This window comes from Schistocerca gregaria, chromosome 6 (genome assembly GCF_023897955.1).
Source record: "Schistocerca gregaria isolate iqSchGreg1 chromosome 6, iqSchGreg1.2, whole genome shotgun sequence".
In the NCBI taxonomy this organism is placed as follows: domain Eukaryota; kingdom Metazoa; phylum Arthropoda; class Insecta; order Orthoptera; family Acrididae; genus Schistocerca; species Schistocerca gregaria.
This window is the reverse complement of record NC_064925.1, coordinates 314,742,348-314,886,526: the sequence shown is the minus strand read 5'-3', so window position 1 is coordinate 314,886,526 and position 144,179 is coordinate 314,742,348.

Below are 144,179 nucleotides of genomic sequence, written 5' to 3'. Positions count from 1 at the left end.
GGACACGTTTTTGAAGCCTTTGTGTCTCGGCAACATTGCGCCAGACAGCAGTCATGTTTTCAAAAATTGGACGATTGAGCTTCATATAGAGTGCAACACCCTGCTGAAATAGAATTGCGGCCTGTGGATTCAGGAACGGATCTGGAACCCACAGAGTCCCTGCAACCACAAGGTAGAGGTCTCAATGTGCTGCTTCTGTGTTAGACGGCGATCGCTTGTAATGTTCAAGTGTGTCACTATACTCTATTAATTATGCATTGTCGTGTTGAAGTCAGATCTGGAAGCTGGAGAGATCTGCAGAGATTGAATAAGAACCCCTAACTGTTCTTTCCACCAACCTGTCGTCTTCTAAAGTTGTCCCTCCAGCGCAGAAGAGAGTTCGTCGATCGTGGGATGTTCTTCGGTGGAGGCTACTATGCTGTCATCTCGAAATTGAATCTGTGTTTGAACTTTTTTTGTGGGATACCACTTGCCCAGGCTAGTCACTGTATCTACAGAGAGCAAGATCAGTACTACTGACAATGATGGTTGGCGTGAGCTGTGCTCATCCCCGACTATGCGTTTTCGTGAACTTGGCAGTCTATCTGTGTTTGGTTTCCCACCCTTGTTGCTGTTACGCTGTAGTGCTTCTTCCATCTACTTGTGGTAGCAGCGATGTGTATCGATGTTTGCACCGTGTACCATCTTTGGCTTTGTGCATGTAGTTTCTGGCTAGGAGGTCTGCGGGCAGTCGGTCGGTTGCTGCGGACCAGAGAAGTTATCTCTGCGTGCTGCAGTCGGCTGGGCCTGCTGGCAGTCCCGGCGCAGTGTCGGAGCGTGTGTGGAGCTGTCCGATCGCTACGAGCTTCGTGGTCACCGACCCAGGACGTCAAAGATGAGCAGTGGTTTCAAGTACCCAAGCCGCGTCCATTCATGTTGTGTGGTTCGTTTCGGTGGTTCACTCTTTTGGAGGTTTTCCTGTGATCAACACCGAGTACTTGTATTGCTGAAATTTAGTGCCATGCGGTGGAATTAACTATACTGATTGACTACAATTCAAGTGCACCAGCGGAATTTTCTGCCTTGTGGCCGTTAGTGTTCCAGTTACCTGCCCTGGCCACTAACGTAATTTGAGGCAGTGTCCTTTCCTCACTTTTTGTCGCTGTTCAACTCGGTGTAAAGTTTTGACAGCTTAAAACGTGTTCATATATGATTGTGGATAATCACACATGTAACATTTTCTGTTTCAATTCTCATGTACCGACTGGTGGCAAGCAAGTCGTTTGTCGCTCGGTCTGTGGCTGTCCCTTGATTAGGTTCCAACAGATCAAGTGTGGTTGGGTTCACCACCTGTCTCATTTAAGTGAATGAGGGCAGTCTGACCCCCTGGAGGCTTCTGAGTGCTGTTGCCTTTACTGTCTTTCTCACCGGTGTTTGTCTGTTTATAATGTATCATAGCCAATGATTAAAAAATACTTGGTTTTACTGTGTTTTATGTAACTAAGTTTGAATTCTGGCAAGTGGATATTAGTTGAGAGGGTATTGCCGTTGTGTTGTCTTATCCTGCAGTCCATTTTCAGCTACTTAAACTTTAAGGCTTATGGTTATATTTTTTTAAAATTTTGGAAAATTAATTTTGGGCCTTCAGCTTTGGAACCTTATTCTTAAAATTAACTTTCAAGCTTAAACACTGTGGCCTATGATGAAGAGGGAAGAGTTATCAACGTGAGAAGAAAGGAAGTACACTGTTAGTGAATTCGCGTACCTCGTAGGCGTCAGCTACCTAGCAATGCAAGAAGTGCTACTGCCCCCTGCGGTTTCACTGTTTCCGATGAAACTTTTTGATATAAACAACGTTATACAATCCTTTGCTCTGTCCTGTCTTTGGAGTGGCCAACTCCACAGCACTAGGATGAGCCAGTCCTATACGGACTCTCATATATTTTAATTAGCACCATCCCATCAACTTGGTATGATATGTGTCTGGTTTGCTGACCATGTTCACTCTTACGTTTAACTGCCTTTTCCTTAATCCCCTTTAATGCCATGTCTCTTTTCTCTAGAGTAGATTATTCATCTCTTGGTGGGAAGCTAATTATTTGATCGATAATACTGGGCACCGGTTCCTCTGTCATCAATTCCTGTGGAGGTAGTTCTGTAGTCGATTGGTCTCTCAAACTCTTCCTCACTTTCTACCCACGTATAATATTTCTTAGCAAAGTAGATTTTAAATAATCTATTGAGTTCTCTCATAACTCTCTCACTCATGTTGGATTGATTATGGTACTTTGACATATAAATGGGTCTTATATCTACGTCATTCAAAATTCGCTTCCAATATACTTAGGTGAACTGCTTTCCGTTATTGTTAATGATTCTCTAGGGTTTCGTTACCTTGGTAACATAGTCATTCTTTATTTTGTCTGTTACTGATTTACCAGTGGCCTTTCTCAACAGATACAAATTCACATGTGTTAACAACATATCCAACACCATCACATTCCGTCTTATCTGTGGTCTTCTATAATAGAAGCGCTCAACAAGTATACCATAATGAAAACAGAATATACCACGCGGATTTTTCACTAAAGCCTGGAAACCCACACGCTTATAACTTTCCAACAAATCAATCCAGAAATGTCCCGCTTTCATCAAAATGTGCGTAACTGTAACAGCTTTAGTCACCACTCGTACTAAACGAGAGGAACTCAGTATTCCTTCATTTTACATATAATGTGCATAGTGTAATCTAACATGATGTTATACGTCCGATAGCTAGCGAGCGACTATCTCGATGCCTCCCCACTCTCTGCATATCTATGTTTCTGTGGGCAGGACCAGCTTAATCCTGATTGGCTGATCAGTCTGACTGACCAATCAGAATGATCCATCAAGATCATTCTCGCACTAACACTTGCCTAATCCACTTTTCAGAAAGTAATTTGTGTCATTCTGAAATGCAACTATTAATGTAATGTTTAATAAAAAGACCGAAAAGAAATTAATCTTCAAATTAATTTAGAAAACGATTACACTTCAAACTGATATTCTGGCTTCCTTCTTACAAAAGCATGTACACTTTGACATATGTCATCAGTATCGGTTACCACACAGCTTTCCCACAGTCCAATTTTGTAAGGTTTTACAGAAAATAATATAATATTTTACGTATATCTCGCATACATTCTCTCAGTCATTCCCATTTATACACACAACAAAATAATAAACGAATAATAATTTTGAATGGTTTTTGCTCTACGAAAGGCAGAGTAATTAAAGTTCTGCAAAGAAAAATTCAAATTATACTGTTTTTTATACATTGGGAACTCTGGATTATTTTAAATGAAAACAAAAGACAAGCTGTTATTGTTCCTAACTGAAGTTTGCAACCTAAGTGTCGTTTTTCTAATTTTTAGGGAATTTTATCAATCTCTGAAACTATAATAGACAAAATTTTTAAATTTTGTCAAGATCCTTTACTGAATAACAAAACATGGTGCACCAAGTTTGAAATCAATTGGATAATATTTACTATAGTTTATTTAGATTCGTAAGGGGTATGAATATACAGTACGTTCGTACTAGATGAAACGGTAGCCCGTTCTCACACTGGCTCTTACCGACAGCTGTGCTATGTGTCATCGCTAAGGCACAATTTTGCAGCCTCCGTTCAGCCACTGGCTCCACGTCTGCTTATCTTACTACAATAAATGTTATCCCATAGTAATTGGCTACGTTATAATACGATGCTGTTACATAATTCATCTTCGATGTTTTTAAACTCTTCCCCACACTCTTTAGCACACACTCTAGTGGCATTCGTTTTAGTTAAGCCCAGCAATGCCTGAAAATTGAGTGTCAAGTTTGCCAGGGTCTGTCTTGATGACTTCCGCTAAAATAACATGACCTAAAAATTTAATTTCACTTTTTCCGAATTCGGACTTGTCTAGGTTGGCACTAATATCATTCTTCTGAAATTGATCAAGAACTTGTATCAATATTTCATCAGGTGCCTCCCAACTTTTGGCAGTAATTATAATGTCATATACATAGACTGTGATTTTGTCTAGTGGCTGTTTTCCTAGCTCTTTGTAAAACATGCATATGAAGGCTAGTCTTGATATTTTCAGGTCAAATGGCAAGACTCTGTAATGATAACTTCTTCCTCGATATACAAACGCTGTGTGTTTTCTACATTCCTGAGCTAGAAGAGTTTGCCAGAAGCTGTTAGTGAAGTCTGTGCTTGCCAATAACGATGCCAGAAAACTTCTGCACCAATTCCTCCAACAGTTGAGGTCGATCCAGTTGTGATTTTATTATTTTGTTCAATGCCTGGGCTTCGAGAGTAGTTCCGAATGAGATATTATTCTTTGTTTCAAGACGAGAGGGCTACTATATTTACCTTGGGAGAACTTTATTACCTTACATTCAATTATCTTTTTAATTTCTTTGTCCACCACTTCCCTTTTTGCCAGTGGAATGGAAAACCTGGTTTCTTTGGAAACGCTCTTTTGTGCTGTAGTAATATGTGTTCTAACTCATAGGCTTGTTGCTCAGTTAAACCCTTAATGATTGCAATCTTTTCTCTGATCCTGATCTCGATGCTTACCTGCTCCCGTGAGTGTACTCTTGTAAAGAAATTGAGGGTTTCTCTCGGTTTAAGATCCCAACACACCTTTCCCCTGAGTATTCGTATTCATGCATTACTTTCATCACGCTGTGACCCCTGGTTCTCTATAAATTTTATTACATTTTTGTCCCTCTTTCATTTTAATTACACCTTCAGCAAAATCTAGCATGATACTATTAGGAATTAACCAGTCAGCTCCCAGAATCAAATTGACACATAGGCCAGTCACTATCATGGCACTGACTGTGAATGTCTTCTCCTGCAGTGTAAAATCCAATAAAATCTGCTTCTACGTATATAACTTTGCTTCGGGCCTCACAGTTAGTTACTACCGCTATTCCTCGTACAGATAACTCTGGTACTTGCTCGTTTTTCTTTATTCTCTCGTAAAAGCCAGTTGACGTTACACTAACTTCACTGCCTGAGTCCAGATTAGCAACTGTCTTAATGGTCTGAACTTCAATTTCTACAGCTGGTTGGTAAATTTCATATACTTGTGGCCAATCCACTTCCCTAAGTGCACATTTAATGTTGTCCCTCTCCTCATATCTCAAGAATCTCATTAGTGGTCTACTTATTTCGGCCCTTCACGATTGGACCATGTGCGAATCGCCTACACGTTTTCCGACTGCCCTTGATTTCTTTCCCTCTCTGGAGTACGATCTCTGCCTTGAAATTGATCATTATTACTATAATATTCCCTGCTACCATTGTAGATAGTCATATCCTCTCCTAAAACCTCTTCGACACCCACCTCTTCCCCTTCTAGATGGACTACGGTTATTGGGAGGTTTGTCTTCCTCCATTCTACCTTGCTCGTCATTATTGTTTGATGTGCTACTCCCTCACGCCACCTGGTTTTAATCCAGCGTTCCGGCACTTGCCTGTTGCCCGAAAGCGCGTCCAGCTGCTTTGATACGTACAGGAGGTTGTTAACCTCACTCTAGTTGACATGAATTAGTTTCTCCTGTACAGACACTGGAAACTTAAGAACTATTGTTTCTACGAAGTCAGATTCACGTAAAGGATCATTTAATTATGGTTCGTTTCCTAGTAGTATTGCAAGAACACCTTGTAACTATTGCAGCTACAGTTTTCAAAGCTTCTAGCTTCAAATATTCCTGTTTTTATACTGTTTTGTGTACTTGTGAACGAGTATTGGTTTACGAATGCTGTAATAAATTCTTGGTACGTTTTACATGTGATAGTGGCTCCTGTTCCCCATGATATTGCGTCCCCTTCAAAATGACTGGCTATGAATTTGATTTTCTACTGTTCTGTCATGTTCCCGGTATGATGGCCTCGAAATGACGGATCAAAGCAACGAGATGTATACTACCTTTGCTAGAAAAGTTATGAAGTTTATAAGCGTTGGAATTACTGACTAGGTCATTAGTATGAACGACATCCTTAAGTTTTTCCCGTTAAATCCACGTTTCTGTATTAACGTAACTTCCATATCATCTATATTTTTACTAACCTCACTTAGTTCAGGTGTGTTTTCTATCTTCTGTTGTATTTCTCTCAAACGACGATGAATTGTATTTGTATTACCTCTACAAAGAGATTCTATTAATGATATATTACGGATAAGGACTGCATTTTCGTCCTTTAAGTCTCTGACCTGTTTTTCCTTCCTAGGTATCTTTGCAAGATTTTTTTTGGTTTGCTCTGATCATTACTTAATTTAATGATTTCATCCCTAACTTACAATACAAAAGTAGTTTGAGCTTGCATGATATTATTTATTTTCACTACTTCATTATCAATCTTGCCATTAACTTCTTGCTTACTTATATGTGGTTTTGATCCCTTTCTTCACTCTCATGTTCAATTCTTTTCTCACAAGTACCTATTCCAGTTTCATGAGAATCAACCCTGGTCTCTAAATCTTTAAACTTACGTTTAATTTTTGCTATCTCCTCGTTTGCAGCTTCTATTTTATCAGCAAGTAATTTTTGCCCTTTCTTTCATTCATTTGAATCCTTTATTATTTCTTTTTGTCCAGATACTAACTCCATTAACCTTTCAACCACTAGGTTATAATTATCTTGTGTAGGCAACGTATCAGCTGATGCTGTTCCAAGGCTTAACCTTCTTCTTCTACTTGCTGATTTATTAGAAATGATGGTGTCAGAGTGTGACATCACCATTACCTTATTTAAATTATTATCAACACTCATGCCATCTCTATCAGAATCCTCTTCTCTAATTTCACTAATGCTATTATCGGAAATTGTGTTTTTTTGGAAAACTTAAGTTTGTACATAAAATGATTCTGGTAAATAGTTATCATCCATTTGATTTTGTACACTTTCCCCTTTACTTAAATTACTAATTTCATCTGGTATGCGCTGTAATTGGCTTGCATCTTCAATTTCATTACTCTGATGTTATACTGCCTCTCTACTTATTGTACCGCATTTCGCTTTCCCACGATATTTTGTTATTAAGGGAATTATTACGAAAGGGTTTAACAATATTCTTAAAAATTCCTATGGTTGTGAATACTAGCCTCCTCTCGATAGCTGTAACGTGATTATAGTACACGCTACCTTATTCTCCGACGTGATGCTGCTGCTCGCCGTATGGTCTTTGTCGCGTTGGGTGCCTTCGGCTGCCATAGTCGATCATAGACACCTATCGCTGCCGTTCGCAGTTTTCTGACGCTGGACTGCAGCTGCTGGAGGCGACAGGTGTTGCTTCAAAGTTTTCGCCTCGCCTGCTGCACGCTGCTGTGCTAACTGCTCCCTGAAGCGTTGATTCTCGTAACTGTGAAATAAAACGTAATCCGTTTGGACCACGCACACAGTTATAACTTTAAACTTCGATTTGCGTTTCACTTTTAACGAAGCGACGCGGATTAATTAGCGGCATTTATCAATTTTGTTGCCTAACAGTTCAAGGAAACTTACCAAAGTTCAAATACCATATAATACACAGTTCACACAGTGTCGCTTTTTATCTTTTTCAGTGTTCAGGGACTACTGATTCGGCCTATGATAATCATTATTGTCCACTTTTCTCACTATGATTTTCACATCTCACCCGGTTCACAGTTGTTGCTAGCGGATAGTAGTCGCTTCTTTAAATACACGTTCCCCACCAGGGATGCTATGTATAAATTATACGTCGTCGTGTCGGAAGTCCGATCTGGAAGCTGGAGAGGTCGGCAAAGATTGAATAAGGGTCCCTAACCTTTCTTTCCGCTAACCTATCACCTTCAAAAGTGGTGTTCCCAGCGCAGAAGACAGCTCGTCGGTCGTGGGATCTTCTTCGGCAGAGACTGCTATGCTTTCATCTCGAACGTGAACTGGTGTTTGTGTTTTTCTTTTCTTTTTTTTCTGGGATGCCAATTGCACAGGCTAGTCTCTGTATAAACAGAGGACAAGATCTGTAGTTCTGACAATGATGGCAGGCGACACCTCTCGTTAATGTATCCTGTCTGTTTATATTTTAAAATATAACTTTTTACACTGTCTTCTACAACACTCGACATAGTTTTCTTAATAGTACCTTAACTTTTCTTACAACTTCCGATATAGAGTACGACACGTCTGTCCGAAACAGAGATACACGTACGGGTCTGAAGAAGACCCGAAACAGAGTGACTAGAGTAGCCTAAGTACTTCGTCTCCCAGGCTCGCCAAAGCAACACGAAGAAGTCCGGAGCACACCGGCTGTAGTATCATTACTGTAATGTTTCTCAAAGCTTGTGAAATTTAATAAACAGAAACGGTAGAGTCGTAATATAACCATGAGAGATTGTCATACTGAAAACTGTTAAATCCAATGAACAGAATACAAATAATTAACAAGAGAAATTATGCGTTTGGGCGCCTAACACCCGAATATACAGACTAACCAGAAGCTAGTTCAATACAATATTAGGACTCTCCTACGGGAATGATACATACGGTACCACCTGCCGCTTGTACGTCAGTTCACTTTTGTACCATATGCTACATCACGTGTATCACGCTGCATTAAGGCGAGCTTCTCGCAAGATAAAATACTGGCACAGGTTTACGTGCAACCATATTGGTTTCTGTCTTTGCACTTTGAATTTCACATGGAGTTTGGTAGTCGGTGATCGCAGATCCTCGCTGGCTTGTTACAATCGCAGTTGAAGTTGAACGGTGCTCATACTGCGACTATAGCGTGCCTCACCGTTAACATACAGAACAAGCTGGACTCGGGCCGCCCTATGTGTGTGTGTGTACAATTTGTACAGCGACAGTCAGGGAGGAACCATGTGCATAGCTCACACGGATGCGTCGTTCTTAAGAGTCTCCTTCGTCCACATACCAAAAAAATGTTAGTAAACTGTTATTTCACAAGTAATCGCCGTAGCTGTTAGTACATTGACCACGTTACGAGACAAGACGGTCAGTGGCTTTATGGCTTCATGTGGCAAGGGGAGTCTGTGATCGAGAATCTGGTGCAAAAGCCCGTACCTCCAGACGGAGCGGAGTGCTCTTGACCCGTTTACGATTGCAGCACCAACGTACTTCCGGCGTTCTGTTTCATCCAGTGCATCATCCGCACGTCAGAGTAGCTGATACGTTATCGCTTAGTGACGCCTATAGGCAATTAGTTCACATGTAAGGAACTCTTATATCTCAGCTTTTTGTATAAGGTGACTCCTACCAGTAGACATAGGCTTTGAGTTGCTTGAATGCATTCTATTCTTCACAATCATTGCGTTGGCAATGGCATTCATCTTTTTCTAGTCCTAGGTTAAGTTAACGAGTTAAGTATTCTGTTGAAAATTGCCGCAATGAGGTCGATAGCAAGTCGGTCGAAAGTGAGCTCCGTCTGTAACACGTTCACTTGTGAAAGCTGAAAGATGTGCGCCTGTATCACACTCATTTCATAATTTATATCATTTTTTCTAAAATTCTGCGACAGTATTTTGTTGTAACAAAATCATATTGATGCATGAGGGGGCTGTGATCAAGGTATTTAGGTCCCTTAGCAACTAAATTCGGCAGTCCGTTTACACAGAAAACATTGGTGAGTGCTTTGAGTGCTTTGCAGAGGCTAGAGATCTCCCTTACTTTATTCTCCCAAGTAGCTGTTAAACCTCCAGGATTCCGCTTTTCACGTATTTTCGATGTCCCAAAGAGACCTCCTTGAACGAACTTTAGCGAATCGCAGGCCTTCGCTCCTCGTCTGTATCTTTTGCCAAGACCAAAAGCATCTCTAGCGGCTTTTCTGCCCGTCCTCATCGGCTAGCGGTGCGGGCGCCACCTTCCTGCAAGTTTCGACTGTGAGCAAGAGTCAGAGGTTCACATTGTGGCGGGGAGTCGTGGCGTCATGATACCATGTGTGTTCCTAGAGGACCAGGGACAAACTATTTGTTGATTCGCTTAAATTAGGGAACCATTAGACTGGAAACCATCAGTGCCTTCTTGTTCTTCTGTAAATTCCTTGCTTGTTTTCCTATTTACTGGGTGTGAAATTCACTTTGTTTTGAGCTCTTTTGACTTTGTGTATGTACGTTACGCGTCGTTCAGTTTTCACACACGTGGACCCACTGGATATGTAACGGCTTTCTGTCTTACTTTGAACAGTTTCCTTTCTAGTGATTGTCCCTCCTGGTCTTTAATTCGTGTGGAAAATGAATATTTCAGAGCGAGAATTTTTTCTGGAGATAGGATCTTGATGATTTGTGCGCGATCTTGAGTCCACGAGACAGCCTGGCTAGTTCGTTGTAACAGTGGAGTTCACTAATAAATATCTGTGGTCGCGATAGCAGCAATAGGTTTGCTTTTAAATAACCCTAGAACGGTATGAAGAATTTTTCTAAAGGTACATAAATATTCGTTCTTTTAACTGTCTTCTAGCGAGTTCTGCTATCGATGTAGTTTGCATGCTTATTATTCCCAGTTCTTTGAAATCACTATCGTAATTTTCTAGAACGAATTTGCATTGCTATGAAATACATTTAAGTAGATATGCTACCAGGCGAGGGAATGAAATCGTCTTAGAAAAGGTTTCTTATTTGACAACTGTGTTTATCAGGTTTTGCAATATACCTGTATGAGTGTCTTTTTGTGATTTCTGGTGTAATCCTTTATACACTCCTGGAAATTGAAATAAGAACACCGTGAATTCATTGTCCCAGGAAGGGGAAACTTTATTGACACATTCCTGGGGTCAGATACATCACATGATCACACTGACAGAACCACAGGCACATAGACACAGGCAACAGAGCATGCAATATGTCGGCACTAGTACAGTGTATATCCACCTATCGCAGCAATGCAGGCTGCTATTCTCCCATGGAGACGATCGTAGAGATGCTGGATGTAGTCCTGTGGAACGGCTTGCCATGCCATTTCCACCTGGTGCCTCAGTTGGACCAGCGTTCGTGCTGGACGTGCAGACCGCGTGAGACGACGCTTCATCCAGTCCCAAACATGCTCAATGGGGGACAGATCAGGAGATCTTGCTGGCCAGGGTAGTTGACTTACACCTTCTAGAGCACGTTGGGTGACACGGGATACATGCGGACGTGCATTGTCCTGTTGGAACAGCAAGTTCCCTTGCCGGTCTAGGAATGGTAGAACGATGGGTTCGATGACGGTTTGGATGTACCGTGCACTATTCAGTGTCCCCTCGACGATCACCAGAGGTGTACGGCCAGTGTAGGAGATCGCTCCCCACACCATGATGCCGGGTGTTGGCCCTGTGTGCCTCGGTCGTATGCAGTCCTGATTGTGGCGCTCACCTGCACGGCGCCAAACACGCATACGACCATCATTGGCACCAAGGCAGAAGCGACTCTCATCGCTGAAGACGACACGTCTCCATTCGTCCCTCCATTCAAGCCTGTCGCGACACCACTGGAGGCGGGCTGCACAATGTTGGGGCGTGAGCGGAAGACGGCCTAACGGTGTGCGGGACCGTAGCCCAGCTTCATGGAGACGGTTGCGAATGGTCCTCGCCGATACCCCAGGAGCAACAGTGTCCCTAATTTGCTAGGAAGTGGCGGTGCGGTCCCCTACGGCACTGCGTAGGATCCTACGGTCTTGGCGTGCATCCGTGCGTCGCTGCGGTCCGGTCCCAGGTCGACGGGCACGTGCACCTTCCGCCGACCACTGGCGACAACATCGATGTACTGTGGAGACCTCACGCCCCACGTGTTGAGCAATTCGGCGGTACGTCCACCCGGCCTCCCGCATGCCCACTATACGCCCTCGCTCAAAGTCCGCCAACTGCACATACGGTTCAGGTCCACGCTGTCGCGGCATGCTACCATTGTTAAAGACTGCGATGGAGCTCCGTATGCCACGGCAAACTGGCTGACACTGACGGCGGCGGTGCACAAATGCTGCGCAGCTAGCGCCATTCGACGGCCAACACCGTGGTTCCTGGTGTGTCCGCTGTGCCGTGCGTGTGATCATTGCTTGTACAGCCCTCTCGTAGTGTCCGGAGCAAGTATGGTGGGTCTGACACACCGGTGTCAATGTGTTCTTTTTTCCATTTCCAGGAGTGTATGTTTCAAAAGCATAACACGAGTGCTAGTTGCAAAATCTGTCTATTTTTCCTAATCTAAAGAAAGTCCCAATAGGATATGGCGAAAGAAACAGAGACATACAGATAGCGAGAGGGGTTTACGAGGGTATGATCAATTGCTTCCCTTGAAAATTTCCCTCCTCCTCGCCTTCTCTGTACTGTCACAGATGACATGTCACTGACCACGTTTGTACTAAGACTGCATGCAGTACACACCAGGTGTCTAGCTGCTTCCACCGCTCTGAGTGGAATGCATAAGTTCTGAATACTGTTCACCATCCAGCAGTTTTCTATAGTTGTGGCCCTCTGCGCAGAAAACAGCACGTAGCTCGTGAGTCTGTTATCTAGAGACTATAATAAACTGTTAAAGAGTAACTGGCGTAGTTTAAATAATTAAATTTTGAATTGGTATGTTTCCATGGTATGTCACTCATTTTTGGTTAGCAGAATACGAGAAACTGCACATCCGTCGTCCACTTTATACATTTCAACGTACCAAATTATTACTAGTTGTCATCTTACACTGTAAGCTTGGCTTACCGTGGAGTCAAGAGGAGAGTACATTTTGATTCTCAAGCTCGCACAGCTGACGCCAGCTACTGGGATTAGCGACCCGTTGTACTTGCTTAACGCTGCTTGCAGTACGTTACACATACTCTGTATTAATACAAACAAGTACTGTTAAATATTAAGCGATCTTTTTCATACTTTGTACACCAAATTTAATAGATAATACAATCATACTGCTAAAATTTCAAATAAAAAATCTCACTAATATTGGGGATAATTTTTTTAAATCTAAAACACGTCATTGCGCGACAATTGTAAAACCGAGTTAGGGAATGTAATGTATTCATCTACAGTATCAATTTAAACTACAACAAAGAGTATAGGTCCCTATAATGTAATTTTCTGGCATTTTCATTACTTCCAATTCTACTGGTTTCTGATGTAATTGAAAGTACTTTGGAAAATTATTATTTCATTGTATTTTGGTTGTGTGAATGTTTTTGGAGAGACTGAGAGAGTGAATCCCGCATGGCATGTTTCGTGCGAATTACGATACATTACAGCGAGAACTTCTGTACAAGAGGACTGCTGAATGACTAACTGTGTTAATTCGCAAAAGTCGTATATTAGTCACTGTTTAGAAAGTTTAAACTATTGGGTGCGATTAAATACCTTCTCGCTGCTTTTTGGTGTGGACTTGTTCCAAAGAGGGTAAGTAATATTGCATAACTAGGGTCGGGATATTAAATAAGGGCTTGATAGCCATTTTCTCGGTTTAAAGACAAGAAGCCACCTTACAGGAAATTTTAGAAATTTTTCAAACACAAGTCACGCAAGAATCCCGAATGTCCGATAGTTTAAATAAGTTTCAGATGCTGCTCATGGACTACAGTTATTTGGCCTTTGCGTGGTAGGTATTTCACTGACTTTTCGTTGCTTTTATGAGTTAAACCAGCATCTACCAGGGGCAGACAGCCTGAAGCCTATCCAGGTAGGTGGACAGATTCGTTGAAGGAAAGTGATAGAACAACCCGTCCTGCCCCAGCATCAGAGATAATTTCCATTCTTCACACTTTCATAGAAAGTAAAAGAATAAATGAAAAGCATCTCTTTGTAATTACTATCTAACTGTACTCAATTACACGTGAAAAAGAAACAGGTGACATATACTGTAGTATTTGTTTGGAACGCTGTTTTAGATTATTCCTCAAAGCAAACATCAGCCGATGACGATTTTTGCGCAGGTTCTCTGGCTCGTTACACAAGTGACATGTAGTATTCTGCCATTGACAGATAACGCCTTACATCCAATACAGTAACGCAAATTGAAGGTGGAGGTTTGAGAAAGGAAAGGGAAAGACCTAATGATATCAGCTGCATCGGGACGAGTGCTATCGTTAGCTCCTTCCCTTTCCTCTCGCTTCCTTCCTACTACAATTTATATAATAGACTCCTGTTCGGAAAAAGCAGAATGCCTTGAACGACTAGATGTAGTACATGTATATTAGCATGTTATGCAGAAGTGGTTAGCGTTTGAACCATTCCAGCCCGCGGGTTCAGGGTCAACATCGATATCGCGGTGCAACGTTACATACCGGTAAAATCTGCCTGGGGCTCTCGTTGTCACTACAAACCAAAGGTAATGTATCTTGTGGCTTGAGCAGACGTACAGGATGCCTCGCAGACGTATGCGCAAACCGTACCGTCAAGTCAGTGAAATTGAAAGAGGGCGCTTTTGTTGGTGTGAGAAAATTGATGCTCGTGTGGGACAGTGTTTCGGCAGTGCAACAGGTGTGCAAATGGTTCACGGAAGGCCGTAGAACACAACGCTATGGATTAGATTGTCGAAGACCCCCCCCTCTCCACCTAGAAGACTGACATATCATCGTAATGACATTGCAGGAAAGTTCTGCGTCCTCCTCTGCTCTGGCGTGTGGAAGAGTGTAACACTTAGCTCACTATCAGGGGTGGCAGACTGTGGCCGTTTCTTGTTGGATAGGTTACTTGCGCGTCGTACACTACTTTGACGAACGTGCAGAAACATGTTAGATGGCAATGTTGTATGGAGCGATGTCACTGGGGACAAGAATGGCATCAAATAGTGTCTTTAGCTTCTGTTTCTTTGAAAATTATGGGCGCAGCAGGGGGAGCGGCATTACAATGGTTGTATTCGCATAAGACGTGCAGCGCCAATTCAAGCCCTTATGGTGATGGGTGCTACTGGATACAACCACAGATGAGAGCGGGAGCGAGTCCAGGGCATTGTGAGCAGTGTGACTTTGACCTACATTAATATCTTGAGACTGGATCCATTCTCGTTCTGTACAACACCCCTGATGTCATTTTCCATCAAGGAAATGCACGAACACATGTTTCTTCACAAACATATGCTTCTTGGTTTTTCATGATTTCATCCTATTGCCCTGGCCCTCCAGATCATTAGACTTGTTGGGGATATGGGTGGAACAACGGGTGCGTGCAGTATTGTGACTGAATGCCAACCAACTCAGGTGAACTTTTAGAACCAGGTGAATATAGCATGAATGGGTATACAACACAACTTCATTCGCACATTATAGGAGTCGATGCCATCTTGCATGGAACAAGTTATCAGAAGCCATGGAGGACTGTGTGCATACTCGGCTACAGGACACGTGCTGAATGGAGGTGACTCAAATGCTAACGATTACTGTAGACATACTAATGTACATGTCCTATAAATTTGAACGTCCTGTCTCTAGTCATTCAAGGTGTTCTGTTTTTTTCTGAACATGAATGTATATATCACAGCTGCGTATTCCGCATTCGTACAGAACAGTAATGCGGACGGGGATGTCAAGTTTTATGCACATCGGCACTTACCTTGCGACATTATAATACTGAATCTTGTACCTGCTATAGCAAATGCCCGGACTACATCGGCACGCTGCCATCCATACACACACCTACACCTAGCGCCACCTACCCGCAGTTCCTGTCGATGTCCTCCATGTTTGCTAATGTCAGATTCCGGCTGAAGGTGGAACGAAATGTACATCTGCACTCAGGGTTGTGGATTTATTGCTCATCGAAGCGAACCGGTTATATGAATACGTCATGTATGTTCTTTCGGGTATTTTCGAAGCAGGAGATCCCGGATTCGAATGCCTATCCACCACACGTTTTCGCTCGTCACTGCTGGTTCCGTCTCGATGCACCTGGTATCATTAGTTCCTTTCCTTTCCTTTCTCCCCCTCCACCTTCAGTTACATGATTGGTGCATTCAACATCAGCTCTTGAAATACCAAAGTTACCAGATAACTAGACATGGATTTCCAAGGCTGTAGGTTGAACATGAGGAAATTTTCTTGTCAAACGAGAACCTTACTGTATTTTTCCTTAGATATTCAGGAGACATGGTGAATATGTGGGAAGCGAGAAACCTGCTCCTTCGCAGAGCACAAGGGAAGCTTAGTTAGTAAGATTAGTACTTGCGAGCCTGGAGAGATTATACCAGATGCACGAAAAGTACCTGCTGACAGTTCCCTGATGTCCCACCGCGAAGTACCTGGTGAGCCACCCCACACAGCACAACAGACTGTCAGCACGGCTGCAGCCAGAAACAAATTACCTGTCGTCATTTGTTTTACCAAGACTTTTTCACGTCGGACATCAGAGTTTAGAGTCGAACTGCTAATAAAGAATCTGTATTTCTCGAGTTTTTGAGAGTGATTGCAGAATAATGCTAATATCAGTGCTATCCTGGGATGAGGTTATAATGAGTCAGCCATGTGGCCCATGGCGAAAAATCGCCTTAATTACAGAGATTAAAGTTTTTTCGAAAAACTGCAGAATGGATTTTCAGGTGAATTTTTGAAAGTTGCAACGAGTTGTGTCGGATGATTGATATTTTTGTTCTCAATTTCACATACCTTAAATACAAAAATTATAATATTTCCATTGCTTGGTAGCCTCCTTGTCAGGGTAAACACTAGTACCGTACGTCCTTAATAACGATTTTTCGTGTGTAGGATGGACCAGAACACTGATAAACTTTTAGAGGTGGTAATATGGATAAAAAAAACAAAAAAACAAGTCTAGTAAGTGGGCCATATAGAGCATACCTCAAGAGCTATGAAACTTGTTCATCTTCGCTATTGCAGTGGGAAGAGGTAGAAGGGATTGTATTAAGATTTGTCAGAGCTTTCCAAGCGATTTATTGTTTTACAACTACAGTACCCTCATTCCTCTCGATCTCATCACTGGGTCCCCCAATGTTGAGGACACCACTTCGCTGTATTTGAAACGGCTTGGTGCGGAATGGCTGCCTCAGCTACGCATGCATGCACCACTGTGAGTCGACTTTGTACAGCAGAGGAGTGGCGGCGTCATCAGGACGGCAGCAGCTGACTCAGTGGTCTCTGACACTGCCGACTCGCCGCCGCTCGGTGGGAGCCGCCGGCGGCTAGCCGCGTGCTTCCCGTCGGAGTGGCTAAAATCGAGGCGACAACAAGCGCCTGTGAACCGGAGTCCGAATGTGGGACCCTCGCCTCGGGATGCCTCCGGCATCCGCATCAGCCTCAGAGTGTCAAACCAGCGACCTGCCTTGTACTGGAAAGCTGACGACCCATCTGCTGCTGTATGTAACTGGTCGTGTGACATGCCCCACTGTCCAGAAAAGCTAACACACTTCAATAAATCTCATTAGAAACCCGCTCCTATTTATGCACGGCTGTGCGCCTCTCTTTTTCCATACGTGCCGCTTTGCGTCATGTACTCATAACACACTAGATTGGCCAGTGGGCGTCTTCTGCCTGTGATTTGCGACATGCAAAACCGCTACGTATACTGTTTCAGCAATTTTACAGCCTGTGGGAAACGCCCCACTGTCCAGAAAAGCTGGCAGACTTCAATGAATCTAGTTACAAACCCACTCCTATTTATACACGGCTGTGCGCCTCTGTTTTGCCATATGCACCGCTTCGCGTCACGTACTCATAACACTCTAAATTGGCCAGTGGGCGTCTTCTGCCTGTGATTTGCGACATGCAAAACCGCTACGTATACTGTTTCAGCAATTTTACAGGCCTGTGGCTCCTATTCTACTTCACAACTGTTGGTATGCGTAACTCACTGCAATCCGGCCTTCGCCTGGCTATAACTTGTGCCCAGAATTTTGCCCAAAACTAACTTTCCTTATCCTAAACGATGGTGCTGCTACACTATTGTGAAACATAATTCTTTTTATGCGAAATAGCTAAGGCCCGTGTTTACAGGACTTTTCTTATGTTTTGGTCCTCATTGCCTCCTCCCAAAATATGGAAAATAACTTGCAGTATAAGTATAATACATGTAAAAGTGGTCATAGATCATAAGGTGCGCCTCTTAGAGCCGATGTTTACTATACACAATTTTGTGTTTTGGTCCATACTACTACTGCTTCTGAAACTTCGTCGGTGGAGTGGTGGATTATCCAGAATATTGTAGTCTCTGTCTTCCTCAACAGTTTCTACCCTCTGCAGCTGTCAGTAGTACCAAACAAGTAACTCCCTGCTATGTTAACTTACGTCCTGCCATTCTATCTTTTCTTGTTGGTGTTTTCCTCATATTCCTTTCCTTGTCGTGTGAGAGGAAAATATAATTTTTTGTCTTATCACTCCTTTGTTCATGAGACCCAGAAAATATTAGATACACGCTCCCAGGTAGATGCTATTTTCCTTGACTTCGGGGAGGCGTTCGATACAGTTCCGCACTGTCGCCTGATAAACAAAGTAAGAGCCTACGCAATATCAGACCAGCTGTGTGGCTGGATTGAAGAGTTTTTAGCAAACAGAACACAGCATGTTGTTATCAATGGAGAGGCGTCTACAGAAGTTAAAGTAACCTCTGGCGTACCACAGGGAAGTGTTATGGGACCACTGCTTTTCACAATATATATAAATGACCTAGTAGACAGTGTCGGAAGTTCCATGCGGCATTTCGCGTATGATGCTGTAGTATACAGAGAAGTTGCAGCATTAGAAAATTGTAGCGAAATGCAGAAAGATCTGCAGCGGATAGGCACTTGGTGCAGAGAGTGGCAACTGACCCTTAACATTGACAAATGTAATGTAATGCGAATACATAGAAAGAAGGATCCTTTATTGTATGATTATATGATAGCGGAACAAACACTGGTAGCAGTTACTTCTGTAAAATATCTGGGAGTATGCGTGCGGAACCATTTGAAGTGGAATGATCATATAAAATTAATTGTTGGTAAGGCGGGTACCAGGTTGAGATTCATTGGGAGAGTCCTTAGAAAACGTAGGCCATCAACAAAGGATGTGGCTTACGAAACACTTGTTCGACCTATACTTGAGTATTGCTCATCACTGTAGGATTCGTACCAGATCGGGTTGACGGAGGAGATAGAGAAGATCCAAAGAAGAGTGGCGCGTTTGGTCACAGGGTTATTTGGTAACCATGATAGCGTTACGGAGATGTTTAGCAAACTCAAGTGGCAGACTCTGCAAGAGAGGCGCTCTGCATCGCTGTGTAGCTTGCTCGCCAGGCTTCGAGAGGGTGCGTTTCTGGATGAGGTACCGAATACATTGCTTCCCCCTACTTATACCTCCCGAGGAGATCAAGGATGTAAAATTAGAGAGATTCGAGCGCGCACGGAAGCTTTCAGACAGTCGTTCTTCCCGCGAACCATACGCGACTGGAACAGTAAAGGGAGGTAATGACAGTGGCACGTAAAGTGTCCTCCGCCACACACCGTTGGGTGGCTTGCTGAGTGTGAATGTATATGTAGAATTCCCAACGTTCTTCGTTAGCACCACGTATCAAATGCCTCATTCTCTTTCTTTCGTTTCCCCAAGGCCCGTAATTCATTTCCAAGAAATTCTTAGGTCCAAATGTTCAAACTGAGAAATTTATTCCTCAAAGTGAGACCAATTTTCGTTACTTGTTGACTACTTTCTACCCGGCATGTCGTCTTCGCCTCTGCTAGTCTGCATTTTACGTCTTCCTTTCTTCGTCCTTGAGGTGCTACTTTTGTTTCCGAGGTACCAGAATTCTTACGCTTTATCTACTTCGTGGGGCCCAATTTTGATGTTATCACTAATCTCATTTGTGCGATTTCTAATTACTTTCATCTGCTTTAAGTTTACTCTCAGTCGATATTCTTAGCCCGGTAGACTGTTCATTCGATTCACTATTTCCTGCTATTCCTCCTGGTTTTCACTGAAAACAGCAATGATATCAGCCAATCTTGTCATTGACACTCTTTCAGCCCGCATTTTAGTCTCGCTGCTGCATCTCATTTTATTTCCGTTCTTGCTTCTTCGATGTATGGCATGAACTGAAGGCGGCAAAAACTGCATCCCTACAGCCACACGGCGGCAGTCAGGATCTATGGACGTTTGTACCACACAGGGAAATTATCGCTGAAGTTAAGTGCCACGCCGTCCGAACGCATATGAGGAACACACTTATTGGAGGGACTCTTTAGAAGGTATGGTACACTTAATGAACAGGACACTTACAATACCCTCCTTCGAATGGTAATGGCGTATTCTTCGTTAGACTGGGAAATTTAGCAAATCTGAGTGGCGGAAGAGGTAGAGAAAATTGATGCAAGAGATGGACACATCAAAACAAGTTTATTCCGTGAGTTGGTGTCACAAAATTTCTTAGTATACTCTAGTGGGGTTGCCTACAAGAAATTTGTTCTGCGCTTCTGAGAATCTTACTCTCAAAATTTCACGTGTCAAAGAAGACATAATGACCTGCAGTTTCTGTCACGCACAATGGGAAGATTGAGAAATTCGAACACGTGCCGAGCGAAGACAAGAATATTTGATATTGTGGAGGTTCTTAAAATGAAGGCAGAATTGTCAGTAACTGGGGTTTGTACACTACATAATCTCCAGCACCCACCAAACAGTGGCTTATAGAGGGCTCACATATATAAATACAGACTGAAACTTCATGGCGGATTAAAACTGTGCGCCGGGTTGAGACTCGAAGTGAGGATCTGAGCTACCCAAACAAGAGTAACGATCCGACCTCACAGCGATCGGACCTCATAGCTGTATATCCGCAGAATGAAATTTGCACTCTGCGCTGATGTGAAACATCCTAGCGGATTGAAAGTGTTTGCCGGACCGAGACCCGAAATCAGGACCCCAACTATTCAAACGAGCAGTCCTGAGAGCTGTACTTCCGCTAGTATCTTAACTTCTAAATTCTAATATGCACAAAAGTTCTTCTGCGAAACCTGCAGTTCTAGGAGAAGAAAATTATTTTGGAGACATGGCTTATCCAGAGGGATGATTTCTGAATGAAATTTTCACTCTACAGCGGAGTGGGCGCTGATTAGAAACTCGCTGTGTCATTAAAACTTACGACGCGTTAATATGCCAGGAAGTTTCATAGCACCGCACACCCTGCGACAGATTTCATCCTGGAAACGTCACCCAGGCTGTGGTTGTCAGTCTGTTTCGCTTCCATTGCTTGCAAATGTATATAGGGCGTTACTCAGTAAGAAGGAATCTTGTCGAATGAACTTTCCTCCTTTCTTTCAGGAATGGTAATGCAGCAAGTTTGGCAGGAGAACTTCTGCGAATTTTAGAATTTAGAAGTTGAGGTACCAGCGGAAGTACAGTTCTCACTATGGATCGTGACACTGGTTTAGATAGCGCAGGTCCTGAGTTCGAGTCTCCGTCCAGCACACAGTCTTAATCTGCCGGGATGTTTCACATCCGCGCAGAGTACAAATTTCATTCTGGATAAGTACAGAATATTGTCATCTGAGAAAAGAGTAATATTAACTCTATTATTCAAACTCTTTTTAAATTATAAGCATCAAACAAAATATTGGCCAACTTACGTCAGAACAAGAGGAATGTGTCAAAAGAACAATATACTGCCGACATCCTCTATTAACATCTGCAGATCTTTTGTTTCTGCCTGTTCTAGAAACATTTGATATCAGAACCGTTCTCACCACTTTCCAAGACTATTCTCATGATTATCGTCAGAAACGATTTGCGCAAAAGTAGTTATTCTCATCTTCTCTACAGTACAATTACCAGAATGGTCCTAATTACAATGTTCTAGGCATCAATGATTAAAATGAAAATTTCATTTTATGATAGTGGATTTTATATTCTCGCGTAAAAGTCATTTCACAAGATTCCTTCTCACTGTATAACGCTGCATTTTGTGGCCCTATATTCATTTACAAGCAATGGAAGCGAAACAGGCTGACATTTTGCTAACTCATTTACGCATAACAGAAATTTCGTTCATTGTTCCTGTCAGGATTCATACCTCTTGCAAACAAGTCTATTGAATAAGTGGTGGCGAATAATAACTGCTGCCTCCAATGGAACAATCATGTGAAAACTGCGTTATTTGTCAGGGAAGACAGCATTACCTGTCCGTGCTTGGTAGCGATGCTACATTCTTTATTTGTTCCCTCCATTGATTGATGGTGTGGTATGCTGGCAAAACGTTCTTTGTTTTACAGCAATCTACGCTCCTCACCCCTTACATAGCGCTCTTTCTCGGTACTCGTTAACATTCCAGCGAAGCAACTAATTATTGATTAACAAACCGTCAAAATGATAGATGGGTTAGGAATTCATTAAATAAAATGGTAAATGAATTTCTGTCAGTTATTTTCTGTTTTCGGATAAAATGCTAACAGACAGTTTCCATACACGTGACGTGTTATTACTGCTCAGTAAATAATATTTAAAGCACTTCAATTAATGTTAAAAATGATGTTGGGTGTAGTAGTAGTTCATGATATGTTATGGAATTGCTACACGGATTAGAATCCGCAGTGATTAGTGTGGACCCGAACCGTTCATAAACATTATAGACGTAACAGAATGCATTTCGTTGAGTATTTTAGGCCGAAAGACCTTTATGGTTTTCTGTAACAATGGGAATGCGTCAGAAACTGAAAACTGATTCGACTCATTTTTGGCACATCGCTTTTGTAGAACATAAAATGGAAAATTGAAAGATATTTTGGCTCGACAACTATCCGCTGTTCACGACGTGTAATTGTCTCAGAACAGGTAAGATCCATGGACAGTTGAAAATTAAGCGATCATCATATGTGAGGTCCACAAAGAATATTTTCCTAGAAGTCGAGGAAAAAAACTGTTAAGACTGCCGCTTATGTGTCCGTAATGTAAACGCTTTTCAGAGACAGCGCCGCTAATGTAGCGACCAAGGCATCCAGCTGGGGAAGAGAGAACTTGTTTGCAATTCTCAAATTCATTCTGCTGTTCTTTTTATTTGCACATATTTCCGTATTGAAACTGGTATGAATAGGGAGGTTAATAAGATAGTAATCAAATAAATCTCTTAGATCACTTCGATCCATAAAGAATTAAAATTTTAGGCCCTTGTGTATAAAATAGTTCCGAGTAGGACTGCTGCTAATTCCTTACGATGCTTGTCTACAGCGAGGCGCGGTAGAGAGTTTTACATACCGTCAATTACTTACAAATACCTAAAGTGTTGAAAAGTATCAGAGTCAAATTATTCTCGTAGTACATTCTGACATTCAGTTCCAGTGTTACAAATTCTTACTAAGACAACATAAGTAAACTACTTTGGGCACCCACTCACATTAATTGTTTCGCTTGTAATAAATGGATAGTATGATCTTTAGACGTATATCAGTTTATTCCCGTGGTAAAACTCTTGGAAATATTCTCCCCAACTCAAGTATTTAACCAATCGTAAAATTTCGATTCCAGCATTTTATGAGACTGCTTTAATGTCTTAAGCCAAAAGGCTCTAGTAATTGAAAATGACCAATTTTGGCGTAACTATTCTCTGTTTAATTATCTGGATCAATTGGCTAACTTGAGCGTGCTTAGTCATAAGTAAATGACAACTCGGGGACTGATATCTATTTTTTAGCTGATGGAAGTTTATTTTCATTCCTTTTAGATTTAAGTGCTTTACAAGACCTAACATCTATTGCGAACAAATGACTTCAGAAAACAAATAGGACTACACTACCGAAATAAAAAGGAAAACCGAAAGTAAATCCTAGGTGTCACTACCTTGTATCTCGACTTAAATTGCACATTTTCAAAATATAAGCCCCCTCAGGTGTTGGCCTCTCGCGTATCTTCTAGCAAATCCTAAACTTAATGTTACTCATCATTGTTGCTACGGAAATAACGGTAGCAGTTGGAATTCCCGTTTTGAAATGATTTAGCTAGGGCAATGTAGTCTCAATGATTACTTTACTAACAAAAATATGTTGTCTATAATAACTCACCCACGATCCGAGTATTCCCAGGATTGATTCCACGACCAAGACAAACTTCGAGAAAAATGATCGATAAGCAATTATTCAACATGCACAACAACATTACTACCACGTAGTACGACTCCACACTAAAAAAAGAAACATGGCTGACTCAGCTACCTACAGTGTGCCTCCATAAATCTCCCGTAGCCATACGCACCATCCAAATCCACTGACATATGCAGTAACAGGTATCATAGGCAACACAACATGGACAACTTCAGACAAAATTGCTGAAGTCCAAATTTTAGTTGCCGTAGTGCTACAACGGCTCTTGAATTCTACTATCAAATACTGTCACAGCGCACGTGCCACTCTTGACCAACATTTTACCAACTTAAAATCACTTAATCTTTTCTCAAACGTCAGCCAAAATACGTGGAGCCCCACTCTGACAAAATTCAGAAAATAATTACACCCATCATGCTACAACATGTAACTGCTCTCTTCAAAACTTGCATTTTAAACACAGTGCAGTCCAGTAACAGTACCTATACTCTTTGCATAAAATTGCGGAAAATTCCACACTGATGGAGTAATCGATGCAATTTACGCCACGATCACGACACTTGTAAACGTGTCGTGACTCACATGCAGTAACACATATATCGTCTTACCGATCAAAGCTCGCTATCTCCTCCTCATTACCGCCTAAAATCCCCTTCAGCGCCACAGTTGACCATTAGTTCAGAAAAATAGAGGGCACTACCAAAATTTCTTAACAGTTAAAATAAAGAATCTTCTGACCTTCGGTTGCTCTTCTAGCGGCCAGCTGGCTCAGGATGATCTCTGGCGTGCCCAAGGCCTGCTGTCGGCCAACGGTGTACAGATGATCGTTGGCGTCTCTGTATAAATACTTGCGTGGCCAAGCCCAGAACTTTAGTTATGAAGAAATGATGAATATTATAACCTTTTCTCTTGACTTACCTCACGCTGAGGCTACTATTGGAGTAGAATTAAAAGATGACACTAACAAGATGACACGAAAACTGGAAAAAGTAATTTTCATCGGTTACAAATTTTATTTAGATGTTGCGAAATTGCAGTTTGCTCCTGAAAACTCAATGGGAATTGCATAACCGCGGGGATGCAAAAATGATTCTAAGCTTACAATTCATGATCAACGTTCCAGGTAATGTTATCTTACACATTGAAATTAATTCATGAAAAAGATATATTTTTAACTGTAACCCAAGACCTGTTTCCACAAAATCTTCGCATGCAACTATGTAGTCGCATGAATATTACTTTCATTACATATTCTCGGAGCCTTGAGTATATTTGCTTCGAATGTTTATATGACGAACACCATCCACATAGTTATTCGAAGAAAACCGGAGACATGTAACATAGTTAGTGAAAGAGCCATTTTAAGGGCAGCAAGGATTAAAATTCCAACTCTTCAGTCATACAAGTCACTTGATAAATATCTTTGCCTAGCTTTTTATTGTCTTATTTCCACCAATTTCGATATGGAGAAAGTGAAAATAAGAATCGAATACACGCAGTTTGCTTCCCAGCCAGATGCCTTGTTTGCTACACCAGGGCCGTTTCCTTTGAACAGTGTTTCTCTTATTGATACGTAAGCGACAGTCCTAATAGCTTTACTCCTCGATTTCTAGGAAAATACGTGTTTTCGGCCTCCACTTATGATGATGAAACATGGTCAGTTTTCTTTTATCTATCGACACCTCATTCTGTGTCGATTATGCGTGGTCGATTATGGGGTGGTTTTCTCTTAAACAGGGGAAAGGGGGGTTGAGACGGTCCTTTAGAAAGAAAACGTTTCTTTTCTTATTGTACTAAGAATAAAGACTAACTCTGATGTGTGTGTGCACTACGTTTCTTTAATTAAGTGAACATAAATTTCTTTTGAGTCGACAGTGTAAAAAGCAGTGAAAGATACCAGCGATCTCTGTTTGAAATCCGAACTTCCCAGACGCTCACGGACAAGCGATACTCGTTTTCTAAAACAAGAAAATGTGACTCTAACTCTGTTGTTTTATGAGCTGTAGCGCACTGCCACCCGATCTTACTTCTTCTGCGCGGAAGAGTAGACCTCTCTGTGAGTGTCTGTCGTTTACATAGTTTTCCGCTCGCTTACACAAAACTTTTCTATGACTCATACTATGGTCGTCATTTAAAAAATAATTCCTTTCCATCGTATTTTGACTTGTATATGTATTTATTCTGTATTTTTCAGAATATTCCACGGCTAGAACGCCGAAGTCAGCTACGAATTGTAGGAAGGCGAAATGACCGAACACGTATTGTGTTCACTCATTAATTTGCCGTTGAGGAAAGTACAAAGCGGCCTCCAGATACATTACTAGTAATTTAATGTATCTTGCAATAATTTTTGGTGCAACCTATGCTAAGAATGATTCGGTCATTGACCGCCAATCAATTACGTTGTCGATTTTCAATGCTAGTCAGATACAGCACCCACTACTCCATTTTAAAATATGGTTGTGGAATAAAAGCAGTGATATTCACATTCAGCGTTCTATACTGAACATAAGTACTTGCTTTCGGAGGTACGAACTCCGTGCGATGGCAGAATCACTCACCACAATCAATTAAAGTGTTGTGCATCTTCATATTTTCGCAGCGCAAAGCTTGTTCCATAAAATTTGGGGCGTGCAGCCGCATAGATTTGACTTCTTCTCATAATATTTCGGCCGAATACCGTCCAGCCATCTTCAGAGCGAGCCGTGGTGACTTACGCACCAGCAGCTGCAGAATATATTGGGGCATCCAGGATTGCCCAGTCTGAAAAGTTAGTTCAGCCATGCGGCTACGCCTTCAATAATAAAACTTGACATTAAAACAATAATTTTTCGGTTGTCTTGTTTTTTTCTGCTTTCAAGTGGTTTAAAAAGACATTGGCTGGATGATAATAATATTTTTTTATTTTTCTTATATTTTTATGTTTTTTATTTTATTTTATTTTTTATTTTTATTTTTTTTCCCGTATGCTCACACATTCACACGATATATACATTATACACACTCATACATATTACAGTTAGCACATTCTCACACACATTCATTCACGTTTTTTTAATAAAATAAATAATAAATAAATAAATAGTACATTAAAATAAGATTCAAAATAAGATTTAAATTAAATTAAATTAAAATTATTAAAATTATATAAAAATGTATAGACAAGATGTGTAGTCTTGTTATTGGCATAGGTCATCAGGCCATGTGGTGGAGGCCAGGTAGTGCACCCTGTGTCCCAGTTCTCGTACAAGTTCGTTATCTGACAGTTGTGTGTTTTCGTAAAAGGTTTTGGCAGTGGTTCTGAATCGGTCCCTCAAATAGGATACCACTGCGAGTTGGTGAAGCTCGTTGGTTGGGAACCGGTATGGCAGGTGGAGTGCCCTTTTCAGAGCATGGTTCTGAATTCTTCGTAGCCGTTGTATGTTGGTTGGAGAAGCATTGCCCCACACAACAGCGGCGTATTCAAAGATTGGTCGCACCAATGTAAGGTACAATATCACCCCCAGTCTTGATGGTCGTGTTGACGATGGGTTTAATAGTAGGTAAAGCTGTACCATTCTTCTCGTGGCTTTCTCTCGAATATTTTCTATATGAGGTTGCCATGTCAATCGCCTATCAAGGGTCACACTTAAGTATTTTGCTGTTTTTGACCATTGGACTTGGGTGCGCCTTATCTCAATTGGCTGAATGTTAGGCGGGAGTGGTCTTCTATAAATAGCTATTGCCTGCGTCTTCGTAGCGTTGAAAAACAATCGCCATTTCGTCGCCCATTCACTCAGCTTATTACATGCTTGTTGCAGTCTTGCCTGGAGGTGTGCAGCATTCATACTTCGGGAGTAGATGGCTGTATCATCGGCATATAAAGATAGGTGTGTTCTGGCCGTCGGTGGTAGGTCGGAAGTATACAAGATGTATAACAGGGGTCCCAGTACACCGGCCTGAGGTACTCCTGCTTTGATGGGTCTGGTGGACGATGTACCATCTTGAGTGCGGACATGAAATGTCCGATTTTCAAGATAGCTCTCCAGGAGTGTTGCGTGTGACACGGGGACCCCAATATCTAGGTGTTTATACAGGAGTCCCTCGTCCCACACGCAATCAAAGGCACGAGATACATCCAGAAATACAGCCTCGAAGAATTCCTTCCTTTAATGGCACCGAATGCTTGCTCTACGAGTTGTTTTGTAACTTCTGGTGTAGAAATCGGTTTAATGTGGTCATCTTCGGCTCGCTGTGGGCTGCGTCCTCTGGGTCACTCATCGGCGTGAAGTTTTTGCGAATACATCTGCCAAAGCATTAGCTTTAGCATCTGGTTCGCTTATTGTATTGCTGCCCACGTGTAGTGGGGTAACTTCTGTTCGTTCCCTAGTAGAGACTTCGTCATCTTCCAGGCTGATTGGTCTTGTAGTTGTAGCAGTGCTACCTTATCTGCTCAGAATTGATTCTTATGCTTTTCTACTTCTGCCATTATTTATCGTTGCAGTCGATTTACTAGGCGCTTTGTGGCTGGATTGCGCATTGCCTGTCATTCTCTGAATGCTCGTTCTTTTTCCTGGTGGCTGCCAAGATAAGTGGAGGCAGTTGGTGAGTTTTTGGTCGAGTAGGCGGTCTCGGAGGCGTGGCTTCTGTTGCAGCGTCTAATGCTGTAGATGTTATGTATAATAGAGTGGCTTCTGCTGTCTCTGGGTCTGGTGCGTCCGGAAAGTCTCTTTGAAGCAGTTGGCGATATGTTTCCCAGCTGATTCCTCGAATATCAAGGTAGTGTCTTGGCGGCTATATCCAGAACGTCACTCTGGCCTCTGTTCGGAAAACAAGTGGGGTCGTATGGTCCCACAATGATGGCGTAATTTCCTTCTGCAACTCGAAGGAGACGGCGTCCACTGATGTTAGTGATGCGACTGTTCCAGTTGGTATTTTTGGAATTAAGGTCGCCAGCAAGAAAAAGATTTCCTTGTTGTGACAGTAACGCCTCAAAGTCTGCTTCTTCTAGATGGCCACGTGGGAGGGGAGGGGGCACACGTCGATTCTTCATCTTGAAGGAATTGACGGAACTCTACTACTTGCATGCGGCTACAGACACACAAGGCGCTAGAGAAGTCGATCGGCGGCAAAGAGATATGAAATGTGAATGGAATTAGATCCATGGCTGTGCAGTCGATCCACTGTGATATAGATGTATCACTGCGAGCTGCACCGTCGAGAAGTCTTCGTGATTTTATTACAGAAATTTGTCAAAGCTGAAACCGCTATCTCTATTAATTAAATTAGTCGCTAACCGTATTTTAATTGCTTCTTTTTCTACTGAGTCCCAGGAAGGTGAAGTCGAGGCTGAAATTTCGAAGTTATCGTACACCACAGAGTGCCCAGTGTCAACTAAGTGCTCTGCCACGGCAGATTTTTAGGTTTGTAAGAGCCGGGTGTACCTGCGGTACTCTGTGTATCTCTCCTGGATAGCATGTGTCGTCTGTCCGATGTATGAACGGTCGCACTCACATGGGATCTTATAAACCCCAGGCTTACAAAGCACAAATCGTCTTTAACGGAACTCAGGAGTGCTGCTGTCTTTGGTGGAGAGCGAAAAATTCCTTTCATTTTGTGTTGGTAATATGAAATCAATCAAACTGCAAAATTCTGATATGTAAGTCAGTTTCGATGTAGTGTCGTTTTCACAAGGATTCCTGTTTCGGCATCGTTTTTCTCACTGGAAAAACCTTCGATAAAGAGATTTCACCTTTGTTTGTACATGTTTTGACCTCGACATATTTTTTATTCAGTAAAGAATTTTATGAACAGACTGACGGTGTCGTCATGGGTAGTCACTCTTGGTGGCCAACCTTTCTATAGAGAACTTCGAGGAGAAATCTCTGGAATCTGCTAGCTTGAAGCCCACAGTGTTCTGGAGGTTTGTTGATGGCACGTTTGTAGTGTGGTCCCATGGTGAAGACAAAAGAATTTTTAAACCATCTGAATTTCATGGGCAGACAAATTCAGTTCACGATGGAAATCGAAAAAATGGGTGCCTTCCATGTTTGGATGTGTTGGTACGGCGCAAAGATGATGGCACTTTGGGACGTTCAGTATATCGAAAACCGGTCCATATGGATTTAATTTTAGGTGCAAGTAGCTGCTACCATACTTCGCAGACGATGAGTGTACTCAGATCCCTGGTACACATAGCATACGCCATTGCTGACGAGGGCAGTCTTGAGGACGAGCTTCTACACCTGAGAGGAGTTTTTGAAGCCAACGGGTACTCTCCGCTGCAGATACGTAAGGCACTACAAATGAAGCCAACAGTGGGTATAAGAAATGCAGAAGATGATACGGTAACTTTTAAATCCATGGCTTTTCTGGCGTTCGTGGGAAACCTATCATCAAAAATAGGACGGATCCTCAGCAACCATAAAGTGAAAGTGATTTTTCGCCGTCCACCAAAGACAGATGCACTCGGTTCCGTTAAAGATGATTTGGTGTTTCGTAAGCCTGGGGTTTACAATATTCCCTGTGAGTGTATCCATTCATACGTTAGACAGTCGACACGTCCAGTCCAGGAGATATGCACAAAAATAAATCTGCGGTGGCAGAGCACTGTATTGACACTGGGCACTCTGTGGTGTATGATAACGGCGAAAGTTTAGTATCGACTTCATCTTTCGACTACTCAGTAGCGAAAGAAGCAATTGAAATTCGGTTGATGACAAATTTAATTAGTAGAGATAGCGGCTTGAGCTTGAACAAATCTTGGAATACGGCAATTTCTGTAATAAAGTCACGAAGACGTCGCGACGGTGCAGCTCCCAGTGATACAACGATATCACCGTGTGGATCGACAGCACAGCCATAGATCTACTTCCATGCATATGTCATACCTCTTTGCCATTCTATAGCACCTTGTGTATCTGCGGCCGCATCGCAGTGGCCCGGGCGGCGGGTGTAAAAGGACAGAGAAGGGCTGGAGCGTCAGTCCCCTTGCTCACGCTGAGGATGGCTAGACGGTATTCGGCCGAAACTTTAGAAGAAGAAGTCGAATTAATGTGGCTGCACGCACGACGTTTTATGGAACAATGAAAGTGTTGTTCTCTCGCGGCGCTTGTTGTCAACATGTGTTATAAAGAGGTTGATTCTTCTAATGTTTAAAAACCTCCGAAGCGACGTAGATGACTCTGAGACAAGTAATTAAAACTAAGAGAGTTGGGATCCAAAATGTCTGGAAACGACCTAATATTGGATGACAAGTGTCTATCATGTGACGTCAGATGACGTACCACGCCGCACCCACATCGGTTTAGCCTCTTTGTCTGTCGCAGCTGATCCTCCCAACCCAAGTCATGTAAGTAGGTCTGTGTGGCTCTGAGCCCCCACGTGCGACATTAGCGTATGGGTCTCAGGATTCGAATCTGCATCTGGCAGGGAGTACTTTTTTCCTTACGTTAGAAAAGTATGTGTTTGCATTCAGGTAAGATTTCTTATTTTATGTGCTGGTCATGATGTCTCATTCTGTTTATTTTGAAGTACAGTATCGTATAACAAAAACCTACCATAATGCGCCAAAAGTAAATGAGCATAGACTTCCGAACTGCGTCATTACCTGTAAATGACTTACGTTTTCTTTACTGTCTGTAAATAAAAAACAGATGGGACAAAAGTAAAGATTTACAAATTAATAACAGCTTTATATTAGTTACAGCGAGGACAATAATTATTTGACATCTGCGTTTACAAGAGGTAACGTTTGCAAAAGGTGTTGGAAATTTGTACCATTTACTCGAATGCACGTATTGCATCGGTCAATCACTCCTTTACTCCCAAGGCCTACCGCTTCACATATGGTGACGTTTGTCATCTGCTAACGTCTCATGTTCAACATTTATCATCTATTTTGGGGGTATTCCCTGACATTTGCGTATTGGAATTGAAGCATATTATGTGATAACCTGTTACCTGGCATCCTAATAATTCGCTGGTGCCATTTAACTTGGTACCCGTGTACTTTAAATACATTTCCTCAAAACAATATGTATTTTAATATTTGTGTATCACTCTGTAATTCAGATTCAATTTAGGGAGTACAGGTCACATTTTTGTGCTGTTTGTTCTGGCCTCATCGTTTTATCGAAGATCTTTTCACTTACATAAAGAAGTACCGGTTTTTATGAGGGATTGTGAAATCTGATTTGTACTACTTATCTCTTTGGTTTTTAGTAGTTCCTTTTTAATGTTCCATTTAATTTATAAAAAATTATTCAGCACGACTGATTCTTATACTATTATTTTACTACTGATTAAAATTTTCACATTTGAAAGACCTTTCACAGATACAACCACGGCCTTTAATAGTGTTCCTGAAATTTGCACATCATTCTTTGTAAGAAACTTTGAAGTTTTTAGGCAGACGATTTAGAGACCTTCGTCTTTGGTCGGTACTGATTAATTATTTGCAAACAGAAATGTACTCAACGGTAAAAGCTGTTTTATGGCAGGTCGATTTGGTTTTTAGTTCCCAGAGCATTTAGTAAATGTACCCACTATGTTATAGTGCTAATAGACCATAGTGTTGTGTAATGTTTCATATGCTAAATGTCAGTTTTGGCCTTTATTCTAAATTTCTTGACTAATTATTGTAATATTTGATGTATTGCCGTGACTATTATTACAGTTCCATCACCTATCCGAATTCTAGTCTTGCAAATTTTTATTTCACGCTTCAAATAAGAGACTAAGTGATGAAATGATGGACGGTGAGTGACCGAATGCTAATCGCATTCTTTCGTTACTTTTTCAAATGAAACTAGTGTCCCTGAGATATTTCATACTGATAAGTCTCCAATATCTTACATGATACTTTTTGTAAAAGATGTAGTAAATTGATCAATCCCGCCTTCCGTCTAGCAAGCGTATAGACCGTTCGCTTTCTCAAAATAGCTCAAATGGCTCCAATCACAATGTGGTGTAACATCTGATGTCATCAGAGTAGACTTAGAACTACTTAAACCTAACTAACCTAAGGACATCGCACACATCCATACGCAAGGCAGATTCGAACCTGCGACCATAACAGCAGCGTGGTTCCGGACTGAAGCGCCTAGAACCGCCCGGCCACAACGGTCGGCGTTCGCTCTGTAGTCCGATATAAAAGCAGACGAAGAGGGAACCTTTGTGGTAGAAAGTATTAAATTGTTTTCTGTCTCTTTTTCGCTTAATTATAAGGTGTATTAAATTACATTTCTGTCCCCCATCTTCAAGGTTACCTTTAGTGCAAGTCAATCAACTATGATAGTTTTTGTAAGGTAATGACTTACTATCATGACATGGTTGTTATGTCTGTGGAATGGTATAAACTTTTATTACATTATCATTAAATGGATAACACACTGCCTAGTAAGCAAGGAGACCCAGGTTCAAATCTTCACCATGGCACAAATTTTAATTCATTTCTTTAACTTCCACCATTTTATAACATCATTTTACTATAGTGTCAAAAGTACTTCAGACTTGATAACATGCCAACATATCTGCATTAATTATTGATTACATAATAAATATTTTCTATGTCTAAACATACGATATACACAGGAAATTTAATTTCCGTTCTTTTCTCTGTTAATTTCTTATCTATGGAAATAATACTTATACAGCAAAAACGATTGCTAAATCCAAGCTTCACTATTTTTTACGATTTTCTTGTGAGGTTTGTTGCATATATTTGCTTGCTGATACTAGGCGCTACAGTTTGGAACCGCGCGACCGCTACGGTCGCAGGTTCGAATCCTGCCTCGGGCGTGGATGTGTGTAACGTCCTTAGGTTAGTTAGGTATAAGTAGGTCTAAGTTCTAGGTGGCTATGACCTCAGAAGTTAAGTCCCATAGTGCTCAGAGCCCTTTGCTACTAGGAGATACATTCATCATGTTTTACGTGCAGGCATAATTAATCCTGTTTTCCAGTCATTAGGTCTATCCTTGGTTCGTAATGCAAGGCTGTTACACGTGGTATGTATACTTGCCCTCAATTCCAGATCTGTCAAGATACAACAGCGCAACTTGGACAGTAAGGTAACACTAGGGTTGTTAAATAAATGGTGCCTCAAATTCTTTTAATAGCCATTAATATGTATGATGGTAAGCCAACAGATTTTGACCACTGCCCTCCACGTTGTCGGGTGCCGCCTTATGCCGTTGCCGGCAAGTGACGTAGTAACAAATGGATGGATGTGGAGCAGAGACGGATGGGCATCACCCTAGCGAAAATAGGGGCTGCAAACTTGCAAATCCACTGAGATAAGTAAGTTCGTCCAACGACAGATTTTTGGGCACTGCCTGAGAAAATGTACATGTCTTCACACGCTCCTAATGACATTAATTTGACTGACTAGCACAGCCCTCGTCTCCACGAGATGTATGCTCTTGGTGAGGACATGAGTTCAGCTCTCACCATTTGTGGTCGTCACACCGAATATTCTCAACATCATCCAAAAGCTTATCTACATCAGCAAAGAAGCTCGGTTTCTCACTAAACAGTATCCTCATCTTCTGCCCTCACTCCGTGTCGGATGTTTGACACTGCCTGTTCCTCAGAGATTTCCACACAAAACGGGAAAATACTAAGACGCGCCTCATTAACATAGTAAGTCAAAGCTCGTGCTAGCCTTACATACGTGTTCACCAAATCCCTACCTACACAAGCACCTAAACATTTACTTAGTAATACCTTGCGGAGGTCGCACAGCGTGTCTCCATTCTCTACAGTTTCTGCCACGATTCTACTCCAACGACCGATGGCCAATGGATAAATCAATTGTAAAAGTATTCCACGGTCAAATGGCAATCCACTAGCCTGTTCATCCAACCTGACCAAAAGCCACCACAATTATACTAATTGTTCAAAGTTATCTACCGACAGTTGCGACACGCCTTTAGGAATCACTATGAGTGGAATGGATAATTTACTAAAAGGATTGCTTGGTTTGCTTTTCGACTCTCCCCTTTGGTATTAACGGCAGCACCTTTTTCCTCGTCCTGCAAATTAGGAAACAGCATATGCTGTTGAAGGGCCACAATTCCATCCTGGTGTTTTTGTGTTCAGCGAGATGGAACAGGGCTAACACTCTCAGGAGGACGACTGCTCATTCCCGCGTCGGGCCATCCTGATTTAGGTTTTCCATGTTTTCCCTAAATCGCTCCAGGCAAATGCCATGATGGTTCCTTCAAAAGGGCATGGTCGACTCCCTTTCCCAATCCAATGACACCGATGACCTCGCTGTCTCGTTTCCTCCCCCAAAACAACCCAATCAAATTTTTATACTTCTGGCAATACTGAAGAGCCTTAAGTACTACTACGTGTATTGCGAATTCTGTTTGCTAGATGATCTAACAGAGCTTGAATCAGACGTACTTGATTTCTAGATGGCTGTACAACTTGGAAAGCTAACATCTCATCCTTAAGATCATCCAACAACCCGTTACAAAATTCAACACCTTCATTCACCACCTCTACGGGTTCGGTTGTAATTTTTACCGGAACAGTCGAAGCAGCACGTAAGCTCTGGCAAAGTACATCCACGTTTTCCTCTTTGTTTTGTGAGCGTATGCGGAGCTCATACTGTAGGCAGGATTTTCTGAACTTTACACGTCGATGGCCTTCCCAACCGTTGGAGTATCCATGCTGTAACACACAATAATAACAACAAAACAGTATTCCACTAAGGTGTCACCAACACAAAATGGCACAAAAATTTAATACATTAATTACTATGCGGTTACCAGTGCCGTTTTTATCCTCCTCCCCTGTAAAGATCGCTACAACGCAGCAGTTCCGCTATTAGCGTTAGGTCTCACGCCACGTCGTCCATCCACGAGCATTGGTTCTGTACTCACCTAAAACAATCTCCGAGCTCGCCCGGCCCACCATCGACCACGTCGCTGCAAGGCCGACGACTGACAGGGTCAGTGCCCTCTCTCGGTAACCAGCGTGACATCCCTCGCGTCTCGCTGCGGCGCCCACTGCCTTTCGAATTGTTCAGTGCGCGCCTAAACAGGCGACCGCGACCAATCGTAACGCGGCAAAGCGGCGGCACGACAAACAGCCGACACACTAATCGTGCCAAAGATACGTTACGGCTCAGATGGCAGAGCCGCAGTGAATCATCAAAATAGCATCTACCAATGACGCTGGTTACAAGCAACGTGCTATAATGGAAAGCTCAGTCGCGGTAAAACAAACCTTCCCTAACATCCATGAACGTTAGTCCTACGTTTGGGAATGACACTGATGATAGAATTGGGACGATGGATAAAGAGATTTAAAGCGTTAGGAAGAGCAGAAGCTTACCTCCATTATCGGAAACGTTCAGGACGTCGTCTCACGGCCATATGCTTTCGACATGGTAAATCACGCGGATGGCATTATTCCTGCAGCTCGTAGCACTCCAGTTCGACACTTTTCTCTACAGCTATTGGAGAACTTTCGACTTGTATGAAATTCTAGGATATTCAAAGATTCTTACGGTAAGATTCATAGAAAAGACATATCGAACCAATTGTTGGAGCAGTTTGAGGCCAATGAAGAGGCCTATCTGTCACGCACTGCCACAGATGAAACTAGCTGGATGCATTACTTAGAGCTGAAAAAAAAAAAAATCGTCACTGGCTTACATTCATACAACAGTCAACAAAAAAGAAGAAATCAAAGCAGGTCCCTCTGCTGGAAAAGCTTTGGTGACTCCCTTTTGAGGTGTTTATGATATTATTCTTGTGGAAGTGATGCCAAAAGACTCATGCTTTAATTGTAGGTATATGTGCAGACTTTGAACACACTTAAGAAACGTCCCCAGCGTGTTAAGTCTGACAACAGTGTAAAAAAGTCTTGTTACGACACGACAATGCCCACCCACATACGTCTGAGAACAGGGGAACACATCCCCAAATTACCTTATCCAATCTATGCACCAGACCTTGCAGCCTCGGATTTTCGTCCTTTTGGGCCACTTACGGATCTTGTAAGTGGGACAAACTTTGAGGAGTGTGACAGCGTACACATGCAGTGAGAATATAACTACGGACACAGGATATGCTCTTACCCAACGCTTGCGTAACGCCGATGAACCTGACATACACCATGCGGAAAAATAGTACATGAAAATAAATATTGACTGATATTCTCAACAAATTCCAACTCTAAAGGACAAATATGATCCGAGACAAAAATTGTGGAGAATTGTTTATTGACTCACCATCGTAAATCAGGCAGTTAGATTAGGATTTGACAAGCACTCAGGACTCGAAAGCGGTGCACACACGTGTAACAGTGCAGCTACCGACGGCTCTCCTCTAGGTCGCGCAGGCAGTCACAGTGTTTCGCTACGTGGCCCCACTACTCGCTAGTTGACTAAATGTAGCGTATCGGTCGTGCCGATAGGTAAATGTCACTGAATTTGGAAGGCATGTGGAGTTTTGCCCTCGGAATCTGACTAGCTCTGCGTGCGAATTTCCATGGTTATTATCAACTGGTAGGGGGGGGGGGGGGGCTCCAGAGAAGTTGGATGGTGGGCTAAGGGTGATCTGATATGTACTATCCGATACAAAACCTTCCTTCTAGAATGTGTTGGTGAAACTGGAATGATAACGGAAGCGATCTGGTGGCGTTCTCTTTGGAGGTCGTCAGTTACATGACGGAGTGCAACACAGACGGATAGTGTGAACAGGGCACTAGGGTATCTTGCTGTGTATGTATGTATGTATATGAGTTTGTGTGTGTGTGTGTGTGTGTGTGTGTGTGTGTGTGTGGCCAATGGTCATTTTGCCTGGTGGCTGGCGGTCAAAGAGGACTGAAGGAGAATCATTGTCCCTTATCCACCAGTATCTTCCTCTGTATCTTTAAATAAAGACGATAAGAGGCTGTGGCACAGACTGTCCCAGGTCCTCCAGCGTGCTTGTTTTTCTTTCACTTACTTCACCACATTCTGTTTCCTGATGAGACTGTGGGTTCAAAGGATCTGGTTTCAACAAGTGTGTACTGTTTTGGGTGTTAGAATATATTTACTGATGAACTTGAATTGTAGTTGATAGTCTGTGACGATAGTCTATGGGATATCTGAAACTGAAGTGTATTTAAAAAAATTTGTATGTGGTGAAAGCAAGTAGGGGATATGACAAGTTATAGACCTTAGCCTTGCATTGACCTGACCTTCAGTCTCATGTTCATCCTAGAAGATAACGTTAAAAAAGTAAGAGATCCTGGCAGGGGACGCTAATTGCAAGGTAGCGAGAACTATATACATAAAAAGGTGATCCTGGCAGGATACGCTAAATGGAATGGTTACGAAATTTTATCCTTCTGACAGGGTACACTAAACGAAATACATACGAAAATTTTTCTGACAGGGTGCGCTAAATGGAATCTTTACTCTTGGAAGCTCACGCTAAAATGCATGATATCCTAGCAGAGTCGTACACAATAAAAGTTAACACTTGAGGTGACTATATTAAAGTGATGATTTGATTGAGAAGGCAGGCAAAATTTAACGTACTGACAACATTTATTTTTCCCAACACACAAAAAACAACAGAAACAAATACAGGCCTAATTAAACCAAACATATTATTTTCGAATATCGTAAACAACTAACAGGTGGTAGAACACCACAATGAACAACGATCCTGGGTGGCAAAGGTGAGTTAAATACACAGGCCCAACAAAAATAAAAAACAAAACAAAAAAAGTGTATAACGCGATCTTTAATTGTTGTGACGCTGAGCAGACTTTGACTATTCAATCTACATTAGGCTATGCCGGTGCAGCTGAGAGCAAATGGTGATTGGGGGTTTGCACGCCTACACAAGTCCGGAGCAGAAGTATTCTTCCTTGTTTGCTTCGTGCAGCGATGTAACTTGCATCTGGCGAGTCGTGTGCGGCAGTGGAGAGTCGTAAGGTGGCACCTGTAAGTCGATCGTGCCGTGAAAGAAATGTAAAATCCCACGATCTGTCGACCAGGCACACGGATAACAATTTACTCCCTACTAGAGCCCTGATATCACGGAACATTTCAGTGTGTAACATACCCGTTGGCTGATCGTACCAAGGACCAGTTCGACTCACTTATGCGTCAGGGCGCCCAAGGGTGCTGAACGCCGAGTCTCGTAAATCATGTAGAATAAGTCTGTCCTCGGCAAACGAGTAATTCGAGACGATTGAAGTCACACTGTCGGTACAGTGAGAACTTGACCACAGGCTCAGGACAGGTCCGAAGTACCAAGCACACCTGCAAGAGCTGCGACCATAAGTCGCCTCCAGACCAAAGTCTACAGCCAGAGTGCCTCGCAGACCGAAGTCCCGAGCCTGAGTGTCTCGCACCTCTCCAGGTAAACAAAAATTCCCTTTTTTCCGCTCAGTACACGAACGACAACGCCTTCTGTTCCGTCTTTAGCCAACCGCAGAGTTTGAGAGGCGTTAAATTTCCCCTCCTACTCGCCAGCACAAACTCACACCAGCCAGCGCAAGAGTTAAAGAGACCTGCGTCTATGGAAAATAAAAAAGAAACAGCCAATTACTGACTTTTTTTTAAGTTTTCGCGATGGGACAAGGTGCTTTTCTCTTCTTTTCGCTTCCCACAGCAACAAGCAAACAGATACAATCTTACAGATATTTATCTTAATTGACTGTGCCTTGGAGCAAGTTAGTCCTATCTATGTGGTGTAGCAAAGATTGTATGTCTACACGTTCCCCAGGCGCCAGCCTTTCCTTTACGACCAAGGCGGCCTATGGAAGTGGGTCACTGGCCCATTTGCAGTTTTCGGCGAACACGAAAACTTGTTAATTTTTATTAGGCGTGGCGCAGTCCACAATGCCCTGTTTACAACCCCAGTGCGTAGATGCGTTCCTTAAGACTGTCGCATCCAGTCCAGCTCGCGGCTGGCACCAATGCAGGTAAAGCGGACATTGTCCTGCAGGAAACCCGTCCCGACTAGGGGTGTTCTGTCGGCCCCTACGCTACGATTGGCCTGTCCGGCATGATTTACTGATGGATGGCTCGGCGCCACTAGCTTTCAACTTCAAACACGCCGTTTCTAAGAACTAATAACCGTAAAAATTCCTCATGCTTCTAGCTCCATCAGCGACCTGTGGGATTTCCCACAAGTAGCGTAACGTTGTAACAAAAATGTTTATTTCGTACAAAATATTTATGAAACATCGGTAAGAGAGTAACTTGTTCTTTATCAATCCTCAATCGACATGTTTACAACACGGCCAAACCGTACGTCTGGTCTCTTAAAGTGGATCGTGCGGAGCAGAAAACTGTTTCATACATCCATGTTTGGAATGATGACCAACTAGTAGTCCACACGATCGGTATCGAGGAATAGGATACCATCAACACTAGGAGACCACGTCACAGTGAAAACCGTTTCACAAGCCTTTGTTATAGTAGAAATGTTCCACTCTTCTGTGTTTCAGATATTCCACTTTGTGGATGAGTCTTTGTCTGCGGCTGCTATGATACGGTTTGTCCTAACCGTAAAGTTCTCGAGTACATGAAAGTTCCTGAAACATAATTGAATTTCAGTACATACATGAATAAAAATAAATCACCTGGGTTCCGTGAGTTCCGGGACTTGTCCAGAAAACGGGAACAGAAATCAACATAAACATCAGTTCCGCCCTTTTCATTTGCTCATGAAAGCACACATTGCACGTTGTACCACCATACAGCTGGTGGTCCATATTGCTGTACACACCCGCGTCTCTAATACCCAGCAGCACGTCCTCTTGCATTGATGCGTGCCTGTATTCGTGCCATACTATCCCCAAGTTCATCAAGACACTATTGCTCCACATTGCCCCACTCCTCAACGGCGATTCGGCGTAGATCACGTCGTTCATAAACTGACCTTTTCAATCTATCCCAGGCATGTTAGATAGGGTTCAAGTCTGGGGAACATACTGACCACTCTAGTCGAGCGATGTCGTTGTGCTGAAGGAAGTTATGATGGCGGCGCGAATTGTCGTCCATGGAGACGAATGCCTCGCCAATATGTTGCCGATATGGTTGGACTATCGGCCGGAGCATGGGAATCACGTATCACATAGCCGTTACGGCGCCTTCCATGACCACCAGCGGCGTACGTAGGCTCCACATAATGCCACCCCAAAACAGCAGGGAACCTCCGCCTTTCAGCACTCGCTGGAAAGTGTACCTAAGGCGTTCAATCTGACCGGGTTGCCTCCAAACACATGCTCAACGATTGTCTGGTTGAAGGCATATGCGACGCACATCGATGAAGAGAACGTGATGCCAATTCAGAGCAGTCCATTCGGCATGTAGTTGGACCTATCTGTACCTCGCTACATGGTGTCGTGGTTCCGAAGATGGACCTCGCCATCGACATCGGGAGTGAAACTGCGCATCATGCAGCCTTTTCCGCACCATTTGAGTCGCAACATGACGTCCTGTAGCTGCACGAAAAGCCTTATTCGAGTTGGTGGCGTTGCTGTCGGGATTCCTCCGAACCATAATCCGTGGCAGCGGTCATCCACTGCAATCGTAGCCCTGAGTAAAGTGTGTTATCGACAGTTCCTGCCTCTGTGTATGTCCTCCATGTCCGAACATCATCACTTTGGTTCACTCCGAGACACCTGGACACTTTCCTTGTTCACAGCCCTTCCTGGCACAAAGTAACAATGCAGACGCGATCGAACCGCGGTATTGACCGTCTAGGCATGGTTGAACTACGGACAACACGAGCCCTGTACCTCCTTCCTTGTGGAATGACTGGAGCTGTTCGGCTGTCGCACCACCTTCGTCTAATATGAGCTGCTCATGCATGGTTGTTTACATCTTTGCGTGGGTTTAGTGAAATCTTTGAACAGTCAAATGAGACTGATGCAATATCAACATCTATCTTCAGGAGTTCTGGGAACCAGGGTGATAGAAAACTTTTTTTGATGTGTGTATATTCAGGTCAGCGACAGTTAGGCTGGGGCAACAGGAGTATAATCTGTTTTAGAATTTTAGGATGTTGGGCTGAAATAGCTACAGTACAGGGTGTCTCGAAAACAATCATCCGATTTGGCACATCTATACTTCTCAAACTAATGAACATATGCAATGAATTCTGTTTTTGATGAACGAGAAACTCATAAAGCTTTTTTTTGTACCTTTTCGTAGGTGTTCGATATGGCCCCTATAGATGAATGTTATATGCCAGTACGGTATACAAATTGTTCCCACACTAAAGCGAGCATATCTTGAGTTACAGCTTGCACAGCTGCTGTTATGAGATGCCTTAGTTCATTCACTTTTGAGGTAACGGAAGCACATAAACAGAGTCTTTTATAAATCCCTCAAGAGATAATCACAGTCAGGTCCAGTGATCGTGAAGGCCAGTAATGTAAGGCTGAATCATTTGGTCCAGTGCGACCGATCTATCGTTCAGTAATCCTTTGATTTAAAAATTCCTACACCTTCAGATGCCAGCGTGGCAGTGCCCGCATCGTGTTGGCAATAGAAAGTAGTTCGAATCAGTATCCAACAGTGAGAAAAGAAAGTTCTCAAACCTATCGAGATATATGTTTCCTGTAACAGTTTTCTCGGCAAAGAAACATGGACCATACACCTGTTCCCATGAAACTACACAAGACACATTAAATTTTGGAGAGTCCCTCTCATGTTGCACGAGTTCATGTGGTTGCTCCGTAACCCATATTCTCACATTATTACGGTTAACCTTTCCATTTAAATGGAATGCTGCTTCGTCACTAAACAGTAAGCGTGGAAGAAAACTGTCGTACTCCATCTTGCCAAAAACAAAATTACATAACTCCATGCATTGTTGTTTGTCATCTTGACGAAGAGCTTGCTGGTGGTATGGTTTCATGCGTAAACGTAGACACAACAGACGCCAGACGGACATTTTGAGCTGTCGAGCTGCACGGTGAACGGATTTCTGAGGACTCCTTGTGAAACTATGGCGGATGCGTTCGATGTCTGTGTCAGACACTCGGTCTACGGCCAGACGGTTTGCCTTTACACAAACAACAGGTTCCTCGTAATATTTCTTGCCAGCATCCATGATCTGTGCTACAGGACGATGCACACCATACCAAGCATGAAAGTTACGCTGAACAGCTATTACTGATTCGCAGTATATAGATCGTAGAACACAGAACGCTTTATGTTGTCCCTACTCCATTTTTACTGGAACTAAAATGGGCGCACATGTAAAACTTGAGTTAGTTCTTTCTAACAGTACGTTGTTCACGCACATATCTCAAATAAAATAATAGTTGTGATTTTTTTGAAATAAGATGATTCATTTTAGCAAACCCTGTACATGTCATACATTGTCAGCACTCCAATTAATCTGTATTTTTTTTAAAGATAGGCAGGCCACACTCTTCATGAGCCCGACTATGACTGTCATAAAATGAATTTTTATGTCATGGAAAAGCTGTGCAATTGGAAGACCACGTAATCGGTGACTAATGCATAGCTTTCAGTGTTATTGTAGTTGATGTAAGCAGCAGTTCTGGAAACCTATGCAGTAATTTATTGGTCCCTTTCCGTGACAATTCGGTGGTGATGCTATGGTGGGCAGCGTCACTCGTCGAACCAACGTTTTCTGTGGCATGCTGGTGGGCAAATGAAATGATTTCTTTAGCGACTGAGGCTTCTTGTTACATTCTCATAATCATAAAGTAGGATTGTTTCTTACACAATAAGTTGTGATAGTTTTGACATACGGTCCTCTGTAACACACTGATATATGGAACAAATCATCTAATCAGCCAGAATAACTGTAAGGCAATGATAGATGGTTCTATTTTCGAAGGGTTCTATTTCAACACGGCGAACGGCAACTTTTATGACCGATGTAAATTCTACAAATATTATTGCTTTGTGGCTCCTCTTACGATAATATAATTTGATCACTCCATTACTATCTGAATGACGATGCTATGCCTCTTTTTGCTTTAACGCCAAACATGGCTTCATAAGGACTTTGGCGTATTCCTTCGTGATATGTAGTGTTCTTGGCAAAATAAACAACGAATAACCCATCTGACCATTTATTTGTATCGTTGTCGTTCATCCACGCAGTTAGCATATTGTGTATATCCTTATTGGCCCTTTCAACTGAGCCTTATCTTTGACTGTGACGAGGCTATCCATGAACTATTTTAAAATCTTTCCGCATATCGCATATTTCAGATATGACTTGATTACTAAATTTTCTACCATTATCTGATTGCAGTATTGCTGGTGCACTAAAGGTTAAAAATATTGAAAGAACGTGATGCGCTACTTCTTCAGCTCTTTTAGTTTTCAAAGGTCGTAGCTGGGCAAACTTAGTTAAATGATCTTGATACACCATTATGAACTTATATTCGCCATGTCTGTTTGACTGCAGATCTATCAGATCAAATTCACATCTTGAGTTTAATTCAGAAATAACCATTGGTTTCACAACAATACCTTTCTTAGGTGCACTATGTTCCATTTGACACTGTTTGCATAAAATTAAATACAATATTACAATTTCATATATAATATTATTGTAATTAAATTGCAACACTTTAAGCATACGTGTTCTTCTTCTGTGGCCTATTCTGATGTGAGTTTCATGTAATATACTATACTATTCTTCATTGGCAACATAATAGTGTATGTTCGTTTCCCCTGGTTTTAATGGTACAAATAACTTCTCTTCATCATTAATTCTTAGAATACTTTTGTTGTGAAAAATAAAATAATTGTCTTCTCGTTTTCCCGCAGTTAATGCATTTAAATTTTCATGAAAAATATCACGATTTATTGCAATATCCATTTAGTATAAATTAGGGTATCGGAAAACCAAATTAAGGAAATGTTGCTCGCGTTATCAAAGCTTGCATAAGACTGACAAAGCTAACTGACTCCGAGCAGAACATATGATTTGGCGGGAGAGAGCCAGTCGCTTGTTTTTTGATTCTTCTGTTTTGGACCTCCACCAGAGCATATCTGTGATTGTCGACACACACCGAAGAGGTCCGAATGTACAACAATGTAATGAAATATTCGATCTTTTAACGATGTGTTTGGTATCTGTTGACATTCACCGGTGAAAGTCGACAATCTCTAATTTCGGTCATTCACGGTAAGAGATACATTCCAAACTCGAAATCTGGAAACAAATCCGTGTACTGTTAAATCATCAAAGATCTGGTCTGCAGACTCATGTAGCGTTGCATTTGATGAATTCTCGAAGTCTGACACAGTTCTGCATGTTCATTTAACTTCCACTCTGTCGCTCAGGGATCTGCAACAAAGAGTTGACATGCGTACAGAGTTGATCTCTACTGCTGCTCTGATATTTTACCGATACGTATACGCTCTTATTGTTTACCAGATGAGCTTTACTACTTCTGTTTATACCGACAACTCAAATACAGTCTCACAATCCTGTCATGACATTTACAAACTGTAGATCTCGGGTATTTTATTCACCCTTGTCATAAGTTATTCGTTAGTTGACGGTGTGTCGACTGCACTTAGCATCCTGGACCGTAAGAGCTTCCCTTATCTACGTACAATTGCGTCTCTCCAGCAGTGTAGGTTACAAACTAACAGTAAGTTATGCATTCGAACGGCAACCATCCACCACTGCTGATACACTGCACATATACACATAGAGTCTGCATGAATATTATCAATGGTGGTCTCAATTTCAACCAATTGTATGTTCTGCTAATAGCGAAGAACTCCTCGCAAAACGGTTCTGTAGATGATGTAGGCAGGTTTAAATTCACCCTGCTGAAGAGCGTAACATAGATGAAAGTTATATTATCAACATTTCCTGACAAGACTGCTTCGATTCTTCAGCAATAACAACAAACCAAGGCATTCTGCTGCGCCAATAACATCACCTTTTATAATCTAATGATCCACGGTGACCGCACATGATCATCCCAGTTCCAATATGACGTTTGCTAAGTGTCCGCAGGATGGAGGCAGGCAGTCCTTCATATTATTCTTATGTTGGTTCTATTTCCTGTGTGTCTATGTCTATGATTGTCGATGCTTGCGCACTGATTCGTTATGTTCAAATCGCTCTGAGCGCTGTGGGACTTAACATCTGAGGTCATCAGTACCCTAGAGCTTAGAACTACTTAAACCTTAATAACCTAAGGACATCACACACATCCATGCCCTAGGCAGGATACGAACCTGCGACCGTAGCAGTCACGCGTATCCAGACTGAAGCCCCTAGAATCGCTGGGACACACCGGCCGGCCATCGTTATGTCACGCACATATTGTGTGTGAATTTGCCAGCATTAGCCTTGTTCTGTACAAACTGCAAGGCAGCTCGAGAATGAGACCATTCAGACGAAACGCTACATTCATTTCTTAGCGTTATTTTCAATCTGATGTCATATAATCTGTTTTCATTCAAAAATTGTTAGCTGTATCCAAGACTACTGCTTCCAAACTGGCTGTTGACATAGCTGTTGACCTCCCCACAGGATTACTTCAACCTCCCCCCCCCCCCCGCCCTCCCCCTCGCCATTCAGTATCACACTACTTGATTTCAAATTTCTGTTTATGTGACACCTTTGTTTTAACAGAGTGATTACGCAACCCTGGTATATTTTACTTGTTTATAATTCTGTCGAAGTTTGCTTCAATTGTTTTCCAGATGTTTATTCTGCAGTATTTCTACCTAAAACGTAATCAAAATTAGTGTAATACTTTTAATTATACAGGGTGGTCCATTGATCGCTGTCACGAAATAAGCGTCAAACGAAAGAACTACAAAGAACGAAACTTGTCTAGCTCGAAAGGGGAAACCAGATGGCGCTGTGGTTGTCCCGCTAGATGGAGCTGCCATAGGTGATTTTTTAAATAGGAACCCCCTTTTTTATTACGTATTGGTGTCGTACGTAAAGAAATATGAATGTTTTAGTCGGACCACTTTTTTCGCTTTGTGATAGATGGCGCTGTAATAGTCACAAACATACGGCTCACAATGTTAGACGAACAGTTGGTAACAGGTAGGTTTTTTAAAATAAAATACAGAACGTAGGTACCTTTGAACCTTTTATTTCGGTTGTTCCAATGTGATACATGTACCTTTGTGAACTTACCATTTCTGAGAACGCATGCTGTTACAGCGTGATTACCTGTAAATGCGACATTAAAGCAATAAATGTTCAAAATGATGTCCGTCAACGTCAATGCATTTGGAAATACGTGTAACGACATTCCTCTCAACAGCGAGTAGTTCGCCTTCTGTAATGTTCACACACGCATTGACATTGCACTGACGCATGTTGTCAGGCGTCGTCGGTGGATCACGATAGCTAATATCCTTCAATTTTCCCCACAGAAAGAAACCCGCGGACGTCAGATCCGGTTAACGTGCGGGCCATGGTATGGTTCTTCGACGACCATTCCACCTGTCATGAAATATGCTATTCAATACTGCTTCAACCGCACGCGAGCTGTGTGCCGGACATCCATCATTTCGGAAGTACATCGCCATTCTGTCATGCAGTGAAACATCTTGTAGTAACATCGGTAGAACATTACGTAGGAAATCAGTATACATTGCAGCATTTAGATTGTCTTCGATAAAATGGGGACCAAATGTCCTTCCTCCCATAATGCCGCACCATACATTAACCGGCCAAGGTCGCTGATGTTCCACTTGTCGCAGCCAACGTGCATTTTCCGTTGCCCAATAGTGCATATTATGCCGGTTTACGTTACCGCTGTTGTTGAATGACGCTTCGTCGCTTAACAGAACGCGTGCAAAAATCTGTCATCGTTCCGTAATTTCTCTTGTGCCCAGTGGAAGAACTGTACACGACGTTCAAAGTCGTAGCCATGCAATTCCTGGTGCATAGAAATATGATACGAGTGCAATCGATGTTGATGTATCATTCTCAACACCGACGTTTTTGAGATTCCAGATTCTCGCGCAATTTTTCTGCTACTGATGTGCGGATTAGGCGCGACAGCAGCTAAAACACCTACTTGGGCATCATCATTTGTTGCAGGTCGTGGTTGACGTTTCACATGTGGCTGAACACTTCCTGCTTCCTTAAATAACGTGACTATCCGGCGAACCGTCCGGAAACTTGGATGATGCCGTCCAGGATACCGAGCAGCATACATAGCACACGCCCGTTGGGCATTTTGATCACAATAGCCGTACATCAACACGATATCGACTTTTTCCGCAATTGGTAAACGTTCCATTTGAACACGGGTAATGTATCACGAAACAAATACCGTCCGCACTGGCGGAATCTTACGTGATACCACGTACTTATACGTTTGTGACTATTACAGCGCCATTTACCTCAAAGCGAAGAAAGTGGTGCAACTAAAACATTCATCTTTCTGTACGTACTACAAAAATATGTAATAAAAAGGGGGGTTCCTATTTTTAAAACCTCAGTTGATATCCGTTTGACCTATGGCAGCGCAATATAGCGGGGCAACCATAGCGCCATTTGGTATCCCCTTCAAGCTAGACGAGTTTCCTTCTTTGTAGTTTTTTCGTTTGATGCTTATTTCGTGAGATATTTGTCCCGGTCACTATCAACGGACCACCCTGTATACAAGAATCGTTCACTAAGTTATGCAACACGATTTTATTCTCCGCCAATTATGGTTGAGGAAATGCGAATCTTGCTGTGGGACAGAGTGACTGATTCAGCCCCTGTGGTTTCGTGGAGTTCCGATACCTGGCGTAGCTATATGTAGCCTTCGGAATGGCGTCTCTAACGGAAGTGCATTCCAAGCGGAGAGCTATCATTGAGGTTCATTTGGCTGAAAACTAAATTATCGAAGATATTTATGGGCACTTGTAGAATGTCTATGGAGAGCTGGTAGTGAAAAAGGGACGGTGAGCTAGTGGCCGTCTGTCGTCATCGCAAGAAGGTCGCCTAAAGCTGTCTGATCTCCCTCGTGCCGCACGGCCGCACACACGTTCAGAAAACTGAAGATACGGCTGCAGCGTATTCGTTGTCACCAAAATGCAAACCAACTTCCCCGTCTCGAAGACCACGTAAGGCTTCACAACAAGTCTGCGCACCCAAGAGGATTGGTTGGTTGGTTGGTTTGTGGGACTGAAGGGACCAGACTGGTAGGGCCATCGGTGACGTTTTCAGCTTGAAATGCCCACAAAGGATAAAAACAAATAATGGAGATGACAAGAGACGACATAGGACAAAAAAGACTCAGACAAAGACCAGACCAATGGAATTAAAATCACACAGACTGTGGCAGTGGTTGGCCCTCCATAGGGACAGAAAAGGAAAAGCCAACCACCAATAAAAACTAATAAAACCAGTCTAAAATCGAAGGTCAAATGCCAGACACAACACAAAACAAGGACAAGATCAAGTGATAAAAGCCCCCTTCCTGAATAAAACGCAAAATTAAGCCTGCCATGGCAGTGTCATCTATTAAAAGGACAGGGAGCGTATCAGGCAGCGCAAACGTCTGCCTGAGCGCAGTTAAAACGGGGCAGGACAATAAAATTTGGACCGTCAAAGCTGACCCGCAGCAGTGGGTTCTCACGGCGCAATAAATAGCTGTGCGTCATCCGAGTGTGACCAATGCGCAGCCGGCAGAGAACAACAGACTCCTTGAGAGAGACCCTCAAGGAGGAGCACCACACACCAGTTGCCTCCTTGATGGCCCGAAGTTCGTTGGGTGAAGGAAGGGTGCGCCATTCTTCACGCTCAAGAGGAGCTCACAAAACTTCACTGGACTGTTCTTCGTCTTCTCACCCTAGAGCACGGATCTCGCTCGGTCTTCTTCTGTCTGACCCAATGAAGAAGTGTGCTCGCCGTGGGCGCAGTACGCGTGCGTGATGCCGAGGTTATCGGTACAGCAAGACGTTGGTCCCGACGTCGACCAGTAGAGTGGTACCATGCAGAGTACAGGCTTTCGCAGTAAGGTGGCTACGGCCATCGAATTGACTTTAGAAATAAGGTTTTATAACCAAAAGAGCGCGTAATAATACGGTGTATCGGAATACTAAGACCAACTTGCTTCCAGGACGAGATGTTTTGTAATACTTATTGAAACTCCCTCCTCAAATACTTGATTTTTAGTAAGGAAATTACTGTTGTATCTGGAGAGGAAGAACATGCATTGCAGAAACAGAGAAGTTTCAGATGTGGGGACCAGTTTACATATTGGACAGGATTAAATAGAATTGAGAGCAATGTAAAAAGAGAAATATGTTTAAAACTTTTAAATGCTTCCAATACGACTGATATCACACTGGAAATTTTTTGCAGAATTAGCTGCACTGTACACCTAACTGTTAATAGCTTTTTCTCCAAATCTCCTGGCAAACAAGATTGTCTTTTGTGACATGTGCTGTGCACAGCTACCGTTTACTTGCGATTTTACTTTTAATCTCGTTGCGTAAATGATCAGGAGAGAGACCACATTAAGGACAAAACTTGCTCCAGGTTTGCAAAAAATCGTTCAAATTCGTATCGGTTAAACCTTCATAATGCCTGTTATTTTGCATTTTTGGTCTCCTAATGTGATCGCTGGATTACAGTCAAGGAATTCACTACGCTAAACACAGTGGTCACAAGAAAAGAAACAAAAATTCTAACCTGGTTACTCAAGGTCTCTTGCTGACAAGTCATAGTAACAATCCATTCTAAATGGGGTTTTGTATCTCCATTTCATTTTTTCCGCTCTCGGCAGGTACTGAAAGGTCATCTGAAACGACTGAAAGCAATATCAAATTATAAGGCCTCCGCTATTGTCTTCTCTGATTAACTCCTCTTAATCTTATGTGTTATGAACTTCCTTGGCGTGTATAACATGTTATTGTATTTTATTTTTATGAAGATCAATATGAAGTACAAAAGAAAATTTCTGAAGTTAGCATTGCAACCATCATCGCGATATACGTCGGCCACCCGTTATGCGTTGCACGTGAAATGCGTCCTCGCGCTTTCAGACAGATCTAGTTACAATAACTGAGAAGAACGTACAGGATACCGAACCACATTGCTACCAATATACGATGATTTATGACGAATCCTAAGAGCTATAAATGCTTACGGCTCACTAAGGACAGCTAAAAATAAGAATAGCGACTTGCGCCCTCGTTGCTCGTTCAGTAAGTGCTCGTAACTGATATAGAGAGGTTATCGGGGTGTAAATCGGCAAAATTAAAAGTTAGAGAGAAAAACAATAATGTCAACCAGGGCTGCTCCCTATCGCAACTTAGCAGCTCTCCGCTTAATTGATAATTGCCTCCAGTACTTCAGTGTTTTTCAGATTCTGCGCTGGTATTCGTGGGATGATACAGGCAGCAGTTGCTAATTGCAACAAAAATTCCGTAGCTTTTATTCCATGAATCCTTTTCATAAAAGAAATTTTAAAACAACTGTGTTCAATACTGTGGACTATTGTGAGCTCCGCGCTGAGTTTGAGATAATTCGTTCCAAAATATTCAGTGAGTTGGCAATAATCTTCATCGCTGATGTTTTGCCAGAGCTTTACCTGGAAATGAGTGGAGTTACGGGGATGACCAAGAGAAATCACTTAACTTTTCATATCTGCTACATACTCTCCACCGTTATCATTACCGTAAATGCAGCATTATTTCTGATTTCACCCTTATTACATTATGAAAACCACACACGTTTTCAAACATTTTCACCTTTTGTGCAACTCATGGTTAACATCCTCAGTGCTAACACTATTTACTTGCTTTTGCAAATATCTTCCCCTTTTAATGCATCCATCATAAGCCTCTGTTTGTGTAAGAGGGAAATTCTTTCTTTTTATACATCTTGCTTGCATTTTCCCTTCGTAAACGTAAGTATTGTTTTTTGTGTACTAATAGTTCGAAGGAACTTCAAGAAGTAGGTCACACATTACTACGGCAGGCCAAGAAATTTTTACTCGGTGCTGTGCTGCACTTCAAAACGAAAGAAGAGCACACCCAAAGCTATAATTAGGGACATACATGTCGTTGACCTGTTTAGTGAGACAAATATTTTTTTTAAATCTCAGTATGAGAAAAAGGATCATGGTAACTACTCTACGCACAACGCCGTCTGTGGAGCTGTCCTTGAGACTGCATCGAAGAGGAAAGACCTGGCTTAGAGGCACTATGGGAAATCATTCAGTGAATTGTGCTTGATGGGCGTGCAAATAAATTGGGTAAAAGAACACTGCGACATATTTGAAAAGAAATTATTTGACAAATTTACGCCAACTCGGAGAATATTATCACTAAATTACAATGTTGTGTTATGCAAGTGCGTTCCCACGTGCAAAATACTTATTAATGGCAGTTCTACACTAGTTTTCTCTATCTATTACAAACTTGCCCCGCCCCTCGATGTTACCCGCGGTTAAATAGTTGTTTATATAAAAAAAATGCCCAGGTACGTATTTCTCACAACTTTCTTTAATCCACACTATTTTTCAACAAAGTCACGAAGTCTCTGTTAACCACGGTCGGGACCTTCTACCAGTCGTTCAGTTCCTCGACAACAGAAACTCGCACCTTGGTCACGCAGCCATTCGAGAACCGTTGTTTGAATGTCCTCGTCGTTGGAAAATTCGCGATTGCTACGAATTAGTTCCACGATTTCCTGGACATTGCTGTCTGGGTGTTGGTGGCGATGGTGTTCTTCTCGATGAGCATCAGCCACGTGTATATGTCCTTGATTAAACTATAGACACTTCTTCACCAGCACTGGACGCGACACTGCAAATTGTCCTTATGCAATCAGATTTTCACGGTGGATGTCTGTGCAATTTTGCCCACGTGCTTCACTTTGAGACTCCTTTCGTAAAAGGCGCTTCTTCTCAACCGCACACTGTGATGCACCTGGTCAACGGTATAGCAGCGAAACTACGTCAGCAGGGAACCAAAAACATACTCTGTTTGGACTATGCGCCACATCGGTCTTAGCGTGAGACGATTTGTGTATGTTACCTTTTGAAGTCCCTCTGTTCAGCCGCTGTGTATACAGACCAGAAGGGCTTCACTGTTAAACTGTTTCTCAGGTTCTCGGTTTTAATTTGCGCAGTCCCGCAAACGGTATGGAACGCTGAAAATGGTGAATACATACATACAGGTGTTTGACAAACTAATGGAAACTGAAAAGACACTATTATTTTTTATCGATTTACACATCACTCGCCTGCTCTTACGTAGCCGCGCGGGATTAGCCAAGCGGTCTAGGGCGCTGCAGTCATGGACTGTGCAGCTGGTCCCGGCGGAGGTTCGAGTCCTCCCTCGGGCATGGGCGTGTGTGTTTGTCCTTAGGATAATTTAGGTTAAGTAGTGTGTAAGCTTAGGGAATGATGACCTTAGCAATTAAGTCCCATAAGATTTCACACACATTTGAACATTTTTTGCTCTTAAGTATCGGATGTATTGCTTGGAGTGAACATTTTTTGGTTATGCAAATTACAGTTGCAGAAGATCTGCGACGCAGAAGCACACTATGTGATCGTAAGTATCCGGACACACCCAAAAAACATATGTTTTTCATATTAGCTGCATTCTGCAACCACCTACTGCTAGATAGTCCATATCGGCGACCTCAGAAGTCATTAGAATTCGTGAGAGAGCAGAATGGAGCGCTCTGTGGAACTCACGGATTTGGAACGTGGTCAGATGATTGGGTGTCACTTGTGTTATACGTTTGTATGTGAGATTTTCAAACTCCTAAACATCCCTAAGTCCACTGTTTCTGTTGTGATAGTGAAGTGGAAACGTGAAGGGACACATACAGGACAAAAGCGTACATGCCGATCTCTGTTGACTGACAAGAGATCCCCGACAGTTGGAGAGGGTCGTAATATGTAATAGGCAGACATCCATGAAGACCATCACACAGGAATTCCAAACTGCATCATGATCCACTACAAGTACTATGACAGTTAGGTGGGAGGTGAGAAAACTTGGATTTCATAGTCGAGCGGCTGCTCATAATCCACACATCACATCGATAAATGCCAAACTTCGCCTCGGTTGATGTAAGCAGCGTAAACAATTGAACAGTGAAAAACGTTGTGGGGAGTGATGAATTGCTGCTTTATTTTGAGTGACACTATCACAGCGCAGGCCTGCATTGATGTTTTAAGCACCTTCTTGCTTCGTACTGTTGAAGAGCTGTTGGGGGATGGCGATTGCATGTTTCAACAGCACCTGTTCATAATGCACAGCCTGTGTCGGAGTGGTTACACGACAATAACATCCCTGTAATGGACAGGCGTGCACAGAGTCCTGATCTGAATTCCATAGAACACCTTTGGGATGTTTTGGAACGCTGACTTCGTGCCAGGCCTCATCGACCGACGTCGATAGCTCTCTTCAGTGCAGCGTGATGAATAGGCTGCGATTCACCAAAAAACCTTCCAGCATCTGATTAAACGTATGCCTGCGAGAGTGGAAGCTGTCATGAAGGCTAAGGGTGGGCCAGCACCACACTGAATTCCAGCATTACCTACGGAGGCCACCACGAACTTATAAGTTGTCGGGATACTTTCGATCACATAGTGTATTATACTCTCCAGATTTATTTACTGCCTAGATCCCTCTTTGCACCACGTGAACAAAATGAAAGTTTACAGTGATACAGTTATGGGACTTGCAATTTTAACTAATGTAATATGTTAAATGAAATAGTGGAGTTCGTTGTCAGTGAATGTAGCGTCGGTAATGCTCACAAATAACACTAAACAGATTATAATTTGTGCTGCAGCTAGAGGTAAATAGATTTTAATTTGTCATGCTGTTTGCATGAGATTTACATTGTTTCACTGTGCACTCGTTTATCATTTGTAATTAGTCTCCTGTAACTTCTCGATGTACTGCGCCGTACAGCAAATAACAGTATATTCCACCAGGAGAGTCGTACAAATAATTATGTTTTAACGAATTTAACTAATATTAACACACAATCGAACTAAACCTTGTAATCTCTCGGCAGTGTACCCTAAAACACGACATTCCATAGTTAAATTAACTTATTTAACACTGTGACACTTTATCGACGATTTAAAGAACGTGGATTATTAGCCACACTTGTCGTCTACTGAAGTGTTGGATTATTAAGTGAATCCGATTAGTTCGACTGGTAATGCTTCAGATCTGAAGAGTTGCATATACTATTATTTGGGATATCAATATTAAAGGCTAATATGCTAGAATGAAAGTTACGTTGTTAGTCCTGCTCTGTGAGGTTTGTAGTGGCGATTGAAACAAGTCACAGAAGTCAGCCACCGATCTTTTAATACTCATACCACCAGAGCATGTGCCGAGAACTGATCCGTCAGATGCCCTATGTGCTATGCACTACGACATTCAATGAGGAATAAAATTTTAAACTGGACAGAGTCGAAAAGTATGCTGAGGTGTCTATAACATGCGTTAAACTGACTTGTGGGTAATATATTAAAAGAAGTTAAAACTTCACGTCGAACAGTGGCCTCTTGGAAACAACTGCCATTAACAGACAATGATATTCCAGTACTTTAATTTCATTTTGGTTTCATGGTACTTCCAGCCCCACTTCGCGCTCTGCCAAGAGCCTTCTGCCACTAGCTCCTCAGTAAGCATTACTTTATTGATGTGATTTTGGTGGCCAGCTGAGTACGTCAAACTCATTCTGGTGCTCTTAGAACCACTGGTGTGCACTGTGAACTGTGTGAAATGTTCAATTGCCCTGTTGATAGATGCTATCGTGTCGAGGAAACACAAACTGCATGTAGGGATGGGCATGGTTCCCAAGGATGGATGCATTCTTGTGTTGACTCATTGCGTCTGCCAGAATAACAGGATCGCCCATGGAATTCTACCTCACCATTTCCCAGATCATCAGATGATAATGCTCCGATGACTGTTTCAGGTTGTTTGCTTTCAGAAGCCGGCCGGTGTGGCCGTGCGGTTCTAGGCGCTACAGTCTGGAACCGTGTGACGACTACGGTCACAGGTTCGAATCCTGCCTCTGGCATGGTTGTGTGTGATGTCCTTAGGTTAGTTAGGTTTAAGTAGTTCTACGTTCTAGGGGGCTGATGACCATAGATGTTAAGTCCCATAGTGCTCAGAGCCATTTGAACCACTTTTTTTCTTTCTTTCAGACGTTTCACGCTGTACGCGCCAACAACCATCTGGCCGAGGGCCCATAAAATGTGATTCACCTGTATTGGCCACTCGCCACTCAGTACACGTCCAGTTGCTGTATTGGTGTGAAAGTTAGAGCCTTCGTATCCAATAAACAGCACTCAGGATGGGTTCATGAACAGTGCGCCTGCTACGAAGGCGCATACGCAGCAGCATTCAAATGGTTCAAATGGCTCTGAGCACTATGGGACTTAAAATCTATGGTCATCAGTCCCTAGGACTTCAAACTACTTAAACCTAAATAACTTAAGGACGACACACAACACCCAGACATCACGCGGCAGAGAAAATCCCTGACCCCGCCGGGAATCGAATCCGGGAACCCGAGCCCGGGAAGCGACAACGCTACCTTACGACCACGAGATGCGGGCGCAGCATCATTCTCTGGTCTGTCGTTGAGAAGACGGTTTTGGTATCCCTTGGTTCATCTGAGCGGTTAGTTCCTCAATGGTTGCACGTTATCCGAACGTACACATCTCCATAGCTGTCGTACACCCCTGTCGCCAATGGCCCTTCGTGCACCACACTGGCTTCAGCGCCGGTTTTGGGTAGCTCGGTTTGGCCAGGCGCAGCATTCTTTAAGTACGGCGGCACGCGAACAGTTTAGCCCTTTTGGTCGTCAGATAAATCGCTCCCTTTCCATATTACGTATGCACTGTTTTTTGGTCCCCCTAACAAGCTTCACATACGCTCCATTGCTAATACTGAAACATTACGTATTTGAATGGTTACTGCAAAATAAATGGTGGTCACATTAATGTGGCTGGACCACGTATATCATACTAAATAAAAGCATATACGTCAGGAGAGTGTTTCTTTTGTCTGCTTCTGTTCGATCATAGAAACGACATAAAATTAAAAAAGGGTTTCATAGAGGTTGTTAGTGACAAGTGAAGACTCCCTTAGTTAAGCAAAGCGAACTTAAAAGATTTTCGCCAAAAGGAGAAAGCGTCAAACTTGAAGGTCACAGTCATTACAGGGGTAACAACATACATAAATAAATACGCCAGGCTTTTTTATAGTTAGGATTGTAGATGGTCTGCAGTGGATAAAACTTCTCTGGAGGCTACAGTCAATATGCCTGCAATTCCGAAGCGTGAGAAATGAAAAAGTTCACTTACTTACAAGTGAAACGTAACTGTTGTGTCTTCTTGATCAGTCATGAGATGAGGCTGGACCCTTTACATACGGATGATATGTGGTAAACATCTGTTTACCACCATTTATTCAGTAACCAGATTCACAGACTGATTTACTAATCACAGATGAACTTGTGGGTTGTGAAAGCATCTAAATTATATCCGTCGTAATAGCGTAGTGGTCACGCCACAGATAAGGATTCTTAGTGGACATGGAAGCCATGCAAGTGATTTTGTGACGCTACTGTTGTAGGAGGTCAAACTCAGGAAAGGGTGTGGATCACAATCGTAGATGTGAGGGAAACATCAATATCCAGAATATCATTTGTTTACTACGTACAGTGTGCGAAGTTGTGCCTACAGATGTGCAGTGGCGAGCTGGCCACTGCGAAGAAGTGCTGATTAGGAGTTCAAATGTGTGTGAAATCTTATGGGACTTAATTGCTAAGGTCATCAGTCTCTAAGCTTACACACTACTGGATTCCAGCGGCTATCTGATTTGGTGAAGGCTTCCGGTCTTGCTTACGAGATGAAGGCAGAGCTCACCATCTGCAGCATCGTTGACAGGACCGACTGCGGACCTTTGTTGCAGAGCCGGATGGAGGGCCTCAATCAGAGGCTCAGACGGTTTTGCGACCGTGTTGGCAGCAGATTCCTTGATCTGCGCCATACGGTGATGGGGTTTCGGGTTCCGCTGAATAGGTCAGGAGTTCAATACACTCAGCTGGTGACTACACGGGTAACGGAGGCTGTGTGGCGTGGACTGGGCGGTTTTTTAGGTTAGAAGGCCTCGGAAAAGTACAGGGTGGGCTGCAATCTCAAAGGGTGCATGGCACATACAGGACGTGCTTGAATCAAAGAACAGTCGGAATTGTAGTTGTAAATTGTTGTAGTTGTGCTGGGGAAGTCCCTGAGCTTCAAGCGCTAATAGAAAACACAGAAGCTGAAATCGTTATAGATACAGAAAGCTGGCTAAAGCCTGAAATAAGTTCTGCAGAAATTTTTACGAAGACTCAGACGGTGTTCAGGAAAGATAGATTAGGCAGATTTGGTGGTGGAGTGTTTCTGTCTGTCAATAGTGGCTTATCTAGTAGTGAAGTCGAAGTAGATACTGTGTGCGAATTGGTATGGGTGGAGGTTATACTTAACAGCCGAATTAAGTTAATAATTGGCTCCTTCTACCGACCCCCAACTCCGAAGATATGGTTGCTGAAGAGTTCAGAGAAAATTTGAGTTTCGTAACAAATAAATACCCCACTCATAATGTTATAGTTGGTGGGGACATCAACCTTCCCTCGATATGTTGGCAAAAATACTTGTTCCCAACCGGTGGCTGGCAGAAAACATCTTCCTAGATTGTCCTAAATGCTTTCTCCGAAAATTATTTCTAGCAGTTAGTCCACCAACCCACGCGAATTGTAAATGGTTGCGAAAACACACTTTACCTCTTAGCCACAAACAATCCAGATCTGATAGAGAGCATCATGACTGATACAGGGATTAGTGATCACAAGGTCGTTGTAGCTGGGCTCAATACAGTTTCTTCCAAATCCACCAGAAACAAACGCAAAATTATTTTATTTAAAAAGCGGATAAAGTGTTACTAGAAGCTTTCCTAAGAGACCATTCCTTCCGAACTGGCTAAGCAAATGTAGACGAGATGTGGCTGAAATTCAAAGATATAGAAGCAACAGCAATTGAGAGATTCATACCTCATAAATTGGTAAGAGATGGAACTGATCCCCCGTGGTACACAAAACAGGTCCGAACGCTGTTGCAGAGGCAACGGAAAAATCATGCGAAGTTCAGAAGAACGCGAAATCCCGAAGACTGGCAAAATTTAGAGACGCGCAAAATTCGGCACTGACTTCAATGCTAGATGCCTTTAATAGGTTCCACAACGAAACATTGCCTCGAAATTTGGTAGAAAATCCTACGAAATCGTGGTCGTATGTAAAGTACACAAGCAGCAAGATGCAGTCAATACCTTCGCTGCGCAGTGCCGATGGAACTGTTACCGACGACTGTGCCGCTAAAGCGGAGTTATTGAACGCAGTTTTCCGAAATTCCTTCACCAGGGAAGACGAATGGAATATTCCAAAATTTGAAACACGAACAGCTGCTAGCAAGAGTTTCTTAGAAGTAGGTACCTTAGAAGTTGCGAAGCAACTCAAATCGCTTGATACGGGCAAGTCTTCAGGTCCAGATTCTATACCGATTAGGTTCCTTTCATATTACGCTGTTACAATAGCTCCCTACTTAGCACTCATATACAACCGCTCGCTCAGCGATAGATCTTTACCTACAGATTGGAAAATTGCGCAGGTCGCACCAGTGTTTAAAAAGGGTGGTAGGGGTAATCCATCTAACTACAGACCTATATCATTCACGTCGGTTTGCAGTAGGGGTTTGGAGCATATTCTGTATTCAAACATTATGGATCACCTCGAAGGGAACGATCTTTTGATACGTAATCAGCATGGCTTCAGAAAACATCGTTCTTGTGCAACGCAGCTAGCTCTTTATTCGCACGAAGTAATGGCCGCTATCTACAGGGGATCTCAAGTTGATTCCGTATTTCTAGATTTCCGGAAAGCTTTTGACACCGTTCCTCACAAGCGACTTCTAATGAAGCTGCGGGCCTGTGGGGTATCGTCTCAGTTGTGCGACTGGATTCGTAATTTCCTGTCAGGAAGGTCGCAGTTTGTAGTAATAGACGGCAAATCATCGAATAAAACTGAAGTGATATCAGGTGTTCCCCAGGGAAGCGTCCTGGGACCTCTGCTGTTCCTGATCTATATAAATGACCTGGGTGACAATCTGAGCAGTTCTATTAGGTTGTTCGCAGATGATGCTGTAATTTACCGTCTAGTAAGGTCATCCGAAGACCAGTATCAGTTGCAAAACGATTTAGAAAAGATTGCAGTATGTTGTGGCACGTGGCAGTTGACGCTAAATAACGAAAAGTGTGAGGTGATCCACATGAGTTTCAAAAGAAATCCGTTGGAATTCGATTACTCGATAAATAGTACCATTCTCAAGGCTGTCAATTCAACTAAGTAGCTGGGTGCTAAAATTACGAACAACTTCAGTTGGAAAGACCACATAGATAATATTGTGGGGAAGGCTAAACAAAGGTTGCGTTTCATTGGCAGAACACTCAGAAGACGCAAAAAGTCTGCTAAAGAGACAGCTTACACTACACACGTTCGTCCTCTGTTAGAATATTGATACGCGGTGTGGGATCCATACCATGTAAGATTGACGGAGGACTTCGAAAGGGTGCAAAAAAGGGCAGCTCGTTTTGTATTATCACGCAATAGGGAAGAGAGTTTGGCAGATATGATAAGAGAATTGGGATGGAAGTCATTACAGCAAAGACGTTTTTCGTCGTTACCAACTTTCTCTTCCGAATGTGAAAATGTTTTGTTCAGCCCATACTACATAGGTAGGAATGATCATCAAAATAAAATAAATCAGAGCTCGAACAGAAATGTTTAGGTGTTCGTTTTTCCCGCGCGCTGTTCGGGAGTGGAATGCTAGAGAGATAGTGTGATTGTGGTTCGATGGACCCTCTGCCAAGCACTTAAATGTGAATTGCATAGTAGTCATGTAGATGTAGATGTAGATGTACTTAATCTAAATGATCCTAACACACACATCCATGCCCGAGGGAGGACTCGAACATCTGCCGGGACCAGCCGCACAGTCCAGGACTGCGCTGATTAGGAATGTTGATGTTTCTAAAGCTAAAGGATTTTTCCGATATATCGATATTTAAAGAGTTGCCTCTATGCGCCCTCGATATATCGGAAAGGGTATCGATATATCTGCATATCGAAGGGAGAAGTTCCGATGTACTGGCCTATAAAAATATCGGCTGCACACTGTAAACATAATGTCGATTTTAGAGCAGTATATTTCAGTATTGATTTTTTATTAGATATTCTTTACATCAGCCTGCATACCCCCCTTAGGGCAATACTGAAAGGAAAACGATGCACGTTGACGCTTCGCGTTATCCAATGCGCTGACAATGGTGACTTCGAGTAAGTGGCGCAATTAAAGGTATCCGTCGTTCGTCACATATCGGATTTGTCGGGGATACGTTATGAGTACTTCCTTGTTTTCTCATTTCTGCCGACGCCAGCGACCTAGTAGTTTTAGTGTCACATTTGCGTGGTGAAGTTAAACGTTGCAGTTTCTGTTGATAACTCCAAGCGCCGATTACATTAACAATTCCCGTCACACGTTCCCGTCCACCTCAAAGACCAGCCTTGTCATTCAGATTTTTGTTCATCATTTTCAGCAGCTATTTTTTAATCACATCGTGAGCCTCCCCCCCCCCCCCTCCCCGCCCCCCCCCCCCCCTCCCCGCCTTCCGCCGGATTTGTGGGGCGTTTGGATATGACAGTGACCCACTCTGCGAACGAAAGGGCAGCTGTATTCATCTTCAAGGTTTTGTTAGACCATGTCTCACCATAACAGTGGAGAATCGCTATATTGTACACAAAACGTATTGTACGTATTCACATCTGCACCCGACCTACAGGAACAATTTATGAACTCCTGGCAGAATCTTCTGTCATCCCACGCCACTGGTCGGAGATTAGGAGCACCTGCACCAGGGAATTACTGGGTCAAATGGTTAAAATGGCTCTGAGCACTATGCGACTTAACTTCTGAAGTCATCAGTCGCCTTTCTTAGAAGTAATTAAACCTAATAACCTAAGGACATCACATACATCCATGCCCGAGGCAGGATTCGAACCTGCGACCGTAGCGGTCGCTCGGCTCCAGTCTGTAGCGCCTAGAACCTCACGGTCACTCCGGCCAGCAGGGAATTACTGTCTGATACGTAAGCTGTCGTAAATTGGACGCCACAGATTGTTGCATTCGTGGTGATGCCATGACTGGGGAGCATGGATTGCTGACAAATGGCATTGCACTGTTTTCTGGGATTAATTGCAGTTCTGCACTACCCGTGATGACCATCGTTGCTGAGCATATAGGTGCGTCTTCGGGAGAGGTCGCATTCTTCCATTGTTTTACAGAGGAGCAGTATATTCCTGGCGTATTGGTGTGAGGAGCCAACTGAAACGGCTTTAGATCACAGCTGGTAGTGATGCCACAACAGTACATCACGGATTCCTGCGCTCTTCTGTTTTACCTCTTGTATGAAATATCGTGGTGCCAGTTTCCAATAGGGCAGTGCTCGTCCATTCATAGCACGTGTCTCTACAAAGTTTCAAAGTGATATTGAGGTACTCCTGCGGCCAGCAATAACTTCACATCAGTAGCAGCTAGAAAGTGTGTGGGGCCACCTCGGTGATCAAATCCTTTCCACTGCCAGTATCCACGATATCGAAAGCGAAACAACTTATAATCACCTTCTGGAGCAGTTCTCTTGTTGTGTCCATGCTGGCTACGAAAATGGGATGAGGTTCCGTCTTATCTCTCTCTCTCTCTCTTTCTCTCTGTCTATCTATCTATCTATTTATCTATCTATCTATCTATCTGTCTCACTCTCTGCCCCAGTAATCAATACACACACCCAAACCCACACAAACCATACACCACTGATGCCAAATACAATTCATACTCACGCGTCTCACCCAGCAAAATACGCAGTGAAACAAATGTACACCACACAGCCACAACAAGACGTAATGTCAGCGAAAACTCTGCTTGTGTTTTGAGAAGTCGAAAAAAGTGGAGTGCCAAGCGACCATAGGTTAAGAAGTAAACATATTTACTTCGCCAACAACAAAGGATAACGCACCACAACTCAAAACTGTAAGTTACACACAAAAATCGTGATACAGACTCTTCTCCGTTCGTAAATGCATAGCAAACAGAAAAATAAATTACGGTTTGATCTTTGCAGATGACAAGGTGTACATTGTGAAGCAGAATAGCTACCAAAATAAATGGACAATAACATCATGTGAGGTATGTATCACTAATGCTTACATCGACTTTTCGCCAATTGAACTATAAATGGAACTCTTACATAATGTTGCAAACAACACAGATGTTAATATGTAGCAACAATTTTACAGTTAAAAATAAAACATTTAACCCACAAAAGTGCTGAAACATGTATGGGTCAAACAAAAAGAAAAAAGTGGTCCTGCATTAGGCGGAACTTATCCCGCTAGATACAACGCTTATGGGACTGAGAGCTCTGTGGAAGCATCCCCAACATAGTCAGCGTCATACTGCCAAATTCTTTGCAAATTTAATTCGACTCTGTAATTACTTAAATAACTTCACGTATTCTCTCATCCTGTGAATATGTTTCGGTTCCTCCTTTACTTCCGGCTGGTTCACTATTATGTCAGGCTATATCATTACGATAATGTATTTTTACGTCTGTACTATTTCTTCAACTCTGTATTTCCATTAAAATGCAAATATGAAGAGGTCACAATATTTTTTTCTGGTATCTGTGAGAATTATAATTTTGCACTCTAATTCTGTTTATAGTTTCCTGTGCACTAGTATCTGCATATACACCACAATATTTACCATGTATAACTGAAATGTTAATTTTAATACAAATAACGATACGTCAATAATGTAACTAAATTCCTACTGTCTTCAGATAACACTGATCAACCTCGATTTTGACCCTGCTGTGTGTTACATCAGTTCCCATTTTCATCGCAGAAACCAACTTTACTCCTACAAACGTAGTATCGCATAAGGTTTTCGAGACGTATGAAAGTTTTTCTTTTTTTCAGACGATTTCGTTTGATTTCTTTATGTGCTGTATTAAACATATATAACGTATCATTATTTCACAACTAAATGAAATATTGGTCATAAGACATATATATTGCATGTGACTTATTATCTACTGTAAATAAATGTTGCGAATTGTCATTATTCTTTAGACCATTTAATAGTTGTTGGAAATTTTATTAATTGATTCTTGTTACTTACTGATCTCTTGCCCACTAAGGGTTGTTATTAAACTAATTCGAAGAAATTTTGAAATTCCTTTAAATGAAATGTTTTTCTGTCTGAAAGCTTATTGTCGATTATTGTTTTAAAATCTTAAACGTTGTTTGACTTTTACAACATTTATATTTTCATGAATGCTGTAGTTCTTTTTTAATCGCTAGGCGTTTTGAAGAAGGGTGGCAAATGTTACTTTATGTATAATTTTTTGATTGTTCCCTTGTATTATGTAAATGTTAGAATATTTTTCGGACTGTGTTTGACACATTTGATATTTGTCACCACATACTAGAAGTAAAATGTGTGTCCCAGTAATAAGGTATGGTAGAGGAAATCTGTTTGCACGCCTTAATTCAATCTCACAGAATTTTCTTAAGTCGCCCAATTAGTAATCCGTTATAGGAAAAAACCGATTTCTGAGAAGTGTTGTTGAAAACACCTGAGAAATAGCTACTGTTCACATAGCAGTATTTATGAAGAAGTCTTAGTAGGTGATTACTTGCAATACCAGTTACAAAGAATCGCTTCCCTTCTTGCCTTGATCGTGCAGTCACACGCACAGTTCTTTCAGTGTGTCTTCGTATCATCAGAGCAATCGCCGCTCGTATCGCCAGGAATCTCCTCAGTATGCGGTGAATGAGCCGCTCCTTCGATCGCCTCGTGCCGTTCAGGCAATTTCCGCGCCATTTCGCCGGGGATGCTCTCCGGCAAGCGCTGTGCTCCCTCCAGTTCCCATAGTGGGCCCGATGTAATCGTGCGAGCACGATCACGTTTGGTGTTGCCTTCGATTTCTGTGCGTGAACCAGCGCCACATTACCGCAAGCTCATACCATGCAGATGAGTCATTACATGGTAGAGTGCACTGAGGACAGACAACGCCTCTCTCTAAACGTCTGCGATGTGCTGACCTAGAATGGAGGTAATGGTTTCCGTCCTCCATATGCCTCAAAACCTGGAAGCCGGAACTACCGGCCAGTCTTTAGTTAGATCTAGCGCCTGATGTTGTGCTGAAAGAATGACGATATGGTGTGTTGCCCTACCAGTTAGACTTTAATTTTCACTGTTATAAGTCTCTTCTTTGGTATCAACGGTCAGGCCTATCTTTCAGTGAAACCAAGACCACTATCGTTGATTTCTAGTCGACATTATTGTGGTAGCAAAAGGTATCCTACAGAGAATGGAGGCAAGACCTGGCGTGGTCATGCGCTACATCTCGAAATGAACTACACAACACTAGTAACTACCAGTAAACTTCCGATTCTTTGAGGAGTCTAGCTCCTAGTGGCTGTTTACAATATTTCCAGCATATGTAAGCAGTTGTGATTTTGTGTAACCATGTTTGTACGACGGAACAAGCAACTGTGGACAACATGTGTATGGACATAGCCTATTGCACAGGTGCTTTACATTTTTAAATATTTTAGTGATGAGAAACATTTTATAATGTGCTGTTTTACCCATTTGACATCTCGTCTGTGAAAACAGCGTAAAATAACTTTTTTTTTACAACAAAAAATTTTAAGGTACGCCAATGTAAAGGCCCAGTTCCGAATTCTATAAAAACAAGCAAAAACTGTTATACTGTCTATACTTCAACCATGTCTAGACGGTCAATACCGCGGTTCGACCGTGTCCACTTGTTACTTTGTCCCAGGAAGAGCTTTGAACGAGCCAAGTATCCAGGCGTCTCAAAGTAAACCAAACCGATGTTGTTCGGACATGGAGGAAATACAGACAGACATGAACCGTCGTTGACATGCCTCGCTCAGGCCATCCAGGCACTACTACTGCCGTGGATGACCGCTAACTATGGATTAAGGCTCGGAGGAACCCTGACAGCATCGCCACCATGTAGAGTATTGCTATTCGTGCAGCCACAGGACGTCGTGTTACGGGCCAAACTGTGCACAACAGGCTGCACGACGCGCAACTTCACTCCCGACGTCCATAGCGAGATCCATCTTTGCAACGATGACACCATGCAGCGCGGTACAGATCAGCCCAACGACAAGCCGAATGGACCGCTCAGGGCTGGCATCACATTCTGTTCACAGATGAGTGTCGTGTATACCTTCAACCAGACATTTGTGGGAGATGTGTTTGGAGGCCACTCGGTCAGGCTGAACGACTTGACACATTGTCCAGCAAGAGCAGCAAGATGGAGGTTCCGTTCTGTTTTGGGGTGGCATTATGTGGCGCCGACGTACACCGCTGATAGTTATGGAAGGCGCCGTAACGGCAGGTGGTGGTGGTGGTAGTTAGTGTTTAACGTCCCGTCGACAACGAGGTCATCAGAGACGGAGCGCAAGCTCGGGTTAGGGAAGGATTGGGAAGGAAATCGGCCGTGCCCTTTCAAAGGAACCATCCCGGCATTTGCCTAAAACGGTTTAGGGAAATGACGGAAAACCTAAATCAGGATGGCCGGAGACGGGATTGAACCGTCGTCCTCCCGAATGCGAGTCCAGTGTGTAACGGCAGGTACGATACGTAAATGCCACCCTCCGACTGATAGTGGAACCATATCGGCAGGATACTGACGAGTCATTCGTCTTCATGGACGACAATTCGCACCCCCATCGTGCACATCGTGTGAATGACTTCCTTCAGTATAACGACATCGCTCGATTAGAGTGGCCAGCATTTCTCCAGACATGAACCGTATCGAACATGCCTGGGGTGAATTGAAAAGGGCTATTTATGGACGACATACCCATCAACTACTCTGAGGGATCTACGCCGAATCGCATTTGAGAAATGGGACAATCTGGACCAACAGTGCCTTGATGAACTTGTGGATAGTACGCCACGAATACAGGCATGCACCAATGCAAGAAGACGTTCTACTGCGTATTAGAGATACCGGTGTGTACAGCTATCTAGACCACAAGCTCTGAAGGTCTCGCTGTATGTGTGGTTTTCATGCGCAATAAAAGGAGCGGGAATGATGGTTATGTTGTTCTCTGTTCCAATTTTCTGTACAGGTTCCAAAACTCTCGGACCTAAGAGACGCAAAACTTTTTGATGTGTTTGTTTAAACGTCATGTCTGATGGTGAAGTTTTACTGCTTGAACATTGAAAATGAAGCATGTGATAAACTTTCTCCTTTCAGAATTTTGTAAGGTGAGTCTTCGAGAACAAGTTTAGTGAAGGTTTGAAATAACGAGTATTTTTTTTGGAAGTCGGTAAGTGCTCTCATTCTCAAATACTGCTTGATGAAAATCCAGGTATTTGCGCATCGCCAGTTTCGCTGCCTTACGACAAACACATAGTTTGTAACAGTAATACTTCTGTTATAGTGTTAAACTTTCAACTTAACATTGTACCTCTTAGTGAGCGAAGTATGTCATCAATTTAAACGTTCAATGTCGGTCAGCTGTTACGCTAAATATTAAAAATAAAATTTTAATTGCCACTGGAAGCCGTTACACAGACACTCTACAAGTGTACTGATTGCAGGGGCCGGGTTCTGGGTCCCGAGTTCTGAGATTCGGGTTGGAAATATAGATAGCCTATGAATTAGTTGCAAGAGATTTTACTGACTGTATTGGTACAGTGTGACAATTATTGCTCTATACGAAGAAAACGTAAATTAATTACAAACTACGGAGCGCACACACTTTATTCAACATTTAAACGTCACTACAGACATTCAGGTTTAGGTTACGACATTTACGATGTGCCTGCCATTATACGCTTGGGTGTGGCGAAGACGAATAGTGAAATTCTTCACGTTCCGCTAAAGTGTCCAAACATCGATGATGTCGATGACCTGAACGGCCTTTTACAGCTCAGACATTTTGGCTTTAATATAGCCTCACCAAAGAGAGTCGCACGTGTTCAGATCTGGAGGATATGGCGGCCAATCGAGGCCCATGCCAGCTGCCTACGGGTAACCCAAGTCCCCAAAGTGCTCCTCCAGGACATTAAACACTCTCCAGTTTCGATGGTGTCGAGCTCAATCTCGCATGAATCACATCCTGGTGAAATTAGGGTCACTTTGTAGAATGGAGATGAAATCATGTTCCATCGGTAGTGACCGTGCCATCAAGGAATATCGCACCGTTTAATCCGTGATTGGACGATGCACACCACACAGTCACCTGCAGTGAGCGGAAAGACTTCTCGATGGGGAAATATTGGTTCTCAGTCCCTCAAATGCGCCAGTTTTGCTAACTGACGAACCGATCCAAATGAAAGTGCTCTTCGTCGCCAGATCAAACCAAACCAAGCAATACAATACTAATTTCCATCATGTACCGCCACTAGCCGTGCAGTTTGAACATCCTAACGCAAATCGTTCAGAAGTCATGACGATTTTATTGCATGAATTTCAGTTATTGTCACCCTGTATTAAAAAAAAAAAATTATATTGATTTTTTTCTGTCACAGCTGCACATTTTTTAACATTATGGCCACTTTTGATCTTTCTGGATATCTTTAGACCTAAAAACTAAAGTGAAACAAAATGTATACTTGGTATTGAATTACAAAAAACAGAAAACGCGTATGTTCAATTTTGCCTGCGTAATTTCGTAAGGAACCTGCCGTGCCTGTATCGAAGTTACACGTCACACTTCTTTGAGATGCAGCTGTGATCTGTTTCTTATAAGTAGGTGGTGATGGAGAGGTGTATGCAGTGGGGGGGGGGGGGGGGGGTAAAGTGTCAGATGGGAGGGGAGCAAAATTGGACCGAAAGCTGAATGGTAGGCAGGGAGATGTCATCAACATAACGGATTTACATCCGGTACAACACAAAAATAACTCATGAGTGCATGCCGACGTCGAAAGCAGATAGTAAATATTGAATGAAAGTACATGACTGTGGTGAATGGTTATTTCACTGAGTAGATGGGGATGAAAATCTAATTATCTTAACGTATGAAGGATTGGAATGCGTCTGTAGGTCAAGAAGTATAAGGAAATGTTAGGGAAGAAAATGCGCTTGGTGGTAGGAATGAGAGAGGAGAAAGACTAATTGAGTTCTGAAACAAATTTCAGGTAGTAATAACGAATACTCTATTCACGAAACACAAGAGGACATATACTTGTCAAAGGCCGGAAGGTACGGGAATTTTACCATGGTTATGCAGAGATTCTGAAATCAGGTATTTGACTGTAAATGTTGTGTTCAACTTTGTAACCAACGGTAAGGAAATGTAGGCTACAGAGAGGTGCAGCATCTGTCATTGTAGGAAAGTTGGACAGGAGCAGAAATGGTTAGTGAACAAGTCAACACGGTAAACCGATCTACTTAAATTGTATTTCTCCAAGTGTACCAAGTCTCATGACAAATTATGCGGCAGCAAAGAAGAATCCAGTTCTCATTGTTAAGAAAGAAGACGCTGTCTGTATTAAAACACGAACTGTAGGATCAACGTCGTGACTAGGCAGCGTTTGAAAAGCGTCACGTAGCGTAGTGGTGGTGGTCGAATGGGCTGTGTGGTTGCCGCCGACCATTTAAAGAGGGCGCTTGCAGTCCAGAGTCGCTACTTTGTAGAGGAATGGCTCAGTGGGTGTGCCCCATTGGGTCTGAAAGATCCAGCACAACTGCCATCATCTACTGGTGGAAATTTGATATTCCCGTGCCATTGTTTTGACGCCCTTGGGCTGGCATTGGTATGTGATACCATATTTATCAGCTTTATTATTGAGTTATTGTCATTCCTCCTCATTGTCGTCATGTGGTGTAGATGAGCGAATGACACTGGGGATGCAGGTGGCAGTGAGGAGACAGGGCCCGGAATTGATGCCAGTGCCAAACTTCTACCTGCACCCTGGCATACGTCCTAAGCCAATATGGGAGCACCAGTCAGAAACCAGGCAAAGGACAGGCACCATAATCAGAGGTGGAACATCAAACGAAGCCGGTTGCATCTGGGCAACTGCAGAGGGACTCGAGTTGGTTCGTGTGATAGCCTCGTGAAGAGGGTCTCACCTCCAGACTTTGGTGACTGCCAAGATGGCTATGAATGTGAAAGCGCGTCGAATACCATCAGCTCTTGAACTGGGGCGACGGTGCAGTGACTGAGGGCTACAGCGAGGGCTGCTGCATCCGGGCAGGCAAGGAATCTGAAAGCACAAAACCGACATTAGGATGACACAATTCAAAAGGAGGAATTTGATTGTGATGGTGTCTCAGCAGTCCTCTTAGTCCCCATGGTATAAACATAGAACAGGTAAGAAAATGTAAAATGTTGCTTCGCTCCCAATACTTCCGTCCACTATACAGTATGTAAAAGACCGAGTAGTTAGCGTGATACTTGGCGTGTGTAATCGGAGTGAGCGTCGCCCGCCAGGGCGGGTGGAGCATGGTGCAGTGGTGCCGCCCGAGTAACACTATCACTGGCAGGGGATCCGTCATGTGCCGGGGTGCAATAGGAAATCAAGATTAACAACAGAGCTTCATCTCGTATGTGGGAGGTGGGAAGTTTGTCATCTGTTACTGAAATGTCCGTAGAAAGCGTTCAGCGTCGCCGCGGAACTGCTGATGGAACGGTGCACTCCTGATGTGGTTGATTCCAGATTTGTGGTGGAAACCTGTTAGAACTTGGCGGCAACAATTTTGGGGTCCATTGGTCATCACAATCTCCCCATGCAGTTCCTCGAAGCAAAATATTGACGACAATGCCTAATTGTAGAACGAGGTGTAATGGAATGCACAGGAACCAGGAATGGAATTTTACAGGAGGCGTCAACGACGATGAGCCAACGTCTATTCCAGTATGTACCCACAAAATCCAAATTCTAACGTTGTCGAGGTACTTGGGGTTTGGGCCATTCAAAGAAGCGCTGTGGTGGGGCTGAATGTTGTTCAGCACCGACTTGGCGCTGAGAGGGCAGCTGTTCAGCTTATGCATCAGATTGTGGCAAATGCAATGACTTCGAGCCAACTGCTTAGTGCGATCGACAGCCTAGTGCCTTTGGCGTAGCAAACTAAGCACGTCAGCCGTGAGAGCCAGTGGACTACAACAGAAGGCTGGTCGTTATTGGTGAAAATCAAAATAACACGTTGGTGGAACTAAAAGGGCGTGCCGACGGGCAAAATATCAGAGAGACACACAATCAGAAATGTGTGTCGCGAATGCAGCGAATCATTGCGAATTTAATGCAACAGAATCTGAGCAGTTTTCCGGTGATTAAAGGGAAGGCTATGTAAAGACTCTGTGTCTTATGTGTCAGTGTAGCAACAAGAACTAGAGGACCCGTAGAATATCGATTGTACGCGAACAGGAGGTGAGGAAGAACATCTGCGTTGGCGTTCTTAGAAGTGGACCGAAATACAGTCTCATATTGGTAGTCTGACAAAAGCTTCCTTTTCGATTTGCAAATAATGACACTCATTCGTTCATTAACTTCGAAGCAAAGGATATCAGCCTGTCACCAGGACCAAATTTATGCGATGAATCTGCACCGATGCTGAAAGAGGAAGCATCTAAAGCCAAGACCACGGTTTTGACTGGATGATAAAGAATAAGTCATCGATCACTTAGCAAAGCATCTTTCAACTTCCAGATACCAGACTGCCAATCTTGCGACCAAACGGAAGGAACATTCTTGTTGCGCAAGCGATGCAAGAGAGCCGCGATTTGAGTGACGTCAGGAATAAGTGGGATAAAAAATGTGAGCTTCCCTAGCAGAGACTGCTGTCGCCACGGACTGCGTGAGGGTGGAAGGTCACGGATAGCAAGCAAATGTGATTGCAGTGGATGAACACCGTCGTTATTAATGACTTGTCCTAAGTACTCACGTTCTGATTTAAAAAACACACATGTTTCTCTATTATATTTATGACCAACTGCAGACAACACTAGAACCAGAATGTAAAGATAGCTAATGTATTCTTCAGAAGTGTGACCTAAGACGACAATGTCATCAAAATGATTTCAGCAAAAACGAATTTTTGAAGACGGATGCTCCAGAAAACGCTCACATATGGCGGGCGCAGAAGCACTGCCAAATAGCAATCTCAAAAGTTGGAACAGACCTAGATGAATGTTAATGACACAGACCTCTTGCGACTGCTTATTCAGAACGATTTACAAGTAAGTGAGGTGCACATCAGTTTTGGAAAAGTAACGACTGATGCCCAATTCACCCATCAAGTTTACCGGGCACAGCAAGGGGTAGCTGCCAATGACTGGCTAAGGATTTTCAGTTTTCTTAAAGTTGTTGCGTAGCCGGAGTCTGCCGGATGGCTTCTGTAGAATAACAAGAGGGGCCACCCACTGAGTGGCAATGTTGGGTTCTACGACCCAACTTTCTTGCAAAGCAGTAAGTACCTGATCGACAAGATTTCGAAGAGCCTGAGGGACAAGAAGAGCTCCAACAAAATCTGACTCTGCGGTGTCCTTGAAATAAACAGCAAAATTATTGACTTTGCCTAAACCCTCAAAAAACAAATCTTAAAATTCTGCACATAAAATAGCAATATAGTCCCAAGGAACAAAGGAAGAAACAGAAAGTACATTGTTCAGAATGGTTAACCCAAAACATAAAAAAAATGGTTCACATGGCTCTGAGCCCTATGGAACTTAACTTCTGAGGTCATCAGTCCGATAGAACTTAGAACTACTTAAACCTAACCAAACTAAGATCACACACATCCAGAAAATCAAAAGAGTCTAGACCAAAAACGTAAGTACTGTCTCGGAAGGAAAACATTGTAAATATCACTGATTTGGTTGGTGGGTTTGTGGGATTAAAGGGACCACACTGCTATGGTCATCGGTCCCTTTTTCCAAAAAAACTAAAACTACCCACAGAGAATAAAGAACGAACGACAGAAAAGACGGCAGACGACACAGGACAAGAAATACTCAGACAGAGATCAGACAAAACAAATTAAAATCACCCTCAGTGTGACGGTGGTTGGCCGACCATAGAGAAAAAAAAGGAAAAGCCAACCACCGAGGACACATTAAAAACTCAGTTTAAAATCGTAGGCCAAAAGCCAGAATCAACACAAAAAACCAAGCAAACACTCAAATTAAGTGATAAAAACCCCCTGCCCGAATAAAACGCAAAACTAATCCATCCATGGAAGAGTCATCAGTTAAAAGGGCGGGGAGCGTATCAGGCAACGCAAACGTCTGTCTGAGCACAGTTAAAAGAGTACACTCCTAAAGAATGTGGACCACAGTCAACGCTGCCCAACAACGACAAACAGGTGGGTCCTCACGACACAGTAAATAACTGTGTGTCACCCGAGTGTGGCCAATGAAGATCCGACAAAGGACGACTGAGTCCTTGCAGTTGGCTCGCATGGATGACCGCCACACAGTCGTCGTCTCCTTTATAACACGGAGTTTATTGCGTATGGTCAGAGCGCGCCATTCAGCCTCCCAAAGCGCAAAAACCTGGCGGCGGATGACTACTCGCAAATCAGGCTCTGGGGGGCCAATCTCCAGAGATGGTATACTTCTGGCCTCTTTAGCCAGGCAGTCAACATTTTCATTGCCAGGTATCCCAACATGGCCAGGGGTTCACACAAAGACCACAGAGCGGCCGCAATGGGCAAGAGTATCCATCACCAGACGAGAACGAGGGAAACACTGGTCGAGAGCTCGTAAACCGCTCAGGGAATCGCTACAGATCACGAAGGACTCACCTGAGCAGGAGCGGTTATACTCTAGGGCACGAAAGATGGCGACCAGCTCAGCAGTGTAAACGCTGCAGTCAGCCGGCAATGAACATTGTTCGGAATGGTCCCCTAGAGTTAGCGCATAACCGACACGACCAGCAACCATCGAACCATGTAAAAAATGACAGAGCCCTGATACGTGGCTAGGATGGAATAAAAGCGGTGGCGAAAGGCCTCCAGAGGGACTGAGTTTTCGAGCCCTGTGCTAATTCGAGCCAAAGGCAAGGGCGAGGCACACACCACGGTGGTGTATGCAGAGGGACCCGGAAAGTAGGTATAACAGGGAAAACCGCAAGCCCGGAGAGAAGCTCTTTGACGTGGAAGGTGATCGGACAATCCGACCAGGGCCGACTTTCTGGGAGATGGACGATGGACTGCGGAAACAGGAGACAATAATTTGGATGCCCGGGCAAGCTAAAAACATGGGCCGCATAAGGGGCCAGTAAATGTTGGCGCTGTAACCTCAATGGAGGGACACCTGCCTCCACAAGTATGCTGTCCACAGGGCTGGTCCGGAAGGCACCAATGGCAAGTCGTATCCCGCTGTGCAGTATTGGGTCCAGCACCCGCAATGCAGATGGGGATGCTGAGCCATAAGCGAGACTCCCATAATCCAGACGGGACTGGATTAATGCCTGGTAAATCCGGAAGAGGGTAGATCTGTCAGCGCCCCAGCTGGTGTGGCTCAACCATCGCAGAGCATTTAGATGCCGCCAACACATCTGTTTACGCTGCCAAATATGAGGCAGCCTAGTCAACTGGGCATAAAAAACAACTCCCAAAAACCTATGTGTCTCCACCACAGCAAGAAGTTTGCCGGCAAGATAAAGCCGCGGCTCAGGGTGGACTGTTCGTCGCCGGCAGAAATGCATAACGCAGGTCTTGGCAGCCGAAAACTGGAAGCCATGCGCTACAGCCCAAGACTGCGCCTTGCGGGTAGCGCCCTGCAGCTGACGTTCAGCAGACCTATAGTAAGGGCAGAGGTCGTCACCATACAAGGACGCTCAGACGCTCAGCCCGTTAATTGCTATTAAAAACAGGCAGACACATAAAACAGATCCCTGTGGCACCCTGCTCTCCTGAACTCGGGAGGAACTAGAGAGGCCGCGACTTGCTCACGGAAGGTACGATGCGACAGAAAATTTCGGATAAAGATCGGCAGTGGACCCTGAAGACCCCAACCATGAGCCGTAGATAGGATGTAATGACGCCTTGTCGTATCGTATGCCTTCCACATGTCGAAAAAGACAGAGACGAGTTGATGGCGGCGGGCAAAGGCTGTACGGATGGCTAACTCCAGGCTCACCAGATTGTCGGCGGCAGAGCAGCCTTTACGGAACCCACCCTAAGCTGGAGCCAGAAGGCCCTGCGACTAGAGTACCCGACTAAACCATCGGCTCACCATCCGTTCAAGCAACTTGCAAAGAACGTTGGTGAGGCTAATGGGGCGGTAGCTGTCCATCTCCAAAGGGTTCTTGCCAGGTTTTAAAATGGGGATAACAATGCTTTCCCGCCATTGTGACGGAAACTCACCCTTGACCCAAATACAGTTGTAAAGGTCGAGGAGGCGCCGCTGGCACTCCACTGAAAGGTGTTTCAGCATCTGACAGTGGTTGCGATCTGGCCCAGGAGCTGCATCAGGGCAAGCGGTTAGGGCACTGTGAAATTCCCACTCACTGAATGGAACATTGTAGGATTCAGGATGGTGGGTGCGAAATTAAAGTCTCCGGCGTTCCATCCGCTCTTTAATGGAGCGAAAGGCTTGTGGGTAATTCGCAGAAGCGGAACTCAGAACAAAATGCTCAGCCAAGCGGTTTGCAATGACGTCAGAGTCAGTACAAACTGCTCCATTCAATGAGAACGCAGTGACGCTGACTGCAGTCCTATAGCCATAAAGGCTCGAATCTTGGCCCAGACCTGCGATGGAGCACATGGAGGCCAATGGTGGACACATACCGCTCCTAGTACTCCTGCTTGCGTTGGCGAAAGATGCGGCGGGCCCGTGCGCAGAGCTGTTTGAAGGCGATGAGGTGTTCTATGGAGGGATGTCACTTGTGACGCTGGAGTGCCTGCCGGCGATCTGTAATCGCCTCAGCAATCTCAGGCGACCACCAAGGTACAGTCCGCCGCTTAGGGGACCCAGAAAAAGGGGGAATAGTAGATTCTGCAGCAGTAACGATGCCGGTGGTGACCGAGAGAACTACCCCATCAGTGGCGTCATTAGAAAGAGGCTCAATAGCGGCAATGGAGGAGAACAAGTCCCAGTCAGCCTCATTCATAGCCCATCTGCAAGGACGCCCAGAAGAATGACGCTGTGGATGTGACAGAAAGATCGGAAAGTGGTCACTACCACACAGGTCGACTCTCCATTGGACAGAAGGTAAGAGGCTAGGGCTGCAGATCGAAAGGTCGATGGTGGAGAACGTGCCATGTGCCACACCGAGATGTGTGGAGGCACCATCATTTAAAATCGAAAGATCTAGCTGTGTCCATACATTCTCAACGGTGGCGCCTCGACCTGTTGAAACTGACCCACCCCACAGAGGGTTATGGGCGTTGAAGTAAACCAGTAACAGGAAAGGCGGAGGCAGTTGCGCTATCAGCATGCTGTGGGACATCACCATCTGGTGGAAGATAAAGGCTGCAGACGGTAACAGCCTTTGGCGTCCACACCCCAACAGCAACGGCCTCTAAAGGTGTTTGTAGAGGGACAGACTCGCTTTGAAGAGGGGGAAGGACATAGATGCAGACTCCACAAGACACCCTTTCATAAGCTGCCCGATTCGTATATGAACCCTTATAGCCATGGAGGGTGGGGCTTCGCATTGCTGGAAACCAAGTTTCCTGAAGAGCAATGAAGAAGAAAGGGTGAAGGCCGATAAGTTGTCAGAGCTCAGCTAGATGGTGGAAGAAACAGCTGCAGTTCCACTGGAGGATCATACTGTCCTTGGTTAAGAAAGGCTTGAAGGGACTGGGAAGGCAGATTACGCCTCCTGGGCCCCTGCTACTGCCAAGTTACTACCTGTGCAACAGCTATCCATCATGTCTAAATGACTGGAGAGTTCCAGGTCCTCAGCGGACACCAGAATCTCCACCTCATAGTCAGAGACAGAGTTTGAAGGTTCGGGTGGGACAGGTGCCACCGCAATGTCAGGATGCTTGGGAGCCTTTTTCTTCGACTGCTTTGCATGCAGTGCCTTTGGTGGGTCTGGCTGGGAGGGCCTCTCTGGGTCAGTCTCAGGGACGGACGACGACCAGGAGACCCTACAACCAGTGACCGGAGGTTGCTTCAGAAATTTGCAGGTGTCTGCTTTAGCACTGGGCAAAGCATGGGATGGTACGTCCCCAAGGGACCCCTTCCTGGCGAGTGAAGCCGAAGAAGACTCATGCTTCTCCTGCTGGGAAGGGGGAACTAATGTCCCCATTGGTTGGGGTGGTGTTGCTCCTGAGGTAGATGGAGCAGGAGCAGCAGAGACGGAAGTGCCCCCCACAACCAAGGGTGCCAGTGAATTCTGACATAGCTGAGAGGTAACAGTACGTGACGACACGCCAGAGGATCGTACCGGTGTTGCAGCAGTGGTATAAGTTGATGGCACTGGCACAGGATGTAGCCGCTTATATTTCTGCCTAACCTCGGGGTAGGTCAGGGGGTCCAGGGTCTTATATTCCATTATCTTTCTTTCTTTCTGGAATATCCTACAGTCCAGCAAGCAGGCGGAATGGTGTTCTCTGCAGTTAACACAGATAGGAGGCGGGGCACATGGAGTATTGGAATGTGAAGGATATCCACAATCTCGACACGTGATGCTGGAAGTACAGCAGGATGATATGTGCCCAAACTTCGAGCAATTAAAACACCGCACATCTCAACGGTAAACCATCACCTTAACCTTTTCGGGTGGGACATCACCCTTGAAGGCCAAGATGAAGGCACCGGTGGCTACCTGATTATCCCTCGGATCCCGATGGACGCGCCGGATGAAGTGAACACCTCGTCGCTCTAGGTTGGCGCGTAGTTCATCGTCGGACTGCAGAATAAGATCCCTGTGGAAGATAATACCCTGAACCATGTTGAGACTCTTATGGGGCGTGATGCGAACTGAAACATCCCCCAAATTGTCAAAAGCGAGCAACCTCCGTGACTGGGCAGAGGATGCTGTTTTGATGAGTACTGACCCAGAGTGCATTTTGGACAAGCTCTCCACCTCCCCGAACTTGTCCTCCAAATGCTCCACAAAAAACTAAGGCTTGGTTGGCATGAAAGATTCACCATCAACCCGCGTACAGATAAGGTAATGGGGTGAATAATCTCCACTGCTGTCTTTAGCCACACATTAATGCCATGGAGTGCCCTTGGAAGGAAATGATCTCAGATCATGTTTCTTCCCATTGAGGTTAGTCCTCGATCGCTTAGAAACTGCTGGTGGAGGCCCACCAGTGAGAGATGATGTACCACACTTCATTGCGGGTCGTCCACCCTGATGCCTCCCACTCTGACCAGGGGCTCTCCGCACAGGCGCTACCCAGCCACAGCAAAGATGACCTGGCAGGAAGGCCTTTGCCGGGAGTCCTGATGCACCATAGGGATAGGCATCTACTCCTTGGCATATGTCGAGAGGTAGCAGCTCAGGCATCAGCAGTAGTCAGGGGGCTACCACCAAGAGGGTACATGACGACCCCACCACAACGGACTGGCAACAGTGATGGATGTCCGGTGTCGAAATATCCATGTACATATCGAGGGCAAGAATGGAAGTGCACAATGGAGGGAATGTATGCTACCCGCCAAACACTGCAGCGAATGTGGCCGGAAGCTCGGTGTAAGTCCATCTCCATGACAATAACGACGGTGCCTGATGTTAGGGCAAGATATACACTCCTGGAAATTGAAATAAGAACACCATGAATTCATTGTCCCAGGAAGGGGAAACTTTATTGACACATTCCTGTGGTCAGATACATCACATGATCACACTGACAGAACCACAGGCACATAGACACAGGCAACAGAGCATGCACAATGTCGGCACTAGTACAGTGTATATCCACCTTTCGCAGCAATGCAGGGTGCTATTCTCCCATGGAGACGATCGTAGAGATGCTGGATGTAGTCCTGTGGAACGGCTTGCCATGCCATTTCCACCTGGCGCCTCAGTTGGACCAGCGTTTGTGCTGGACGTGCAGACCGCGTGAGACGACGCTTCATCCAGACCAAACATGCTCAATGGGGGACAGATCCGGAGATCATGCTGGCCAGGGTAGTTGACGTACACCTTCTAGAGCACGTTGGGTGGAACGGGATACATGCGGACGTGAATTGTCCTGTTGGAACAGCAAGTTCCCTCGCCGGGCTAGGAATGGTAGAACGATGGGTTCGATGACGGTTTGGATGTACCGTGCACTATTCAGTGTCCCCTCGACGATCACCAGAGGTGTACGGCCAGTGTAGGAGATCGCTCCCCACACCATGATGCCGGGTGTTGGCCCTGTGTGCCTTGGTCGCATGCACTCCTGATTGTGGTGCTCATCTACACGGCGCCAAACACGCATACGACCATCATTGGCACCAAGGCAGAAGCGACTCTCATTGCTGAAGACGACACGTCTCCATTTGTCCCTCCATTCACGTCTGTCGCGACACCACTGGAGGCGGGCTGCACGATGTTGGGGCGTGAGCGGAAGACGGCCTAACGGTGTGCGGGACCATAGCCCAGCTTCACGGAGACGGTTGCGAATGGTCCTCGCCGATACCTCAGGAACAACAGTGTCCCTAATTTGCTGGGAAGTGGCGGTGTGGTCCCCTACAGCACTGCGTAGGATCCTACGGTCTTGGCGTGCATCCGTGCGTCGCTGCGGTCCGGTCCCAGGTCGACGGGCACGTGCAACTTCCGCTGACCACTGGCGACAACATCGATGTACTGTGGAGACCTCACGCCCCACGTGTTGAGCAATTCGGCGGTACGTCCACCCGGCCTCCCGCATGCCCACTATACGCCCTCGCTGAAAGTCCGTCAACTGCACATACGGTTCACGTCCACGCTGTCGCGGCATGCTACCAGTGTTAAAGACTGCGATGGAGCTCCGTATGCCACGGCAAACGGGCTGACACTGACGGCGGCGGTGCACAAATGCTGCGCAACTAGCACCATTCGACGGCCAACACCGCCGTTCCTGGTGTGTCCGCTGTGCCATGCGTGTGATCATTGCTTGTACAGCCCTCTCGCAGTGTTCGGAGCAATTATGGTGGGTCTGACACACCGGTGTCAATGTGTTCTTTTTTCCATTTCCAGGAGTGTATATATACTACACCACGTAAGGCGTCCTTCCCCAAATGGTACCCACTAACAGAAAATTATGAAAGGTAGTGGTCAAGCCCCTTAGGGGACCAGCACATTAACGCCGAAAAGTTTGTGACTCCTTTTAGTCGCCTCTTACGACAGGCAGGAATACCCCTCAGGGGTAAATATCACTGTCTTTGTCAAATTCCGGAGAGTTGGATGAAGGCTAAACGTGCCTAAAACAAGATTGTCTCGGCAATTATGCACCCTCAGATTACTTCGCGATGTGCAGAGCTTAGTTTCCAAAGCATTTCGGAAGTACTGCGGTTGAGCAAAGCCACTGAATTTCCAGTGTTCCACCTGTACCCTGTCCTCATAATACTATGTAAACGCTGGTAATAGGTCCTCATGTTGTACTAGTTAAGGGGAGGACGTGGGAAAAAGTTAGACGTACAAGCGATTTACAGTTACTCCCGTTGTGGCCGTTTGTCAGTACATTGTATGTGATGTTCTGTGGTACGTGCGTTGTACTGTGCGACATTCTCTGTCCAGTCCTGCTTCGCTGCCTCAGACTAATGAAATGGTGGCACATGTGCAGGCAGTGCAGACGGTGACACTGCTGTTCGGTTCGGCGTGTTGTGTGACACCATCTGCGTCAGCGTGGAGGGATTCATCAGTTCAGACAGTTGCGCCATTTGTTTCAAACTGAATTAGATCAACTGCAGGAGCCGGCCGGAGTGTCCGAGCTGTTGTAGGCGGTGCAGTCTGGAACCACGCGACAGTTACGGTCGCAGGTCCGAATCCTGTCTCGGGAATTGATGTGTGTGATGTCCTTAGGTTCGTTAGGTTTACGTAGTTTTAAGTTCTGGGGGACTGATGACCACAGATGTTAAGTCCCATAGTACTCAGAGCCATTTGAGCCATTTGATCTGAGTACACTCATCGCCTGCGAAAGATAGTAGCAGCTATTTTCACCTAAAAGTAAATCCATATGAGCCGGATTCCGATATACTGAATGTACCAAAGTGCCATCATCATTGCGCCGTACCAACACATCCAAAAATGGAAGGCACCCGTCTTTTTCGATTTCCATCGTGAGTTGAATTTGTCTGTCCATCAAATTCAGATGTGACCTCTTTTGTCTTCACCATGGGGCCACACTACAAACGTGCCATCAACAAACCATCAAGACAGTGTGGGCGTCAAGCTAGCAAACTCCAGAGCTTTCTCCTCCAGGTTTCCTGTAGAAAGGTTGGTTACCTAGAGCGACTTCAGAAGTTAAGTCCCATAGTGCTCAGAGTCATTTTATTAACTGCAGAATGTACAGCAGCAAATTGCGGCTCAGTAATCATATTAGCCAAGCAAAGCGCAAAATAAAACGACAAATAAGAAGAGAGAAAGGAAAATGGGGTGCAAAAGCAGCAATGGTGGAAACCAGAACATAAAGAGTACAAGCTAGGCAAATCCCAGGGACACAGAAGATAATAAAGCGAGAACAACCAAACAGATGACATAACAGGTAAAAGTAAACTAGATGATTCCACACGTGGGTGTTCGTACTCCTCGTCAGACACATTGCATACGACTCTGTACACAGGGGTAAGGAGAGGTGGGATACAGAGTGGTGCGGCAACTGTCGTCGCAAGAAAGCTGGACAAGAACAGAAATGATTAGCGAAAAACTTAACGCAGTAAACAGAAGATCTACTTAACTTTTATTTCTCCAAGCGTACGAAAACTCATTACAAACAATGCAGGAAGAAATAGAGTCCAGCTCTCAATGTCAACATCGAAGATGTTGTCTGTACTAAAGCAGGAACGATAGAGTCGGAGGCGCAAATACACAACGTCTGCATGGCGTCACATATGAGAGTGGCTCCGAGTGGCTGTGGGCTGGGTGGCTGCTGCCAGCCGTCCCATATTGTTGCGGCAGAGAGCGTTCGCAGTCGGGAGCTGCTGGAGGCGCGGCGCAGTGGGCGCACACCAGCGCTTCTGTCAGGTCCCGCAAGACCTCAACCGGCGTCTCACGGAAACCTGCTACTCTGCTGCCAACTCTGTAACACACATGACATGGTATCTATATGTGACAGCACTTTACGGTGTTGCAAGGAGCAGAAGTAGACTCAGCTCACACTTTAATAATGATGCAGAGTAGGGTGGAGGCTACTCAGAAAGAATCGACGCGCAAAGGAGTGGGATACGAAAATTCTAAAGAAATGGAGAGATGCGCTTGAAGTTCTGTCAGGCTAAAAATGCTGGTGTAACGGATAGTTCAGTAGGCAGTTCGCTTGAACAGGAATAGATATCTCTTAAGAGAGCAATCACGGAAGTTGGAAATAAAAGCCGGTCGTTGTGCCCAAGCGGCGCTATAAGCTGGAACCGCGCTGCTGCTACGGTGGCAGTTTCGAATTCTGCCTTGGGCATGGATGTGTGTGATATCCTTAGGTTAGTTAGGTTTAAGTTCAGAATGGCTATGAGCACTATGGGGCTTAACATCTAAGGTCATCAGTCCCCTAGAACGTAGAACTACTTAAACCTAACTAACCTAAGGACATTACACAACACCCAGTCATTACGAGGCAGAGAAAATCCCTGATCTGGCCGGGAATCGAACCCGGGCCCGGGAAGCGAGAACGCTACCAGACGACCACGAGCTGCGGACAGGTTTACGTAGTTCTAACTCTAGGGAACTGATGACCTCAGATGTTAAGTCCCATCGTGCTCAGAGCCATTCGAACCATATGGAAATAAAACTGGCACAAGGAAGGTAACTGCAAGGGAACCATGTATAATGGGAAAAATACTTCAGTGGGTAAAAGAAAGAAGGAGTTACACAGATGTTCAGGGAAATTCAGGAATACAGAATGAAATACTGTAAGTAGGAAGTGAAGGGAAGCTAGGGTGAAACGACTGCATGTGAAATGTGAAATGAAGCTGGCTCAGCAAATACACAGGCAAAACCGCTGTCGGTGAAAATAAAAGCAAGGGCGTTAACATTAAGTGTGCAACGGGAATTCTACTGTTACATGCAGAAGAGAGAGTGGATGAATGGAAAGAGTACATCGGAGGACTCTACAGTGGGAGGGACTTCTCTGATGACGTAACAGAAGATGAAATCTTCCGGTTTAAGTAAATTCTGACTCTGTGCGAACACCGAGAAAATTTCATACAAGGACGCCTCCTTGAAGAACATTGATATCGCACCTAGAGATGTTTTAAATGCATCAAAGAAATCTAATGTTTTACGTTTTAGACAGACAATGTCGCACTGACTCAATGACATGTGTATCACTTAACGGGCAGCTGAAAATTTGGTTTTGGTTTTCTTTTGCCTTAGGTCGCTGAAAGCAACTGGGGTTATACGCTCCCATGTCAAAACTATAGAACAAGAAGACAGAGAGGAGGTAGAAAGACTATACGTCAGTCCTAATTGACATAAGAGAAGACTTCACCATCTGAAATACATGACAAAATATGTTTTCAGGGCATGATAATTCTGTTTTACTATTTATTGTCGATGAGCATTAGCCGTGGTTTTCGAGTTCAAATTACGTTCAAAGGTTTGGGTAGCACATCAGTGGATCAGTAAACCCTAGTCAGTAGCACTTTAGGAGCTGGGACGGAAGATTACGAACCGACACAGTGACGAAACACGAGATCAACAGTTGTGTCAGACGAACATCGAACGGAGCAGTCGCAGCGATCACAACAATACCACAGTGGAAGCTCCGCCTTTGGCCCTGCCGTGCCATCCAAGTGTATATAAAGAACAGAGATGACGTGGGTGACATGCTGTTGCACATAGAGCCGGCTGGCCGTAGTGGCCGAGCGGTTCTAGGCGCTTCAGTCTCGAACCGCGCGACCGTTACGGTCGCAGGTTCGAATCCTGCCTCGGGCATGGATGTGCGTGATGTCCTTAGGTTAGTTAGGTTTAAGTAGTTCTAAGCTCTAGGGGACTGATGACCTCAGATGTTATGTCCCATAGCGCTCAGAGCCATTTTTGAACATAGAGCTGTTCTCTGCAAACAGGGAGTCGACAAACATCGGAACAATGAAACCTCAACGCCCTCCACAGGGCCCAAGGAACAGACAGGATGTACCTGTGGGCCGAAGCTGATGGAGCGCATTGTCGAACGTGGCAGACAAAAACTGATTATTACTCTTTCTGATCGGTTTCAGTTAGTTATGAGGACGGAAACAAACTAGAGGCCAATAATACTGGTATATACAATTAGGTATGGTTCTAGGTGCAGTCATCATTAATATTAGAAACAGATTAGCATTACATTAGATGTTCTAATGTGTATTGTATCGTTAGCCGCCAATGCACAGGAAGAAATTTCTAAAACGAATTAAGAAAACGACAAACAATGAAGGAATTTCCCGAATTAGACGGAAATTAGTAGGTGTGATCTACATGTATAGACAAACGAACCTTTATAATTTCATGAAAAGTGAATTATTTAATTAAGTATAGGAGCTTCTCTAAGGCTATAGATAAAGCTATAAGAAAAATTCAGTAGGCTGTCTAGTTGAAGAGGAATGGAAAGCTCCAAAGCAGCTCAGCATGTGACGAAGAGATTGAAGAGATGTATGATGAGATAAAAGAAATTATTCAGATAGTGAAGGGAGACGAAAATTTAATAGTCATGAGTGACTGGAATTCGATAGTAGGAAAAGGAAGAAAAGGAAATGTAGTATGTGAATATGGAATGGGGGTAAGGAATGAAAGAGGAAGCTTCCTGGTAGAATTTTGAATACACCATAATCATAGCTAAAACTTAGTTCTAAAATCGTAAAAGAAGTTTGTCCACATGGAAGAAGCCTGGAGATGCTGATAGGTTTCACATTGATTATATAATGCTAAAACAGAGATTTAGAAACCAGGTTTTTAATTGTAAGACATTTCCAGGGCAGATGTGGACTAGATGTGGACTCTGACCACAATCTATTGATTATGAACTGTAGATTAAAACCGAAGAAATTGCAAAAAGGTGCGAAGTTAAGGAGATGGTACCTGGATAAACTGAATAAACCAGAGGTTGTAGAAAGTTTCAGGGAGAGCATTAGGGAACGATTGACAAGAATGGGAGAAAGAAATACAGTAGAAGTAGAATGGGTAGTGTTGAGAGACGAAATAGTGAAGGCAGCAGAGGATCAAGTTGGTAAAAAGAAGAGTTCCAGTAGAAATCCTTGGGTAACTGAAGGGATACTGAGTTTAATTGATGAAAGTAGAAAATAGAAAAATGCAATAGATACAGCAAGCTAAAAGGAATACAAACGTCTCAAAAATGAGATCGACAGGAAGTGCAAAATGGCGACGCAGGGATGACTAGAGGACATACTTAAGGATGTAGAGGCTCATCTCACTAGGGGTAAGATAGATACTGCTTACAGGAAAATTATAGAGACCTTTGGAGAAAAGAGAACCACTTGCATGAATATCAAGAGCTCAGATGGAAACCCAGTTCTAAGAAAAGAAGGGAGAGCAGGAAGGTGGGAGGAGTGTATAGAGGGTCTAAACAAGGGCGATGTTATTGAGGAGAAAATTATGGAAATGCATGAGGATGTAGATGAAGATGGAAAGGGGGAGATGATACTACCTGAAGAGTTTGACAGAGCACTGAAAGACCTAAGCCAGCCGCGGTGGTCTCGCGGATCTAGGCGCGCAGTCCGGAACTGAGCGACTGCTACGGTCGCAGGTTCGAATCCTGCCTCGAGCATGGATGTGTGTGATGTCCTTAGGTTAGTTAGGTTTAAGTAGTTCTAAGTTGTAGGGGACTAATGTATGAGAAATGCGAAATACCCTAAGACTTCAAGAAGAATACAATAATTCCCGTCCCAAAGGAAACAGGTGTTGACAGATGTGAAAGTTACCGAACTATTAGTATAATAAGTCACAGCTGCAAAATACTGACGCGAATTCTTTACAGACGAATGGAAAAACTGGTAGAAGCTGACCTCGAGGAAGATCAATTTGGATTCCGTAGAAATGTTGGAACACTTGAGGTAATACTGACCCTAAGACTTATCTTAGGAAATAGATTAAGAAAAGGCAAACCTACGTTTCTAGGATTTGTAGACTTAGAGAAAGCCTTAGACAAAGTTCAAAAAGTGGTTCAAATGGCTCTGAGCACTATGCAACTTAACTTTTGAGGTCATCAGTCGCCTAGAACTTAGAACTAATTAAATCTAACTAACCTAAGGACATCACACACATCCATGCCCGATGCAGGATTCGAACCTGCAACCGGAGCGGTCGCTCAGCTCCAGACTGTAGCGCCTATGAACCGCACTGCTACTCCGGCCAGCCTTTGACAATGTTGACTGGAGTAGGCCACTCTCTTTCAAATTCTGAAGGTGGTAGGGGTAAAATACAGGGAGCGAAATGCTATTTAGAACTTGTACAAAAACCAGATGGCAGTTATAAGAGTCGAGAGGCATGAAAGGGAAGCAGTGGTTGGGAAGGGCGTGAGACAGGGTTGTAGCATATCCCCGATGTGATTCAATCTGTATATTGAGCAAGCAGTAAAGGAAAGAAAGGAATGGACAGTGTCTTGAAAGGAGGATATAGATGAACATCAACAAAAGCAAAACGAGTATAATGGAATGTAGTCGAATTAAAATAGGTGACGCTGAGGGTATTAGGTTAGGAAATGAGACGCATAAAGGAGTAAATAAGTTTTGCTGTTCTTCTTTAGTGTTCAACCCTGAGGTTGGTTTGCAGCAGAGCGCCATTCCTCTCTTCTGTCTGCTTTCCTCTTCATTTCCACATATGTGTTACATCCAACGTCATTCATGATCTGTTGCATGTATGATATCCTTGGTCGCCCCCGCTGATTCCTTCCCTCAATAACTCCTTCTGCTATTGTTCCAATGACATAGTTGTGTCGTAGGATGTGCCCAACAAGTTTGTCTCTTCTTGTTTGGATGTGCGTCCACAGAGATCTGGTTTCCTGTACTCTTCTAAGCACCTCTTCATTTGTTACTTTGTCTGTCCAGCTGATCTTCATCATCCTCCTATAGCACCACATCTCCAGGGCCTCTAGCCGTCTTCTCTCTGCTCTTCCAACTGTCCAAGTTTCACATCCATTTAGGGCCACACTCCAAACGAAACCTTTCATGATGCGTTTCCTTATTTTCAGACTGATGTTGTTGCTGGTGAGTAAGTTCCTTCTCCAATTAAATGCAATTTTGGCCTTTTGTATTCTGGTCGCAATTTCTTTCCGGCTTCTACCATCCCTTGTGATTTTGCTTCCCAGGTAAGTAAATTCCTGTATCACTTCCAGCTCCTCTCTTCCAATTCTAATTCTCGGAGGTCCATATTCTGCTCCTGTACTGCTTACCATCACGTTAGTCTTTTTCTTGTTTATTCTCATTCCATACTGATTGTATAGAATTTTTTCCGTTGTTCTGAGGACTTCCTCTAGATCTTCTTCTGTCTCCGTGACTATAGCAATATCATCTGCATAACGTACCATATCTATCTTCTGCCCATTAATTTTGATCCCCACCTCAGTAGTTTCTCGAACTTGGTCTATAGCTTCCTGGATGTAAGCATTGAATATAAGAGGAGAGAGAGCACATCCTTGTCTTACCCCTTTTCTAATATTTGCTTGTTGTTCCTGTTGATAGTTCCTAATCACTGCCACCTCATTCTTATAGAAACTGAGTATCACGCGGATGTCTTTGTACTTTATTAGAATTTTCCTCAGCACTCTGAACATCTCTTGCCAGATAACGTTATCAAATGCCTTTTTCATGTCTATAAAGGCAATATAAGTTGGTTTATTTTTCTGTAATTGCTTTTCGATAATGAGTCTTAGTGCCAGAATCGCCTCTCTTGTTCCCAATCCCCTTCTGAAACCAAACTGATCTTCACTCAGCATATCCTCCACCTTCTCTTCAATTCTCTTCGGAACTATTTTTATGAGAATTTTTGATGCATGTGATATTAGGCTAAGAGTTCGGTGCTGTTCACATTTTGTAGCTGCTGCCTTCTTTGGTATAGGAACAATGATACATTTCTGGAAGTCTGTCGGTATCTCTCCTGTGTTATAGATGGACCTAATAAGTTTAAGCAGCATCATTTTCATGCCGTCACCAGCATTCTTTATTAGTTCTGCAGGGATGTCATCAATACCCGTTGCTTTGTTGTCCTGTAGTTCTTTTAGAGCTCTGTCAAATTCTTCTTGCAGAATGTCATCTCCCTTGTCATCTTCGTCTACTTCCTCTTCTCTTCCTATTTTGTTCCAGTTTTGCTGTTAGGGAAGCAAAATAACTTATGATGGTCGAAGTGGAGAGGATATAAAATGTAGACTAGCAATGGCAAGGAAAGCGTTTCTGAAGAAAAGAAATTTGTTAACATCGAGTATAGATTTTAATGTCAGGAAGTCGTTCCTGAAAGTATTTGTATGGAGTGTAGCTATGTATGGAAGTGAAACGTGGACGATAAATAGTTTAGACAAAAAGAGAATAGAAGCTTTCAAAATGTGGTGCTACAGAAGAGTGCTGTAGATTAGATGGGTCGATCACATAACTAAATGTAGTAACCACAACCAACCCCGGGAATGCCTTGGGCTGCGGATCAGAGCCGCCAGGCGGGGAAGCCGACGACGGTGGAGCACGCACCACCGGGTAAACACAGGATGAGTCGGACGACAGACCAACGACAAATGACAACAGCCAACCACGACCGACTATGAGTGACACAACGAGGAAGAGATAAACAATCTAGGCTTGTGGAAACCACAACACCAAACACCAAACGAAAATCCAATCAGAACCAGAGCCAGGCAAATGTCGACAATGAGCAACGACCAGAACGCAGTACCGCCGAGATAGAAACGATATCCAGAGCGAGTACCAGACTGGCTGGACTAGGGTTTTTTTCTTTATTGTGATTTCATTCCCCTGCCTCATATGGGCAGGGGAGGGCTGTCAGCGGCACATTCCGCCGCTCTTCAGCCGAGTGACACTTAAACTAAAACAAGAATAAAACGATACATACGTAAGGAGATAAAAAAGGGGAATATAAAACAGAGTAAGGGGAGCAAATGGAGGTAAAATATACACTGACATGGAGACGTTCATGGGGGACAGTTAAAAAAAGTCACCAGAAATTTAAAAAACACAGTTGGCAATTATTAAAACACAGAGAAGACACTGAATGCGCAGGCACAGGTTAAAAGTCGGCCACAGTAGTAAAAACACTCCAGAACAACAAACATAAAACCCACTTGGAGCACACACGACGAACAATACAACTGCCAGGTGGGGCAGAGAGTATGGAAAAGGAGGGGAGAGCAGGGGGCAGGTGAGGAAGCGGTGGGATGAAGAGAGGAGAGGCATCAGTGGGTTCACGAAGAGGTAGGAGACAAGTGGGGCAGGAGAGGAAGACAGGGCAGGATGGAGCGCAGAGACACTGGAAGGAGGCACAAGAGATGGAGGGGGAGTAGGAGCGGGAAGCCGCTCAGGAGGAGGGAGGTGGAGGAAAGGAAGCCCAGAGGAAGAGGCACGAAGAAGGGGTTAGAGTTGGTAGGAAGGGTAGATGTCAGGGCGAAGCTCATCTTCCAGGAGGGGTAGACGGTGGATGTTGTGTTGGGAAAGGAGATGGAGGGTGTTTAGATGGAGAGAGGGTGGGACACAACGGTAAAGGCGCGGCAACTGTTTGGGGGTGGAGAGGATGGGAGAAGCCAGGGGGTTAGAGGGATCAATGCGGCAGACAATATATAGTGTGCGGATGTGTTCAAGGAAAAGGAGAAGGTGGGGGAAGGGGATGAGGTTGTAGAGGATGTGCGTTGGGGATGGAAGGCGGAAGCGGAAGGCAAGGCGGTGTGCATGGCGTTCGAGAATTTGGAGGGCTTTATAGAACTGGGGAGGGGTGGAAATCCAAGCGACACTGGCATTACAGAGGATGGGGCAGATCAAGGATTTGTAGGCGTGTAGGATGGTGGAAGGATGCAGACCCCACATCTGGCCAGACATGAGTTTCTGGAGGAGGAGGCAGTTGTGAGTTTTGTTTTGGATGGTAAGGAGATGGGGAGTCCAGGTGAGGTGGCGGTCGAGTGTGAGGCCAAGGTATTTGAGGGTAGGAGTGAGGTGTATAGGATGGCCATAAATGGTGAGGTAGAAATCATGGAGGTGGAAGGAGTGGGTGGTGGGGCCTATGATGACCACCTGGGTTTTGGATGGATTAACACGGAGGAACCACTGGTTGCACCAAGTGGTGAATTGGTCAAGGTGGGTTTGGAGGGTATGTTGGGACTGTTGAAAGGTAGGATAAAGTGCTAGGAAGGCGATGTCATCAGCAAAGTGGAGAAGATGAACATGAGGGGGAGGTTTTCGTATGTCAGCAGTGTACAGGAGATACAAGAGAGGGGAAAGGACAGAACCTTGGGGCACGCCAGCAAAAGGGTAGAAAGTACGGGAGTTTGAATTGTGGGTAGTTACATAGGAGGGACGATGGGGGAGGAAGGAAGCAACGAGACGGACGAAGTTGATGGGGAGAGCATAGGTCTGAAGTTTGAAGACGTGGCTGGACTAGGGCAAAGCGGGTCCCTATATACGAAACCGGTGGGAACGGCTATTGGCCGCTGTCTGCACGTGGCTTAGTGGTGACGCCCTCGCTGCGCAAGAGCTGCTGCGCGGAATAGCCGCTACGGAGGTGGAGCCCTCTATGGACTGACCACGTCCATTTGTTCTGCCGCGTGTTCGACTTCCAGGGCGGAAGGTACTAGACTAATGAGAAGGTATTGAAAAGAATTGGGGAGAAGAGAAACTTGTGGCACAACTTGACTAGAAGAAGGGATCGTTTGGTAGGACATATTCTGAGGCATCAAGGGATCACCAATTTAGTATTGGAGGGCAGAGTGGAGGGTAAAAATCGTAGAGGGAGACCAAGAAATGAATACACTAAGCAGATTCAGAAGGACGCAAGTTGCAGTTGGTACGGGGATATGAAGAAGCTTGCTCAGTATAGAGTAGCATCGAGAGCTGCATCGAATCAGTCTCTGGACCGAGGACCACAACAGCAACAATTCATAGGATTGGCGACCTGCTAAAAAGCGTTCGAAAATAGAAATGGTGCGATTTGTTAGAAATTCTGAGGAAAGTAGGATTAAGTTCTGGCAAAGACGGCTATGTATAATACGTAGAAGAACCAAGAGAGAACATTAAGGTGGGAGAACAAGAACGAAGAGCACGGATTAAATAGTGTGTAAACCAGGGTTGCAGTCTTTCGCTCCTACTATTCAATCCGTACATCGAAGAAACATTTACGGAACTAACAGGAACATTCAAGTGCGTTAACATTCCTGATGACATTGCTTTCTCAGTCATGGTGAAGCAGAATTACAGTATATGTTGAATTGAGAGAACAGTGTAATGGGTACAAAATTTGGGGTATGAGTAAATCGAAGAAAGACGAAAATAATGAGAATCAGCAGAAATGAACATCAGAATTGTGGATGACAAAGCAAAGGAATTCTAGTGTCTAGGCTGCATAATAACCCATGATGGACGAGGCGAGGAGGACATAAAAAGGAGAGTAGCACTGGCAAAAAGGGCAACACTGTCCAAGAGAAGACTACTAGTGTAAAACAAAGACCTCAATTTGAAGAGGAAATATCAGGTATGTTCGTTTGGAGCACAGAATTATATGGTAGTGAAAAATGGACTGTAAGAAAATCGGAACAGAAGGTAATCAAAGTACCTGAGATGTGGTGCTGTAGAAGAATGTTCAATATGACGTGGATTGGTAATGTAAGGAATGAAGAGGTTCTCCGCTGAACCGGCGTCGAGAGGAATATGTGAAAAACACTGACAAGAATAATGGACCAGATGATAGGACATCTGTCAAGACGTCGGGGAATAACTTCCATAGTACATGAGGTGGCTGTAGACCGTTAAAGCTCTATTGAAAAACACAGATTGGAATACATCCGGCAAATAATTGAGGGTGTAGGTTCCTAGTGCTACTCTGAAATGAAGGGATTGTCTCAGAAGACTTCGCTGACCAATGTAGGGTTTGGCAATCACGTAGACAAGCAGTAGGATCCCTAGTCTTAGTGCAGGTGGTCATTGTCTTGCTGAAATGTGTGCCAAGAATTGCTTACTATGAATGGTAGCAAAATGGGGGATAGAATATCGTAGACGTATCGCTGTGCTGTAAAGGTGCAGCGGATCACAACCAAAGGGGTCCTGATATGAAAAGGAATGGCACCCGAAACCACCACACCTGGTTGTCAGGCCGTGCCAAGTGACACTCAGCCTGGTATCCCACCACTGTCCTGGGCGTCTCCAGACAGATCTCCGTCCTTGAATCTCATTGACTGAAGTAGAATTGTCTTCGAACTTAGCCCCGATAAAGCCTTCTCTGGGGACGCCGCACATAGTAATGGCATGCCAATCTGGCCGTCACCCGTTGTATGGCCCGACAACCAGGAGTCTATGGTGCCATTTCATTTCATATAGCAGGATCTCTTTGGTTGCCATCGACCCTATACTTACAGCACAGCGGCAGTACGTCAAGGATACTGTATGTTCTGTTTCGTTGCCCTTCACAGGAAGCCATCCTGGGCTGACAATTAAGCAAGATAATGCCAGCGTGCACACAGCGAGAGCAAAGGGTGAAAGTTTTCACTTGTTGTCTTCGTGCTCGTCAAACCCTTTCATGACCTGCAAGGCTACCGAATCTCTCCCCAAGCTGAGAAATTTTGGAGCATTACGGGCAGGAGGATATCCAACAACTCTATTCATAATGCCAAAGACGAATAATTGCTTGCGTATAGGCCGGAGGCGGATCAACACGTTACTGATTTGCTCAATTTGTAAAACACCTTCTCTAGAATAAATCACCCAATTCTTCGGAAGTTGTTTGTCCGTACATGAATATCACATCTACCGATTTCCGTCAAAATGGCGTACTTCCTCCGTGTTGTGTCATAATAAACAAAGTGTCTGTTTAAATTATAGGTAATTGGGTGCAACGTAATAAATAAAACTTGATTCCTCCACGAAAATAAACGATTCTGCATAATCCTGGGATCCAATTATTCCAGGCGGTTCTTGGGGAGTTTCTGTAAACACTACGATAGCGACTATTCCGTTAGCATAATACATTCCTCAGTAAATAACGGGTAATTACGTCGATTAAGTTACGTACGTGAATATATTGGTAATTATCCGATTAATATTCGTGCGAAGTCGGACATGCCCAGATAAGTACAAAACATTAATTGCAGAGGTAGTAAGTTGACTGAAACAACGGTAATGCAGGATACGATCGTCTCTTCTGGAAAATTATAGGCTTTGAAGCAAATTAAAAAAAACTGATAAAAAAGGCGCCACGACTTTCAGCATTTCCATTTCGCTTAATTGACAACAGAAGTATGCAATTACGGGAGAGGCAGAAATATTACCGGCTCGAGAAACACAATTAGAACGTCTCATGACATTGACTATCCTCCTGTATCGACCTTTCCGTTTATGGAATCCACAAACCTAGCAAGACTTCGATTCACTTATTCAGTTGTCTCGGTAAATGGATTATGTTAGCCGGTCGCATAAATCTTCCAACGTGTGTTAAAAAAGTAACACTTGAAAGTTAGTGCTTAATAAACAGCGGAAGACTGCTGTGAAATTTTGATATCATGTTATCGCGGAACATAACTGCAGAATCGGGTGTAACTGAGACAGAGAATTCAGTAACTCATGCAGATTCAGATTCTGTTTTTACACTAATCTGTGTACATATCGACACTGTTTCGAAGTATAATCACCGCCAGCAGAAAATGCTAGAGCCTCAAGGACTGGGTTCAGTAGAACCAGGATATAATATTCTCCTACTGAAGGGTTGCAGTGTTAGTGATTCACTGGTCACGGTCATCAGTGATGAGATGGAGTTCACAAAACCGGTCTGTGCATCCTGTATTTTGACCTTCTGCTTATTTTTGAGTAGATCGGTTTCTGCATGCTAAGGTACAACGTGCGCCACAATACGTCGAATTGTGGATTTTCGGAAAGCAGGGTGGACGAGTGGACAGATCGCTTAATATATTGGGAAATGAATCGGTGGTGTGTCGATGCTTCCTGCAGAGGTCTGGGGAACATTCCCACACTTGTATACCAGCTTCTGGACGTCCACCTAGGACATACGCGTTGTGCGGGCAACGGTGGCTGACAGAACATCGTCAAGAGACGAAATCCGCTCACGTGCTACACTTGCTCTATCTTTACCACCGAGGCTAACAGTCTGCTTGCAGCAGGATGAAGCTCACGTGTGCCTGATCAGGCAGTCACTGACACCACAGCTATTCTGATGTAGAAGAGTTGACTGGAAGGTGGAAACAGATCTCTGTTGTTTTCAATGACGAGTGTAGTTTCTGTCTCTATGTGAGTTATGGATGTACCTGGTGAGCTCCTCATTAAGAGCGCATTCGATTACGACACAAAGTTTCCACGCCAGGCTACATGTTGTGGGTACCCTCAGTAACGACCCTCGGTCAAGTTTGGGGTTTCTGCAGGACAAAATAACCAGTGCCTGCTACATTGCACGGATTAATGGAATGAAGAGTTTAATGAGTACGTAATATAGATTGACAGTAAACGGAAGAAGCCCACCCGGTAGGCCGTTCAGTCTAACGCACGGCTTTCCGAATTGGGAAGGAGCGCCTGGTCCCCAGCACGGATCCGCCTGGCGGACTGGTGTCGAGGTCTGGTGAGCCGGCCAGTCTGTGGATGATTCTTCGGCGGTTTTCCATCTGCCTCGGCGAATGCGGACTAGTTCCCCTTATTCCGCCTCAGGTACACTATGTCGGCTATTGCTGCGTAAACAAGTTCTCCATGTACGCGTGCACCTCCACTACTCTTAACTACTCTACCACGCAAACATAGGGGTTACACTCGTCTGGTGTGTGGCGTTCCCGGGGGATGGGGGGGGGGGGGGGGCTACGCCGGGGACCGAACCACACAATAACACTGAAAGAGTGGTTCGGAGCCGGCCACTGTGGCCGAGCGGTTCTAGGCGCTTCAGTCCCGAACCGTGCTGCTGTTACGGTCGTAGGTTCGAATCCTCTCTCGGGCAGGGACGTGTCTAATGCCTTTACGTTAGTTAGGTATAAGTAGCTCTTAGGGGACTGATGACCCATAGTTCTTACAGCTATATGACCCATTTAAGTGGTTCGGTGTGGGGTAGTGGAGGGCTGAAGTGGACTGCGGTAGTCGTCGTGAGGCTGTGAACCACTGCGGATGCGGCGCGGACGGAGCCTCTCCGTCATTTCTAGGCACACGGTTAACATACAATATAATACAAACGGAAGAAAGACGAAAGTAATGAGAAGTAGCAGGGATGAGAACAGTGAGAAAGCTGACAAGAGAACTGGGTATCATGAAGTAGACCTAAAGGAGTTCTGCTATCTAGACCCGTGATGGACGGGGCAAGGACATAAAAAGCGCATTTCTGGCCAAGATATCGCTACTAGAATCAGACAGTAAGCCTTAAATTGTCGAAGAAATTTCTGATAATATACGATGGAGCACAGCATTTTGTGTTAGTGAAACATGTTCTTTGAGGAAGGCGAAATAGCAGAGAATCGAAGCACTGGAATGAGGTGCCACAGGTGTTAAAATTAGGTGGATCGATATGAAGGTAAGAATAATCGACGGACAAAAGCAACACAAGAAAAGCCCTAGAAAGAAGAAGGGACAGGATGATAGGACATCTGTTGAGATACCAGGGAATCGCTTCCATCGTACGAGAGGGACCAGTAGAGGGTAAAACCTGTAGAGGAAGAACATTTCTAGAAAGTTACTTAGGACGTAGTTAGAAATTGCTAATGCGAGATGAAGAGGTTGGCACAGGAGAACAATTCGAGGCGGGTCGCTACAAACTTGTCAGAAGATGATGACACAGAAAAAATGTATGGTTCTCCATATTGTACACGGCGTATGGACTGCCTACTACAGTTGCTGCTCACAGAGACTAGGCTGGTGAAGCGGCCCTTAAAAGAACACAAGTGGCGACGATTCAGTGGTAATTTTCAAACACTCGAGCTTGCCTCAACGAAAAACGTTGTAAAATTAATTTCTTTATTTCCATCTACGATAAATGATTGTTAAATCAGCAGATTATAGATTTCGTTCAGGGCGACCATCCTCAGATATATTCTTCTAATATAATGGACTCATAGTGGTATCGTCCACCCATGAACCATGGACCTTGCTGTTGGTGGGGAGGCTTGCGTGCCTCAGCGATACAGATAGCCGTGCCGTAGGTGCAACCACAACGGAGGGATATCTGTTGAGAGGCCAGACAAACGCGTGGATCCTGAAGAGGGGCAGCAGCCTTTTCAGTAGTTGCAGGGGCAACAGTCTGGATGATTGATTGAACTGGCATTGTAATACTAACCAAAGCGGCCTAGCTGTGCTGGTACTGCGAACGGTTGAAAGCAAGGGAAAACTGTGGTGTCACCGCCAGACACCACACTTGCTAGGTAGTAGCCTTTAAATCGGCCGCGGTCCGTTAGTATACGTCGGACCCGCGTGTCGCCACTAGCAGTGATTGCAGACCGATCGCCGCCACACGGCAGGTCTAGAGAGACTTCCTAGCACTCGCCCCAGTTGTACAGCCGACTTTGCTAGCGATTTTTCACTTACTTCTAAGCTCTCATTTGCCGAGACGATAGTTAGCATAACCTTCAGCTACGTTATTTGCTACGACCTAGCAACGCGCCAGTATCCGTACTATTGATATTGTGAATCATGTACCATAAAGAGCGACGTTCTCCATTAATGGATTAAAGTTAAGTATTCCACCAGCTACGTCCGTTTTTCTCAATTCTAATTCCCTTGTCATTTCCAGACCTCACGCCAGCCTGCGTGAACTGAGACGCGTGCATTTCGGCCTCCTTTAGAAAAACACGGTTGGCTCTCCTGCCAACCACAACAGAAACTATAGCCGTAAATTTTCCCGAAGGCCTCCAGCTTTACTGTATGATTAAATGATGATGGCGTCCTCTTGGGTAAAATATTCCGGTGGTAAAATAGTCCCCCATTCGGATCTCCGGGCGAGGATTACGCAAGAGGACGTCGTTATCAGGAGAAAGAAAACTGGCTTTCTACGGATTGGAGCGTGGAATGTCAGATCCCTTAATCGGGCAGGTAGGTTAGAAAATTTAAAAAGGGAAATGGGTAGGTTAAAGATAGATATAGTGGGAATTAGTGAAGTTCGGTGGTAGGAGGAACAAGACTTTTGGTCAGGCGAATACAGGGCTATAAATACAAAGTCAAATAGGGGTAATGCAGGAGTAGGTTTAATAATGAATAAAAAATAGGAATGCGGGTAAGCTACCACAAACAGCACAGTGAACGCATTATTGGGGCCAAGATAGACACGAAGCTCACGCCTACTACAGTAGTACAAGTTTATATGCCAACTAGCTCTGCAGATGACGAAGAAATTGAAGGAATGTATGATGAAATCAAAGAAATTATTCAGATAGTGAAGGGAGACGAAAATTTAATAGTCATGGGTGACTGGAATTCGGTAGTAGGAAAAGGGAGAGAGGGAAACGTAGTAGGTGAATATAGATTTGGGGTAAGAAATGAAAGAGGAAGCCGCCTGGTAGAATTTTGCACAGAGCACAACATAATCATAGCTAAAATTTAGTCCAAGAATCATAAAAGAAGATTGTATACATGGAAGAAGCCTGGAGTTACTGGCATATTTCATATAGATTATATAATGGTAAGACAGAGATTTAGAAACCAGGTTTTAAATTGTAAGATATTTCCAGAGGCAGATGTGGACTCTGACCACAATCTATTGGGTTATGAACTGTAGATTAAAGCTGAAGATACTGAAAAAAGTGGGAAATTAAGGAGATGGGACCTGGATAAACTGACTAAACCAGAGGTTGTACAGAGTTTCAGGGAGAGCGTAAAGGAACAATTAACACGAATGGGGGAAAGAAATACAGTAGAAGAAGAATGGGTAGCTCTGAGGGATGAAGTAGTGAAGGCAGCAGAGAATCAAGTAGGTAAAATGACGAGGGCTCGTAGAAATCTTTGGGCAACAGAAGAAATATTGAATTTAATTGATGAAAGGAGAAAATATAAAAATGCACTAAATAAAGCAGGCAAAACGGAATACAAACGTTTCAAAAATCAGATCGACAGGAAGTGCAAAATGGCTAAGCAGGGATGGCTAGAGGATAAATGTAAGGATGTAGAGGCTTATCTCACCAGGGATAAGATATATACTACCTACAGGAAAATTAAAGAGACCTTTGGAGAAAAGAGAACCACTTGTATGAATATCAAGAGCTCAGATGGAAACCCAATTCTAAGCAAAGAAGGGAAAGAAGAAAAGTGGAAGGAGTATATAGAGGGTCTCTACAAGGGCGAGGACAATATTATAGAAATGGAAGAGGATGTAGATGAAGATGAAATGGGAGATATGATACTGCGTGAAGATTTTGAGACAGCACTGAAAGACCTGAGTCGAAACAAGGCCCCGGGAGTAGACAACGTTCCATTAGAACTACTGACGGCCTCGGGACATCCAGTCCTGACAAAACTCTACCATCTGGTGAACAAGATGTATGAGACAGGAGAAATACCCTCAGACTTCAAGAAGAATATAATAATTCCAATCCCAAAGACAGCAGGTGTTGCCAAATGTGAAAATTACCGTACTATCAGGTTAATAAGTCACAGCTGCAAAATGCTAACGCGAATTTTTTACAGACGAATGGAAAAACTGATAGAAACCGACCTCGTGGAAGATCAGTTTCGATTCCGTAGAAATGTTGGAACACGTGAGGCAATACTGAGCCTGCGACTTATCTTAGAAGAAGGATTAAGGACAGGAAAACCTACGTTTCTAGCATTTGTAGACTTAGAGAAAGCTTTTGACAATGTTGACTGGAATACTCTCTTTCAAATTCTGAATGTGGCAGGGATAAAATACAGGGAGCAAAAGGCTATTTACAATTTGTACAGAAAGCAGATGGCAGTTATAAGAGTCGAGGTGTATGAAAGGAAGCAGTGGTTGGGAATGGAGTGGGACAGGGTTGTAGCTCATCCTCGATGTTATTCAATCCGTATATTAAGCAAGCAATAGAGGAAACTAAAGAAACGTTCGGAGTAGATATTAAAATCCATGGAGAAGAAATAAAAACATTGAGGTTCGCCGATGACATTGTACTTCTGTCAGAGACTGCAAAGGACTTGGACGAGCAGCTGAACGGAATGGATAGTGTCTTGAAAGGAGGATATAAGATGAACATCAACAAAAGTAAAACGAGGATAATGGAATGTAGTCGAATTAAGTCGGGTGATGTTGAGGGTATTAGATTAGGAAATGAGACACTTGAAGTAGTAAAGGAGTTTTGCTATTTGGGGAGCAAAATAACTGATGATGGTCGAAGTACAGAGGATATAAAATGTAGACTGGCAATGGCAAGGAAAGCGTTTTTGAAGAAGAAAAATTTGTTAACATCGAGTATAGATTTAAGTGTCAGGAAGTCGCGTCTGAAAGTATTTGTATGGAGTGTAGCCATGTATGGAAGTGAAATATGGGCGATAAATAGTTTAGACAAGCAGAGAATAGAAGCTTACGAAATCTGGTGCTACAGAAGAATGCTGAAGATTAGAGGAGTAGATCACATAAATAATGAGGAGGTGTTGAATAGGATTGGGGAGAAGAGAAGTTTGTGGCACAACTTGACTAGAAGAAGGGGTCGGTTGGTAGGACATGTACTGAGGATCACGGGATCATCAATTTAGTATTGGAGGGCAGCGTGGAGGGTAAAAGTCGTAGAGGGAGACCAAGAGATGAATACACCAAGCAGATTCAGAAGGATGTAGGTTGCAGTACGTACAGGGAGATGAAGAAGCTTGCGCAGGACAGAGTAGCATGGAGAGCTGCATCAAACCAGTCTCAAGACTGAAGATCACAACACCAGTGGTATCGTCGAAAGATAAACACAATATCAGCTCACCATGTTTTGAAGATACCACTATGGCTCCATTATAGTAGGATATGGTTTTTGAAACAGATCAAAAGATGACCATTGCTGACGAAAACCGGTAGTCTGAGGACCTAACATTTTGTGATCATAGACGGAAATCAAGATATTTGATGTACACTTTCTGGATCACTGTTCGATTATCGACCGTGTTGCAGTTTGAGAAAAACTTTATGTTTCAATGCGAGATAGTACAGGGTTTCACGTTCTGCTAAGGGGAAAATTATTGTCTCTATTAATCAAATCATCGGCTAACCTAATTTCAGTAGCCTCTTCATAATTACTGTTCCAGTAACCGGAGGTAATGGCAACTATTTACATAATCATCAAATTTCGTTCCGTCTCCCGAATTTAAGCAATGTTCTGCTACGCTGATTTTTAAGGCTGTTGTAGTCTAGGGTCCTGAACAGTGCGAATCTAACCGTCAATTATAAGACTAACCACACTGACACAGATTTTGATACATGGCAGGCCACCTAAGTTCCAAATCGTCTTTGGCATAGCCGAATGGTGCCCTAATCTTGAAAGCCGGACGGAACACACTCTTAATGATATCAGTTCTTAAAACTCTTACAATCCTAAACGATATGCCCCAAGCATAAAGAATAAAGGCAAACGATCTGTACTCCCCTTGATCCAACTCCGTGGATGGTCCGAACTCCACAGCCCGACGTATCTGCTTCGCAGCGTATATATTTTCCTTAACACAGTCATCAAATCGACAATTTCATTGGTTAAATTACTGTCGAACATGACATACGGTCTACGTACTAGGGTGCCAAGTCGCCATTGCGTTGGTACGGTGGAGGGCTACTCTTATGGGAGTGGTCGACATTCCTCCAAAGTAAATTGCGTACTGTCTGTATGAAGGATTTTTATTAAATCTGTGACCGGTTCCGCACCACTTATCGCGGTGCATCCTCAGGCAATATCCGCTATTTATAACATAGTAACGTTGAACTATGTTATAAATAGCGGATATTGCCTGAGGATGCACCGATAAGTAATGCGAAACCGGTCGCAGATTTAATAATCTGCACAGCCCCTGCGGAATTTTCTTTGAAGAAATGTCGAAGTCTGGCTGTGGTTGCCCGCCCCACAAAACAACATCGTCGACATTCGGTGGTGAATACTGTGTCTCAAAGTATCACCTTGCTTTTGTAAACCATAAATTTTAAATAAATTTCTTAAAGTAGTGCAGATCACACAGTGCAAAGACAAACGAAACGATACTAAGAAGATTTTAAGTAATCGACAGCACATCAAAAAAATTATTTTTAATACCGGCATCAGTTATATAGGACAAATTCGTGTACCAGCTGCTTATTGGAAAAGTATTGATTAAGTAACTAGTGCGAGCAAACGTGATATGAAGTAGCTAGCTAACGTAACCGACAGGAAACGTCACAAAATTGTAAAAGAAAAATGTTTGAATTTAGTAAGGAAATAAAATGTAATAATTTTGAAAGATGTGCCATTAATCGCTAATGAAATTGTTAAACAGCGAAATTTCTCGATTATAATCAAACTGTGGGCCCTACAGTAACGTCTGTTTTTATTAAATCCGCAGTGTAAGTTATACAAAATCAATTTCTCAGTAATTTGAAAATCAAGATTGCCTACAGCGGCAGTACCAGAATACGAAACACGTAGCTAAACAAAATATTTTCTTAATGTAATTACAATATGTGGAATCTATTTAATCTTTGCTTTGCAAGTGTTATTTTATTTCATTAATTTTAATTACATGTACTTTTTCATATTTTTAAATGGAACAAATTATTGATTCAATGAGGCGTCATCATTATCAACAGAAACTGGCATACATTTGGTTTCAAAAACCTTCATTGACATGTTAACGACAGTTATATTTATAATTCGGAAGGCAACTTAAACCTATTTCAGACAACAACGATTGAGGTTAATGACAAGCTGACCGAGGTAGAATACCCCAAAAATAACATTAAATAAATTAAAAAACAAAAGTTCTCTGCAAACATTGCTTTCTTGTGAGTCATCAGTCTTCTCAGCCGATTTGATGCAGCGTTCCACGTATTCCTCCCCTGCGCTAAACTGTTCCTCTCCGAGTACCACCAGATGTCCTCTGTTATTTGATGTGTATTCAATTCTCTGTCTTCCCTACAGGTTTTACCGATAACAGCTTCGTCTAGTGCCACGGAGGTTTGTGGGTTTGCTCTGTGTTTGTTCTGTTGTGGCCCATTACCTGTCTGCATGTCAAGAGTCAGCACTGTCTTTCCGTTGGAAGGACAACATTACTTCTTCAAGAGTGCATGGAAATCCACTACTTCCGTGTGCATTTCCTTTTACTACTCAGACTTTGAGAAAAACACTGCAATTTTACTTTGATGAATGATCAGGACTGTCTTTATGGACTGTGAGAAAATTTTAGCTTTTGACCAACATTGTATCGATAAGTGTGTGCATTTCATTTCTTTGTCATTGTAATTATGAAAAAATTTTTCAAATCTGTATTGGCCACTGCCTAAAACAATTTGTAAATTTTTTTGTGGGGAGCGTGGGGGCTATGTAAGTAGGCTGTTTAGGTTTTTTTATTGGTAACGCCGCCGCCACGTAGCGCTCTGTATAAAAATCACTGGCTGTGCCGTGTGCAGTCTGTGGCTGGTTTGCATTGTTGTCTGCCATTGTAGTGTTGGGCAGCGGCAGCTGCATGCTAACAGCGCGTAGCGTTGTGCAGTTGGAGGAGAGCCGCCAGCAGTGGTCGACGTGGAGAGAGAGATGGCGGAGTTTTGAAATTTGTAAGAATTGATGTCATGAACTGATATATATATTATGACTATAAAGGTAAATACATTGTTTGTTCTCTATTAAAGTCTTTCATTTGCTAACTGTGCCTATCAGTAGTTAATGACTTCGTAGTTTGAATCTTTTATTTAGCTGGCAGTAGTGGCGCTCGCTGTATTGCAGTAGTTCGAGTAACGAAAATTTTTGTGAGGTAAGTGATTTGTGAAAGGTATAGATTAATGTTAGTCAGGGCCATTCTTTTGTAGGGATTTTTGAAAGTCAGATTGCGTTGCGCTAAAAACTATTGTGTGTCAGTTTAAGCACAGTCTTGTATAATTTTTCGAAGGGGACGTTTCATCAGTATTTTCGTATGTTAGTTAATGAAGACAGCGTTATTCTGAACAAAGACCTGGCAGAATGTCAACTGATCTGAAGCGTGATATATTACAAGAGTAGCAGCGAGAGTGGATGTGACTCTGATCAATTTAGAATTGAAATACGTTTTGAATAAAGCCCCTAATGTATCTGACTCTGCGTGTTTTGCCGTTTTTGGTTCTTTTCTGTTGAAGTGAGGCGCAGGGATGGCAGTTGAATAGTGATGAGTTAGGTGATGCGTAACCGTGGGAAGATGCGGTATGGTGCGACGAGTTATGTGGCACTACACAGCAGAGAATTCGGCTGTAGTATTAAAAACAAATCAGTCTGCACGTTCTAAAATAAATTATGTAATTAAGCATTTAGTACCGCGCGGATGGAGCACAATCATCGCATCGCCAAAATTATGCTTGAAAGAGGAAATGAACAGCTGAACATAGAATGCACTTGTACAGGTAATTAGTGATACATGACGAGAATATTTAATGATAATTTACTCACTGCGTCTCCAAAAAAAGTTATTATTGTGTTATTGAAGTGTCCCAGCTTGGGGAAGTTTCGCCGTAAGAGAGTTGATTACACTAATAATTCAATTTATTGACACAGTCAGTTTATGTTGACAAATACAGATTCTGCAGATAGTTAGCAGTTCAAAACGAAATAAAGAAACGGTTTGTTTGACAACTTCTTGGAAATCAACAATGAATCTCTGTGTGAGACTATCTTCTGAAAAGTTCTCATGCAAACGAGACAGACTACGTCCTTAGGTATCAACGGTAGGTAGAAAATTAAAGTGATATCTCAAGAGCAGTACGAGGAGTTCCATCATCAGAGCCCACGACCGGAGCAGCAGGTCGCGAAGCGCGGTGTTCCCGGGAGGCGAGGGCGACGTCGAGGCTGTGCGGCGGCGTGCGGCTGGCGACATTCTCATTTATTCTGCTGGCGGAGACGGAACCGCCCTCTGCTCGCCCGGCGAAGGCAGTTATAACCGCGTGGCGGACTGCTACCAGATAGATATTGGTCTAGCGATGTTGGCTCGGATTGCTTGAGGAAAATGGAGCAAGGATCCGTAGATGTGGCGGCCTCTAGTGCTCTTGTACGCGTCCTCTGAAGTAGCCCGCTTCCTGCAGGTCACTGTTAGTTCGGCTGACTTCGACCTGTGCGCCTGCGGAGCTGCAGCGATAACCCGCATCGCAGTGGTACGTTGCGGGTTGGTAGCGTTGAATTCACCAGTTATTCTCGAGTACCTTAACAATACAAATTTGAGCGTATTGCTTTTAAGGGGAAAAAAGAAGAAGAAAACGAGAGAGAGAGAGAGAGAGAGGGTGAGAGAGAGATACAAGATGCAAGGAAGATGAGTCCGACGAATGAGAAGGAATCTCTTTTGCTTTTTATGTATAAGTCGAGCGAAATTATAACGTTGATATTACTACACCGAGATCAAAGATGTTTCTTTATGATACCCAATTTTCCTCCTTCGGCGATTCTGAGTAGAATCTCCGCGTTTCTTATCAGTTCAAATGATTTTCAACATTCTTCTGCAGCACCACATCATAAATGTTTCAATTTTCTTCTGATTTTATCACTGTCCATGTTTCTCTACCATACACTGCTGTGAAAACCTATGTTCTCAGAGGTTTCTTCCTAAAGTTAAGGACAATTTTAGATACGAACAGACTTCTTTCGGCGAAAGAAACTCTCTTTGCATGTGCTAGTATGCTCTTTATGTCTACCTTCTTCGTTCGCTATGAGTAATTTTGCATCCAAAGTCTAATTCATGATCTCCAATTTTAATGATTATTTGCCGGCCATTATCATTACTGGCGCATGTCATTATCTTTGTCTTTTTACGGTTTAATCGCAATCCATGTTCTGAATTCATTACACTGTTCATTCCATTCAGCATGTTTTGTAATTTTTCTTCACATTCATTAAAGACAGCAATGTCAACAGCTAATCTTATAGTTGATATCAGGGGTGAAAGGTTTTAATGCCCCCTTTTGGGCGTTTTCTTTGTTTCCGTCAATGCTTCTTACATTCTTTGAATCCGAACACTTCGTTATTGGTCTTCCAATCGTATTGTTCCTTCTTGGTTCTTGTACATGCTACACATTGCCCGTCTTTCCCTAAAGCTTACTCCTATTTTTCTCATAATTTCCAAAATATTCCATCATTTTACATTGCCGAACCCTTTTTCTAGGTAGGCGAATGCTATGAATTTGTCTTAATTTTTCTTCAGTCTTGCACCCATTATCAATCGCTATGTGGGAACTACCGTCTGTTGCCTTTACCTTTCCTTAAGCCAAACCGACTTTTAACGAACCGATCCTCAAATTTCTTCTCCATTCTAATGCATACTATTCTTCTGTATGGCCTGTTAATCTGATTGTTTGATAGTTTTCGCACTTACCTGCCCATGATATCTTCGGAAATCTCTGCGTGATATTTTTCCGGAAGTCTGAATGTTCGTCACCAGTCTCATAGACTATACACATCAACGAGAATAGTCGTTTTGTTGCCACTTCCCCCAATGATTTTAAATTTCCGGTGAAATATTATCTATCGCTTATGCCTTATTTGATCTCAAGTCCTATTGAGCACTGTATAACTGCCTCTAATACTCCCCCCCCCCCCCCCCCCACCCTTTGTTTCATAGATGCTTTCGATGACTCCATCTATCTGCTCCGTCCTTATCGTTTAACAGTGAGTTTCTCATATCACTCTTAGCATTACCATCCTTGCTGTGAATTTCACCGAAGGATGATTTTTGAAACGTTGAATCTGTCCTCTTAAAGACCATACTTTCTTCAGATATTTCCTGCAGGCATTTCGTCATTGCTGCGCCTCATTTGCTATTTACTTCATTCCTAAGGAATTTGCATTGCTATAATGCTGCCCGAACATTATTTTTTACTTCCTTTTCTCGTCAATCAATTGAAGTATGTCTTCTGTTATCCAAGAATTTTTCGCAGTTATCTTCCTTTTATTTATGCCTCTGGAAATTTGGAAATTTGTGGTAAGGTCGTATGGGACCTAACTGCTAAGGTCATCGGTCCCTAGGCTTACACGCTACTTAATCTGACTTTAACTTACACTAATGACAACACACAGACCCATGCCCCATGGAGGACTCGAACCTCCGACGGGGGGAGCCGCGCGAACCGTGGCAAGGCGCCTAAGATCGCAAGGCCACCCCGCGCGGCCTTTATGTTCCTCTGTCCAACATCTGTGACTGGTTTACTTTTGGATGTCCACTCCTCTTCAACTGAGTGATCTATTCTGGTATACCTTATCGCAGTATCCACATCCTAAGCGAACTTCGAACAAGTCTCTTCATTCCTCAGTACTTCAGTATCCCACTGCCTTCCACACTGATTCTATCGGACGGTTTTCTTAAACTTCGATGTCCTCTTCATCATTCCTAAATTGTGATCTGAGCCTACATCTGCACCTGAGTACAATTACAATTCAACGTGTGATTTTGGCATCTCTGCCCGACCGTAGTGTATTCTAACCGGAATGTTCCCGCGCCTCCCTTTCTTTTACAAGGACACCTCTTCCTCCTGTGACTCTTGAACAGAGTGTTCGCTATTACCATGTGAAATTAATTGCGGAACTCCATTAGCCGCTCTCGTCTCTCATTTCCTCTTCTTCTACGTGATCAGGCCCAGTGGAGAGCACGCTGCTACCAGTTTCCTCCTCTATTGTATTCTGTCCATTGCTGCTATCCGCCAACCGTCCACATCTCTTGATGCTTGGTTTAAATCCTCATGGAGGCCATCCCTCCAAAGCTTCTTGGGTCTCCCTGGGGGACTCTTTCATGTAGATGGGAACCTCAGGAGCTTCCTAGGCCATCTGTGATCTTTCAACCGGGCCACATGGCTGGCCCTCTGCATTCGTTTCGCTTTGACATTTCCTGGAAATGGAAAATAACATAACTGAGGAATTTGAAATTGTTTCAGGGCCCAGGCTAGGAGATGGGTTGTTCCCCATCATGTTCAAAGATCGTACGTGAGACCTTCCAAGACAACGAAGGGATTGAAATCGAAGGAAAGAGACTCGCATACTTAGCCTATGCAGACGACATCTGTTTACTCTCTAGGTCTGGAGTTGGAGCAAATGACCAGAGCACTAATGGAGGCTAAACATAAACGAAGCCAAGACACAATACCTCGTTATGACGCGTAGTCAAAGTCAGACGGCTGGTTATCTACCATCACTGGAGGTGTGAGACCAGTCCCACAAGAGAGTGCATGAATTTAAATACCTAGGGGCTCTTTTCACTGAGAACTCGTCGTGTAAAGCATATAATCGTGAACTGTCTGGAGAGATATCTGGACTGAAGCAGTTGTGGTAGGCTTTGGTAAGATCGGTTCCCTGCTTGTATTCTGGCATTGATCTCTGCATTACACGACGAGTTCAGAGTGAAAAGAGCCCCTAGGTATTTAAATTCATGCACTCTCTTGTGAGACTGGTCTCACACCTCCAGTGATGGTAGATAACCAGCCGTCTGACTTTGACTACGCGTCATAACGAGGTACTGTGTCTTGGCTTCGTTTATGTTTAGCCTCCATTATTGCTCTGGTCATTTGCTCCAACTCCAGACCTAGAGAGTAAACAGATGTCGTCTGCATAGGCTAAGTATGCGAGTCTCTTTCCTTCGATTTCAATCCCTTCGTTGTCATGGAAGGTCTCACGTACGATCTTTGAACAGGATGGGGAACAACCCATCTCCTAGCCTGGGCCCTGAAACAATTTCAAATTCCTCAGTTATGTGATTATCCATCTTTACCTTTGCACGTGTTTCGATCAGACAGATCTTTATCAGATTGATTCATTCAAAATCCATATTATTTTATAACCCTTTCTTCTACGCCCTCCCTATAACCGTGTGGCAATTGCCCATGACTATTAAATTTTCATCTCTCTTGAAGTACTGAATTACCCGCCCCAGACACTTGCACTGTCTCTTCATCTGCTGCTTGCGATGTTGACATGTGTACTTGAAGTACCTTTGCTCGTGTTCATTTACCGTCGATTCTGATGAGAACAAACCTATCACTGAACTGTTTGTGATAATTTACTCTCTGCTCTACCTTCCTATTCAAATAATTCCTACTCTCGCTATATCATTTTGCGCTGCTGTTGATATTACCCTACACTCGTCTGACGAGAAATCCTTATCTTCCATCCATTTCACTTCACTGACACTCACTACATCCAGATTGAGCATTTACGTTTCCCTCGGCAGATTTTCTAGCTCTCCTACGGAATTCAAAGGTCTGTTATTTCATTATACGACTCTTGGAATGTTATCCATTCATTGGGTATTCCACAATATTATGAAATTTGTGTTCGAATATTCAAAGTCATTGCACTCGTCTATAATAATGTGCACTTGTTCATAGTTTCTAATTAGTTTAAGACTGCAGGAAAGTATTTTTAAGTCCCTTAATTTTTTCGTCAATTTGCGTGTAGAGCCCATTTGCTATGCAAACTCGCACTGCAGTTCGCGAGATTCGGCTGTTTTCTGTCTATTGTGCTGGCACGTAGCACTCTTGTACTACACGTGATAAGGTTTATTTAAGTAAAAGCGAAACGGCATGATTTATTTCAGCTTGTAGGAGTGGAATACAGTTATGTGGCATAGCTCTGCTGTTCGTTGTCTGACAGGTAAGCCTTGTTGCACAGGTAGGCCAAAGTGATTGTTAATGCCATTAAATTAACTAAACAAACCCTGTTTCTGGCCTTGTATCACAAAGTTTATTATTGTTACTGCACAACCTAGGTTTCTGCTTATAAGCCCACTTTCAAGGACATTACTGTTTCCCGAAGATGATAATGCACAGATAAACGTGGTAAGACAAAGGTAGTCGTCTCATCTTCTTACTGTATTGATCCATGGCTTAATGTAAAATTACTAAACTCTGCCAGTAAGAAATTATAGAAATTAGGAAACAGATGTGTACATCCGCACACCTATTATCAAACGAGCAAATACAACTCAGTTAGTCACCTCTCTTAGATGATATTACAACTCCAGGATAGAAGTAAAACTTTGGGCTTCAGTCCATCAATAGAAAAAACTTGGCTGATGCATAACTTTATTCCCAGGTATGTTTTGTCATATTAGTGTAATTGCTGAACTGTGTAGTCCCATATGCAATTGTTAAAAAATAGTCATTGAACTAATTTTGCACTAAGCCATGGATCGATACTTCAAGAAGTTTAGACAACCATCTTTTCCTTATCACCATGTTTATCTGTGCTTTTTCATCTTTAGGAATCTGTAACGTACTTGATAATTGCATTACAGCCGAAATGTAGGTTGTGGAATGACAATAATTAAATTTATGAAAGACGGCGAGAAACAGTGTTTGTTTTAGTTAATTAAACGTTATCTTACTCACTAAGGGAAATGCTCAAAACATATTCAGAAACAATAGCTATTTAGATATACTTTGTTATGTTTTAGTTCAACCTGCAGCTGATTCAAGCAGGGCAATGTAAATCTATGCATCTCTTTTATTCAGTGACACGTATTTCTTCTACTTCAGAGTTAACCTTTAAGTACCTCAGCAGAGTTCCATCACAAGTTCATTGTAAAATTCCGTTATTCAAATAAAATCCCACCTGCACATCTATAGACGTCGTTATAAAATGAAAATCCACTATTTATTTCGGTCTGCTGTCATTTTCAATTGTTTCTGCAATACCACGACAACCGACATACAAAGTACAAGTAATGGACATTGTCACTAGATAAATACGATGTTCCTACGGTAGCGCTAACCTAAAGTGTACATATCGCAAAAGTCTGTTTGTAGCACACGCAGTGCATGCAAACACACTGCGTGACTGTTGGCAGTAGAAACCGTCTTGGATACGGAAGCGGAAGCAGAAGCAATCCTTTCCACACGGGGACTAGTGGGAGATAATAACCCGTTGCCCCTGTCGTTATGCAGTCAAAGTGGCGTGCATCAAATGTGCACTTTGCGCAGTCCGTGTAAGAGCCATACTGGTTTCCAATGCACATTTGTTCGTACGTAATAAGCCTCATGAAGTGACTACAAAATCTCACTACCGTTAAGAATAACAGGTCCATAATTTCTGAAATAAAATTTAAGATAAAAGTATCTACATTCATCCAGAAACGTGCTATGTCCAGATTATTACCTCGGGTAAATATCTCAGCTCTGACATTCTAAAATACGTATTTTCTGTTCTAAGACGAGTGTCAGTTAGGGGATGTTCCTTGTGTTTGGCCAAGTATACGGATAGCCCAAAAACAAATATTGGTAGTTTGGTACTGACATGGAGATTGTGTATAATATTAAATGGTAAATCCTAAGTGCACATGTATCGGAGGTATCTTCTGAAGCAAGAGAGGAATATCTTTCTAATGGCATATTAATACCGGTGACTTATTCCGTGTGAGTCAGCTGCTCCTACCTATATATTTTATGTATCTGCAATGCCTTCACTAGATTTTCATGTTCTCTCACTCGCTAGGTGCAAACTATTAATCCTGTACAAAAAGTGAACACAATGTTCTGTAGAAAATTTAACATAGTTAAGTTTGGTACTCGGATACGTTTTCTCTAAAAGCCACAGTATCCGAGTTACTCAGGAAAAACGCGTTTGAAAGTCTCTTTTGTAGGCTTATCTTAAATAACTCGAAAACTGCGGCCTATAGCGAAAACGTATCCTAGTACAAAATTTAAGATCATCAAATTCCTACAAAAAACTCCCGTTAATTTTTTTCCCTTAGGACTGATAGTTTGTGTATAACGAGCGAAAGAACATGAAAATCTAGTGCATGCTTTTAGAACGTGTTGCGGGTTGTGTGCTCTTAAAAGGTGTTCCGTGATCCTTTAGATTTATACAGGCTGTCCCAGAAAACGTCAACAAGCTTCAGGGAGAAGCTCTTTACATTAAAACAAGAAAAAAGATGTCTAGTAAACATGGGCTTAAAATGCGTACTTTTGGAAGGTGTGAGCACTCGTTCATCTTCGATTCTTTGAAATACATCTCTACTACCTCAAACCCCTTGCTTTCTTTATTTTGGGAGGAGGTAGTGTGGACCAAAAAAAGAAAGAGAGTCTAGTAAAAATTGTATATATGAGCAGCTCCCTGCTAGTTAATTTTTGAAGTAAAGTAAAATTAATTTGAATGTAGGTGTATTAAGTCACTGGAACAATGAATAAATATTAATAACTGGTCAAGTAGATTCAAATGTGAACAAAAGCTTATGTACAATACTCATGTGAAAGTCAGCAAACAAAATTTTCAAAATCACTAAATGGAGGAAATTATATACTGTTAGCTGCCCAATTCATTCCTCCATTTATTTTCGTTTCACATATCCTTTGGAACTACTCTCGTTAGGACATGGATCCATCTGACTTTTCGTCCAGACTTTTATTAAATTCATGACGGGATTTCATGTGCTTACATTTTTGGGGTCAGCCAGATAGTGTTGAAAACACCTCCTGCTCATGCAATATGTCATTCTGAGAACATAAGTTTCTCCACAACCATATATTTCTGGGTCTCTGCAGCTTGTATTCGTTATAAAGCGCAGTAGCGCTTGTAAACCCAAGCTGCACGAAAAACAATGAATACCCAGAGATTTTCATATACCCATAAACACCACTTGTATTTTCCATAGAAAATACGTTTGAGTAGTTGTTTAAAGTTCTCAAGATTCTACTTACGGTCAGCTGCGTGATCAATGGTAACAGCAGTTTTCTTCCTATCCTGCTTTTAGACCAAATCGAATATAACCTACAATCAGGACTCACTCATACGGAAATCATGGATAAGAGACGTCCTAACGAACTCATTATCAATACATATATCATACCACTTTGTTTTAGAGATCAGGTAAAATAGAATGGTTGTCACGGTAGACACTTCCGTAGTGTGAATATAAAATTTTAGAAATAGCTATTCGCAGACTTGATAACAATAATCTTGGCTATTTATCTAATTGCAAGACATTTCTTCACAATTAACACTAAACCCAAACCGCCGCTGTATATGTTGCAACATTGAGACGCAGATGGAAAGTGAAGAAACAGTATGCGAATGTACGCACTCAGGAATGGCCTCTAATCTTCTTCATTTCTGGGAGACGGGTTTCAAATCAAAATATCACATGTGAGAACTCCTTGTAACTGTTTCGATCTCAAAAAAGAATTCCATGTGCAAAACAATTAAATAAGCAAAAAAGAAAATAAAGAAAAAATGAACAAATTGCTACTTTTTCATGAGTTTCCTAGAAATTGGTGTAGCATGTTTTGTGAATACCGCATGATATATTTAAGACTGATTTCATTTTATAATTCAGCAGTCAGGCGTAACTAAGAACTTCATTCACATTATTTGGGAAAAAATACTGTTCACAAGCGGTTCGGAAATTGAAATAAGAACACCGTGAATTCATTGTCCCAGGAAGGGGAAACTTTATTGACACATTCCTGGGGTCAGATACATCACATGATCACACTAACAGAACCACAGGCACATAGACACAGGCAACAGAGCATGCACAATGTCGGCACTAGTACAGTGTATGGCCACCTTTCGCAGCAAATGCACGCTGCTATTCTCCCATGGAGACGATCGTAGAGATGCTGGATGTAGTCCTGTGGAACGGCTTGCCATGCCATTTCCACCTGGCGCCTCAGTTGGACCAGCGTTCGTGCTGGACGTGCAGACCGCGTGAGACGACGCTTCATCCAGTCCCAAACATGCTCAATGGGGGACAGATCCGGAGATCTTGCTGGCCAGGGTAGTTGACTTACACCTTCTAGAGCACGTTGGGTGGCACGGGATACATGCGGACGTGCATTGTCCTGTTGGAACAGCAAGTTCCCTTGCCGGTCTAGGAATGGTAGAACGATGGGTTCGATGACGGTTTGGATGTACCGCGCACTATTCAGTGTCCCCTCGACGATCACCAGAGGTGTACGGCCAGTGTAGTAGATCGCTCCCCACACCATGATGCCGGGTGTTGGCCCTGTGTGCCTCGGTCGTATTCAGTCCTGATTATGGCGCTCCCCTGCACGGCGCCAAACACGCATACGACCATCATTGGCACCAAGGCAGAAGCGACTCTCATCGCTGAAGACGACACGTCTCCATTCGTCCCTCGATTCACGCCTGTCGCGACACCACTGGAGGCGGGCTGCACGATGTTGGGGCGTGAGCGGAAGACGGCCTAACGGTGTGCGGGACCGTAGCCCAGCTTCATGGAGACGGGTGCGAATGGTCCTCGCCGATACCCCAGGAGCAACAGTGTCCCTAATTTGTTGGGAAGTGGCAGTGCCGTCCGCTACGGCACTGCGTAGGATCCTACGGTCTTGGCGTGCATCCGTGCGTCGCTGCGGTCCGGTCCCAGGTCGACGGGCACGTGCACCTTCCGCCGACCACTGGCGACAACATCGATGTACTGTGGAGACCTCACGCCCCACGTGTTGAGCAATTCGGCGGTACGTCCACCCGGCCTCCCGCATGCCCACTATACGCCCTCGCTCAAAGTCCGTCAACTGCACATACGGTTCACGTCCACGCTGTCGCGGCATGCTACCAGTGTTAAAGACTGCGATGGATCTCCGTATGCCACGGCAAACTGGCTGACACTGACGACGGCGGTGCACAAATGCTGCGCAGCTAGCGCCATTCGACGGCCAACACCATGGTTCCTGGTGTGTCCGCTGTGCCGTGCGTGTGATCATTGCTTGTACAGCCCTCTCGCAGTGTCCGGAGCAAGTATGGTGGGTCTGACACACCGGTGTCAATGTGTTCTTTTTTCCATTTCCAGGAGTGTATATTCCGAACCGCTTATGAACATATATACTTACCTTGGTCTATTTTCTGTTAAAGCTATAGACTTTCCATTCCCCCCACCGCAGAAGAACTAAACCACAGTGCCTTGATACGGGTACGTTAACCATTTTGTTAGCAGTTCTGAATATATTTCTTTTATTCTACCTGTAACACTATTGCCTCTTACTTCCTCCTTCTGTGGTTAGTATAATTAATGTCTCTATATAATCTGTTTGTTGATCCGCTTTGTGATCAGACAGTGGGTAGATCACTTGGTAAAGTACAGTTTTAAATTAATATTTAATTTATTATTGAAAAGTGCAACTTCCCTTTAGACATTAAGTATATAACAATACATCTTGACCGACACAGTGCTTCGCAATTACACTATGAAATTACTGAAGTAGGGGGAAGCTATGTTTTCGTCCCGAACAGGCCGCGGCTCAAACAGAAGACGCGCTTTAGGCCACTTTGGTTGCTGTCCTTTCTAAGACATTCGTGACGTTTGCCATAAGATTTCCTTATTTCCTTAACCTATCGATGCCGCTTGCGTACAGGATATGTTGCGTTCACATCCTGTTCCATAACTTTCGTCTCAGAGACTAGAAACATGGAAAAATACATAATAATTATTCAATGTTAGTGTACAGTATCATTACAAACTTCCACTATTTTATTCATCAGATGTAATGCTAACCTACATTATCATGCGCTTCATCAGAAAGATATTTTCCAATTGCTTCATTCCTTGCCTTCCATTTTCTAAGGGTTCATTTTTCTTTTACGTGAAATATTCTGATCTCAGATTACATTCATACACTTCTATCATTCATTGCTAATGTTCGACATAAACTGCGTCAGAAAGATTTTGTCACCGATCCGTTCTGCATTACGTTGTACTATCTGAATTTGTTCTTCCTATTATCAATTTCTTTATTCACGAGACCCTCGCCAGGCAACATGGCGACCTCTGTCATTTACTGTTTTGTGGTAATCATTTCATCGTTGCGTACCTTCAGCATTCGACAATCTTTATAATCTGTTTTAAGTCTAGTAGTGTTTTCTACGTCTTACGGTTGTATGTTACAGTGGCTACGACCTTCAATTAACTGCTCCTTTGTCCGTTAGTGGATATATGATGCTCTGTTTCTTCTTGTTGTAAAAGTATTTATGTAGAAACTTTTCCTCACTCATTGGTTTTACTACATTTTCTTACACAGCTTACATTATTCACTCTCTTCTGTTGTTTCATCATCAGTTTTCGCTTTTGTTGATTTTATGAATGGGTATTTGGGTATTCCAAGGCTACAGCAAAAAAGTGCAAGTGTGTTATTGAGCAATTTGTTCCTCAAGGGCTTCCAAAATTTCTTGTCCGGCAACAGAAGGCTGCACCATCCAAGGGACAGGTAGCGTGACGTCCGTGCATTTTGCCTGTAGGCAGTAATTCCAGGTTTTTAGCGATAGAAGGCTCGTCTGCCGAGAAAATCGCTGCCTGAGCTTTACTCGAGCGTGGTCTTTTTAGCTAAATGTTGTTTGCCGAGCTGTGTTCAGGATTTGCCTGCAGAATGTTATAAAGTCTCAAGAAGACGTGCTAACAAACGAACCCAGTAATGTACTACAGACTTCTGTGTGTCGCTGCCATAGGAACCGCGAGAACAATATTAAGTAAATTACCAAGAGCCGCTTTAAGAATTCATTCTTTCGTCGCTCATTACGAGTATGCCACCGGTTTAATATGAAATAACCTCTTACATTTCACAGTGGTTTGTATGAGGGTTGCCCAGAAAGTAATGCATCTCTTTTTTCTCTTCGAAAATTCTTAATTGAGCGTAATGAGAATTACACACACAGAAGAATGATGTTTTATCTACACATCCTATCCCGTTCTATGGCCTTCCTCCAGCGCATAACAAGGGCGTGGATGCCCTGTCGGCACCAATCCTTGTCCTGGTGGCGGAGGTGTGAACCACCTTCTCATGGTCCTCAAAGTGTCTTCCACGAATGGCATCCTTTAATCACACAAACAAGTGGAAGTCCAAAGGGGCTAGGTCATGTGTGACATCTGTGGATGGACTTCCCGACCGCTGCAAATCGTGGAGCTCCACCGACCTGCCTTCTGATGAACTCACCCTCCGTGCCTACCGACTAACTGCACTTCTGCAACTTCCTGGCAGATTAAAACTGTGTGCCGGACCGAGACTCGAACACGGGAACTTTTCCTTTCGCGGGCAAGTGCTCTACCATCTGAGCTACCCAAGCACGACTCACTCCCCGTCCTCATAGCTTTACTTCTGCCAGTATGTCGTCTCCTACCTTCCAAACTTAACAGAAGCTCTCCTGCGAACCCTGAAGAAGTAGCACTCATGAAAGAGAGGATATTACGGATACATGGCTCAGCCACAGCCTGAGGGATGTTTCCAGAATGAGATTTTCACTCTGCAGCGGAGTGTGCGCAGTTATGAAACTTACTGGCAGATTAAAACTCATATTTCATTCAATTTTCATATCAGCCACAACTCCGCTGCAGATTAAAACTCATATTTCGCTCAAGTTTCGTATCAGCACACACTGCGCTGCAGAGTAAAAATCTCATTCTGGAAACTTCCCCCAGGCTGTGACTAAGCCATGTCTCCGCAGTATCCTTTCTTTCAGGAGTGCTAGTTCTGCAAGTTTTGCAGGAGAGGTTCTGTTAAGTTTGGAAGGAAGGAGACGAGGTACTGGCAGAAGTAAAGCTGTTAGTACGGGGCGTGAGTCGTGCTTGGGTAGCTCAGATGGTACAGCACTTGCCCGCGAAAGATAAATGTCTCCAGTTCGAGTCTCGGTCCGGCACACAGTTTTATTCTGCCAGGAAGTTTCAAATCAGCGCACACTCCGCTGCAGAGTTAAAATCTCATTCTGGAAACATCCCCCAGTTTGTGGCTAAGCCAGGTCTCCGCAATATCATTTCTTTCAGGAGGGCTAGTTCTGCAAGGTTCGCAGGAGAGCGGCACACAGTTTTAATCTTCCAGGAAGTTTCATATCAGCGCACACTCCGCTACAGAGTGAAAATCTCATTCTGGGAATTGTACTTCTGTCCAGAGCAGACGCTCCATAGACTTAGCACAAGTGTTTGTGAATATACCCCACAGTTTCGTTCTCTGCAGTGTAAAATTCAATGCCTCCACGTTTGCTTGTAACGCATATCACCTACAGACACAATTTTCCAACTACCTCTCAGCTACGCTATTTGTAGGAAGTGACGGAAACTTGGCGCGCTCACTTAGAAGGCTTAAAATAATACATACTTACCGTTTCGCATTCGTAGCATTGTTTTCGGCTGAGAAAAAGAATGAGGTGAATTACTTTCACAGCCACCCTCGTAGATGTCGGTAGTCGGAGGTTCTTTCGCAATGTTCAGTACATCATTTTTACCAGCTGCATTCACAGCTTTATGCGATCGGCGTGCAACGCGCATTCATCGTCGTGGTAGCGAGCTATTACTGGCACAGGGCCCAATGCGTGCTGTCCGTGAATAGAGCCAACTTTTGTCAGAAAGCTGTGAATCATTTATATACAACAGTTCATGCATAACCCCACATCTGGACGAACCGAAAACTCACTGTAGCACAGAATGTGTGATGCCTAAATTATTCAGAATTTTTTGTTTAAACGTGACCTCCTGTCGACAACTATATGGGGAGCTTAGGGACAGTAAGACTACTCGTAGTACCGACAAAAATATATGACACAGTCCAGTGTCTTTTCATTAAGTTGGAGTAAACCGAAAATGCATCAGTAAAATGAACCAATTAAGAATCATGAATTATTATTTCATTTTGTATGTTAGTTCCGCAGATATTTCCTTTTCATTGAGGCTATTAAATTATTTTTTAAGCTCTTGCAAGATGAAAGTAGCCCAGTAAAATGAGTGTATTACGTTAACTGTGATTTTCTTCTGTTCTTATATTAGTTCCCAAAAAGTTGAGTTGATTTTCGCTGTTGTATATCGCATGTCTCTGTTACCGATAAATTAAAGTGGTATTTCTGTGGCGAATGTATGTCAACTGCTAACAGTAATCCATTTGTCGCTACAGTTTCAGAGTGATGGTTGGCCACCTGCTACACTGTTACAGTGCTGAAAGCGACCGGAAAACCGAGATTGCCAGAAGCTATAATCGACGACAGTCTTTCATTTGTAAAAAGAGACTCCAGTCTACGATCTAGCATTAATCAGGAGGGTAGTCCTGTTTCCTCCAGAAGCCTTTATGCTACGATAGAAAATATTTTTATGCATAGTTTCCTAAACCATGCCTCATATAAGTTGCGAGACACATTTATAACGTATGACACTGTGAAACCACTCGGTGTACGGAACTGTCAACGTCAATTTGACGCTTTCAAGGTTTATTCTACAATTAGTAAAGTGTACCATGAAGAATTTCAAACCCAGTTTCCACGTTAAATTGTTTATTACATCTTTTAGATCTGATTCGCGGAGATGATTCAATTCTCTAATGTAAGGCAAATTATCTTATATCAATTGTGCACTTACACATAAACTCTCTGCTCAGTTAGTCAACATCTTTTCTTACAGCGATGATAACAAATGTAACGACTTGTGAACAGGAAAGATCCTTCTACGTTTAGGATTATTCACACATAAGGACAACTACGGTCACTCGCCAGCTTATGGTATACACAACAACATAGCAACGGAAAAATACAGATAGATTGTCTGTGGATTGAATGTTCACCCAGTATTCAGCAAACTGTTCAACTTGAACGTCATGTCTGGGTCCCGATTTATACAGTAGCCCACGCGCATTCAATTTTAGAATAGCGCAATAAATATTTGGTCACCTGTACGACAGTGACACCTCTCGGACACCTACTAGCAAATAGCTGCACCATCTCGACAAACATCTCTCTGGGAGGAGCACTTATCTACCATCTGTATGAAGCTCACTAGTTATTGTAAGACTTCTGTACGAGCGATATATGGTGCTACACCACACACTACAACTGATATGAACGAGTAATATTCAGTTTGATAGTTGGTTTACATTCCAGTAATGCACAGATTAAAATTGCATTCATACTTCGAAAATTTTTCTTAAATAACAGTTTCATGCCATAAGTTGTAACTACAGGAATCTAGTCAAATTTATGACTCTATTCTCCACTATCCTGCGGTATATTCTAGCCACCTAGTGCTGTTACAACCTTACAGTATGATACTAAATTTTCTTACCAATGCACATAAACAGGATCACTATGGTGTCAGTCTGCCTGCCTGTGTGTAGGTCCGACTGTTCAAAAATGGACGATAGCTTCTAAGTCAATGCTGTAAAATGTTATGGCCATTTATGCAACTCATTTTGATACTCGAAAACCCCCTGAAACCTTATGGAGCACTTCCTGTTGTTCGTGAATAATGAAATTGTATCAAGAAGAAAGGTTTTACAGTACAAGTAAAGAGAAAAATCCGAAACTGTTATATTGTAAGCATATCACACGAAAACAAATTGTAATTTCCTAAGTGACTGTCTGTCTCTCTTTTTGTAAAGACCCTTTCCTACCAGAAACAGTAGACACAAAAAGTTGAAACAGCAAGCCACATATTCTCATTCCGACCTGTTTTCTTTCTCTTTTAGAGGGCATATCATTTGTTGACGATTTTTTTATGTTATAGTGAATATATTTACTTTAAACAACTTTTAGGCAGAAATTTTAATAGCTTTTATAATATTGGTCCCACATAGGTGGTGCGAATTGTATTGGAATCGTCAATTTATTACGAGTTCAATGATTTATTCAGTACTGCTGTAGCTACTTTGAAATTAGTTTCACTGTTTACTGGTGAATATTCCAAGTATTCGCATATGGCCACCCCATCCCTTGGTCTACTCGCTAAGAAGTTCCCGTACTTGTGTCCTCTGCGTCACTGCATAAGCCAGCAATGTTACACACCTGAAACTCCATTTTAATGAACAATGCATGTGTGTCACCAACTCCTTATACTATTCCATACCCCTACTTTGCATCATATTAGCCTACAACAGTTGACACAAAGTAGCACAAGTCAGGTGCATGAGTACATGCAATTACTTTACTATGCCTAATTCCAGATTGTGTCACAAAATGCTTATTGAATTTTAATTGGTGAAACAGAGTACATTATTAATATTTGCATGCATATATGTAACATAGACATACATAAATAAAAATTCATAAAATCAATCATATATTGTAACTACATCAATCCGCTTTGTATTGCATTGTACTAGTTGAATAATGGGCTTGTAATATTCCCAATAGCATTTTTTAATATTATCACTTTTGTCTTTAGCATGCACTTCACTTTTGTTACGCTAATAACGACATAGCTGTGGTGCTGTAATAATAACTGTTTTTATGTTGAGAAAACCTTCTACTAAATACCACAAAATTTCGAGATAACTGATTGCCCAGGTAGCAGCTCATGACTCCCAGAGACTAGGCTACAGTAACCCTCCCTGTACTATCACATTCTTGACATGCATCACTATCATTTGAGGGTATCTAAGGCAACAAGAACAAATAAATACACAAATGCAAATATCTACTTGCTGTCTAAGTCTCATCTACACTTTGTAGTATCCCATAACTTCATGTTTAAAGTAATACATATATACGCTAATTCCCATTAATTACTTAGTGACCCAATCCAAATGATAAGTAATAATCTTATCCCCAGGTGACAGACAACTCCAGCTCTGTCAGACATTCATATAAATCAGTCAACCCCTTCAAGATAATTTCATCTGAAAATATAGTTCTATAAAGACGCTGAATCTCTACACTGTGGGCTATCCAATAAATAAAATGAAATGTGCTGGTGGATGAGGCGGCCCTCAACTACATACCCTCAGACTCAGAGTTGAAATATTAAACGTTTTGGCTGATTTCGTTGTCTAGGGACTGGAATACGTAGTTGCCGCATTACAAGCCAAATACTGCTGAGTCTACAGTACACAATATGAATATACTCATGAATCGAATGGTCGAAGGTTCCTATCAATCGGCAATGACGAATTTTGAATGTGACATAGAAATTTATAAATGAAAGATTGCAATTAAATAAAAGTAGCTGGTACTACTTTTAACTATTGTAAATGATGAGTACAACAGCAGAAGTACATTTACGAATGCCGTTTATTACTGCAAAAAACTTATTGGTGTCGAAGATCCAGCAATTAAACGAAATACAAGTTGAATAACAGGGGAACAATAGATTCCTACTACACGTAATTAGTTATGAATAACAACATGGCTCGCGAAGATATTCGCTTGTAAACACATACTACGTCTTCACTGCAGAAGCCACAGAAATCTCAGAGGTGCACAAGTCGGAACTAGGAAATATTTCAATTGCCCACGACCACGCGCAAGTGGCTCCACTCTCCAAGTCTTTCCGATGACTGCCCGTCCAGCACTCCTCCACCACTTCCATTCAGTCTCCCCATTAACGAGCGCTGTGAATGACTAGAGCGCTCCCGCAATTTCTTCAAGCCAACAAACACTCACAAACATATCGAAACACTTATGAAATACAGTATTTACATTTAAATAACTTTAAATTAAATAAATATTCCTACAGCTAGCCCATAAACACGTGCTAAATCACTTTATAAAATACATAAACAAATTAAATAAATATATAGCAAAGGAACAGAACAAAAATACCCCAGTAGCCTAATATCTCTGTGCTTTCTGAAACACAGTTTCTTCATGAATAGTATAGTTCATATATAAACCAAGACATGACGAATAAATATCTATAAGCATGCTGCTAACATGTTTTTAGTGTTACTGTGGAGTAGTTATGGCCTGATACGATCAATAGTAACCGGTGACTTTGACCTCCAATAAGTCATCTACTATTCATGTTACATGTCTGTAATTCATACCAATTTAGGTTTACACTAATAGCTTTCTAAAGACAAGCCGATTGACAAAATCGGATGAACGATTTAGACTTTGGAAATCCATTGCTAGGTGTTACCTGTATAATTTACAGTGAGATACTACACATTAAACTAATAAAGACATCATCAGAATCATTGTGTAAATAATGGTAATGTGCGTGTTTCTTTTTAAGGTATCATGATTCCTGTGGCTATTATTAATTTCTACATGAACTGTGAAACGCCTGTCATTATGGTTTCACCAAGTCCACCATCTTTGGCACTTCTGGCATACAAGTCTCCTTGATTGACACAAAGCACAGTCCTCGTCACAGTGTCAACATGGAATTCTCAGCCACGCTGTCGGGCTGGACCATTCACGGGGGCTACCCCTCTTGCTCTGGCTAGTATGTGGCACCACGCGGGCGCCGATGAACCGCGGACCACCGAGAGGCCCCCACGACGGCATGCCTACTCCAAACTTAGAATATATTCAGTGCGACACAACTAGCCCGTTATCTCACACGCCTCCACTTATTAACATTGTGGCTTGGCAAAAAAAAATGTGCCAGCCGCTGTTGTCTCGCGGTTCTAGGCACTCAGTCCGGCACCGCGCGACTGCTACGGTCGCAGGTTCCAATCCTGCCTCTGGCATGTATGTGTGTGATGTCCTTAGGTTAGTTACGTTTGAGTAGTTCTTAGTTCAAGGAGACTGATGACCACAGATGTTATGTCCCATAGTGCTCAGAGCCATTTGAACGATTTTGAACTAAAATGTTCAGAAGTAGCGCCCTTAAGTTCACAGAAGTACATACAAAACAAATTAAAAAAAAAAAACAGTATTAAATGATTAAAACGCCAGGCCAGTACTGTTTACAAAATTTTTGTAGTGTTGTGGGAGTAGCATGACTTTCGAAATAACGTAAACTAACACAAATTATGGACGAAACGGCATGTTAAATAAATGCCTGCATTTTAGTTATGCATAAACAATTTTTTCGATAAGAAATAACTTTTTCAAAATGCACTCAATGCGATTTTTAAGCACTTCTTGTGCCACTCACTCAGCGCTAATGCGGCTTCTTGCTCTAATCTTTGCTGTCACACTACACACGCTCAGATGGAATTTAGCACGAACTATTGATCAACTCACATCACTCTTTTCACCAAATGCCTCGCAGAAATCGTGTCTGCCTCTGAATTGGGAGCTCCACCGTTTATCGTGACAATTCTGTCTACAACGAAAACCAAAAGTAGAAACCCTCAACAAATCATTTTCCAAACCCAACCAGGATTCTCGCCAAAGACTCCCTCCAGCAGAAAACTATACGTTACGAACAAAGTCACAAGGCTAACGACTTATCATAGTAGACTCAAATTCCCACTAGTTCTATTTAATTGACTTTAATAATTCTTCCTAACTCAACACACCTAAAAAATGCGTGCACATACAATTACAATTTTAATACCCTTCAAATTGACCACTAAATTCGTTGCCACACGCTTATACAAAGGATGAGTGAATACATATTTTACTTCAATCCATAAGGTCACGGACCTCCATGCACCCTCAGAGCCTAGACTTCCCCCTCCTTCACATGTACAGTGCCACAACAAACTAACAAATTACTAATGAATCCCCAAATAAAACATATAAAATTCTCCCTCTGAAATTACTACCACTAATTACAAATTAGAACACCTTTTTGTTTCTCACCTTTCTCTATATACTCTTGACTGCATCTACCACTCCCTTAATTCTGTAATGCATATAGACTTCCTCACCACAACCCTCAGTAATTATGGCATGAGCAATCTGACTTTTACCTTTTAAAAGTCTTTCATAATTTCCTCGCCTTTTTTCATTATGAAATTCAAATGCCAGGTAGTTCCCTACACAATTAAGCAAAGTATTGAATTTTCACGGGAAATAACTACCTAGAATTATCTCCTTTATTAGACCAGTCCCTATAGAACATTCTATCTCGAATTAATTTTCTCCAAATTCTAAAAGTATTTGTTGCCTTATAGGCTTACTCATACCACAAACTGCCGTTTTAAACCGAACGCCAGTGACTGGGAAGATTAGTAGTTTCCTGTTTTTGATCATGTTCATAAAACTTTCTGACACCGCTGACACAAATGGATCAAATGGCTCTGATCACTATGGGACTTAACATCTGAGGTCATCAGTCCCCTAGAACATAGAAATACTTAAACGTAACTAACTTAAGGACATCACACACATCAATGCCCGATGCAGGATTCGAACCTGCGACCGTAGCGGTCGCGCGGTTCCAGACTGTAGCACCGGTCACACCGGCCGGCCACCGCTGACACATTACTACCTTAATCTAGAAGTGCCTCTACCATTTCTTTGCCAATCTTAATTTCAATAAGTGGCTGTACATTTACCATCTCCTTACGTTCTAAATATTTCTGCCTTAACAAAACATTTTCTATGTCTCGTTCATTCATCTCCAATACTAGCGTACAGACATTCTGTTCTGTCCATCTCCCAATCTCATGTTCATCCCAAAATAATTCATTAAATATTTCCTTCGCCCCAAATTCATTCCTTCATTTTTGTAAACCTCTAGCAATTTTAAACTTCTCTCGTTTCCATGTATACGGCAGTAACAACCGTAACGTACCAGCGCCAATCAGTCACACTAAAATCACACTTCTCCTTCATATACCAGTTTGTACGAACTTCATTACCACAAACTATCCCCATCCATACTACTTACTTCAGCACTCTTTAAATTTTCTGTTAGTTCTTCCACACATTCAGCCAATTCACTACCCCGAGAAAGCACAATTTTACTGCTTTTCACCTCCAAAATATCGACACTTGCAGCTTCAACAAAATCCCACGTCAATTCACTGTGAAACACTTTATCTTCCTGAAATATTATATTGTTGCCTAATCCATCATCAACATAAATATTCATCTCAGCGACCTTATCTGTTGATACACTATTTAAATCGCTACATAAATTCACATCAGAAACCTTACTTTCCTCCGTCGATAAATTATCTTTACGTGAACTGTACACAACTTTATCCTCCGCCGCTATATTACACAAATTGCTGATACCTTGTTGTACAATTTTGGGCCTTTCAGACTTGCTACATTCCGCTGTGATCGGATAAGAATCAGCACGCACTGCCATTTCTGCACACTTTTAATCCAGATTAACCCCTGATTCTACTTTACATACATTCTTACATTCATACTCTGACAAACATCTAGCTCCACACATTCATCAATAAGTTTCGTTTCTTCTTCCTTCGTGACTAGAAATGCGTAAATTCCTTCCTCCGAAGTATCAATACCAGTAGCTTTTACATCATTACATAAATTACCATTACTCTGTTCCTTTAAACAGGAATCATCTACCTCCGCCGATACATTTTAAACTTCAACCAATGCAAAGCCTCCCTTAGTAACGTTGACGCTGAAACACAATCACTCTTCCTTGCAGCTGGCGAGACCAAAGCTACGCCGCCTTCACTAACATGGACGCTTTCCCCGACTGACAAATACTCGCTACTACAAAACCTTCCTTACTGGAATAGGTACTATTAGCTAATACCTCTTCAGAACTCTCCACACAATTTGCTTTCACAAAATTCATCTCCTCTTTAACTTCTTTTCGAATCACAGAATCATTCTATTCATCACACACTCATCACACCGTCAGAATCGTCGTGCAAATAATGGTAATGTACAAGTTTCTTTTTAAGGTATCATGGTGCCTCTGACTATTATTAATTTCTACATGAGCTGTGAAATGTCTGCCATTATGTTTTCACAAAGTCCGCCAGCTTCAGCACTCCTGGCCTACGGGCAAGTCTCCTTCATCAACACAAAGCACAGTGCTCGTCACAGCGCCAACATGGAGTTCCCAGCCACGCGCTCGAGCTGGGCCATGCGCTGGGGCCACTCCTCTTGCCCTGGCTAACGTTCGGCACCACGCAGCCGCCGACGAGCCGCACCCCGCCCAGAGGCCCCTGTGTCGCCGTGCTAACCCCGAACTTTGAATATTTTTAGTGCGTCACAACTCATCCGTTACCTCATAATACATCGTCCCTTATCAATACTTATTTCTCTCTGAACTTATTTACCCCACAACATGAACGTGCTGTTACATATACCAATCCTCGTTTCTCATATGTCTGACGATATACAGTTCCACAAACTATTAATGCCGCCCCCCCCCCAATGTTTTGTAGCTACAGCCATATAAACTGTAGGAAAACATTTACAATTACAGATACTTAAACAGCTCACTTATATTCCCTACTTTCAGGAAGTTAACTTCAGACGTTATTTTCATTTCATGCTGCTCCCATAACACCAAACACAAAATTTACATATCTGCACATAATAAACCCACAAAAATTATTCAAAGCTACATTGGGTCATAATCAAACAACCCATCATATTTACCCGTTTTATGAGCCATCATTTCATCACCTGACATTGCTTTTTCAAATCTAAGTCCTTGTCTGCCATCTCTATCGCCGTATCCCACAGTCCTCTCTTTCACTGTGATATCTTGCTTCCACATATGCATACTCAAATAAATATCTCAAAACTACTTTCAACTGACAAATAAACAATTTAACAAATTAAACTAATTGACATATCGCAAATAAAAATGGAAAAGGTAAATAATTAAATCACACAGAACATTATGTGTAATTATGCAAGTAACATAGTCAATAGCTTTCTTCGTTCCTCATTCTTTTCATTCTATGCTGCTTCCTCTATCCAACTAACGCTGAAATTCTTATCTAAACCCATGTATATTGTAGACCTTCCAATTCTTCCTCGTGACAAATTTCGTTAATGACACTTTTATACAATAATTACTTCACTCACTCATTCAAAATTTACACAACAATACTCGAAAACTACCCACATCATTCACTATCTCATCACTGATTAAGCTGTCACGCATACTCTCCCTTTGAAGAGGGTCATATAACCATAATGAAGTATTGAAATACCATCCGCTGGTTCATCAAGAATAATTCCATAATACAAGGCACATGCTCAACTTAACATGTTCATTTAATATACATCAATACACACTTACCAGCACATTCTCCCTTTGAGCAGGACCACATATAGTAATTCATCATTAATAACTTCTATGCTACTATCTAAATTTTACCTCAATCTCATATCTGCACCTGTTCCCACTCCTTGACACATTATTGCAACCGTTTCAGACACGAGAATAAGTGCAGCAGATGCCAACTCATGTTGACTTTCAATGAAGCCTCATTACATCTACCACACAAGTTAATTTGAAATACACATTTTACATTTCTTACAACTTCGATAAACATCGCACACGTTTCTCATATTCATCACACGTATTTCTACTTTCCTCCTCACAATTTTCTGCTTTACCCACTACAGGCTCTCTCTGGCACACACAAGCCTCTTCCCTTCATCATCAGTACCAAATCATCTACATTAATAAAAATAACGTTTCACGAATCTGAAGAAATTTTCATTGTAAGACTTGCGGTCTTCCTTGCAAAACATACCATTTGTTGATATTCCATGCTCCATGACAAAGTCTATTGACAAATTTCCTTGCTCAGCTTCTGTCTGGAACACAGCTTCTTTTAAAATTAATTACTTTCGTTCGCTGGAAAACTCAATAAATACGTCCCACGCCTCTTGGCAAACTGTGCCGACTACTTTCCTTCTCCAGATATTTTACTGACTTTGGGTTTTCTTAAATTGAATCTTTGTCTTTCGATAATGTTCACCTCCCTTCTTAACCTTGTACTTCGTTATTGATTTTATTCCTTACATTCATTTACCGTCAAACATATTATCCTGCCTCTGTTTGCAATTCATCCTGTACAAATTCCGGCACTTGCACCTCTGTATACTTAAGATGAGAAAATACGTCTTTCACATCAATCACCATACTATTTTCTACAATTTTGCCTTCAGGATCAATCCTCTCTACTAAACTCAGTGAAAGGGTCCTGTAGCCACCTTTCATTAGTCCGGTAGCCCATTTTCACTAGTATTTCTCTTTCCTTCCTTGTTTCTCTTTTCTCATAATTATCATACTGGTGTGATTGAATGAATGTGGTTGTGTGTCACGTTGCTAGGCGGTGGCGTAGTCTGCTGCAGAAAGTCTTTGATAGTCGTACAGATTCTGCAGCAGTTGTACAGAATAGCCAACTCTCGTAGTGGTCAAGTAGGCAAAGAGGTTTTCGCTACTTGTGAGAAATCCACCTGCGTTAGGTTGGTGGCGGAAATGGCATCTTTGGGTTTTCCAGGCCACGCGGAGCGTGGAAGAGGCTGGAGAAAAAGCGGGAGGCAGTCTGCCGCCGGTACGGGAAGCGTCCACAGCTGTGCTCCAGTCGAAGAAGGGTGAGTTAGACTGACCGCGTGGCGCGCTGTTACTTGGCGAGGGGAGAGTTGTTAGCTTTTGGTCTCGCTTTTCAACTCTGAAAGATTGTGTTGCCTTGTCGCAGCGAGGAATGCAAAACTATGGCAGATTTTTCTTTTAGTAAATTTCTATGCAGACTTTGATCCACCGGAAGAGTGCCACACAAAGGTGTCGACAAGAAGTGAGCACTCGCTTCCGTATGAATGTGTGTTTGCCTTCAGCTGTGCTTGTATAAGCTTTCATTTTTCTAAAAATTAATAGCTTGGCCTTCTCGTAAATTTTCCTTGCTTTATGTGTCTTTCGTCCTTAGGGAGCCGACCACGTGGTTGAACATTGAAGTTTTGTTGGGCTACCGGCATCACTAACTGTCGGATCGCATGTTTGTTTTAGATAATGTTAACATGATTATGTGATGTGATATTGTTGCAACTTGGCACGATACCTAGAAATAGCGTCTCCACAAAGCACGTGGGCACGCGAGTGTACTGCGGAACATGTACCGTTTCACGAGTTATTGCGATCAGTTATCAGGCAAAAGCAGTTGTATGAATGATTCACACCAATTATTTTAGTTGTAGATTATAGCGGTATTCCGAGATTATGTTTTTGCACCTAAGCCTCTCACCTCGTTGCTTTCCCGTTAGCACATTCAACGCGTTTCCTTACGCACAGGTCCAGTGATTAGTCTCCCCATGTATTTTATAACAAATGCTTTAGATTAAGTCCTATTTTCTGGTGTGTTGCTGGGAGCTGATCATATGCAGTATTTATGCATTTTCTATTTTATTTTAGATGTTTCATTGTCGTGAACAGTTCACGGGCAATACTATTAATTACATCGTATCCGCTATGAGCGACATCACAACGTACGCATTTTTGTGAGTTTTTGGTCTGTGATCAAATTAATTTATTTTTCGACTCGACCAAACCTTCGATTAGTTGTATGGTTAGAGTCGGGGGCGACCCTAATCTTATCACGTTAACTTCACAAGCAATAAGTATTTACATTCCCAATAATAACGTAATGACCCGTAGTAACAGGTTAGTTACATCAGTTACACCATCAGTATTATTTCCAGTTTCAGTGTTCTATCGCCAGTGTGACCAAATTCGTGATTGAGTGTAATTGTTTCTTTATTACTTCCGATTCAAATCCTCCATGATTGATGCCAAACTTCTTTCAGACTATCCTTTCCAAGAGCACTATCCACAACATCAGTTTCCATTACTAATCCCTCTTATTCTCTTCTCTCATTAGAATTGCTCTCCTTTACTATGTTATCAGCTTTTAATATATATATTGCCACACATCGAATTAGTCTCATCAAAGTGACCACTCATTGCGTTAAGACGTAGTAGGAACTCATCTTCTGTCAACCTTAAACTTTCTGTTTCTAATTTTATTTGCAAATTTGGATTGCCTAAATAACATTCTACTTCTCTTTCCAACTGACAATCACTAAAGATCTCATTGCTCGGCCGTGACTGGCAGTTGGAAATATAAATGTTTCATCAGCAACTTTACTTATTTTAAAACTCTCTTGCTTGATGTTATGGTGCATTGTGCAGCACAAGGTATGTGACACAGTAACAGCGATGTGGGCAGTCTGTAAATAAATGCACTAAGCTAGTTGCTGATGGCACAGAGTAGATGCCTCATAAAGGCGACAGTGCACGCTGGTGACGTTGCACGGAAGCGACACTACAGCCACGCGATGCAGAGACGCACCAGCTTGTAAGCGGCACTTCGGAATCAACGGCTTTGGCGTGTTTGGTGAGAGAGGTTGGATAGTTGTGTTGGTACGTTCATATCAATAAGGGTCCATGGTGTCATTAAAGTTGGGATCATGTGGAATGGCGAATGTGTCCTCCAGACAGGATGCCAAGTGGTTGGCTGTGATGAGGTTGGTAGGAAGTGCTCTGTTGTTATGTGGGATGCGATAAGAGGGGGTGGGGCTGTTTCCGGACAGTTTGCGCAATACTTTCCAATATTGTGTGGAGTTTGTAGGCGTTTCGTTTAGTTTAGTAAATGTCACTTGCCAGCCCCGACGTCGTTTGGCTTGTAAAGTAACTGGAAGCTCTCGGAGACGTGTGAACGTCTCTCGGTCACGAGTAGGAAGGAATTCTCTGTATGTAGGACTGAATTCTTGGAGCAAGCCAAGAGCATGTGGAGAAAGAGTTAGTCTTAGTAGATAGTTTGGAGTGCGATATGGTTGGAAATGGTATTCGAAACAGTGTGTTGAAGGAAGTCAGCCTCACTTTGGATGTCATGAGCATTTTCAAGGTTGGAATCATGGCTTTTGATTAATGAAAACTGCTACTGTGGTGGACTTACATAGCCCATAGACAGCTCCTGACTAGTCGGAAGTAAGTACTGCTGTAACAGATGGTGTGAACGTCTGTGGTGGTGGCGGCAACACTCCCGAGATTGGTGCCTAACGTCCGTCGACAAGCTCAGATTAGGGAAGGATGGAGAAGGAAATCGGCCGTTCCCTTTCAAAGGAACCACCCCTGCAGCTGCCTAACGCGATTAAGGAAAATCATGGAAAACCGACATCAGGACGTTCGGAAGCGTGTTTGAACTGTCGTCCTCCCGAATGTGAGTCCCGTGTGCTAACCACTGCGCCAACTCACTAGGTACCTCTCCCGAAGTAGTGTAAAGATTGCGACGAACATCTCTATCTCCTCCTTGTATTGAGATCTCGCTTAAAAGCACCGCTAAGACTACACTCCAGGAAATGGAAAAAAGAACACATTGACACCGGTGTGTCAGACCCACCATACTTGCTCCGGACACTGCGAGAGGGCTGTACAAGCAATGATCACACGCACGGCACAGCGGACACACCAGGAACCGCGGTGTTGGCCGTCGAATGGCGCTAGCTGCGCAGCATTTGTGCACCGCCGTCGTCAGTGTCATCCAGTTTGCCGTGGCATACGGAGATCCATCGCAGTCTTTAACACTGGTAGCATGCCGCGACAGCGTGGACGTGAACCGTATGTGCAGTTGACGGACTTTGAGCGAGGGCGTATAGTGGGCATGCGGGAGGCCGGGTGGACGTACCGCCGAATTGCTCAACACGTGGGTCTCCACAGTACATCGATGTTGTCGGCAGTGGTCGCCGGAAGGTGCACGTGCCCGTCGACCTGGGACCGGACCGCAGCGACGCACGGATGCACGCCAAGACCGTAGGATCCTACGCAGTGCTGTAGGGGACGGCACCGTCACTTCCCAGCAAATTAGGGACACTCTTGCTCCTGGGGTATCGGCGAGGACCATTCGCAACCGTCTCCATGAAGCTGGGCTACGGTCTCGCACACCGTTAGGCCGTCTTCCGCTCACGCCCCAACATCGTGCAGCCCGCCTCCAGTGGTGTCGCGACAGGTGTGAATGGAGGGACGAATGGAGACGTGTCGTCTTCAGCGATGAGAGTAGCTTCTGCCTTGGTGCCAATGATGATCGTATGCGTGTTTGGCGCCATGCAAGTGAGCACCACAATCAGGACTGCATACGACCGAGACACACAGGGCCAACACCCGGCATCATGGTGTGGGGAGCGATCTCCTATACTGGCCGTACACCTCTGGTGATCGTCGAGGGGACACTGAATAGTGCACGGTACATCCAAACCGTCATCGAACCCATCATTCTACCATTCCTAGACCGGCAAGGGAACTTGCTGTTCCAACTGGACAATGCACGTCCGCATGTATCCCGTGCCACCCAACGTGCTCTAGAAGGTGTAAGTCAACTACCCTGGCCAGCAAGATCTCCGAATCTGTCCCCCATTGAGCATGTTTGGGACTGGATGAAGCGTCGTCTCACGCGGTCTGCACGTCCAGCACGAACGCTGGTCCAACTGAGGCGCCCGGTGGAAATGGCATGCCAAGCCGTTCCTCAGGACTACATCCATCATCTGTACGATCGTCTCCATGGGATAATAGCAGCCTGCATTGCTGCGAAAGGTGGATATACACTGTACTAGTGCCGATATTGTGCATGCTCTGTTGCCTGTGTCTATGTGCCTGTGGTTCTGTCAGTGTGATCATGTGATGTATCTGACCCCAGGAATGTGTCAATAAAGTTTCCCCTTCCTGGGACAATGAATTCACGGTGTTCTTATTTCAATTTCCAGTAATGTATATCTGCTGTCACTGTTGAAGTTCTGCTCCCACATTCTTATTTGTACAAGCTTTTTAATTACAGAATCCCTTTATGTAGGAGCCTGTGACAAAATTTTTGTTTGCTCAATATATTGTGTTTATATGTGAGGCTGTACTGAGAAATTGCAGATTTTTTCGGTTCACAGTTTTTAGTATGTCGTTGCTACTCTGCAAAGTGGTTGGTACGGATAGACTGACCGATTTAGTCCCTGGTATCCTGAGGCCGAGACTGTCCTTTATATGGCATAGCATCTCCCTCATATTGTCAAGAAGCTGGAGAATAGATCTTATGCTTCATCTTCCCAGTACTCTGCCTACTTTGCTGGATGTTCGAAAACGTTCAAATATCTGTGAAATCTTATGGGACTTAACTGCTAAGGTCATCAGTCTCTAAGCTTACACACTACTTAACCTAAATTATCCTAAGGACAAACACACACACCAATGCCGAAGGGAGGACTCGAACCTCCGGTGGGACCAGCTGCACTGTTTTGCCGGAGGTACCGCCTCAGATGGAAAGGAATATAACCGGTGGCTTATCATGCAAATGGTAAATATTTTCACTTCTCCTTTTATTGGCGATGGTCGTTCTTCCGGAAGACGCGCTTTAAACAGTTTTTGCTCTGTGTACCAACGTATTTAAAACTCCTCTTCTTCAATGGATGTTAAAAAAATCCTGGGGCTAAAATATAAATCAGTGTGCGTCAGCTTGTGGTACACTGAGCGGCCGAAACGTCCATACGACTTTGGTTGTGTTGGCAGAAGAGCCAACACCGTGTTACGAATGGAGGTCGAAATGGACGCGTTTTAGCTCACGCAGGTTGGCGTGAGGAGGGAAGAACTATACTGACGTGAGGTCTGGAACATGACAAGGAATTAGAATTTAGTTTGCGGAAGTATTAGTTTCATATTTAACTTTAATCCATTAATGATGAACGTCGCCCTTGACGGTACATGGTTCACAATATTATCTGATCAGAATACTTATAGTAACTGAATGTTGCGCCTTGCTAGGTTGTAGCAAATGACGTAGCTGAAGGCTATGCTAAACTGTCGTCTCTGCAAAATGAGAGCGTATTTAGACAGTGAACCATCGCTAGCAAAGTCGGCTGTACAACTGGGCGAGTGCCAGGGAGTCTCTCTAGACTAGACCTGCCGTGTGGCGGCGCTCGGCCTGCAATCACTGATAGTGGCGACACGCAGGTCCGACGTATACTAACGGACCGCGGCCGATTTACAGGCTACCACCCAACATGTGTGGTGTCTGGCGGTGACACCACAACTTTCGTCATGACCAAAAAAAACAATTAAGATGGACGAAGAGGAACCAAATTCAGTGTACGGTCCTCGAAAGGTTCCATAACATCGGAGACCTTTAGCCGTTCCGTCCTACATTTCACCTCCATACGAGAAGCAGGTGGTCGTCATAACATATCTGAAGATCTTTACTGTTTCAGGAGCAAAATGCTCTGCCTACAGTTGTAGTGTGTTTTCACAGGAACTTTTATATGTAGTGAGACCACGTGAAGGTTGATTAAAATGTCGTTTGGGACAATTCTAGTCTGTTTAACATTCTCAATAAACATCTGAGAGTTTTTGATGTGATATTCGCAGAGGCCAACTATTGGAATCATTAACTTATCTAAATAATTGTCCAGTCTCTAAGGTAGTAGAACCAGTAGCACTAACAACTCGGCTCAATAGAATTCATTCCTTGTGGACCTTAGGTAATCCATGAAGCCCGGGGTGTTTGATGACATCCTCTAATAGAACAGAATTATTCCGGAGCTCCACCGTTTTGCTGCTGAGTTGTCCCGTTTTAGGCATTTGGGTTATCCTCCATCTTTCCGCGATGCACGGAGCCCCTCTGCCTCGGCTCTGCTGATGGTAGATTTGGGCGGATTGGCTAAGGTTAAAATACGACTGGTGGTAAGTCTTGCTTCACTAGTGTTGTCCTTGGAGAGATACCGCACCGCTTCTTCCACTCTACTAATCAAATCCACGGTGGGTACAGTGCATGGCATAGGAGCAAAATTCAACCCTTTATTAAGGGCCGTGATGGCTCATTCCTACATGTTCTTGTCTGACAAAAAAATGGTTCAAATGGCTCTGAGCACTATGGGACTCAACTGCTGTGGTCATTTGTCCCCTATAACTTAGAACTACTTAAACCTAACTAACCTAAGGACATCACACACATCCATGCCCGAGGCAGGATTCGAACCTTCGACGATAGCAGTCGCACGGTTCCGGACTGCGCGCCTAGAACCGCGAGACCACCGCGGCCGGCTCTTGTCTGACAGGGTGATAACAGTACGTGCCGTTCCATGAGATAACATCGATCTCTGCGAGGTTCCAAGTCGCTCAAATGTCTTCGTTTGTTTAGCCTTTGTATTCTTATTGTGAGCTCTTTCATGAACTACCGTCGACGTATCGACAAAGCTGTCATAGGTCAAAAAAAATATTACACGCTACTGCAACTGAAAAGCTGACACGTATAGGCCACAACCGAGAGATGTTTGCTTAAAGACTTCGTCGTTTGCTGATGAAGAAGGAGGGTGAAGTGCTTGGGGATCGGTAACGACTACCTCGCAAAGTCACGCTTTAAGAAAATGAGTCTCTTCAGTTATTTTATTGTAGAGTTTTTAGGAAAAATACGAACAATTTAGAAACACTGAGGCCAAACACCACTAGCTAATCCGTGCCGAAAAGGTAACTGCTGTATATGGAACACAATAAATGAAACGTATTCAAAGGGCACTCCCTACCAGAAACAATTACGAATTCAGTGGAGCCTGATTTACGTGGAGACGCCTTCGTGGAAAAACTCAGAATTTGAATGACGGCCTAAATAATTAAATTGGATTAGCTGCTCCAAAAAATATTTTGTAGACTTAATGTTTTAAAAATAAACGTCCATAATCCAGTTCTATATTTCACCGAGGGAAATACCGTCAGATTAAAACGGTGAAGATGTTAGAGTAAATCCACGTGTGTTTAGTTACAAGCATTTTACGCCAACCATCAGAGTGTGATCTACAAATGGAGGCTGAACGGATTGGAAGAAGGACGAGCAGAAACCTGGAAGATAAGATGTATCATTATACGGGATTTTAAAATAAAGGTAAGACATATGAAATGTAATGTGAACTCGATACCTGAATTACATTTTTTGCATTATTAGAAATCTTGTACCAAGAAATATACTACCTAAAGCTATGAAATATTCGCGAGCTGTTCAAAACATTTCCTTTCTCATTGGCACTAAAAATATACTATCCCTTAATTAGCGTGTGATTTACGAGAGTTCATGTTGGCAAATAATACTTAATTTTAATTACGAAAAATTCAAAACTTTGAAAATAATTAAATTTTAACCACAAATTAATTACTGGCGTTCAGCGACCGTATAACCCTCTCTACGATAAGAATTTCAAGTTTATTTCATGATTAGATTTATAGTTATGGCTTTTTACACAAAGTGATATTTGTGGCAAAATAGTATTCCTGAGTGTTTTGTTATATTTTTACATTAATATGCAGATTTTTTGATTTGTACATGCACAATTACAGATCTCTATCTTACTATGGCTATAAAGATAGTTTAATGACATGTATACTCTTTCGGTTACATCCTGTCTCAGTCTACCATGACTCTGATAATAACGAATTAGGAGAACAACAGTTATACATGGTAATTATAATTGTTTCCAGTGGTACATAGAGGGTGTTTCAAATGTTTTGTGGTAAGCGTCTAGGTGTGAGGGAGCACTTCGCGGTGATCAAATTTTGTTAGAAACAAAGTGTTCCGGCACCTCCTGACGACGTTAGCACCTTTAATCAATGTTTATGCTCTGAACCAGTCATCGGCTTCATGTGGAAGGCGGTGGGAGGTGGTGGGGGATGGACCAAGCCCCTAAGATGCTTACCATTATTGACACTCGTTCTTAAGATTTGCCTGTTGAAAATCACATTATCAGTTTACTGGCGTAGGTAGTATGTGGATGCAGAACACCTTGTTAGCAGATCCTGCTGGTGAAATCTCATCGACCCAGGGACGGCAAAATCAGTAAAATTACAAGTAAAATAATTTTTTTTATCTTTTTTTTAGTCTATGACACGATTCCTCGCCTCCTGACGTTTGTCGCAAAGAGTTTAGAACACTCCATATATTTACCAGTATCACTTGAAATGTTAATAATAGCTCTTACAGGGATGTGTAAGTGCATACCCCTCTGTCCTGTTGAGGAATGAAAATTTTTGCATCCTGCCGAATACGTGGAAAAGTATCTCCACGTATGAAGGTACTTGGTTCCTGTATCCGAGCGAGCGAACCAGCTACACCAATAAGGTCCCTACTGGCAGCCACAAAAATCTGCAGAGTACATATGGCGCTGTTTCAGGATAAAATTTAAATCACTCCTCAGGTTTTTTATCTTTATTTTTATAGCATAGAATCACCTGTACTATCGGATAAATTTTTTTAAATATCTATGTACACCTGGGTCATGCTTCAAATGGGAAAAACTGCTTCATAATGCCTCAAAGAGTCTGTACAGATGAAATGCTATCGCTTGTTAACGTAATATTAAATACATTTTCTTTACGGAAAAGATCCCAGCACTAAAAAGTAATTAATGTACAGTAATAAAATTTATGGAAATATATTTGTCTGCGTAACATATTTAAGTGATTAACATTGCAAGATCAGGTTACTTTAAGCACGAGATAAGCCACCACAAATGTGAAATGTAGTAACTGGCACACTTTTGAATGTAAGCAGGCAAATGTGCATGTATTTTGTTTTGCAGGTGCCGGTTGTCAGATTGTGAGATGGAGCTTCATGTCTGTTGCATTTGGTCAAGCAATACAGAGACGGGTTAATTCTGTTTGTGGATGACGCTGGAGTTGTCGTCCGATGATGCCCGACATTTGCTTGATTGTAGACAGATCATGTGATCGAGCAGTTCAAGGTAACACGTCAACACTTTGTGGAGCTATTGCGAAATACTACCTCGAACGCTGTTCGTAAATCGCAGCACAAAATGCCGAATCACTGGCTTGACCTACAAATTTGCAGCCAAGGTGCGTGGGATAAGCACGAGAGCACTCCAGCAGTCAGACTACAATAAGTATATACACCAAAGTTTCTCAAAGCTAATGTGACAAGCTTCTAGGAGTGATACATCAAATCATTGGGACAGCACTTGTTAGAAAATATTCAATGATGTTTCTCGGCAACGCTATGCCTCGTTTACGACTGGTTGTATTTCTAAAAGGTGGCGGTGTTCTCATGCATTGAGTGGTGCCTCTCAATCAGTCACCTATTCCACATGAAGGCAGGTACGCCGAACAGAATTAAGAGTTCCTGATTCGCTTCTGAAACATCATTCTTCGCTTAGAAACTCTTACTCTTATTGGTTTTCTTGTTGAAAAAGATTAAAGATTCACTGGGGTGTAAGTATGCAGCACATCTGTTTAATAAACCGTACTAGTTTGGAGAAATGTCTTCCTCCCAGGGCGACGAAAGGCAGAAGACACCTAACACTGCTGGAATTCGCCTGCAAACATTTTGCCTCTTACAAAAGCAAACATACATTTTTCCCCATGACGTAATCTATCATCCATAGCCGTTCGTCACAAAGAAACACCATAATGGCGTGTCTGAAAAGGAAAAGTCTGATGAAAGGTCTCAGAAATTAAACGAAATAAGAGATATCAAATAATATCTTTACTGGCCTTCAAATGAGCAGTAGCTACAAGGTAATGCTAATATAGGTTGTAAGGTTATTTAAAAATCCAAACATCTCCACTGTCTTTGCTTATCTTCAACTCTTATGGTCTCATTCTCACACACAGCCGCCGATCGTCCGTATAGACGCGTCGACTCTTTCGGTGTGGTCTGGCATTCTGCGTGTTGACTTCAACGGGGATAATAGTCGACACAATCATTCCCATATCTAAACCGTTTAGAGAACTCAAACAGATACTTAGACACAGGCAACAGAGCATGCACAATGTCGGCACTAGTACAGTGTATATCCACCTTTCGCAGCAATGCAGGCTGCTATTCTCCCATGGAGACGATCGTAGAGATGCTGGCTCAGTCCTGTGGAACGGCTTGCCATGCCATTTCCACCTGGCGCCTCAGTTGGACCAGCGTTCGTGCTGGACGTGCAGACCGCGTGAGACGACGCTTCATCCAGTCCCAAACATGCTCAATGGGGGACAGATCCGGAGATCTTGTTGGCCACGGTAGTTGACTTACACCTTCTAGAGCACGTTGGGTGGCACGGGATACATGCGGACGTGCATTGTCCTGTTGGAACAGCAAGTTCCCTTGCCGGTCTAGGAATGGTAGAACGATGGGTTCGATGACGGGTTGAATGTACCGTGCACTATTCAGTGTCCCATCGACGATCACCAGAGATATACGGCCAGTGTAGAAGATCGCTCCCCACACCATGATGCCGGGTGTTGGCCCTGTGTGCCTCGGTCGTATGCAGTCCTGATTGTCGCGCTCACCTGCACGGCGCCAAACACGCATACGACCATCATTGGCACCAAGGCAGAAGTGACTCTCATAGCTGATGACGACACGTCTCCATTCGTCCCTCCATTCACGCCTGTCGCGACACCACTGGAGGCGGGCTGCACGATGTTGGGGCGTAAGCGGAACTTGGCCAAACGGTGTGCGGGACCGTAGCCCAGCTTCATGGAGACGGTTACGAATGGTCCTCGCCGATAACCCAGGAGCAACAGTGTCCCTAATTTGCTGGGAAGTGGCGGTGCGGTCCCCTACGGCACTGCGTACGATCCTACGGTCTTGGCGTGCATCCGTGCGTCGCTGCGGTCCGGTCCCAGGTCGACGGGCACGTGCACCTTCCGCGTGACCACTGGCGACAACATCGATGTACTGTGGAGACCTCATGCCCCACGTGTTGAGCAATTCGGCGGTACGTCCACCCTGCCTCCCGCATGCCCACTATACGCCCTCGCTCAAAGTCCGTCAACTGCACATACGGTTCACGTCCACGCTGTCGCGGCATGCTACCAGTGTTAAAGACTGCGATGGAGCTCCGTATGCCACGGCAAACTGGCTGACACTGACGACGGCGGTGCACAAATGCTGCGCTGCTAACGCCGTTCGACGGCCAACACCGCGGTTCCTGGTGTGTCCGCTGTGCCGTGCGTGTGATCATTGCTTGTACAGCCCTCTCGCAGTGTTCGGAGCAAGTATGGTGGGTCTGACACACCGGTGTCAATGTGTTCTTTTTTCCATTTCCAGGAGTATATATATATATATATATATATATATATATATATATATATATATATATATATACGTCATCGTTGGTCATTTTGTGCTCCAGTCAATGTGATTCCGAGTCGAAGACGTGTCTCGTGTATGGAGACTCCCAGGACAGCGGTGAGATACCAGCGTGGCCGTCACGCGCAATACGGCCCACCAAGCAGGAGCTATGGCTGGGGTGCCATTTCTTCTCATGGCAGGAGCACTTTCGTTGTCATCCTCGGTATTGTTATACCACAACCTTATGTCGACGATATTCTACGCCCCATTTTGTTGCCCTTCATGGCAATCCATTACGTGTTTACGTTTAGGCAAGACAATGCCTGCCCACACATAGTGATAGCTTATACTGCTTGTCTTCATGTTTGCCAAACCCTACCTTGGCCAGCAAAGTCGCGGGATTTATTCACAATTGAGAAACTTTAGAGCATTATATGCGCAGCCCTCCAACAAGTTCGAGATTTGGACGATCCAGCGCCAGTTTCTAAGAATGTGGCACAATATCCCACAAGAGGACATCCATCAACTCTGTCAATCAATAACACGTAGAATACAGGTAACCGCTTGCATAAGTTACAGAGATGGACCGACGCGTTATTGACTTGCTCGATTTGTGAAGCTCTTTCTCTAATCATCCGATATTTCTGAATTGGTATCATTTTTTTCTCTCTACACATAGGCCAGGTTCCTCTTTATATTGTAAAATCGTTTATTTGAAAAACCCAATACTAATGTTACAACCTTGTGATCATTATGAAGCGTAAATACACTGAAGCGCCATGGAAACTGGTATAGGAATTCTTATACAATTACAGAGATATGTAAACAGGCAGAATACGGCGCTGCGGTCGCCAACGTCTATAGAAGACAATAAGTGTCTGGTGCAGTTGTTAGGTTCGTGACTGCTGCTACAACGTCAGGTCATCAAGATTTAAGTAAGTCAGGACCTGGTGTTACAGTCGCTTCACGAGTGATGGAGTACAGCATCTTTGAAGTAGCGATAAAGTGGGGATTTTCCTGTATCGTTAATATAAGGACTTCGATGAAACGTCAAATCTCCGACATTATTGCTGCCGGAAAAAGATTCTGCAAGAACGTAGCCAACGACGACCGAAGAGAATAGTTCAACGTGACAGAAGTGCAACCATTCCGGAAATTGCTGCAAATTTCAATGATGTGGGCCCTGGGTCCGTCATCACCGACATTGGACTGTTGAAGACGAGGATAATCTCCCATGGTTGAACGAGCCTCGTTTAAAATTGTATCGAGCGAATAGAGGTGTACGGGTATGGAGCCAACCTCATGAATTCATGAAGCCTGCATGTTAGCAGGAGACTGTTCAAGCTTGGGGAAGCTCTGTAATTGTGTGGGCCGTCTGCAGTTGGAGAGATTGGGACTCCTGATACATCTAGACACGACTCTGACAAGTGACACATACGTAAGCATCCTGTCTGATCACCTGCACCAATTCATGTCCATTGTGCACTCCGACAGACGTGTCCAGTTCAGCAGCTCCCATGCGTTCATAATTGCTACAGAGTGGCCCTAGGAACGCTCTTCTGGGTTTAAACACTTCCGCTGGCCACCAAACTCCCCAGACATGAATATTATGGATCATATCTGGGCTGTTTTTCATCGTGCTGTTCAGAAGAGATCTCCACCGACTCGTACTCTTACGGATTATGGACAGCGCTGCAGGGTTCAGGGTCTCAGTTCCCTCCAGCGTTACTTCAGACGTTAGTCGAGTCCATGTCACGACGTGTTGCGGTAGTTCAGCGAGCTAGCGGGGGCCCTACACGATGTTAGGCAGGTGTGCCAGTTTCTTTGGTTCTTCAGTGTATGTGTGAGTCCACAGAATACCAGATTACGAAACCAGGTTGTGGAGGTGCTTCCTTCTAAAACTTCCCTTAAGTCGTAGTTAACTGACATGCATGAAAGGCAACCTCACTGAAGATGTGACCCAGAAATCTAATTTAATTCAGCTTACAACTTAGCACGGAACATATGTGCGACATTCATTTAGTACTTTTTACATAAAACCCTCTCTCTTCCTCTGCTTTCCATCGCACCCCTTGCATAAAATGTTAGACAGCGGGTGAACGATTAGCTTACTACGCTTCTTACGAAAAACATTGAAGAATGAGGCGTATGAAATACATCAGGAAAGCGTTAGTTTCATTTAAAGAAATAAGTAACAAGAGAATGTAATTAACATTCATGAGGTCCAGAGACCAACTGACTGTGTACACTTTACCACCACCAGAGGACACTGTCATCTTTTCCAAGACATAATCCAAGGTGGCCACTGTGATGTCACCTGATGATGGGAATACCATTATCCATGATGGTGGAAACAGTGCGTTCACCACGAGGCCCAAGTGGTCTAGTACACAGTACCACCACTAGAGAGCACTGCCATCCATTCTGTTACATAATCCAAGATGGTGACCATGACATCAGCTGATGAGACAAGTAATGTTATCCAATATGGTGGCAAACAGTGTGTTTGCCACGAGGTCTGGGTCTATTACACAGTTCCACCACCAGAGCGCTGTGTCATCCATTCCATGTCATGAATCAAGATGGCCACTGTGACGTCAGCTGATGATGCGAGTAGCATTACCCAGGATGGCAGGGAACAGTGTGTTCACCACGAGGTCCAGCCCTAGTACACAGTACCATCGCCAGAGAGCGTTGTTATCCCTCTCATCTGTTTGACCATTTTCTCTCTCCAGAGATTCTAATGGGACACGTCTGACATGTATAGCCCTTGGGTGTACGCATATTGACGTCACAGCATCTAGCCTGTGCATGCATATTGACATCACAGTGTCTAGCCTGCAAGTGCATACTGACATCACAGATTGTGTTCTAGAAATATGATAGGGATTGTAACGGAACATCGTGCCTCTAACAAAGTTCTCAAGTCACATGACTATGTAAAAAATAAGTACCAAGTATAACTCTCAGAAATTCTATGATGTCCAACATATACTTAACGTTCGCTTTCTTGATGTCTCCATAGAAAAAATTCATGCCTTAACATAAAGTGTTTCCCAAAATCGTCCAGAATTTCATGTTTTCTGTTGTACAGCATGCCTAAATACTTTAAAAATCTCTATTTTATCATCTCAAGACTTTGTAAATGATTTGCTTCAGCATTTATGAAGCCCAACTAAATCTAACAAGCACTAGTATTAATATGAGCAACCTAGAATTACACGTATATTGCATTCTCGCTCGAAAAAATCACTAAGCTCACGGATTTTGAGGAGATGTAATAAATCCTTGTTCAAGAATATATGTAATTGCATTCTCCTCAGATAAGTTCGTAATTTACAAATAATGAGTTCAGATTCAAAGATTGAATTCAATATCATCCAGTGTGTATTCCAAATAGCATCTTCACATATAACATGAATTCTTTAGCTGTAAATCAAAAAATTATCAGATACCCAGTTCTCCTAGAGGTAGTGGAAGCATCTGGCTAGTTCAGTTTTCAGTCACTAGGACCGCTAGTTAGCCCACCCCCACCACGTAAAATATTAAACACCTATTGTTTCGCGCTGAGATCATGTGATCTATATAAGGAATCGCCCTCCATAAGTCTTTCTCATTCGTCTGTTGTTCGTCGCATCGTTCGTTTGTTCATGTGAGTGTTCGTTATTTCTTTTATGCCTGAAAAGATGATACGACTTAACTCCAACAACACCTCAGATTGTAGTGGGAAGAGACTTAGAGTCCAGGATATGAGATTGCCAAGTGAGTACATAATTTCTATTTTGAATGTGAATTTTCGTGTTTATTTTAAATTCGCATTATTAATTATGTCTCCTTGTTATGGTACAGCTTGCGGATTTCGTCCTCGAGTGTAAGGAGCGGGCTGAGCCGTAACAGGCTCTGAAAGTCCAGTCTCCTGTGTTCGATGCACAGTCAGAATTGCCCTGTGAGTATAATTTTCATTCTGATTTGTAATTCTTCTCCAACATTAGATATTGAAAATTTTTTCTTATTTCACATTTTTGTTTGTTTCTAGACCACCTGAAACTAATTCAGATTCAGTTGGAGGCAGAGCTGGAAGATGTTCGACGGAGCCGGAGCTATGCTGCAGTAGATAATTGTTTTCAGCCCTCAGTAGAAAATACCGAGAACAGCACTCACGTAAGTATAGAGAAAAATATCAATGTGTGT